At 40.5% G+C, this 104,832-nt stretch overlaps 6 protein-coding genes across 6 annotated transcripts; 1 reads left to right on the forward strand and 5 right to left on the reverse strand.

Moving 5' to 3' along the window:
- Positions 1-11,082: 11,082 nt before the first annotated feature.
- pex6 (peroxisomal biogenesis factor 6) lies at positions 11,083-22,087 on the reverse strand. Its single transcript, XM_047043703.1, has 17 exons — positions 20,858-22,087; positions 20,408-20,577; positions 20,168-20,251; positions 19,873-19,978; positions 19,347-19,483; positions 18,862-18,973; positions 18,112-18,314; positions 16,641-16,827; positions 16,384-16,460; positions 15,993-16,125; positions 14,717-14,922; positions 14,558-14,619; positions 14,348-14,456; positions 12,586-12,702; positions 12,400-12,477; positions 11,975-12,114; positions 11,083-11,324 (listed from the first exon to the last, which is right to left on the reverse strand). The coding sequence occupies exons 1-17, from the start codon at positions 22,031-22,033 to the stop codon at positions 11,188-11,190; spliced, it is 3,234 nt and encodes a 1,077-aa protein (XP_046899659.1). The 5' UTR covers positions 22,034-22,087; the 3' UTR covers positions 11,083-11,187.
- A 1,021-nt stretch (positions 22,088-23,108) lies between these two features.
- On the reverse strand, positions 23,109-28,082 carry slc22a7a (solute carrier family 22 member 7a). The gene is made up of 10 exons (XM_047044096.1): positions 27,708-28,082; positions 27,207-27,310; positions 26,476-26,630; positions 26,060-26,228; positions 25,843-25,966; positions 25,449-25,558; positions 24,820-25,034; positions 24,519-24,627; positions 24,138-24,344; positions 23,109-23,908 (listed from the first exon to the last, which is right to left on the reverse strand). The coding sequence occupies exons 1-10, from the start codon at positions 28,080-28,082 to the stop codon at positions 23,809-23,811; spliced, it is 1,668 nt and encodes a 555-aa protein (XP_046900052.1). The 3' UTR covers positions 23,109-23,808.
- A 3,077-nt stretch (positions 28,083-31,159) lies between these two features.
- On the reverse strand, positions 31,160-67,141 carry ttbk1a (tau tubulin kinase 1a). Its single transcript, XM_047044008.1, has 16 exons — positions 66,689-67,141; positions 62,621-62,779; positions 61,619-61,766; positions 59,459-59,532; positions 58,926-59,066; positions 58,462-58,566; positions 52,066-52,131; positions 51,779-51,871; positions 51,469-51,594; positions 50,669-50,823; positions 44,060-44,269; positions 43,560-43,733; positions 43,055-43,395; positions 42,246-42,427; positions 31,935-33,445; positions 31,160-31,776 (listed from the first exon to the last, which is right to left on the reverse strand). Exons 2-16 carry the CDS (start codon positions 62,726-62,728, stop codon positions 31,356-31,358), a joined length of 3,855 nt encoding a protein of 1,284 aa, XP_046899964.1. The 5' UTR covers positions 62,729-62,779; positions 66,689-67,141; the 3' UTR covers positions 31,160-31,355.
- Positions 67,142-67,230: 89 nt separating this feature from the next.
- Positions 67,231-81,168, reverse strand: tpcn3 (two pore segment channel 3). The gene is made up of 19 exons (XM_047044009.1): positions 80,781-81,168; positions 80,246-80,328; positions 79,993-80,107; positions 79,574-79,702; positions 78,547-78,663; positions 78,149-78,267; positions 77,357-77,458; positions 76,990-77,116; positions 76,591-76,795; positions 76,272-76,416; positions 72,031-72,216; positions 71,789-71,853; positions 70,918-71,005; positions 70,711-70,780; positions 68,959-69,178; positions 68,542-68,632; positions 68,225-68,338; positions 67,903-68,015; positions 67,231-67,595 (listed from the first exon to the last, which is right to left on the reverse strand). The coding sequence occupies exons 1-19, from the start codon at positions 80,889-80,891 to the stop codon at positions 67,462-67,464; spliced, it is 2,334 nt and encodes a 777-aa protein (XP_046899965.1). The 5' UTR covers positions 80,892-81,168; the 3' UTR covers positions 67,231-67,461.
- Positions 81,169-81,214: 46 nt separating this feature from the next.
- On the reverse strand, positions 81,215-84,496 carry pgap4 (post-GPI attachment to proteins GalNAc transferase 4). Its single transcript, XM_047044010.1, has 2 exons — positions 84,120-84,496; positions 81,215-83,670 (listed from the first exon to the last, which is right to left on the reverse strand). The coding sequence occupies exon 2, from the start codon at positions 83,303-83,305 to the stop codon at positions 82,112-82,114; it is 1,194 nt and encodes a 397-aa protein (XP_046899966.1). The 5' UTR covers positions 83,306-83,670; positions 84,120-84,496; the 3' UTR covers positions 81,215-82,111.
- Positions 84,497-87,815: 3,319 nt separating this feature from the next.
- On the forward strand, positions 87,816-90,869 carry LOC124483623 (myelin and lymphocyte protein-like). The gene is made up of 4 exons (XM_047044142.1): positions 87,816-87,959; positions 88,825-88,992; positions 89,419-89,544; positions 89,733-90,869. Exons 1-4 carry the CDS (start codon positions 87,870-87,872, stop codon positions 89,805-89,807), a joined length of 459 nt encoding a protein of 152 aa, XP_046900098.1. The 5' UTR covers positions 87,816-87,869; the 3' UTR covers positions 89,808-90,869.
- Positions 90,870-104,832: the final 13,963 nt, after the last annotated feature.

Below are 104,832 nucleotides of genomic sequence, written 5' to 3' on the forward strand. Positions count from 1 at the left end.
CAACAAACAGCAGCATTCATTTTTAACAATGACCTATTAGTAAATAATGTGTTTATGTAGTGTCAAATACTTTAATGAAGATACACCTTTTGTTTCATTACCATAATATGTTCCTCTGTGGGTGGAAAAACTATAGTAGAAAGCAATCTCAATGTACCCATGTTGTCTAAATCCATGACATGCCTGATGTATCACCTAGACTGCCTACTGCTTTAAAACTGCATCCCCTCCACGACATCTCCAGTTTTGCATTGTTCAAGAAATGATCCGGTATAAAACTTTAAAGTTATACCTTTTTAGTTGTAGGCTTCAAAATAGCTACCATAAAATGTTGACTTGAATCCAAATGACAGTCCCATTGTTGCCACATTTATCATATGTGCATTCCAGTCCTACTGATTCATGTCACCACTTCTTTTGCACTGCTTGGCTTTGAAACAACTGTGCCTTGTCACTAAAGTATTGATGGGAGAAGTGTTATCTATATTTCTGAAGTAATACAACCTATAAAAGTAAAATATATTTGCCACAATCACAAAGCATAATTGTCACAGCTCCAACCAATTCAACATAAAGCAATATTGTGTTGCACAGCTTGGGTCTGAGTCAACCACACCTCAAACCCAAACTTCCGGTAAACTATGGCTGGTGTTCAGGGTATAGACCAATACTGTGCCCACCATGGATTAGTAATCTGTTCTGAAAGAACCTTGACCACCAGCTTCAGGATATGTAAATCACAAATCTTTTAACCAGGAATTGGTATAGTACACAAAGGTTCTGAAAATTGCTAGTAGGGCTGGTATTAAAATGTACCTGGTTGTGTTCAAAATAAAAATAGTAAAAGGTGAGGTTGTGCAGTAATAGTTCAAATGTACTGTCGTTTCAGCTTTCCTGAAGGGGTGCTCTGGACACAGTGTCACAAATCTGGGACAAAAGGAAGCAAATCTTATTATGGAACATACATAACAGCTCTGAGCTGAAACATCAAACATTTATAATGGGTTCCATCCAGAGAATTCAAATTTTAAACCCACCATGGAATTATAGTACAACAGTATTCACAGCACTGAATTAAATAGAAAGTGTACTGTATCTGCAAAACATAGAAACCTGCTTCTCATCTATCAAGGCAGAAATTAGCCATGTCAAAACATATTGAAACAGACTGAATAAGAGTCACTTATTCAAACGTAATCCAATGTTTAGTTCCAGTCCAATCAGTGTTTTTTGTAAACAGTGCTTATTTAAACTTGTTTCCTGCCAAATTCCATAATGCAACTACTGTAAGTAACGAGTTACCTATATGAATTGTACAGTACATTTGATATTCCACGTACTGCCAACAGGGAATCCCTCAGCCTCCCCTACGGAAACCCCTTTCCTGCAGAGCCAGCTCTTCTTCTTCCTCACCATACCTCCCTCCCTCCCTCCTTTGATGATCTGCAATGCAGTGCCAGGCTTTCCCTCCCTCCCCTCCCCTCCCCTCCCCTCCCCTCCCCTCCCCTCCCCTCCCCTCCCCTCCCCTCCCCTCCCCTCCCCTCCCCTCCCCTCCCCTCCCCTCCCCTCCCCTCCCCTCCCCTCCCCTCCCAGGATAGTTGCTGCAGTATGGTACCCAAACAGACAGGCTTTCCTGAACAGGGCAGTGCAGAGTTTAATGCGTGCCATTACTAGCCCAGAGACTCCTCCTACTGTGGAGTCACTCTGGACAGAGAACATGTCTCCAGCATCTCATTTCCTGGCTGATGTTGCTACTCCCTCTATGGAGCATAGTGTCAGCACTACATTTACATGAATTATCAGAAAGTCAATTAAACACAACCAGTTGTCAGTTTATTTACAGTAAGCTGTGCCAATATTGGGCATACCGGTAGGTCTGTCTGAGCAGTGTTTGACTAATGTCAGAGAGCTGGAGAGCATTAACATTTTCAATCACTCAATTATTTTTTTATTAGACAGTTGAAACTTGGTATGGGGGTGATTGGGTTTTCCATGGGTAAGTGGATTTTAACATTGGTCTTGTTTTGGTAGCATAACATTTAACTGCCCCTTTACATTATCCACTTATACCCCTTCCCCCATACCATGCCTTTTTATACTTTTGTGTAATAACATATACCATTTAAATATATAGCAATAGCTACGTAACTACAATGTTATTACTAATAGGTATTGCTATGTAATGAATGTAACTTTAATGTAAAGTGTTGCCAATATATTTCATTTATTCACATGGCAAAACAGTAAAGCATATAACCTTTTTGGAGGGGAAGTTTGAGTGTCAAACGTGTAAAAGAAGAAAGATTCTTCGCCCATCAGAAAAGAAAATATTGTGTTTGTAAGAATTCCTCTTAAGTTAGCAGATCAAAACTATGCCCCACTTTTGAGTCCATGACAGTTTGGCTGACCTCCCTCTACATTGTCCTAAACGCCTGGCCTTTTTATATAGGTCTAGTGCCGCATGTCATGGCAACGGCACAAGTGAGCCCTCTGATTGGCTGGCTGGCAGGGATCATCCGTTGCCATTTGCAGTGAGAAGTGCTGAGTGGACCCTCCTTTTTAAAGCCCCCTCACAGGCTCCGCTGTTGAGTTCATGGCCTCCTATTATTTGGCAGATTTGTTTTTGCATCCTGGTTGAACTTTCTAGTTTGAGAGGAAAAAACTCCATCAGGATCATATATGTGCCTTTGCAGGGACGCGGGGGGCATAACCTAACAAATGTGTGGGGTCAATTGGTAAGGACTGCTTTCTGTTTGTTACTTCTCCAGAGTTAGAGACTTTAGGGGGGGATAATGTACGCTGTATGCCAAGGGAGGGGTGGGAATGTACTGTGATCCGAATTTTTGGGGGCTTTGGTTTGAATTCTAGAGTTTTGGTCACTAGACTCCGTATTAATGGTCAACGCAACTTATGAAAATTAGGACAAGACAATGGTAAGAATCTCAATTTAATTTAAATTAAACTTGACTTAATTTAAGTCAAGTGCTTGTAACTTGAAAGCAACTGTTTGTAAGGTTGTTTTTATGCCTCAAGAGTGAGCTATATCTCTTTGAAAGCATGTTGTACAATACTTTTTCAGATTAGTCAATTTGCAGGAGAATTCCATAGCAATAACTTGGCTGTATGTACTCTTAAGTCTTTTAAATATCTCACGTGTGAGTGTTTGGAATTGAAAAAAATAAACTTATTGTGGATGAATAATTTTTGGATGAATGGTTCTTTGGCTTTAAATGCAACTGAACACCAGGCTGCCAGGTTGGTACTCAGGTAATTAAGGTAAGATTTGTGCTGACACTATAAGTGAGCTCCTCTTGCTTGTTGCTACAGAACAGATGGGAGAGGAGAACGTCAAAGTTACCTGGCATATTCAACTCAAAAATACATCTTTGGGTTGCAGCCAAAATGGAAAGATGTCTGCTCTCTTTGGGGTGGGGTTGTTAACTGACAAAATATAATCTCCAGAAAGTGCACTATTAGGTTATACTTGGGGAAAAAGGATGCTACCCTTAGTAAGGACAATTCCTATCACAGAAATATCTGGAAATGGACCACATTTCTCATGTATGGTTGGAGATATATTTCTGATTCCAGAAGGACAAAATAACACAGGGACAAAAAACTAAAAACAAAGGCTGAAGTTACAACAGAATGAAAATGACACAACAAGGGGAAACAATAGGTCATTTATGGGTCAGGGACAGAGGTGATGCTTGAGTTTTAATCAAACATATCTAAAGGGCCTTCTGAGATAGCATGTCAACCACCCCAAAAAGAAAAAAATTGAAATTCTGAAGAAGCAATAGTAGTCTCCTTAATCATCGATGGAAGAACACTTGAAAGACAAAGATGGGAAAATCAAGCCTGACCTCATCACATGTAGCTAATGAAAACCGGTGAAGGCAGGGGGGGGGGAAAGAGAGGGAGGGAAGGGAGGACAGGGCCACTAAACAAACAATGTTGCCCTCAGTACATTTAACATCAACCCCGCAGGAGTACAACAATGGCGTCAGCAAGGCCCTAGCACATCTAAACATTGCTAGATTTCTCTCTGGCCAGTTTAGCTGTGCTTGAACAGCAAAAGTTGAACAATTGAAAGGTTTTATATTTTCCATCGGGCTCAGCAGTCAGAACTCAGTGTAGCTGTGAGAGGTTGGATGTATATAAGGGTATGGAGAGTGGCCGTTGTGAAGATTTGCTCCCACAAGTGCCGTTGTGAGGTAGCAAAGAATGTGAGCTTGGTGTCTGAATGTGCAATTCTTCAGAAAGCTAAAATTATTGCTATGGTGTTTCGGTGAGGAGTGTTACTGGTTGAGGTACTGTTTTGGTTTCTTTTCAGGCTTACTTTATGGATGAGGGCCACAAGTGAGTGCAATTTAGATGACGTTTGATTAAGTGGGAGTGACTGTATTTTGTGGAATTCAAGTCATGACAGTCCCACTGACTGATGCAACAGATGTGAAAGACTGGATGTAGTATCTACTGTCCTGAAAAGCGTTTAAATTATTTTAACAGGGTTTTACTTAAAGGGACTGTTACATCCAGAAACAACACTCAGTGTTACAGTAATTTGTCAAATGTTATGTATCCTTCTGGTCAACAATAGGATTGTATTGCAGTTTTAGGATCTGCAGGGAATCAGAGCTATTGAATTTTTTATGGACAATAACGATTGCAAATTAGGTCAATAATCTATGGTAGATCAGAAAACATTTTGAGCAATGGCCTTCATACACAAAATAACCTGCATTTTCATCAGGCAAATGTGTCAATGTTTAATTGTTGAATTAGAAGACAGCAGGTTAGAGGAGAAAACATAACGCAATAGAAGTAAGTAGTGCAAGGGTTGCCAAAATAGTGCAGAACTAATGCCGAACGTAAGCGTAACAACTTTTTAAGTTTGCATAGCATGACTTGTTAAGTTGGCAAAGACTAGCAAAGTTGTCATTCCTTATATCAAGATGAAAAACTAGACATTCTTGACATCAGGATATAATTAGTTTCATTTTCCAGATCACAAATTGTATTATTAGGCATTGTTCATCAATATTCAAATAAGAATTTGGAATGTAAACTTTGTTGATCTCCTCAGTGACACAACTAAGGACTTCAACCTGTAAAAGTCAGTGTGGTATACAGCAATCATACGTTTTGTTAATTAAGTCACAATATAGCGAGAAAGTCCAATATCTTTATGCTGCAGGGCATATGTAGCCCTATGTGGTTGTAAAAAGTACCATACAAGTATGATCTGATTTGATTTGTGAGTACTAATTCCATTAAACAATCTGCTCTTTCCTGCAGGTTTCCCAAGGGGACGCTACTGAGAAGCTGGCTCACCAAGTCCCGGCCCAGACTGCTGCTGCTTATTGCGGGGTTGAAGAGGCCTCAGGTGACCCTTATGCGGAGGAAAAGGATGAAGCGCACAAAAGTAGCAAAGGCCACGTAAGCGGTAAATATGGCTTATGTTACATGTAAGAGTAATACCCACCCCCACCTTTACTAGAATTAGCCCCACACCTACAGTAATTTTTTTGTTATAATTTCAGGCCTTGGATATTGGGAAATTAGTCGGTAAAGTTACGTTTTAAACTGATACTTTGGGATTTGTGGTTATTTTCTACTCACCCCAAGTTAGATAAGTAAACTGTAAATAATAATGTAAAATTATCAATAGTTGCATTTTAAGTTTGGATTTATTTTCCCAAACTCTTAACTACAAACTTTTTAAACAACAAACTTTTTAAACTAATTCTTTTATGCAAGTTTTTATAATTTTTCATGTACAATCAAGTGAACGCGCCTGTCGGTACATATCACTAAGTAGTATCAACACAGCTGACCAGGTGAAACTGCAGTACAGCGAAAGTTTTACTGAGGAAATGCCAAGTAGAAAAAGGTGGAATGTAATTAGCAGAATGGCTTAATGTAAAAATGATTTCCAAGTATGTGTCTGATTCTGGGTGAGTAGGGAATTACCAATAATTTGTTGAAACTTTCATAAGGTATAACCTGTAGTAATTTACATTACTAGACATACTGTAAGCTTTGTTTCTATGGTTGCAAAGTAACAGAGCCAAAGCTTACAGTAACATACGTTATACCCTGTACCATCCTGTCAACGATTACACTCATGAGAGTCGTGAGAAACCAAATACTTTTCACCTTTTACTACTTTAGCTTTAGGTAGAGAAGTAGGCATTTTGATTTGAATACATTAAGTCATACCATTAACACAGAGGATCTTGGCAACTACAGTTGTAGCTGGACAACTTTAGTCATGGCTAGACCCCTAGACCCCATTGTGTACCATTTGCTGCCCAATCAACCTTTAAAAAGTGTTGGGTTATATTACAAACTCTGCTGAGCAAATAATTTGCACAATTGAATATTGTTGTTGTGAGGTACCTGACATATCCAACCTATAATTGCATGGTAAATTACTAAACTTACTGCCAATAAAAAAAATAGATATATTCCAAAAGAAAAGACATGAAACTAGGAGACAGTTATTTTAGCTTGAGCTTTGTTGTAAAAATGTCCTTTAAAACATGAACACAGGCTGTTGTTGCCCAGGCCCAGGGGCCCATGAGCTCAGGGGGCCCCTAACCCAGAGCCTCTGCGTATCGTCGCTGTTATTAACTTGATATGTACTAGTGTATTGATATGATGATATGCGCCGTAGCCGGTATATGCTAGGCTTAAGTCATTAATGCCAGGGCCCCAAAAGTCCTACTGATTAAACAAAAAAATAGCCTAATCATTCACTTTGAAGATGTCACAAGAAAGAAACAATAATGACACCTTTCAAGTGAGTGTTTATCCCCTCAGTTAATCTATAGGTTTTTGGAGGGGCTGAGTACTCCATGCAATATGGGCCCTCAACTTTGTAGGGAGAAATCCAAAAAGCAAGTGCAAAACAATAACATTAGGGCTTTGTACCCCCAACACACACTATTTATTGAAGATATAATATTGTTAAGCCTATGATGGTCATTTTTCAAGAAAGAGAGAGGGTTGTGTGGGCTACAAATGTACACTCTAGTCTATGGTTACAGCTATCAAATATTTTTGAATATAAACATTGTTTATTTTGTTGATTAGTCGAGTACTTTTGCGTTTTAAAACAACAATATCAATATTATTCCTTGGCGATGAGGGGGGGGCCTTGACACATCCAGGCCCAGGGGCCCGTGGTTTCTTAATTCATCCATGGTTGTTGCCTTCTAGGGGTGGAACGGTACACTGAAGTCACGGTTCATACCGCGGTTCAGACATCACGGTTCGGTACGAGTTTGGTACAATGGAGGGAAAAGCAAAAAAAAACAGGTTCCTCTACGAGTGAATACAGGCCTATTGAAGATGACCTGTAAAAACATGTTTTGGCCCTAATTATATGTGTGTCTAAAGGCTGGTTAAGCACTGTAGGGAGGAGAAGTTGGACAGTTTTTTTTGTCTCGTTCCAGTGATTGGCACACCTGGGTGATGGCGTCGGATGGCGTTTTCAGTCATTTAGCACACACTCTTATGCGTTAGCATGTTAGATGTATTTCCACTCACATACACGAATGCCGACACAGTGCTTGTCTTATCCACCACTCTCTGTACTACTATAACTGAATGAGAAACCGGAAAACGTTTTCCCAAACTTGCGACCTTAAAGAGTCCGGCGGGTCCTTTATCTCTCGTGGGTCGCCACCACTCGCCATACTCGTCCTTAGTACTGCTAGCTATCACGGCGACTCAATGAGGCGCCAAATCGCGCCAATCAGAGCTTCAGAGCTAAAGCGGGGCAACAGATTAGGTGTCCCTAAAAAACACGAGTATTTAACAGCAGTTCCCCATTACATTAATTAATTTGAACGCAAGTTTTATTTATTTTTATACCGTGTATTCTCAGTGGAATTTCATGCACCGAACCGTGACGCCTGTACCGTTTTGGTTCAATACGAATACATGTACCGTTCCACCCCTATTGCCTTAATTCTGGTCCCACCCACATTTCCTTACTCTAAGGTAGTGAACAGAGGTAAATCTAAATGCCAGATAGGGTTAATACAGCATTTTATAGCTACTACGCCTTTTTATGATTGTAAGATCCCATTCGAGTCCATAACTTGTCTTTAATATTTAACAGCAACTGGATCAAACTAACTACAGCACACATACATTATTACAGTAGCCTGTAGATGGATAACCCTGGTAACCCTGTATCTACAAAGAATAAGAACTTCAATGCAATGACTACTGTCATTTCAATAGAACTTAGTTTCGAAGTTGCAGTTAACACAGTTTCAGAGAATGTCAGCTTGACACTGAAAAACTGGTGCATGTCATTATTTGATCTAGGCTGGAAAACATAAGTTGTCCACACTGGCTATCACCATGAACACATGAAGAATAAGGTCAGTCCAGAATGCAGTGTATCATGTAATTAATCTAATGGCACTAAATATGAGCAGTATTGGGTACAATCAAACATGTCCATTTGCATAGTAAAATTAGGCTAAATATAAATAGGTGTGATCTGTTCAATGCCAAATTCAAATTGTTTATGAAGTTAAACCATTTTTACAATCCGTACTATCCATAATCCCAGTGCCAATAGTTCTCATTAACCTAGGCCAATCATAATGATTACATACAGTATCAAAATGTATTGAGGGAATACACAAGTTCATACACAACAATGACTATTGATAGTATTTTATTAAGTTTATAAAAAGACAATCCAAGGTTTAGAAACAAATCTATCTGTATTTTAAGCATATTTGTTGTGGATTACTTCATTTCACAAAATAGAGGAATATTATATAGATCTTTAAGTAGTTACTAATTAAACATCGATGTTTAAAAACCAAGATACCATGCCATCAACTACAGCTAATACATTGTGGAAACTTAAAGAAACGTGTTCCTTTTCTTACAGAACCTGCAATCGGATGCCGCATTTCACTTGATGCCTTAGAAAAAAGGATCTCACTGCCCGAGTTAGATATGGAAGACCAAGACATGGAAGAACTACATTTTCAATCTCTGCCAAAGCAACGAACTAAAAGCCAAAGCAAACCGAAAAGGGGTTCCACGTTTTTTATCAAAACGAGGGATCGACCACAGAGATCTAGACCCCCGGATTAAATCAGGATTTTCCTGATTCACACCCATTTGTACATCTTTCTCTTCAAATATACATTTGTTATGGTTCATGGCACTACAATGCGTGTGACTTGTACATTATTTATATCAAGAGGCATGCATTTAGTTGAGAAATACTGTATCTCACTGTGTTTTTAGGCTAGGTTTTTTCTTCCCAAATCAGAGCAAATTATTTAGTTTCCAAGCAGACTTTGTGTTGGAATGAGTGAAAATTTGAGTGTCTCTCCACACCTGGTGGGTGCAAGTGTCTAAATCATAGAAGGCTCAATACTGAGGTACTGCTGGGCCTACAGGTTACCATCAGAGACCCACCATTTCTCCATAGTCAATAATGTACAAGTCAATATTGGCTGGAAAGGAAAAATATGTTCATCTTGAGTTGCTAAATACCCAGAGACAATTTCTGCTCAAGTTATTACTTTATGTAATTGAAAACGATTCAGTCAAAGATTAGCTTGGTAAAGATTGGTTGAGTGTCATCTACAGGATACGGTAAATATGTGAAGCAGCCAGCACACACAATTTGTCATTTGATAAGTACTCACATCTCATACTAATGTAATATTAAAATATTACATTTATTAAGACTGGCACAAAATATTGGAAACCATATTCTATGAATGTATAAGCTCAAATATCTGCATGCATGGTTGTTACATTGCAAAGCAGTTTCTACGAGCACTAATACAGTTAGGTATTTTTGTTCTACTAAACCTGTACTCTACCCATCCAACGACTAAAAAATGTAGATACGTTTTTACCTACTGACAGACTGACATCTGCTTCACGACACCTACATGAACACTGTGCACATTAGGAAAGTTATTGTTAATGCATTCAGTCACTAATCAAGGTGTTTGTCCTAATTCTGTCTTACCTGCTACCATATGACAGCAAGTGCACATAACAAAACCAGCATCTTTGACGATGATAGCCATCATACAATATTTAGTACAAATAAAGCCTCTATCAAATAATGAGTAACCTTATAATAAGGTAACACTTTATACTAAGTTGTTCTATTACATATGTACAATAGATTACCTGTTGTTGCCCAATTGTCACAAGGGACCAAATTGGACATTTTTTTTACTTAAATGAGTAACTTATACTTGAAACATACACATTTAAATCTAACATTTATCTAACATTGTATCATTCAGGGAATCTAATCTTTGTTACTCTAACTACTTGCTGTAACAAATGATTTATTAAAACAATAAACTGCTAACTTAATATAAAGTGAGACCGAATACACTCCTGGATTCATGTGGTAGCTGTTTGTTTGAATGTGTGTTTGTCTACTGCTTTCCAAGCATTATGAAAATGTAATTTTCCATTCCTGTCATATTTACTTTTGTATTATTGAATTTAATGTAAATAACTAGGTGGAGATGAGAAAACACTACACAAACCAGTTAACTTTGTATACAGACTTGCATTCAACAGTCCCTGAAGTGATTTAGTGTGAACTGTAAACTAGTGCCACAGTTGGGAGTAATGTCAAATTTCACAAATAAGTCTGTCTAACACTAATATCACAAAAACAAATGTACTTAGAAAAGGAAAGCATTACCCGTAAATAGAAAGATCAGTAACATAAATTATTGTTTGGCTGACTGCATTTATTGACAGGTGGATTATACCTCAAATTACATGTGAGATTAGAAAGAATACTGCCTTACTTACTAGAATCGTTTTGATTACGTATTTTATGTGTCATGCAGAGTCATGTGTTCACTAGTCTACATTTTAGTGCAATTGAGCTCCACTTATTAGTGATTTAATATTTCAAGAGCCTGAATAATCACATATACACCAATTATCTCACATAATAACACCAGTTAGGTATTACACAAGAGTACCTCACCTGGATCATTTTTAAAGTAATTTGGTCACATCTTACTGCTCAGTGCAAAGACCCCCCCCCCCCCCCCCCCCCCGTTCTTAAGTAGAAGGTTTGGAGTACTGTACCGCAGATGGAGCACAGATTAACCAACATATAGGGCAACACTAGTCTTTGAGGTGGCTTGGTTATTTTGCAGTGAGTTTCTGCTGAATGTGTTTGTATTTGAGAAGCTCTTGGTCAGAGACTGATGGTTTGAGGCTTTTCAAAGCATGATTAAAGTCATCTACAGAGAGGATAAGAGGTGAATCATCTGTGTCCAGACCTGAGAGTTAAAGAGAGGTAGGGATAGCACATGGATAGAGGATGGAAAGAAAGAGGGATGATTGAGTGAAAGAGAGAGGCAGAGGGAGAATGAGAAAATTACAAAAAAGAACAATACATACTCCACTACTTGTTATTTTGAAATTGCCATTCGTAGCAGATTAAACCATTACCATCCTTAAAATTGCTTTAAGTAGGAACTTTCATGACATGATTAAGTACAAGAGAACATTTGTATTTTACTTATCTTCCAAGACATTACAATTTTTTTTGATTTTTTGGAGGAATTAGTCCTTTGTTACATAATTGCCATGCGCTTGCACTGTAAAAATTAAGTTTTGAAAGCGGTTGTAAAGTTTTTATCAGTGAGTGATTGCCTCTTGATTTGTTTCACTGTGTTAATATGAATACAATTTTCATAGTCATAAAAAATCATCCTGTGTGGACATGCATGTTTTACAACATTTTACTGCAATTAAAGGTTTTTGAGATTGAAGAATTTCATATACTGGAGTTATAAACTAAATTTGTGTGCACTAAATGTATATGCATTTTACTCTTACATTATATAATGCTATGCAGTTATGTCAAGAACAGTCTAGTCAGTTCTGACAATTCATATGTCCTGAATGATAGAATTCCAAAGCATACCGTCAGAGATGAGAGCTATCTTCCTCTTGATGGCTGACATCATGGCGTCCGAGCAGAGGGCGTACATGTCAGCTCCGGTGAGCTGAGGTGGACATCGCTCCACGATGTCCTGAAGACTCACACTGGGGTCAATCTTGAATCTGGACACAGAGCCACAACATACTCCATCAAAGCTGGTCCCGAAGAACATTACTGCTAGCGGTCGCACAAATCTGTTAGGCAAGTTGGTCATTTACACAGAGACCTACATATCTATGAAAATGACCCAGTTGTTGAGTTTGTGAGACAAACCTAAGTACAACAACATCTGGACCATTGCAGACACACACTCACATTTTCACATTCACAAGCGCTTTGCCTCTGACCAAACAGCTCCCTTTAGAAACGACTTGCTACTCATTTGCATCTTGAAAGGGCCAACTTACTTTCTGACAATTGCCTTTAGAACCTGGAGCTGAGAGTCTTTGTCTTCATTGATTCCAACATAGACCAATTTATCAAACCTGAAACCAGAGTATTAAATTATAGTATTTGCATAAAAATAAAAATAAACACTAGATGGGACAGGAAGCCATTTGACTGGATCAAAGGATAATTATTTTGTATCTCACCTGCCAGGTCTGAGCAGCGACTGGTCAAGCAGGTCCGGCCTGTTGGTTGCGCCAATCACAAACACGTCCCCAGAGGAGTGAAGGCCATCAAGCTCAGCAAGGAGCTGGGAAACAACCCTGTAATATGATGTTGTTATTAAACCCAAAAGGAGATTTATGACAAAGGCAAACTTATAGAAAAAGTTTAGCTTTTAAAACTACAGGGATTGTAATTACAACTACTCGCACATGTGCGACTTACAAATGTGACTATAAATTAATATGTATGTTTTTATGTTGAAGAACAAGGAGAGAGCGAGTCTGCCAGAGCTGGCCAACGTGTGAGGGGGTAGGGTCCGGGTGTGATTAGTCAACTGCGTGGCTAAAGTCATCTAGGAAGGGATAAATTGTCCCGCTATATACAATTAATGGACAAGGCGCATGCATATGGAGGGAAGTTTTCTTAGATTAAAAAAAAAACTAAAACACAATGTGCTGTTTGTTATTTATTACCAAAGCCTCTATCAGTAATACTGTTAAAATTGGGAAAATGTGAAAGATTGCGTTTTCTAGGTCGATTTAAGGTATGCTCCACTGTTGTTCTGCCTGTGCCCTTTTCAGTTCGGGGCTACAGTGCTCCTAGTTAAACAGTTAGTCTGAGCCCTGATTATTCAATATAATATATATATATATATATATATTTTTTTGTATTTGGTTGTTACTGCCCTTAAATGAGACATTGGCCGACCAAAATATATTGGGTCAACAGAGTGTGCTACATTTGGAGATGATAAATCTCTGCCAGTGGACAATAAATTGTGGTCCAAAATAAGTATCACAGGTTAAGTAGTGCATCTTATTACTCCCCCAAAAAGTAGGTAATATTCCATGTGCAAGTTACATTTACATTACATATATTCATTTAGCAGACGCTTTTATCCAAAGCGACTTCCAAGAGATAACTTTACAAAGTGCATAGGTCACTGATAATAACAACAAGATTGCGGGTAGCCAAAACATGAAGCACACATTGTGAACAACCAAAATAAGTGCCAAAGGGAAGAACCATAAGAGCATGTAGTTAAACAAGTTACAATTAAACAACATGAATAGCTATAAGTGCAAGTGTACCTGTAGAAGAGCAAGCAACAGTAAAAAAAAAAAAAAACACAAAAAAAACTATTTAAATCAGTTATCATATTATTATTTTTTTGTGATATAGGGCGAATGTCATACATTTATATTTTAGTCCAGGTGATATGTGAAAATTTTAACTTTTTCACAAAAGCATGAAATTAGGTACACTTGTCCAGTTTGGGGCCCTGAACATTTTCTGAAATGCAGCCATTGAAAAATTGCCTAATGGCGGACAATTTATTTAAAGCCATAACCGAATATGCATTTTGCATCACATTTCCTGAACCAAACACAAAAACACGAAATAGTTGATGTCTATCCCTACATTGTGATGGTCTATATTTCAGTGCCATGTACAATATTACAAACTGTTGAGGTGAATGGTTAAAATGGCTGTAAAGCAGAACTGAAAATGAGTTTTAAGTTCATCACATCACAGGAGAATGTGATGTTAACTACTTATCCAAATTCGAATAAAAAAAAACACAAGACAAGTATGTTAATTTAGGCTTTAAGCAGTATAGACCAGTCTTCTAAACTATGCCAGGGTGCTACAATAAAAATAACACAAACAGAGCCAACCTTTACATTTTTTCAAGTTTTGATGTTAAGTAATTGGAAAGACTTTTAAAAGGATCTCACACACCTGTCCATGACCCCGCCTGAGTCCCCGCTGCGCCCTCTGTTGGGCGCTAGCGAGTCAAGCTCATCGAAGAAGATGATGCAGGGGGCGGCTGCACGAGCTTTGGCAAACACTGAGATGGAACAAAACACGCTGTTGAACACGTGTCACTGAAGCAGTACAGCGTTTGACATTTTGACGGCAGTACAACGCTTAACATTCGTCTACGCTTACCCTCTCTCACGTTCTCCTCACTTTGACCCACGTACATGTTGATGAGCTCTGGGCCCTTGACACTAGACAGCAGGAACAGGAATATTGTCCCAAAAAAATCAACAGGTCAGATGCAAAGACATTCTTTGCATTGGTAGCTTGGGCTGGAGGTTGACCTACCTCAGGAAGGTCATGGAACACTCGGTGGCCACAGCCTTGGCCAGCAGGGTCTTGCCGGTGCCGGGGGGCCCATAGAGGAGCAGGCCAGAGCGGCGCAGGCCGAGCGACAACAGCTCGGGTCTCTCCAGGGGCAGCTGCACCGTGTCCAGGATCTCCCTCTTCACCTGCTGGAGACCGCCCACGTCCTGCCATCGTACGCTGGGGATCTGGACACACGCAACAGACCGCAATTTCATCTTGTACACCCTGTGTAATTCTTTGGTTTTATTTTGTTTGCAACAAATTAATTACATTGTCTCCATGTGCTTTCGTACTTGAATTTTCCCTCTACCTTAAAAAATGGGGTTACGCCAAAAAAAATAACATTTGCATTGGAGTACCTTACTTTATACATATGTAGCCATCCTGAAATACATTAGTGGAATCAGTCCTAAAAGATATTATTTCTATTGAAAACATTTTGATCCAGACATTTGTAACTTGAAGTGCCATTTCTGAACTACAGTCACCTCTGGAATTATTGTAACCCTTGGCAAAGATGAGTAAAAAGTCATTTTTGTTGTAGAGCTTAATGTCACATTGGGGGAAAATGCGAACAATCCAACCTTCAATAAAAGTAGATTTATTTTGAGAGAAAAAAATCTGTCATCAAGAAATTGTTATTTTACCATGTGAGTTATTGGCACCCTTACATTTAATGCTCTGTACAACCTCCTTTTTCCCATAAAACCGCATTAAGTCTTCTCCTTAATATCTATTAAGGTTGGATAATACAGAGTCTGAGAGCATTGCTCTTTACAAAATCTCTCCAAGGTCCTCCCTTGTGCACTCTTCTCTTCAACGCAGCTCACAGGTTTTCAAATGGGTTCAGGTCAGGGGACTGAGATGGCTATGGCAGAATACAGTTTTTGTGTTCAGTTAACCATTTTTGTGTGTTTAGGATAATTCTCCTGCTAAAAGGTCCAGTCAACCTAGGTTTACATTTTCTTTCAATAAGCAGCCATATTCATTTTTAACATGTATTTCATGATGCCATGTACCCTAACAAGGTTTCCAGGGCCTTTAGAGGAAAAACAGCCAGAAAACATCACAGAGCTTGCACCATACTTCACCATGGGGATCAGGATATTTTTGATATGGTATAACCTTCTTCACACTTGGCTAATAATCAAAACAAACCAAGCGACTCGTTATCCCTGTGCTCAGTTGATTCACAATGATGATGATGAACATTTGTCATTTAGCAGAGGCTCTTGATGAACGTGATGTGCAATACCTTGGGAGCGCCTATGGCCAGGGAATGAGCATCTTGGAGGGTCTCCAGGGCCCTGGTGAAATCCTGGGACAAGATAGTTACTCCGCACGCACACAGGTCCTCCTCATCCTCCACTCTGGCGCCCTTCGGGAAACTGAACGCACGACAAGCCAGCCACAGATTGAGGATGAAGTGGTCTAGGTTTTATTTATAATCATAATTTATTTTTGAAGGATATAAAAGGTGTTTGTGAGTATGTGTGCAGATATCCACAACATGTGACAGTAGCAGCAAGGTTACTGGGGAAAACCTCTTAAAAACACTGTTTACATATTTGGTTTAGTCAATTGCATTTCAAAACAGTGTAGCGTAATACTGTGGCCGAGAGACTGGCAATAGCAGGGAGATTTACCAGGAAGTGAGCAGCCTTTTAAAGGCAGCTTTAACAGCCTGATTGAGTAGCGCAACGAGATCCCCCAGAAAGAAACCCTAAGAATCAAAAAACACACAAAGGCAGCATTAGAGAGCATTTAATTGCTCATTAAGAAGTTCAAAAGCGCAGGCATAAATTATATCCTGGGGAATTACAATAGGTGTTTCAAAGCAGACTAATTCATATTAAGGATTCCCCTACTCCCCTCCAATGCTCTGGAATGTGTGTGGTCTTACTGCAGTGTGCTTGGCAAGGCGGGCTAGACTGATGTCCTTCCCCAGGGGCAAGCCCTCTGTGAGGCTTGCCAACATGGCCCTTCGCTGCTCCTCACTGGGGATCTCCATCGCCACTTGGTGGACAAACCCTGCCGTAACATCTGCCGACAGCTCCTTGGGTTTGCTGACCGCAGCAATGACCGCCACGCTGTGGGAAAATAAATGAGAATCAAGTTCAATCATTGCGTTTACTCCTGTGTCGTTTCTCTCCAAACACTTTTGGAGAGACAGATTTGGATGGTATGCTACATATTCTCTGCAAGTAAAAATCAAAGGCCCTGATATTTTGGTGCAGTTATCTAATCCAGTGGTTCTCAAACTTGTTTGACTTCCGTAATCCCTTTTCCTGAGAAAATGAATCCAAGTACCCCCTATACTGGAATATATATTTTATAAACACTAGTGGTGGGCCGTTATCGGCGTTAACGTGAGACTTATCGGGCGGTAAAAAGAAAAATATCGCCGTTAATTTATTCTCAATGTTGGGTTGGGAGCTGGGTCTATACTACGCAAGCTATGAGGACTTTCACCTTAATATTTTAGCGCGGATGTATACCTAGCCAAATTGCACTGTATGGGGCGAGAACGAGTCTTCGAACCTGTGTGTATGCCTTGTGTATGAAATTACCACATCAAATGTGACGTGCTAACATGAATGCAGCTATGAAGCCGTCGGGTTTGCTTCAGGGAAAATTTATTTTTAAGAAGCTTCCCAATGGAAACCTCGACAAGACTTAAGTTGTTTGCACCTTGTGCTATGCGGAATTTGTTTACTGTAGGAGTTCTTCCAGTCTCAAATACCACCTAAACGCAAAGCCTCCCTTAGCTAATGCGGAAGATGCCGGGCCAAGCACTGATGTAGCGCAGGGGAAGAGTCGTCGTCAAACTACTATGTTTGAGTACAACCAAGGCAAGCCCTTCAGCACAGCTCTGTCAGCCAAGTTAACTAATCTAATAAACAGTTAATAAACACAAGTACCTCTTATTGAACATAATTTATTTTCATCACAAATTATCATAGTAGAACAGTTTTCTCAAGCGGTTGTGATGCATTTTGGAAACAGGAGATGAGCCCCTGGTCTAATGTGCCACCTGGCTTGAGAAACCCGTTCTCAAAGACTTACTTTTAGTCATTATATGGGTAGCACACATATTCTGAATGCCTTCGGCGGAATTCTAATGAGCTATTTTAATCTAGATTAACGCCAAGATTACAGTGAGATTAATCTAGATTTTAAAAAAAATCTATGCCCACCACTAATAAACATATTTATACCCATATTTTCATAATTCCAGTTACCACATTCTCTCACAAACCCTGTGTAGTACGTCACATACCCCCATATGAGAAACACTGATCTAATCCACGTTGCCAGACACTCTTTCTTGTATTCAAAGGCTACGGATGAAAGAAAAGTTCCCGGGGCGTTACCTGGGAGGCATGCTGGTTATGAGCTGGCGGAAAGAAGCCAGAACCCTGGCGTTCTCCTCTGAGCCATCCTTGGGCTGGCCCAACAGCTGCAGGTTCCTGAGGAGCAGCACACAGGGCTGGTGGGCCTCGGATCTCTGGAACGCAGCCCTCATCTTTGCCTCGCAGGCGGCCGCTGTGTCTGCACAGACTGTCACGCAGTCCACCTGGGGCAGGGAGAGGGGGATATGGAGAGAAGGGGGTTCACGCTGTTTAATGAAGTGCTGCAGTGGGTTTCCAGAGGTTTGAATTTTGGTCTTACCCTGGAGTGACTGAGACAAACACTGTGACTGACCCAAACACAGTAAGCACAGCAACTGTCCCAAGTGGCTGATATCAAAGTCTGCAGAACTGAGGGTAAATCTTTTGCTACATATTGGTTAATCTCCATGTCTTTCATTCGTCTAGTGACACAATAGAGACATCACTCACTGAAAATAATTCCCTCTGCCTCCACCCGTCCTAGCAAATGCAGGCATTAATGTTTATGCTTCCCTGTGCCAAATATACAGCAACACGTGATTGCAATGCTCAATTACTTAGGACTTGTATACAGTATACATGCTTTGTCAGGCTGCCGTTCACATTATCATCTACAGAAAATTTAGGGAGTGAAATTCTGAAGTGAAATTAGCAACAACAAAAAAGTTCCCTCTATGCCATGGCAACTGCAGACACCTGAATGGCAAAGGAAGCTAGCTGTGTCAGAGCTACCTTAACCAAGTGGAGGTGAAGTTTACGGCACGTCGCCTTCACTGCTGTGACTTTGCCACTGCCACTGTGTCCTTGGAGGAGGATGGAGCATCCACTTGCCAGAGCACTACAGCTTCAACAAGGTAATGAAGGTCCATTCAGTTGAGTTCCAACTATTTAAAATAGTGTAGCTTACTGCCAACCAACATTACATGTGACATATTGAAACTATAGGGTTAAATAACTAGTTTGACTTTAAGTATACCTGTCCACATTATTTACATTAAAAACAAAAAGGTTACAGTTAAGAAAGTATACTTATGTACATACATTTGAATATTTATTTAGCAGACACTTTTATCCAAAGTGATGTAGAAATTGTGCATTTGGCAGCACATAATCAAGGACTAGAAGTACAGAGATTTGGGAATTCATAGTATTTGTGTGGAGAAGATGGATATAAATGTATAAAATATTAGGTGGTTTAAATGGTTAGGTATACTGACCTTTCATGAATATGGGGCTGGATGATGGTGGTCAGTTTGTCCACAGTGGTGGAAAGCCCTGGTGGAGCCAAGCTAGTCCATAGGGATGGTCCCTCACCCACTAAAGACCAAGGAGCCAAGCTGTTGGTGGCGCCTCCCTAAAAACATCATCAAATCATTTTAAAACTTAATTTAGAAAAAAATCTAGTTCACAACTCTCTACATGGTTATTTAAGATAAGACATCTACGATACCACAGTATTAATACTGTACACATTGTTCACAGTATGAATGAACAAATTCTAAATATTAGTGAAACATGTTTTTGGTTGGTCAGAAAATCATCTACATTTAACAGGCCTGTCAAAACCAGTTTTTGAAGAGCTACTCTCCCATTAGTTTGTTTTTTAACCCCAGTTACACCTAACCTGATTCAAATTATTGTTTGTTTTTTTACTGTACTAAATAAAGATTGGAGCGAAAACCTACTAGTGCCTCTCCAGGAACAGGGTTGGACAACCCTACATAAGGTAGTGTCCAAACATACCATGTACAGAGATGTGTGAGTGGTGTCTGCCAGATAATGCCCATTCTCTTCATCCTCATTCTCAGTAGAACCACAAACCTTCACTTTAAAGTGAACAACTGGCCACCTAGTGGAAGACATTACATTTACCATTATTCTTATTACCATAAGAATTTCATTAAAGACACTACAGTCACGGAGACAGAATATTAAGAAACCATTGGTACGGTAAGAGCAGTTAACCGTTTTGCACAGTAATGAGGAGTTCATCTCAAATGTTCCAAAATTAAAAAAACATGTTGATGATAACAATTACCTTGTGATTCCCTCGGAATTGCTCTCCAAAATGTTGGGGTGTCCCTTGGATGGGATAGCCAATATATCTCCTTGACGCACTAGTCTAGGAGATGCATTAAAAAGCAACAGAATCAGCTAAATTGGGGAAAAGTTGGAGACTATTCTGATGTTAGTCACCAATTTAGCTGACAGAAGATTCACCTTGATAGAAGCAGACAAAAGAGCCGGTACAGTATGTGCAACGGGAAGTCTTGCTCACCTTGGTATGGTGAAGTGCTCACACAATAAACTGTCAAAGGGGCCGTGGGAGTTGTACTCTGGTGAGATGACAGCCTTGATGTGGAGTTCTTTGACAAATGCTGGTGACGTTGATCGAGAGAGGCTCTCTGAACACTGTGGTCCTGACCGAGGAAAGGCACTATTCCATCTCTGTGGGACATTTTATAAAAGGTTATTGCTGGCAACAGTCATTGCTTGAGAGAGGTAAAACTAATATCCCAACTATAGATTTTGCAGCCATGATTGAGGGAGTTGACATAGTCGAAATTCATCACACCACCCTGAACTAGGTCAGATTTGTATGCATACCAAGTATAAAACTATTTCATAGAGTAGAAACCTCTATACCGACAAAAACATATTCCAGCATATTCTTGTGTTAATCATTTTTAAAATAATTTAATTATAAATCTAATGCAAAAATGTTCACCTTTATCTTCACCGTTTTGCAGCCAATTGGAATTGGATCTCCATTTGACAAGTTAAACCAGTGAGTTGGAGTTATAAAACCAACACTGTCTTGCAGGTCCAACTCCAGATGCTTGCCAAACTCTGACACACAAACCACGGACAAATGGGCTCGTTTGGGGTCTCTGACCAGCATCTGATCTTCAACCGGTCCTGGATATGAAAGCCTGGATGATGTTTTCTCTGATGGACAACCTAACGTCGATACCATCACCCATTCAAGGTTAAACAACCCCAGTTTGAGAAGTAACTGTTTACTGACAAAAACGGCATTGTCAATATCAACTTTAGCTTCGTGCACTCCGAGTTGACTTCTCCCTTGACAATACAGATGAGAACTATCAGCCACCTTGACATCCAACCTACATTCAAGGGCTTGTAAGAACGCTGAGAAATTTGAATTCAGTAGCAGCTTATTGTCGAGAAGTGAACTGCCACTGCTAAGACTATTAGCATAGTGTGCAAAATCTGACACGAATAATGACGTCACAGTTCCACTGGTCACATTATTGCAAGGGGTTTCCAAGTCCCTGCAATCGGTCAAAACCACACTCGTTTTGGTTGTAATCATCCCCTGCATAACAGGTGTGCACTCCAATACGACTAAATCCAACATATGTTGTTGCACTTGAGATATGTCGTCACCAAGCAGTGGATGATAAGGCAATACAAGTGAGTCGCCTTCCCGTGCCAAAAGCCTCTGTCCCTGGCATGAGGCTAAAACGAGGAGTCCATTGGAGAATTTGTCAGACGTTGCCCATTTGAAGCACTGTCTGGTTCGTGCGCCAATAACAACTTTACTTAAAGCCAGTGGCGACAGCAGTCGTATGGCTCCTCGTGTATTTAGTTGAAGTCCATGATGTTTGAAAAACTGTTTACTTGTATAAAGTTGTAACGTTTTGTTGTTGACATCAGCACCACAGCCTGGCGTCTCTTCATCGGTTGTTGCGTGCGCGCAGAGCAAAATGCCTGACTTCCCCAGTGACTGAAGCTTCTGAGATGAAAAGAAAATGGTTGATGTGGGTTCGGTGCAATTTGGAAAAACGTACCTTAATTGTGACTTGAAAACAAGGACGTCTAGAGGGTTTAAGTGTGCTGGAAATGTTTCCAAACACGACAGCTCTACCTGCGCTGCCATGTTGGAAGATGACGCGTGCTTACGTATAGCCTTACAGTTGACCACATTAGGTGCGTTCGACATGGACTACGGCTGCATGAAACGACCGGCGAGAGTAGTCGCTTGTAGTCGGGGAGGAGTTGAAAATGGCTCTGTGAAGTCGGACATTTCAGCTTCTTGTGGTTTGCTGCGTTAACGTCAGTCACGGCCGATTAAACGCCGTTTGCTTAATTTACTTTATTTAGAATTAAACGTAGTCTTTCCGTTAGTGAAGAGGCGGAGCAAAACCCTTTCTTCAATAAATGTTTAATTCAATTAAACAGTTTTGTCCGGATTTGAGCATTGGCAAAACTGAAGGTGTCAGAAAAATTACAAAAACGCGTCAAAGTTGTCGTGTGTGAGTCTGGCCAATCATGAAATAGCTGTGTCGTCACTAGAACCCGTGCAGTTGGCAGTTGCTCTTGAGAAAATGCGCTCGGCTACACAGCCGGCAGTTCTCGAATCGATCTCACGGCACTTTGATAGCGACGTCACAGTGACCTATCCTCGGCGCCGTCTCAAGTCGGACAAAAAGTCTAACCAGAATTCACTGTTTCAAGTCAGCCGCCTGTAGCTGGCCGCAGCGCTGCATGAAGTCAGTCCATGTCGAACGCACCTTTAATGCCATCTAATGTTTAAACTTGCAACTACACTGCAGGACGAATAGTTTCGATATGACTACACTAATGTACAGGTCACCCTCCCCTTGAGTTGCCTGCTCATGATTTCTGGACAGATACAGTCCTGTTGACAATTAAAAAAAATTAATTGGACAGACAATGCTTGATTAAACATACTGATCATTTAAAAATATATATTTTTTATGGCCAGTGATAATGGGCTGATGCATGATCCTGATCTGGTAAAACAGTTATACAATTACTTTGTGGTTGATCCTGCACAATTATATTATCTTTTTGTAGAATATATTAATTAATTCAGAGGAAGGTTTTCTTTTAATGTTTCTTATGAAGTCACATGTTCTCTTTGTCTAAGTGAGTAAATTGGTCCGTTGTCAGAAACCCAGTCAACAGTATGTCTGTACTTACCCAAGTCAGTTTTTAAGAAGAAGAGGGTGAAAAACAGTTACAATATTCAGAAACCTATTCTACTGTCCATACTGTACTTTTAACACTGTAAACACACACACTTCAAATAATAAGTGTACTATTAGTGTGTATAGAACTGTGTATGGGACTGTGTGTACTGCGGAAATCAATATTGGTTCCTTACAAATGACCACACACTGAACCATGAACACTGATATAGCAACCTATGTGACCAATGTGTTCCATATTCCATAGTGTGGCGGTTTATGTACTGAGTTTAATCATTTAAACTTGGTAACATCTCATTGAATCATGATGTATCATTCCCAAATTATACTGAGATCCTTGAGGCACTTTATAACACCTCCTAAATGAATAATAGAATACAACGATGCTCCTCACTCAAAATTACACTCAGTTATTTAGATATCACATAATTAATTCATTGTAAAATGGATAGTTTAAGTACATTAAAGGGTAGGCTACACGCTAGTGATAAATACAAAAGATGGTTAAATCCACAATATAAATGCACAACATATGCATTTCAAACTACACATTAACATGGCAAGTGGAAGGTTATGGCTATAGTTATGTTCTTGCCACATTTGGTTGATGGTTCTAATCCCATGACTATGATAGATCTTTTTTTGAAAGCCGTCGTTACATTTGTAATTTTAATACTTGCATATTAATAACAATTTGCAATTACTTGTCCACTTGTGATGATATGAGTCGTCTTGAGTCAATTTCGTTCAACTCCACCCCCATAGCTTCATCTCTGGTGTCTCTGGTGATGTGTAAATGCCTAGGGGGGAGGGAGGGGGGAAACATTAGTATAAACATTTATCCACAAACGTTCTAGCATATAACCATTTCTTTCTGGTCATCTGGCTGTGTCAGGTGAAATTAAATTACATATCCAGTACAGTAATATACATCATGACAGTCATGAGCCTGGCACCAATGAGAATCAGTATACCAATGCACCATCCCTGCTCCAGTAAATGAGCACAATGCATGTCCAGCAACAGTACCTTCCCTCCTCCACATCAAGGATGTTTTCCGGCAGCCTCACGTTGAGGGTCTCAGGCAGCAGAAAGACCACGCTGCCACTGAGGACTGCTGTGATGGCGAAGATGATAGGGGGCAGGAGCACCCAAACGTCCTCCAACAGCATAACCATGGGGGCCAGGGACCCCCCCAATCGGCCAATGAAAGAAGTGTAGCCTAATCCACATTGTCTGTGGGAGGGAAGAGAGGTGACTGCACTTCATACTGTTTGCCTTTTGTTTCTAATCTTTTTGAAACTCTTTGAAGCATATGTTTCTCTTCAAAATTTTGTGAAATGAACGTTCATCAAATAAACATTAATCTATTAACTATTGTGTGTGCTTGTGATGGTAAAGTGCATTTACCTGATGACAGTGGGATACAGCTCAGCGGTGTAAAGGAAAGCAGTAGTGAAGGCTGCTTCAGAAAAACCCTTCCCCACAACTGCCACACAGGTACGAACAAGACCATAGTCTGTAAAACAAAGCAAGCGGGCTGCAACGAGATTCTTTCTCAGACAAGTCAATACTCTAGCTCTGTTTATATAGGATACAGTTATATTGAAAACACACACAGGACCTTATAAGCTGGCTTCATGAAAATGTTCTTGGAATGTTTTTGGAACAATGCGATTAGCAGGATGAGGAACTTAGAGTATCGTGTTACCTGTGGGTATTGCAGTGTTCAGACCAATTAGTGTTCCTGTTATGATGAGAGACCACGCCTGCCCATTTTTACGGCCAATACAATCTATGACAAAATATGTCCCAATTTTTGCTGGTACTTCAATGGCACCATAAACAAAATGTGTAAGGTACATGTTAAGACCAAAGCCGGTGATCTTGAAGCTAATTCCATAGTATGTAAAGGCAACAGCAAACCTAGGGGGAGACACATGGCTTCAATTAGTCTCCATGTACCCTGAAAAAACACATTTGTTTCAGCTTCAGACTATTTGGAACGATACACTGTCACATGTACAAAGCGTCAAATGTGATCAGTCAAGACCCCTTGTGATATGCTTAGAGACTACAAACACATTCCTCAATTAGCTACAACACATTACATAAAATGCACTCCAGCAACATTTATTATATAACTAATTGAGAATTGACTCTTTTTTTTAAACCACATTCCACAATTTGTGAATGTGGTTTACCAGTTTTAATTAGCTTAAATATCCTGTTACACACTCATATTCCTCATCACAGCATGAGCAAGAGCACTAAGGAAAGGACTCGGACTGTTTCAAATCAAAAAGGTCAGAGGGAGAAAAAAGGATCTGCTGTTTTTACCAAAATATCCCTGAGCAAATGGCAATTTTCCTCAGTTTTGGTGTCCTAATCAGGTCCAGGTAGGAATGGTTCTTACTGGCAACTTCAGAAACAGTGACTTTCCTCAGCCTCTTGAAGATGATCAGCACATAATAAAATGTTCAAGTACATTTAATTTCAGTAGAAGCTGTATTTAAATTGGGCCCCCCCAGTCTAAAATTAATTCAATAGTATCTATTTTGGCAGTACAGAGACTGCTTACAGTGTTGGTATATTTAGTGTCTACTTTCATCGGAATTTACAATTATATGGCATTGGTTCATTCATCAATGTAGTTCTCACACAAGAAGTATTGTAGGAAATAAAATCTATTCACACTGAACTACACATTTTTCATCCAAATTTGAAGAATTACCTCGGTATCCAATTTAGATGTGGAATTATACTTTCCATTCATTTTAGCACACTGGACCAGGTACTTCTTGGCCTCGTCCACTTTGCCGTTAGCCAGCAGCCATCTAGCAGACTCTGGTATCCACCTAAACAGAGGTAGAAGTCTGATCTACTCGACCAAAGAGAAATTGTCAAAATGGGTCATATTTAAACTTTTCCAGTCTTGAGTGTCAATTTACCACCAGGAGATAATGGCAGCGATGCAAGGGGATGTGACCACCAGCATGAGATATCTCCAATCTCTGATGAAATAAGCCAGAAGTGCAAGCAGCATGTTTCCCACACTCCAACCCAGGCTGATGATCGTCCCAGTGAAGGTACGATGCTCAATGTCTGTCCACTCAATGCCTGGAGGTTACATTTTTTTTTGCAGAATATGTAGATTAGTTGTGTAAAGATATGGCACTCGTGATAGTTTGTGACACTTTGATTTGACATGGATTTCTTCATAGAGACATTGTTGAGGGATTAGCAAGGCTTGGTTGAAAAGGATGCAAGACTGCAGTTTAGTTAAATATAAAATATTTGAGACTTCTTTCCGTTAATATTGGATAGAACATAGGACACAATGGAGCTGAATAACAGGATTTCTTACTCAGTGCAAGTGTGGTGATGGACATTCCAGTTAGGGCCACTCCACAGAGTGTCCTTGTCACCGCAAACATGACATAAGAGTCAGAAAAGGCAGATATTGCCCCAAATAGAGCACTGGATACAAAGGACACCAAAATCATAGGTTTACGACCAAACCTGTCGTGAAGGAGCAAAGGGAAAACATTTACTTTCACCACACTTTACTTTCATTTACTTTACATGTACACTACCACGTTTTGATACCATTCCATTTATAACCATTTTAAAAGGTTCTACTGTAACTCAACCAGGTTATTCTGTTTATGACTTGGGTTTTATATGGGATATAAGCGTTCTATAAGTGTGTACTGTTGAATGACAGAATTATCACAGTACTTCTGTAATTGGGAGTGTCTTAGTTACAACATTGTTTACACTGTTTTGGCAATTTTGGAGAAGTATCATGAACCAGGAGACAGCACACATCACAGATATAAGGGAAGTTGCGAAAGGGCTAATAAAATCCTCAAACCATTTGAGGATTTGCCCACACTATGCCCCACCCCCAAAAAAGTTTTTAATAGATGGTGTTAAAGTTGAATCAGTTGTTGATAGCTAGTTATGTTGTAACAGTTGCATGTATTTAATTAGCATCAGGTTGTGTTGGTAAATGGGTAGCATACATTGAGTATTACTTGAATAATTCTGTTCACGGTCTTTCGTCGAAAGGTCAATCAAATACATTTAACATACTTATCTGACAGTTGTCCGAAAAGAATTGCACCGATTGTTACTCCAACAAAAAATAGGGTGGCAAGTCCGTTGTTTAACTTCTTGTTGTCACAAACCAAATCCCACTGAATAAAAACACATTATTTTGTAAATATATTTTACAGCTCATCATAGACTTGGTTCATTTCCTTAGGTCTTGTACAGGATACAAGAAGCATTTTCACATTCTTTGCTTCTCATGATGATGCACCACATGATGAATCTAGTGAGAGCAAATCAAATCAAATCTTTGTTGTGATGCAAACAGTATGGGTTTCATAAAAAGTTCATAGTTGTACTAGGGCAAAGAAGAAATGTTTGATGTCACACTTGATGCAAACATTATGCATGTGCAAAAATGTTCTTTATTCAAATGTGCCTAACATCTCTATAATTATTACCTTAATAAAAGACAAAACAAGTCTGATATGTTTCTGTTTCAGATAAAAGCCAAATGCAGTCTACATAGTCGCCGTACAGTACCTGCGTAGCAGTCGTAGATCTGAACTGCGAGTGGTCATACACCCAGCCATTCTGGCATGGCACCTGCACGTTGGTCTGGTTGGAATGACCGAGGTCCGCCTGGGAAGCAAACACCCTGCAGGAGCTGAGCGTCCCGTCAGCTTCAAGTGGGATCCTCAGGGCCAGTGTCTCCGGATCGGCCAAAGACATGGACAATCCTCCTTCTCCATGGCTGGAGTCGCCCAGGTCACAGTGGTGGGGTGGCACTGCCGAAATGAAGTTGTGGAGGAGGAAATGGAGAGGAAGGATGACCCTGGGTAGGCAGAGCAAGTGCAAAACCAGAAACTGGAATTTGGAAAAGCCACCCACATCATCCAGGATCTCCTCAAACCTCATCCTGACCCTGGGTCAGTTTACGTGTGTAGAGCCTGATGAGGTAGAGCTATGAACTTGCTCCTTCTTGACTTGGTTCTTCCTCCCCTTTTTATCTAATATTGCATCAAAGGATACTGAACTCTGTCCTCAGAACTCTGTACTTTTTCCTTATATCTGACACAGTCCGTCTTCCGTCTTTCTGACACACTATGCCTCATACACACATTCACTCACTCCTTCTCTCAGTTTGCTCTACTTTGAGAACCGTCATCTCTCAACGTGGGGAGAACAAAACAGGGAAAGGGAGGGTCTTAGTGTGATGCGTGCACAAATCAAATCGTGGTGTCTTGTTCCACCCCACATTTCAATATGTTCTCCGTCATGGTAGTCTGTGGAACAGTACATTCACATTTAGTCATTTAGCAGACGCTCTTATCCAGAGCGACTTACAGTGAGTGCAGGGACATTCCCCCCGAGGCAAGTAGGGTAAGTGCCTTGCCCAAGGACACAACGTCATTTGCCACAGCCGGGAATCGAACAGTAAAAGACAAACATTTCTTTGTGCCAGACTTATATCTGTGAAATGTTTCTCACATGGTTTTCTGCAACACTGCCTCTCACCTGATAGTGAAAAAGTTGAGCAAATGTTTGGAGAGATTGTTTCTGAAAACCTGCTTGCAGAAAAGGGAATGATGTAAGTTGGCTTGAGCCATGCATTTGGTTCATGGTCTTCCTCTTCAGCATATTGATCACCTTTAGAGTACAACTGTAAACATATTTTAATAGAATATATGATTCTTGTATTTACAGGAGATTTATTGGTGTTATGCCTTGTGATTTTGATCCTAGCCAAGATCACCATGCCACATATGCAAAACATAAGGGTCAGGTCCAGGACTTGAATCATAAGGGTCAGGTCCAATCAACAAAAAATCTTAAAACAAATCAGAACAAAGCTACTGACACAAGTTGACTTGTAAATTCTATATTAAAAATTGTACTCTGTGCTGTAATATTATCCAATAATGCAGTCCTAAATGAGTGGAAATGCGCTTTGGATAATTATTACTTTAATTTATTGGAAACAAATATTTAGTTGAATTAAATGTATATTTTATATGGATTGAGAAGAAACATAAAAATGTGTAAGCACAATGTATGCAAACCAAAAAGAGAGATCACATTTCCAATGCTGGGGACCACGGCAGACTTTCCCTCTAGTACAAACACGCATGTTGTTTTAACATTTTTGCCTCCCAATGTTTTCAATTTAATTTCACCTTTTCTCTTAGCAGGTTAAATTGACAGAGCTGGAAAAATACAACTTTCGGACTGCGCAAACAAAACTGTTTAATTGAACAAAAAGATAAAGGAAGTGTGTTTTCCAGACATACTTTTCTTATTTTGAGTTTGAGCATTTCAACTTCACAAACTGTGATAATAAGGATTTTCACAAATAGCGTTTCAGAATGGACCTAGTTTCAACCATGGAGTCCTGCAGTACAAGTTTAGGCTCTATATGTTTTACTAGTATGCATTTTGTATTTGTATGTATTTTTCAGTAAATATTTTTTGTCATGTAAACATAGGTGTAGGTTTAGGGGGAGACAGTAGGGAAAGGTCCCTACCATTGTCAAAAGACTATTGAATCCTCACCAATAATTAACGTAAGAGCAGGGACAGTATTAGCATTAGGGCAATGACACAACAATTTCAACCGAACCTATGACCTAGTAAGTAAATTGTGTTATTTTTAGAATTGCTATTTCTGTTATTATACGTTAAAATAGTTTTACAAAATTCTTCATGAAATCTAACTGCTGTAGCAGAATGATATTTTTGCAATGACATTATGACAATGTTGCTTTTCCAATGGTATGAACTTGAATTTTTAAAAACGTTCCATTTATGATTTTACTTTTCACAGCTCTTTCTAGATTAAACTGAACAAAGCCTTACAGGAGGACATTTTAAACTTGTGGCTGTAGAAAAAAAGACAAGGTCCATTGATACACAGGATCTCTGCTCAAATGCTTGTGCTCTTGCAGGAGACAAAAAACGTTTTTATTGGGATGGGCTTTTGTTTCAGAAGCTATATTTTTTGCTGAATCACGGATGTCTAATTGCATGTTGTATAATGTAACCTACATATTGTTTGAGTGTCCTGAAACCATGTGCCCTAATATTAGAACAACTTAAAGTCACTTAGCACTCTATTATTGTGCATGAAAACAATTAGGGAGTAAACACAATACATATCTTTCCACATCACCATGACTTCACTTTATAGCTCAGTGCCCTGTAACTTCAGGTTGTATCTACCCAATACAAACATTCAACTCAACATGGGCTCCAGTGATCACCAATCATTGCATTGTCAGAACATCAAAGGCAGGTATCTCTCTCGTTTCCACATTACCCTGTTTTTTTCCATGCCAAAAAAAAGACAGGCTTAGTGCCATTCATTTGAAACCAAATGTTAAAGACTTCTGTCTGCTTCGCAAGAGAAAAATAAAGATGTATTTTGGAGAAAGTATCATTATATACAAAGCATAAATATAATTGAACATCCAGAAAATAGTATTATACAAAGCATGCCCATTGACACACAATAACAAGGAGGCTAGCAGTATTATTTGCTTTCACACCCTCCACTTTGTCCAAAACCATGAACTTAGTAAATTCTTCTACCATGACAAAATCTGAAGGCTGAAACCTTCATTCAGACTACACAGTTGGGAATTCCTGCAATGCAATTCAACAAAATGTTTCAATTAATCAAAGGTGATTTGTTTACCATGCGAAGCAAACCAAGGAGATATTGGACTGTAGATGAGGTGAAACTGTTATTCTCAATAAGTAATTGATACTCTGTGCTGAAAATCATTGAGTTTGCTTGTAAAATGTTTTTAATTTACATATCTACCTTACTATTGCATAATATGCAGAATCCAAAGATCTTTCAATGGAGATTTTCAATTCCTCAAATAAAATTTCATGAATAGGATTCCCAACAGCATAGCCCACACAGAGCACCATGGTAGCGTGGCTCATCAAGTTATTTTAATTATTTCCTGGAAGCTCGTGAAGATAATTTTGTATGATGTCGTCCTTTCACATATACTATTTTAGTACAGATAAATGATTTGGATCAAAGGAGGTCATTGTGAGATCAAAAAGACTTAAAGCATCAGTTTTGCTTTGGGGTCATCTTGGGTCCTTTTGAGGCATTGCGTTTTTCTGAAAACCATATGGATGTATACACAACTATTCTCTAGGTTTAGTCTCTGTGTATTATCTAGCGGAACTAAGTTTGTCCCCTGTGCTTTGTTTCCCCTTTGCTGGGCCTGTGGACTTAGGCCTGACCCTGGGAGGCATGGCAGTGGATGACTGCGTTGTGGGGTCCTGCGAAACGCTACGTTGGAGGGTACTTGTAGTTCTTGGTCGTGGAGGGGGAGCGGTTGTGGGTCGGACTGAGAGGGGCTGCCTTATTGGGCGGACGCGTTGGGGGGAGGGGCTGTCTGTCCTGCAGTGAGAGGTACTTAGGCTACGACGGGCAGCAAAGACACAGCGCAGGGGCATGCGGGGGCTGCCACATGGCTGGGGAGGACTGGGGGATGCTCGGGGGCAAGACGAAGAGGCAGACCCGATCGGCATCGTTTTGGATCTCTTCTGGGTGTGAAGGGTACCCAGTCCTACTCTTTGAGATTGAAGTCTGAAGAAAAGAAAGAAGTCACATGTGAATGCTTTTTTTTTTATAAAACAACTGGATGTCTTAACTTGCATTGGAAATCAATGACTTACAGCTATATTTTCTGTTTCACATAATTTTCATATTCCCTTATATTATGGATGAATAGCAAAACCACATACCCGTTGCCGATGAAGGTGGCGGCTCGAGAAATACCACGTCCTGGCAGGGTGAGAGGGGAGGGGGCTGCGGCCGCCACTAGGCGCCCTGAGGGTCTTTTAATGGGTGTGACAGGCCTGGGGATCCTGCTCCGCCACTCCAAAGGTCCCTCCTCCCCCGTCGGCTTGAGACGAGAAGTCCTCCTCACCAGGGACTCGTCCGAGGCATGCGTGTCCTCTTCTGAGCCTGTGGTAGAGAGAGTCTCCGATGCCCTCCGCCGCTCGTCATCCCCAGACGACAGGGAAGACGAGGTCCCCGAAATCAGCCTTCTCCTCATCCAACGCCCCTGCTGCTTCTCCACCACGAGTCTTGCCAAGTCCAGCTGCCGCACCCTTCTCTGGAGCCGTGCCCGGGCCGAGAGGGAGGACGAGTGCTCTGAGCCGGTGTCTTCCTCCGAAACCAACACAGGGATCCGGCTCCTGATCCTGGGTTTGGGAGGGGTTGGAGCTTCTGGTTCTGGACTATTCTCCTGTTGATCTGTAATGTCTTTCTTTTCAGGCAGCTTCTTTTGAGAATCATTGCTGCATAAAGCTTCATGTGCCAGAATAGGCAATGTGGCTTCTGGGACAGGCTCCAGAGATTCGGCAAAGACAAACATTGAACAGTTTTCAGGTTCGGGCTGTGAGTCATTCTCCAAGTTCCCGTCAATTGCAGGCTGGACTTGGAGGTCAGGTGAATGCTCAGAAGATGCGTTTCCCTGTTTTACAAGATTTATCTGTTTATTGGTGCCTCCATCTGCTGAAGCCTTTAGGACAATGGCCAAGAGGTCTCGATCACTTTCCTTGGGAGTCTGGCTGCTGGAAGACATGACATTCAGGTGGGATGTCTCAGCGATATGGATGAAAGTCCGTTCAACTTTAGTGAACGGAGGAGATGCCGGAGCGATGGGGGTGGTGGCTCTCAAATCCGATCTCAATGCAACCGACAAACCCCCAAGTTCAGATGGGTCTGCCTGAATCGCCTCACCCATTGTGGGCCTCTCTTTTTGGGAGGTGATGGCACAAGGGGTACCAAAATCAGCTTCGAGGTTGGGGTACCCAGTAGATGGGGACTTGCGGTTGTCCCCGGGTGAGAACAGGACCAGGGTCTTGGAGGCGTCCTCCATGTCAGGGTCTGCATCGGCAGCTGAGACAGGCTCCCTCGGGCCCTTCAGGTCCTCGGCCATGAGAGTGGATGGAGCTCCATCCTGGCTGCGTTCAGTGCTCTTCTGACTGGCCTCGCTGTTGGACTCGCTCTTGGTCACGTCATCATCCCTCGGCCCCTGAGGCTCTGGTACTTCGTTCTCTGGCAGCAGAGCCGAAAACGTCCGGCGCTGAGGCAGGGTGCCGGTGAGCATGACTGTGAGGAAATCTGCCCTCTTTACTTGGAGCTGAGGGAGGATGTGGAAAAGCTCCTTTTCATCAGTCTGACCCTTGGTTCTGTAGTCTGGAGATGGCAAAGATGGGCCATTTTGCTCCGTAGGTGACACTATCACCTACAAAAGAAAACAAGAGGTGTTACTTTCCCTCATAGAGAAAAATAGGATCAAAGCTGAACGTAAAAGTTAATAAATATTATTTAGGGAAAATAAAATCAAGTTATTTTCATAGTTCAGCTCCTAAAATACATCTAAACATGTGTTTGGGTATTGTAACATAGCACTTTGTCCAGAGCTGAGGTTCAGGTTCAGGTTAAGATTCAGAAAGTCGAAGTACCATCATGTGTTTGTTAAGCCCATGCACTAAGCCAACTAATGGCATCAATGTGCTGTATACACTGTGGCAGATATAAATGACTGAAATCAGCCATCTCAGAGCATTGACGGAACAACACAAGAAGCACTTCTACATAGTGACGTCTACTACAACATTGGCGGTAACATAATTTTTTATAATTATACTTTTGTTTAGGATAAGAGTCACATGTTTTATTCATAGGTTCTTTGTGTAGACTTGACATATGTAAAAGCTCTACCAACCCTCACTGCGATGGTAACAGGGTGACACAGCAAGAAAGTTTTTAGAGTGGTAAAACACCAATGCCTTCATCAATGCCTGTACCCAGAAAGAAAGAAATAAGAGACAGTTTCCCCAAATCATTTAATGTTGTTTTGGTTGTACACAAGCTCTTCAAGATTGTCTAGATAACATACATTAATAGAAAAGGCACAAAAATGCATTGCAGAGTTTTTCTTTTGACAGCACGCAGCCCAATATCTTGTGAATTTTCAAGTGTTTCCCTTCAGATTTAAAATAAAGCACATTATAAACACGCTAAACCCAACTAGCTGGTTAACATGCTATTACCATTCAAAAACAGAATAATTTGTGAGATTTCTATATATGTACAGTACATGGAATTTGTTGATTTACAAAAACTTTAAAATACATGCTTTACCTGTAAATATTACAAGCAGACTGTACAATTATATTGTGATACAAAATTGCTTACATGGTACATATCTTTATGTATGTCTAAAAGACACTCACGGATCACACTTGACAAATACTGCCAACTGTTTATCTCAGCACTATTATAAATCACACGTTCTACGTCATGCCCAGGAGCATTTCTTTGTGATTATCTCAAGTATTTGCAAGGAATGAAAGACAATGGTTAGCTATGTATTAGTGCATCACATATACTGTTGTGTGGGACTAGACTGGAAAAGACTGGTGCAGTTGAGGGAGAAAATCAATGTACTGTATGAAGACTCAAAAGACCGAATCAGTCAAAAATAATCACAACAGATCACCAGTGTTATCACTTAGATTCACTGAGACTGTACATCAACTGTATTATTCACTATTACCCTGTTCCTCCATAGACATGGACATTGGCATTAATACACTTTTCACAAATGATGGCAGGTAAACAGTATGCAGTACAACCCAACACAGAATACATTACATTTAGTTTAACATTGACCTATGCTAAAAATATCAATTCATTCATTGACAAAGAGCCCTGTTTTGAAAACAGTCATGTTTAAATTTTGTAGGACAACATGCTCATGTTTTATGTGCACTTGTCACTCATTCCTTAAGCACTACTAGTAGGTGAATGTTTGTGGGCTTAGCCGTATATTTTTTTATTAAAAAAATTATAGAAAATGCATATAACATTTTGATAAATACGTCAGAGACTCTTTCTTACAGGAATTTCTCCATCGTAGATATGTGTGTTATATTTACGTGTCATATTTCCTTTACAGACACATATTTTACCATATTAACAATGGTCACAAGACATTTCTTTCAACAAAATATGTTGTACTGCAAATGTGAGACGTGCTAAAGTACAATTGTATACGTTCGTAATTTCTGTCAAATTAGCTTACACTACTGAACAATATAACCAATATAATTCACAATCAATACGTTGTAAGTAATATTGTCTAGTGTTGACCTAACAACACAACTCTGCTTTATTTTGAATTTTGTCTATGATCCGTGAGTATCTCTTTACCAGTGATATACAAAAGTAAAATAAATTACTATACATTTAAAGTTGTTTTTTTTCCAGTGTAAGTCATGCAAATAGTGTTAGCTGTAAGAAAAGAATCCACATTTTTTTTACTATATGATTTCCTCTCAAGATATATATATTTTCAATTCAAGACATTTTTGAGAATGAGTACAGTCACTTCCTTTGACATCCTTCTATTGTGATGGGTACAGTATGGCAATTAACTGTTTTAGTCAAAACATGAAAAGGACGTAGGCATATCTTTTGGAAATTACATGAATGAAACATTTGCAGGCGTGCAACACAAGAGAGTTAGCAGCTAGTTCACTTTCAGTGCATTCATTGAGGAGTGTTATCAATATGGTGCCTAAAAACAAAATTAAGAGAATGATCAAGCAGCAGCAAGTTATATTAATGGACAAAGAAATGGTTATTTGCTTTCTTCATAACAGGCTGATAAGATTTGAAAGTAATAGTGCGCTTAATGTAAGTAATGTAAACCCTAAAAATGCTATATTGGCAAAAGCATAAGAGGTGCATATTTTGTTAGCGTAGCCCTTAAACGCCTTTAAAAAAAGAAATCATAGATGTGACAATGTCATCAATAACATTAAATAAGAAGGCTGTATGTGATGATGCCTTTTCAGAGGATCAATATGACATTGGTTTTAGTAGAACAGGGAAGACAAGATACCTTATTAGCCGACATCGAAGTTTGTAACAAACAGACGTCTGACAAACATTGGTGAAAAAGCATCAACTTACAGTGCACAGCTTACAGCTTACAGTGCTTTCGATCTCACGGTCAAGTCATTCTCAACTGAGGTGCAACTCTATATAATTCAGACCTTACATTACCCAATGGCTACATTGACAATACATGCCAGTACATTACAACTGCTGCCCATTGAAGGGTCAAATACCTCATCGCTTAAAAAGGTGTGATACAATGAACAGGAAATTAGTATTTCTTCTTCATAGTATCTGGTGGCCATAATACAGAACTTCTAGCCCAAACCTCCTTAACATTTATTGCGTTACTTCATATTTTGCCATTTATCCAGCCCCATAAAGTGCAACAGTGAGGTGCAAAACTCAAGGGAAAACAAAGTGCCACTAAGCGGCATTTGGTAATGTTCATGACTAATTGCACACTGACACAGTAAAGCATACAACAGTCAATCTAGACATACCTCACTTTACTACCAGGCTAAAATGGACACGCCTAAAACGCAGTGGTCCACTAGTATTTTCACCAGGAATGACTGTAACGGACACTTTGAGCAGATAGTGAGTTTCCACAGTCCGGTTCTAGTCACAGTTGGTTTAGCTACGTGGCCAACAGATGGGCTCGAGATGAGTGTAATTTGAATGAAAATTGTTCAATGACCCCCGCATGATTTAAATCTTTAGTTTTGGATAATGAAGCAATCTAGTTGGACAAACCTGTACAGGCTGTCTTTACCACAGTGCATACTTCACACTGCCTGTCTTTACCTGAATCTTTTAGTTTCTGAAATTGAACCAATGGCTTGAATATATTTAGTCATTTAGCAGACACTCTTATCCAGAGCGATATATGTCATGATATATATGTCATGATAGGATTTGAAACAGGGATTTAAGAAACAGGCACACACCTTAACGTTTATCAATCCATACATCATGATGCTCTTCAAAGAGGGTTACCTAAATCTAACTCCAGTATTATGCACAAAACCAGTTACGCAACCTACTCTGAGAGAGCACACTGAAGTAAAATTGACATAAAGAGTGTTCAATGGACAGTTAACCAGGAAATGAATGCAGTGAGATCCCCCTAAAGAAATGTAGGTGATCTAGGCTAGCACACCAGAATCTATGTAGGAATCAATGTTGAGACTTGTGTAAGTATTGCAAGTTGAACTTCATCAATGACTTGAGTTAACGGCTTGACCGAATTCAAATACCAGAACAAATTTTCTGTAATCGCTTTCACTAAAGCTTGTGGCCATTTGCAGGAACTGTGTTTGGGTATCAAGCCACTTTTAAAGATAAATAATGCCTCAATTAAACGTACAAAAAAACATGGATACTGTGACTTCAAATCTTAAAGATTACAACACTACTAAAGGTGTTACTGTATGAGAGGTCACTAGATTTTATGATGCAAACCCTTTGCTAACCTTTTAATTAAAAGTAATTATTATTGACAATGGTGTTACAGGTTAATAAAGACTTCCTTTGGGACATCGAAAGTTATTTTATAATATTGCATCGCTTGTTATTTTAAGTCTTATGATCGAATACTCAAATGACAGTATCATTTTGTTGGTATACTTATCGCTGAAATGACCTGCATTCAACGACATAGCCTCAAGCATTTTGCATGACATTAAATGAATAAAGCTGAACAGTTATAGAACAGTCCCACTGCTATGGCCTTATATCTACAAAGCCTATAAATAAATAAAAAACAGACATTTCACTTCAACCAGTTTAACCTCAAATCAGTTCCATTTCCCTGGCATGTGCAACTTTGAACTAGCAAGGAGCAGGTTTTTAAGAGTTTATTGCATGAAATATTTGTTGATAATTCTCTTCTTACTGTATTATCTCTTTTGAAAAATAGTAATATTACAGTGAGTTGGAGAAAACAGTGTGAGTGTGTCTGTGTCAATCTGCATGTGTGTGTGCGTCACACTTGCGTTCTCATCAGCCCGCCGAAGGATTGCTTATTGGGTAGTGGGTAATTCCACTTATGTGTGTACTGTGTATGGTTCATGTAAACTGTGTTTGTGTGTGCCTGTGGGTAGGTTTCTGCATGCCTGGTTGCCTTAGCTTGCATTCTTGTTCATTAGCTTAGCCAGCATTTGCTGGATCTGCGTGCGAGAAGCGTTCAACACTGAATGTCTGGTCCGTGGACTCCCCGGGCTCTGCAGGGGAGCATGGCGCCGGCGGCCGCTCATGTTGGCATGAGCGGGGCTGCTCTCGGCTGAGCGGCTGCGCTGGATGAAGGAGCCCCCGGCGTGGGGATACTGCTCCGTCTCCAAGGTGGAAGACGAGAAGACGTAGGAGGCCAGCCTTCTCAGTTGATTGGGCCTCGGGTGCGGCCTGTCTTCATCCAGCTGCGGAAAAAACAATCAGAGAACAGGATGGTGGTGCGTTAGCATGGACGGCAGAGAGGGGCAACATCTAACAAACATCTTAACTGCTACACTTCAAAACTCTAAAATGGCTTTTCTACAAGTTTTCCTCCCCTGTCTGACTGATGATCTGAAAGGATTAGATAGGCAAGATCAGCTTGTGCTCTCACTCATCAACAGCCTTTCAGGTCAGTGGCTTTAGGGAAAGGAAACAAGGAAGCCAATATTAAGTGTTGGAATACATCTGTTAAAAAACGTTCCTTCCCTGTGTGCATATTACGTGAGTTATCTGCAGTTGCCTGCAGAGAAAACAATTGAAACAGGGAGAGGGAGAATCACTTTAGTTGTAGCTAGGTTGCTTACACGGGAAGCTTTACATCACGCTATTCCCAATGCAGATGGATGTCTCTGTAGGTCGCTAGGTTGGAGCAACTGAGACTAGGAAAGTCCTAATTTGATAATCAATGTACACTGAAAACATTTCCCAAGGATGCACTTAACAAAAACACACAAGCCACCTGCACAAGCACTGCACATGTATTACTAGTCTGGAAACACACTGAACCTGGAGAAACGAATGTGTTTTTTTAAGATGTTAGTAGGAAAATCACCATTGGTAATGTAAAGAGGGAACACAAAATAGAGATGATTTCATCAAGCACACGAAACACAAACATACGACGAAGGAAAAGGGATAGATATGGCTCAACAAAAAGGAGTTCAGAACAAAAACTCAACTGAGAGAAAAAAACAGAGGTAAAGGACTATCCTAAACTGTGCTTACCCCAAAACACCACTTTACTTCTTCTCTTGCTGTTCCCATGGCACCCTCGCCTTTTTCTTTTTCTCCTCGGGTATGTGCAACTTGAAATACTGTACTTTTAAGCGATAGGTTGGGCAAAGGCAGCAGTTATATCAAGGGAAAGATCGCAGAGCAAAGAAAACGAGCGTTTCTTTTATAGGACTGCAAGGCTTGGTACTTTCGCAGTAGCCAATACAAAGGCACCAAAGGCACTGAGGAATAATTTCCGATGTGTGAAAATGTTATAAAAACAAGTCATGACATGTGAGACTAGCTATATGTTCCCTCACTGAAGTTGACAAAGCTTTGTTCCTCCCAATCTTTCTGTCATCCATTAATATGAATGATAAGGCATGTGGTAAGTAGGGTTTCAAGTACTCCTAAATATTCAGGTCTTAATAATTCATACATCTTCTATCATTAAAGATTGATAAAAAAAAAAATGTGATCGATGTTCAATGAATTGTATATCTTTTTTGTCATGTCAATCATTGACCAATTAAATCCACTATACAACGAAAAGCATCGAAGTGTAAAACAATGTACAGAAACTAAAGATATATACTATATACATAGGTAAAAGCTTGGAATATCAATTTATCTGCTTGACCTGCATACAAAGGAGAACTTCAGACTTGATCTTGTCAAACTGATGCAGTGGCCTAATTATGCATCTTTAATAGTGTGCTTTAAGTCCCAAAGATAAGAAACTAGATCAATGAAAAGAAATGCCCCTGAGTTGCCCCAGTCATTTTAAATTAATCAACTAAACATAATTTTAACTTCATTTAAAACCTCTTAAAAGTCATAATAATCATGATTTCCCCTTGTTGATGACATGTATGACTCCTCTGTTTATCTGTTTAGTGATAACGTCAATTGTTTTTGGAGTTGGAGACCTGGCTTAAACAAGCCTGTGAAATGCAGCTGTTTGAAAAAGATAGAATAAATGTAGTAGTGAAGACCAGAGAAGATTTGTGCCACCCTCTAGTGTTAAGCCAGATACAATGCATTCTATAGCTGAGCACAACAGACAAAATGAAAGACATGTACATTTATAGGTGTACTGTTTTGATATAACAACACAGTCACAAGAAATGGACGACCAAAACTGTTGATCTGAACACCCTGGTAAGCTTTGATAAGAATACTTGTGTGCAAAGCAAGTTAAACTTAAAACTGGTCTTCCAATATGCAACACACCAAACTAGTAGTACGAAACTAATATGTATTATATGGGGCTCAAACCTAGTAAACCAGTCAAATCATAATATGTGATTTTTGGGGTATGGAGCAACATTTGCAGTTTAATCATACATTTTTAATAAATGTTTTTACTGACATTACAATGGACTCCCTAAGTTATTGAGGATACAGCAAACTTGATATGGTCTGGTTCTAGAGCTGATATATTACATCTCATCACTCATCTACATTGTTCACACCTACAACTGTGCTAAATATCAGATCAAGGTGATTGGAATCACTTGGTTCAGTGGGAAGAAAACAGTAAACGTGATACAATGATACTTTTACTTTCTGAATCTGATCTTCTCCACCACTGTCACCTATACTGTGTGCAAAAATAACTGCAGTACCAAAATCTACCCCTAAAAACTACATTGCCAGGTTTTTTGGCAAGTTCTTTCCAGTTTACAATTTTAATGAGCCAGTTAATTTGTGTTTTATAAATGTGTTACATTTCAAGTGAATTAGGTCTAATACAATGGTACAAACTCACATGTAGCTGATTGCCTTGTGATGTTTTTATTTCTGATGCCTAAAGAATAAATAAATACTGTAAATCCTTGACCATATTTTCCTGAATTAATTTGTGAACTTCATTTGGACTTTTGCCACATTCCCCTTTTTCTTGGAGCGATGTTATATAAACTTTTACTGTTATATTGTAATACCTTGTGTTCTATTGCATTCCAATGGACCACTTTAAAACAGTGGCTGTGTTGCGTTGTAGTTTAAAATACTTACAAACACTTTAGATGTGTTACCAACAATAGTATGGTAACCAATAAAATGTAAAACATAGACGACAGTCTTGAAACAAGTTAATGGAAGTCCATTGTGTTATACTGTTATTCATCATAAAAAAATTCAATAATGTTGTAATATGCAGTTAATTTCCCACTCATACTTTAGATTTACAAAAACAATGGTTCAAACTAAAGTCATGGGAAAAACAAACTGATGGAAAATAACAATTTTGGTTAACCAACATGTAAAACCTGATAACACATTTCTTGAACCACCTTATGTAAAATTGCTTTTCAAATGATTGTCATTTATAAGGAATAACCAAGTTACTAGCAGTCAGCTTTCATTTTCTTAATGTTAAATTAAATGCAAGTTACAATACATGTACTATGTGGGGTTCTAAGTAAATACATCCTTGACTAACTTAGTTACTTCTATAAGTATTCTTACTCCAGCCAGATCTGTGTTACCCTCAGGTGTCAACACAAAATCTGGAAACTTTAAACGCTACCTGTCAAGTTCATGCCTTACAGTTATATTACCAACATCAAACTGCAAGGCTGCTTATGTAATATGTTATGTCATGTCCATGACAACCACTTCATGAGGGCTCATGGAAAATGTCATCAGAAAAGGCAGCAGGCATCATGGTTAGCTTAGTTATGCACTTTCACAGGGGCTACTTGCCCTTTTGTAGTTTGAGTACTGCATGTTAATGGACACTTAACCAGAGCTGACACAGTACAGTTCTCCTTTTAACCATATAGATAGGCAAATACTTAGGCCCATCCATACGATGAAAAGATATGTGGAGCTGTGCTGCAGTAACCTACTCGAAAGCCAAGCCCATGAACATGCAAGGGTAGAGGATGCTCTCTCCTTTCTGATTGGATGACCCGGTCTCTTACCGGTCTTTGGGGTCCAATGGGCTCAGACTCTCTTCTCCGGGGGCGGCCTGATGGGAGTGAGTGACACGGCGACTGGGCGGGGCTGCCGCTACTCCTCCGGGAGGCTTCCTCCTCAGTCAGGGTCAGCATGCCTCGACTGCTGTCCCTGGTATGGGTCTTGGGCCGTACCACTAACTCAGCACCTAAACAACACAAATCTTTAGGAATCTAGAATGTGTTGTTGACAATGAAATCATATCCCAACAATCATATGCCAGTCACTCATATCTCTTGAGTGACTATTTTTCATTTATGTAAATGCAATGCACATGCAAAAATGTACCAGTGCAGCAACACACAGCAAGTCTTCAAAGATTATCTTTCTTCAAAGGGTATTGGCAAGGGGGGGAGCTTATGGTCCAAGAGGGTTTAACAGACAGCTCCGAATGTATTGACTTTCACAGATATTCAGGGTCGTTACGAGTCAGTCTTTCCTTTGTATTATCTGTACCTAATCAAATATTAACTGGCTATGATAGTGTGATAGAATGAACAAAAATCTCCTAGCAATGACAACATTTTGTGATACCTTTACATAACAGAATTCATTTTGCACATTATATATATATTTGTAAATAATTACTAATTACTATTGTAGATAAGAGTTTTAGGTGATTTAATCAGCAACAAAACATTCTGTAATGCCTCTGATGTCACTCACAACAACTGAATTAAAATAAACTATAAAGTGTATTCAACTACCAACAGAATGTAATAACAATGACTACAATTACGTTTACAGGAAAAAAAACTATCATCTTCTTCAACACCTGCTGCCCGGAGCCTCCTCCTCTCCTCCTGCTCCTCCAGTGGCCTGAGCTCCTCGGGCTCCTCGTCGGTGGTGCCCGATGTCGTGGGCTGGAAATCCCTCAGCTCGGTCTCCTTGTCAATAATCACCCACTCCTTGCTGTCGAAGTCCTCCTCCTCAGCCAACGGCACGGAGCGGATGAAGGCGTTGCTGTGTGCCTCCTGGTCCACCGAGGCCACCGAGCCCTCGTGGCGCCCGCTGGCCTGCCGGTCGCCACACCGGACGCCATCCACCGACAGCATCTGGGCTGGTTGGGAGGAGTAGACGTGGCGAGAGGGCGAGCCCAGGATGTCCATGCGCGACCTAACACTAACCACACACACATTTTACACACGTTAGCAAAATGAACTACAAAATGCTAAAGGTAGGTTGTTGAAGTTGTTGGGCTGAGGCAACAGCCAAACATAAATGTATTCTTCGGTTTATTTGACATGTCACCACATAAATATTATCTGGAGGTCTCTTACCTTTGGCAGTAGCCATCGACTCTGCCCTCGGCCGCAGACAGGCGGTCTGACTCAGGGCTGTTGACACGCCGGTACCTCAAGGAGCGTACCTGGCCACTGGGCGAATCTGGGCCCCCCGTTCGGCCAGGAGACACAGGGCAAGCCCCTCTACCTGGGTCTTCCTCCTGGACTCCCAGGAGAGACAATGGCAGAGGACACAACAAGTTACCATTCTGTTTTGGTGCTCTCTTGTGGTCAGTGCTTGGTTTTCCAGATGCTATTGCTATTTTGGTTGTTTTTGTTGACTAAAGCGAGTCTGATCTTTTAGACTTCCAATCTCTATACCCATTTATTCACTGCATACCATGTATCTTTCCTCATAACTTTCTTTCAACCTGCCCATCTACATACACCCAAATATCCCTGCCTGGGGATAACATTTTATACTATCGTCACCTATCAATTATTCACTCTCATATACTCTTTCCCTCAAACTGGGTAGCATGCATCTTCGCCACACCTTGCTGAGACTGATCCTGAGTTTGTTGCGGTTGAAGTCAGTGTCCTCCCACTTCTCGCCCTCGTTGGGTACCGGGCTGGCCGTCTCGGCCCCCTGCTTGCCAGGCAGGGCCGGAGGGGCGTTCTCCTGGTCGCTGAGATGCTCATCCTGGAGGACGTCGTCTGTGTTCTCCCTCTGAAGGTCGCCAGGGACCAACGTGACGTTGATGGCTCTGAACGGTAAAAAGAGTAAATTTAGTGTTGGTGATCGCAGTTAGTGTATGGAAATGAGTGTCAAATTCACGTGCAAAAATCTCACAATTAAAAGTCCTGCACTATTCTATTAGCCTAGATGAGTGCCAAGGCTGGTGTTTATTGCCATCTAACCCCTTGTCGATATTTAGGGGCCTCATGTACATACATTCGCAAACTTAGCGTTATTAGTGCCTTAGGCAACCCGCAGATTGCGCACGCTGTGATACTTCGTTTTTACGAAACCTGCAGGTCATCGGGTAAACAACGCCTTTCTCCGCCCACTATACCGTACATTGCGAGCATTTAAACGCGCGATTGAATGGGCAATTGAATGGGCCTCCTTCTCTCCGACTCATAAATTCAAGCTTGTGTGGTGCGTCGCAGTCTTCAATGCCACAGCCTAATATGTATGTACAATCCCCTCAGTGTAATTTGGCTAGCAACAGCAGCTACGCTAGCTTGCTTGTAACACAATTCAGCTTTTACACGCAGGGCTCTTGACTGACACTAAAAAGTTGCGTTTGGGGGCATATTTTCAGTTAGCAGATGGTAGCTACTGTTTGAATCGCGATTCCATCTGAAAAATGCTGCCGGTGACAACGTTGTTAGAATAGCTTGTCTCAAAGGGGGTTCAGCTTGTTTCATATTGAATGGACCCATCTGCAAGCAAGCACACTGAAATAGTACCCTCTGTAGTTTTTGTTACTTTTTGTTTAGACAAGGGGAAGGGGGGGGGCCTCCCTCCACATCCACCACCAGCCCAGGTGAGCCTGTGCATTAAGGCGCCACTGCCTGCATAGGCTCAGTACTGGTAGCTAGCAAAAACAGAAACGATTCGTTCATTTTGACTGGGTCTTCGGATACGGTTCTTTGGATCATTTTTCACGTGAACTGCATAGGCTCAAAAGAGGAAACAAAAAGGATTTGTTTAGTTCACTTTCGCGTGACTAGGTTTAGTAAGACATGAATGATATTCGTTCACAAGTAATAATTACAGGTTTTGTTATTAGGGTTCCTCTGGTAGGAACCCATGTAGATACTACATCCGAGTGGGTACCCCCACACCAACTATGGGCCACATAAGACCATAGGGGGCGCCACAGAAAACGCCCAAAGGTCCAATTTTCAAAGTGATGGCATTTCCACCCCATTGCTCAAATTCTTCTGAAACTTGGTGTGCATGCCTTATTTCTCATGGGGAACAAAAAAGCCTCAAGGACCCATAAGGTCTGCCATGATGGATTTTCCTGTACAGAGATATTTTGGGAAAACCTTCAAAATTCCTTATCTCTTGAACCAAAGGTCTAATTGACTTGTAATTTTGTACAGATATGTATCATTGACGTATTTAAAAACGTTACTTAAGGCAATTGAATCAAACACAAAATGGCTGAAGGGGGTGTATTTATGTAAATGTCCACATTGCCTCAATATGTTAGTGTCACTAAATCAAATGTCATTTTGAATGATAGTTTTTCAAACCTAATAGGCTTTAAGGTGACACCCCCCTGAAATACCCTGCAATGTTTCTCCGTGATGTGTGAAAATATGACTGAATTACAGCTGTTTGAGCTTGGACCAAATCTGACAATGCTCGCCATTGGAGAAACAGATTTCTTTATTATCCAGTTACTGAACTTTGTGTATTCCATGCCTGGGAATGGCTCAATTGGCTGAGATGTTGTACTGGTAAGCGAGGGGTTGTAAGTTCAAAAACAGTCAGTGGCATAATTTTTTTTTTTTATTCTAACAAAACGGTTACTAGTCTTCCGATCAATCCTCTGGTTGTAAAACATAGCAATGCGTGTTTATTTGAGCCCATCACAACACTCCGATCATCTGTTTAGCGAGACTGTGTAAACCACTGCAAAACAAGCCAGGTTCACCACAGTAGCTAGCTACTTGTAGTCTACGCATATAGAGATAACTCTAATGGTTATCTCCAATGAAGTAAATTGATTGTTCAGGTGGATCCCTTGCCTGTTGCACAAATTCATTTCAGTAACCTAAGCCAGGACACGTCCCCACTGATGCTATGCATGATTTAAAATTCCCTTCCATGACAAGTTATTGCACTCCAAACAAACTATTTTTTTTACTGTGAGTAAGTTATACTTTACAGCAGCAACCCAGTCATCCCATTGTCCCGTTTTCATAGGAAATGTGCAAGGAGTTTCAACTTTGGCTGAATCTAACAACGCTTACCACAGGAGAAACAGCTTACTTTTTTATACAGTTACTGAACATAACACTATTTAACACTGAGAATAGCTCAATGGATGGTGACCTGTAAAGTATAAGGTAGTAGGTTGGAATACAGCCATTATCTTTTGGCCTGTCATCATTGTGATTATCTGTTTAGTTAAACAAGATTATATCATTCTGAAATACCATGCACAATTTCATGCAATTTCACCTTGAAATGTCAACAGTTTCTTAACCTTTGTCCCAAAGCTGACCAAAGCTAATACTCTGCCCTTTCTATTCATACAATCTCAACAGATGGTGTGTAGCAGAGAGGATAGAGAGACTGACTTGTAACCTTATGCTCATGAAATCCCCATTCAGCCTGTTGTTGGCAAAACATGAAGTAGTTTTGCTCTCTTGTTGTCCAACTCTCGATCTTCTACAGTGTACATGTTAATAATATTTTGCCATTTTGCGGGGGAACCCGCATCGCTGCCTGCAGCTATATTTTTCACTTTTTTTGTACTTTACTTATAGTTCAGAATCAGAATCAGAAGGGATTTTATTCGCCATGAATGTTTGCACAGACAAGGAATTTACTTTGGCAGGAAGGTGCATACATTAAACATATAAGAATCTTGAAACCTAAATATGTGGTCTAACTATACAAAAGGAGCAAAGTCTAGCTAATACTAAGGGGATTTAGAATTAAAAATATATATATATAAGTAGCCATAATTTACAATCTAACCAAAAAATACAGATAGTGCAAAGAGAAGGATACAATAGTGCAAATTGCAATGTGCAGGGTTTCATTGTGCAGATAGTGATTTAAAAGTCAGTGAGAGTCCTTGGCCTTGTTAAAGTGGCCAACAGCGGATGGGAAGAAACTGTTCTTGTGGCGTGAGGTTTTGGTCTTGATGGACCGCAGCCTTCTGACGGAGGGGAGTAGCTGGAACAGGGAGTGTCCAGGGTGGGAAGGGTCGGCTGCAATCGTCCTCGCTCGCCTCAGGGACCTCGAGGTGTGCAGATCCTCGAGGAAAGGCAGATTGTAGCCGATCACCTTCTCAGCAGTGCGGATGATACGCTGCAGTCTGCTCTTGTCCTTGGCAGTGGCAGCAGCGTACCAAATGGTGATAGAAGAGGTGAGGATGGACTCAATGATGGCTGTGTAGAAGCGCACCATCATTGTCTTTGGCAGGTTGAATTTCTTCAGCTGCCGTAGGAAGTACATCCTCTGTTGTGCTTTTTTGGTGAGGGAGCTGATGTTCAGTTCCCACTTGAGGTCCTGGGAGAGGATGGTGCCCAGGAAGCGGAAGGTCTCCACAGTGCTGACTGGAGAGTCACTCAGGGTGATGGGGGTGAGTGGGGCTGTGTTCTTCCTGAAGTCCACAACCATCTCCACTGTCTTAAGAGCATTGAGCTCTAAGTTGTTCTGGCTACACCAGGTCACCAGGTTGTCAGCTTCCCACCTGTAGTCAGACTCGTCCCCGTCAGAGATGAGCCCAATGAGGGTGGTGTCGTCCGCAAACTTCAAGAGTTTGACAGACGGATGGTTCGAGGTGCAGCTGTTGGTGTACAGGGAGAAGAGCAAAGGAGAAAGGACGCAGCCCTGAGGAGATCCGGTGCTGATGGACCGGGAGTCAGAGACTTGTGTTCCCAGCTTAACGCAGTGCTTCCTGTCAGACAGGGAGTCTATGATCCACCTGCAGGTGGAGTCGGGCACGTTCAGCTGGGAGAGCTTGTCCTGGAGCAGGGCGGGGATGATGGTGTTGAAGGCAGAGCTGAAGTCCACAAACAGGATCCTGGTGTAGGATGCTGGGGAGTCCAGATGCTGTAGAGTGAAGTGGAGGGCCATGTTAACGGCATCATTTACCGACCTGTTGGCTCTGTAGGCAAACTGCAGGGGGTCCAGTAGAGGGTCTGTGATGGATTTGAGGTGCGCCAGCACAAGCCGCTCAAAAGACATCATTACCACAGAGGTCAGGGCGACGGGTCTGTAGTCATTAAGTCCTGTTAGCCTTGGCTTTTTGGGCACAGGGATGATGGTGGAGGACTTGAGACAGGCTGGCACATGGCATGTCTCCAGGGAGGTGTTAAAGATGTTGGTAAACACAGGAGACAGCTGGTCAGCGCAGTGCTTGAGTGTGGCAGGAGAGACAGAGTCCGGCCCAGCTGCTTTGCGGGGATTCTGCCTCTTGAAAAGTCTGTTAACTTCACCCTCCTGAATGGAGAGAGTCGTCACTGTAGAGGGGGGGGGAGGGGGGAGGCCTAATGGATGGGAAGGGGTAGTCCAGGACTGTCCAATTGTCTTTCAAATCTGCAGTAGAACTTGTTCAGGTCGTTGGCCAGGTGGGAGTCGTTGGTGGAGTGGGGGGCTCTGGGCTTTTAGTTGGTGATCTGCCTGAGCCCTCTTCAGACAGAAGCAGAGTCGTTAGCAGAGAACGGACGCTTCAGTTTCTCAGAGTACAGTCGTTTAGCCTCTCTCACCGCCTTGCTAAACCTGTTCTTCGACTCCTTGAATCTGTCTCTATCCCCACTCCTAAAAGCTTCCTCCTTCTCTGACCTCAACCTTTTGAGCTCTGCTGAGAACCAGGTCTTGTCGTTGTTGAACGACAAGCCCTGGTGTGTGTTGGTATACAGCAGTCCTCACAGAAGCTGATGTATGATGTCACAGCCTCAGTGAGTTCATCCAGACTATTGGTAGCAGTCGTAAACATATCCCAGTCAGTACAGTCCAAGCACGCCCGCAGATCCTCCATAGCCTCACAGCTTAAATTTCTGCCTGTATGCAGGAATCAGATGGACCATGGTATGGTCAGAGTGGCCCAGTGCTGCACGAGGGACGGCGTGGTAGGCTCTACCGGGTTTGCTCGCTCCACACTCAGAATCTGGTCGGTGAGCGTGTGTTGGGCCTCTTTAACCCGTGGACCCGGCGCCATGTAAACTCCGACCAAAATGAGCAACGCAAATTCTTGTGGCGAGTTAAAAGGTTTACAGATTATAAAAAATGATTCCAGATCCGGAGAACAATGTTGCAGAATCACTGTCACGTCTACACACCAGCCACTGTTGATGTAGAAACAAATACCACCGCCTTTTGTTTTGCCGGAGAGTGCAGTGTCCCGATTAGCTCTCATGAGTTGAAAGCCTGCCAGGTGTAAGGTGGTGTCTGGGATCAAATCGCACAGCCATGTCTCCATGAAGCACAAAACCGAAGATGAAAGACAGTCTCTGTTTTTCACCATCAGTAGCTGAAGTACTTAAGTTTCACTGCCTGAGCAAAGCCTAGCGTGGCACTGGCTAGAACTCCCACAAAATCTGCCGCTGAAAGCAGAAAAGTGGGAAACAAGTCCACAGGAGTTGTGGTCCTTATTTTTTTAAGTATTTCTCTTGTTAGAGAACCCTGGAAATCTTGGCAGAACACTGAATTAACAGACAAAACGAGACAAAACAGAGCGCACCTAAAAACCGCGGCAGCCCTCACCGGCGCCATCTTGGTATAGTGGTACAGTGCAGCGTAATTGTTCCCGACAGGCAGTCTGCGCTTTTCCGTCAGTGTGGCATGTTTGTATACTGCATACTTCGCTATGCTTTTACGCGCAAATTGCAAAACAAATACGCCTGAAATGGGCACTAAAGCGTTAGTACATGAGGCCCTTAGTGTTTTAATGTAAATAAAAAGTATGAAAAGCACGAATATTTGTATGTATTTTACAATGTTACCTGTTACCGCCAAACTGACGAAATGTTTGAATGCAAATACCATCTTATCTAGTTTATTTTATTTATGTTAAGAAACAGGTCCGGATATGAAGGTTTTTTTTCTGATCGTCTCTCATTGTTCATTTGCACTTAAAAGCTCAGTGTGTAACAAAAACCAAGACACTATTGATGCAACCTGAGATGGAAGTGTGGTGTCTGCAAGGACTTCATGCGCCCTAGTGTGCCCTAGTGTGTTAGAGGAAATCTGCATTTGACCTGCTTACAATCTACAATTTCTTACGTCCATGCATACATGCTTGTTTGCAAGCTTGTGGGGTTGCCTGAACTTTACCGGAGCTTCCTTGCTTGAACCTCAGAGCCATGGGATTGTTTTACAGTCAAGAGGAGAAACAGAACGCGGTAGTATACGTAGTAATGTGGTAGATGCCAGGAGCGTTGCTGAGCAGAACGGGTTTTGCTCTTACCCCACCATGGCGGCGGTGGGCCGGGTGTTGTGCTGTGGCTGGGTGGAGGTGCTGGTCGACTGGGTAGAATCGGTCCCTCCTTTCTCCCAATCGAACGGCTCGTTCTCCGTGATGATGCGTTCTTTCATGCTGTTCTCAAACACTGACATCAGGAGCTGATAAATGGAAAAGGGATTCCCATAGGCAGGTATTGAAAAGATTGAAGACATTGAGGAAATGCTTGAACTATAATGAAATGCTTCATTAAGGAATCTGAAGAGGTCTGGCCTTAACGAGTGATCAGTTAAAAATAATTAAAGATTACAGCTAATGATTACTTTATTACTTTTATACTGTTTGGAATGCTCTGAATATAATAAACAATGTTTGAACTATACCCTGCTATATTAACTCATGAGAACATGGAACGTCAGGGCAATTTCTAGGAACCCTATCAAAAGCCTAAACAAAAGCAGTCCTCTTTCTGTGCATGCAAAGGCTATGTTGATTGTCATACCCCTGACGTTTCTTGTGAGAGTTAAACCCCCCATATTGTGATATTATTTAACTGCCCTTCATTCCTGTATTCTTTATCCAGTCCTCTGAGATGCTCAACTTGAGTGTATCAGACACCTGCACCTTACATATATGTAATAAAGATGTTGATTTTGTCTTAAACTTGTACTTAGCGATTCACTTAATTGATTTGGTACTTTTACAGCAATTGGGTACTATCTAATACTTCTTCAAATCGGATTTTTTTTATGCACAAAGGTTATTATTATGGTTATTATATAACAAATATAATTATGTCAAAGTACCTGATAATCTGGCTTGGTGTAATAGTCAAGGCCCAATACATGGTCAAGGAAGATTTGAAACTCTGAAGGCATATGTTTCAGCAGCATCCTATGGTCATATCGTTCTTTAATCTGTCCAACTTGCTCCTGAAGACAGAACAGAACAGAATAGATTTTTGAATAATATCACAACAAACCACCATCTACTCGTTTTCTATACATTTTTTATACTACATGAAAACAGAATTAATTGATTTAAGTGACCAGACTGCACTTTTACAATCTGTTTATAAGGATCATGCCATGCTACTAAACAGCAGAGGAAGTCTACCTTATCTTTGATTTTCCGCCATGGTAGCTGACCAACAGCAAATTCCACCAACATGTAAAATAATGACCATAAGTCATCATGGCGACCCATTTCCTAGAAAAAAAATAGAATGGTAATCTTTAGTGACTAGCCAACCGTTCAATAAAAAGTACATTGACATTAAAAATATATTAATTGACACATAATTTTGCAGTCTGGAAAAAGGTACTTGCTAAAGGACAAAAACAAATTAATTAATAGGTTAGCAACAATGTTACAAAAACATACGAAAAATAAGAAACATTTACCTTGTTTTTATGTGCATTTACAGAGGCGTATCGGACTGTTCCTCGAAATCCTGCAACTGTTCTAGGCTAAAAAGAAAAACATTATACAATATCAAATAACAATAAGAATCTTATTTCAAGATATTACTCTTAATCACAAGTATGGCACTAGAAACACTGTCCATGTATATTATAAGGTAAGTACTGATGAAAACCTTAGGAAAATACCTCTTTACATACATAATCTTTACATTAGGCATTTAAAATGCATTAAAAGAGTCATAGTCTTAAAGGTTTGGTCATATTACATAAGCATATGAAAATATATTGAACACTAAGTCAACATGTCTTATTATAGACTCAGATATAACCTTCAGCACTGCATCATGAGCAATGCAGCAATTATGGTGTAATGGATAAACCACAATGAATGTTTAATAATAGCATAAATATTTAACAGTCCACTTGCCTTAAAGGAACATTTTGCACCTTTAAGTCTAACAAAACTATAGTAAATCACGCTTTGATGTAAACATAAATAATGTTTTTTGTATGGTAAATTGAATTAAACAACTAAAACAACAAAAGTAACCAAATAATAAAATAATCCGAAATGTCAGCAAAGGGTCACACCGGGCATTAGGCCAAATACTGCTATAATCTTATGATTTGTCATCCAAGAACGTCAATGTGCTCGGAAATAGACATGGAATCAAGTGACTGGGATAAAACGATAACAGTATTATTACCCAGATCTAGGTCAGCTCCATCTTACTCAGTCAGTCCATGATGAAATAAATTAAAAACGTATTCAGAATAAAAAATATTTCACCCATAAATTATGTTCCCTGAATAGATTCATAGAAACATTTAGACTCAGAAACTAATAGCCAGCCAGAATTTAGAAAGAATCTCATGTTAAACAGGAATGGCAAAACAAGATTATTTGCAGAAAGCTGGCTATCCTTTTGACTATATTACAAGAATACCAAATCTTTTGAGATTATGTCCAGTCAAACTTTCAGCCCATTTAAGATTTTTTTAACCAAATAAATCAAGCAAAAATAACAATTCCTTGTTTTGGGCACCACATGTGCACTTCTCCAGTTTCAAATGGGGTTGGCGGCCTCTGTGACCTTAGCCTAGGCTATGGCATTTGAATGCCGAGTTCCCCTCTCCCCTTCTGGAACACTGAGGGCCTCATGTACGTAAATTTGCAAACGTAGCGTTATTAGCGCCATGGCCAACACGCTGTAAGTGCACGCTGTGATACTTCAGTTTACGTCATATTTACGAAACCTGCAGGTCATCGGGTAAACAGTGCCTTTCTCCGCCCACTATACCGTACATTGCGAGCATTTAAACGCGCAATTGAATGGGCCTCCTTCTCTCTTTCTATCATGGATCAGCCACCAAAGTCAAAACAGCGATGACAGGTTTGAAATGATCCTCGTGATGCCATTATTTGTTATGTAGTTTAACAACTGCTGGAATGGAATGAGAATGCTGAGTCGGAGATTCGATATATTCTTTGATTTCTTCCAGTAACTGTAATATTGTATGGTTGCTTAATCTGTCACACATAATGATTTCATGTTCACTCAACTCAAAAGGTGTGATCCTAGTGGCAAAAATCCTTTGGTCTATGTCTACGTCTTGCTCGGGTTACGCCTGCTTTTGAAAGGTGTAATCCGCAAAATGGAAGCATGCTTTTACGGGCAGTTTCTGTACATACCGTGGTATACATAATTTGGGGCACTTTACGCATCTCCTCCCATCTCTTTATGGGAACTCCCACTTTCCCCTTGACCCTCCCGTGAATGCATATGCATGACTCGGAAAAGCGCAATTTGCCATTTTCTGTTCCCGCGACAGGCTGTCTGCGCTTTACCCTCAGTGCGGTATGTTTGTACATACCTTGCCATGCTTTTACGCGCAAATTGCGAAACAAATATGCCTGAAGTGGGCGCAAAAGCATTGGTACATGAGGCCCTGAGTGCACTAAACACTGATGTAAACACTAAGTGGCCTGACTGGGAAGCCCTATTCTGTCAACAACACCTGTGCTCTCGGCTGATAGGCTTTTCCCGCTCTTTGGTGGCCATTAGAGGTGGATGTCAGCAAAAAGATACTGATTCACAGTTGATTCATTGTGTACTGATAACCTACAGTGTGTAAAACCAGAGGCATCAGGCACTGTACAGACAATTATGGGTGGAGAGGCTGAATAACAAGGAAAGCTATAGAATGGCAATATACAGTCACTAACATTCTTTTTAATAGTAGTATTGAACTTAACTTCTAAACAACATATGTATGTGTGCGACCACTTACGATTTCCCAACCAGTGCAAAATTTTACCTACAAAATACTTATAAAAATGTGTTTTTCCTTAATATTGTGCAGTTACGAGTATAATTATGCCTCGGTGTGACCCCCCTCCGCTGTGAGGAAAACAGAAGCTCAGTGACCACACTCACGTCACTCTGTCACCAGGTGTAACGAGGTGATAGCCACAGGAGGAGCAAGGACCTGATGGAGAAATAGGTCGGAGCATGCACTTCAAAATCATAATCCAAAGGAACTGTAACACAAAAAAAACAACAAAAGCAAAATAAACCAAGCATTGAAACATAGAGGAATAAAAAACAAATGCAAGGTCAATAAAACGGGTTCACAAAAGCAGACAATACAAGATAAATAATTTGTTCAAAAAGCTCAAACAAAACATGATGATGGACTGGTCATGAGAATTGTCATGCATTGAACAGTACAATGGAATCCTTTTGTCAGAAAGTGGTCAGAATCAGTTTTAGACTCTGGTACTTACACTATATTGCCAAGAGCATTCACTCGTCTGCCTTCACATGTGAAATCTGGTACTTTCACTATATTGCCAAGAGTATTCACTCGTCTGCCTTCACATGTGAACGTGAGTGACATCCCTTTCTTAAACCATAGGATTTAATATGATGTCGGCCCACCCCTTGGGAGCTATAAAAGCTTAAACTCTTCTAGGACGGTTTTCCACAAGGTTTAGGAGTGTGTTTATGGGATTTTTTTAAAATTCTTTCAGAACTGCATTTGTGAGGTCAGACAGATGTTGGCTAAGGCCTGGCTCTCAGTCTCCGCTCTAATTCATCCCAAAGGTGTTCTATCGGGTTGAGATCAAGCCAGTCAAGTTCTTCCACACCAAACTTGCTAATCCATGTCTTTATGGCCCTTGCTTTGTGCACCTGATTTCAATGATTTGGATAGCTGAGTGAATACTTTTGGCAATATAGTGTGGGGGGGTCAGATGGCTGAGCAGTTAGGGAGTTGGGCTATTAATCAGAAAGTTGCCGGTTTGATTCCAGGCCGTGCCAAATTACGTTGTGTCCTTGGGCAAGGCACTTCACCTTACTTGCCTCGGGGAGAATGTCCCTGTACTTACTGTAAGTCGCTCTGGATAAGAGCGTCTGCTATATGACTAAATGTAAATGTAATGTAGTGTATTTGTTTACAAAGGTCTCTACAATACAAACCCTGTTTATATAATTCTGATATGTAAAGTACTGTAAAACCACATTCCTGGTGGAATCTATATTTTGCATAAACCCTAAACTATTAACGTGTATTATGTGACAACGGGTCTAAGATAGAACATTAAGTTGTGAGGATCTCATAACACGTGCATTTTACACTCTATTTCTCTAGCATCTCGAGACCTCCTAGCATTGCACAGAAATGAAACAAACATCTTAAAAGCATTAGAAACGCTGAATGCGTGCCATACTTTGGTACAAAACCACGCACTGTTATTTATTCTTCACAAATGATTTATTCAGAGGCTCTGGGAGGATCCTTCCTTGTTACTGAGAATACGTGATGAAGCAGCTGGGACGGCCCTTTTCACGGAATCAACATCTTATGCTTAGAATTCGGTGCTAACAATATGGCTAATATCTTTGCGCTAACTTTATGCTTAGTGGTTCTATTAAAAAGGCTATGAAACATCCCATGGGTACGGTGAAAGTCATGTTGGCCTGGGGACACTTAGCCACCCACAGACCAAACTGTCTATGTGTAGGGGAAGTGCTGTGTCTGAGAGAGATGGAGAGAGAGAGAGAGTGATGGGGGGACAGTATGAAAAACTGAGGAAATGCAGGAGGAGCCAGAGCCCTGTATTTATCACGAATCAATGAGCTGAAGCTGACTCAGCTGTACTGAGGAAAAGGAGAAAAAAACGAAGGTAGAAAAGGGGGAGGGGGGAGACAGCCGGCCTTGCCGGCCTTGCTGGGGGCCATTGGCCACTGACGCATGCAGGCTCATCAAATATTCATCTCACGCTGCTGTACTCCCAGTTCTAGCAAGGGATCTGCACTGAAAACACTGACAGAGCTACAGCCCGGAAGATGACAGAGGACAGAAGGGAGTAGTGGAGAGAAGGGGAGGGGAAGAGAGGGAGGGGGAGAGGGAAGGGAGGAGAGCTGAGACCGAGAGAGGAGCAGGTAGTGCCCTTGTCAGAGAGATAAAGGAAGGGAGATAAAGCAAGTAGGGTGGAGAAAAAGATAGGGAGGGAGAAGTGATGGGGTGAGTGGTCGATACGAATGGAGTGAGTGGGGACGTGTGAAAAAATAAACTGGATGGTGCTGGTGTTCAGCTGGAGAGATGAGAGGAGAGAGAAAAGAGAGGAGAGAGCTGAGAGAAAGGGAGAGGGGAGTAGACACTGCCTGGGACTGAGATATGAAGAAAGAAAAAGAGGAGAAAGAAGACAGAGGTGAGAATAAAAGAGGAGAATTGGAGCAGTAGACAACACTGTGACAGTGCTTGAGAAGGAGGGATGGGAGGAGTGAAAGGGAGGGAAGTGAACACAAGAGGATTGGCCAGACATTAAGAAGAGAGCAGATACTGCCTGAGGAGGAGAAAAGGCAGGATGGAAAGCAAAGTAATGTAAAAAATATAAGAAATTGACAAGAGAAGGGTAGAATGACAGAAGAAAAAGATGAGAGGATTGGCATTGAGACAGAAAAGTGGTATGTGAGCAGAGAGGCAGAAGGAGGTACAGGAATGTGAAGACAAGACTTGGAGGAGTTACTGTACAACTAGATGAGGAGTGCCTCTAATGATCTAAAAGAACATTCCACACGATAGCCAGATAACAATAACTTTTTATACACATCTCTTGTGTGTGTGTGCGTTTGTGTCCCTGTGTGAGTAGCATGCAAGACTTTAGAGAGAGGCGAGAAGAGAGAGATGAGAGAGGGAAAGAGAAGAGTGTTTAAGAACAGAGGAGTTTATTCTCGTCAAGGCACTCCCAATGCAGTCCACCAGATTAGTTCCAGTAAGGCGTTAGCTAAGACTTAGATTACCATGGAAGCTAACAACAAAGGCCAAGGATTAGGATAAGAGTAACAATGCAGACATTTTTTTCAATCTATTTTCACGGCTCAACAACTGCTCTTTCAATGTCAAATAGATAGCATTGCTTTTCACTTGAACCATTCACAAAAAAGAGTGATGCTTAAAAGTGGACTTCAAACAGCGATATGATGAAATGACTTTAACATCAACAATAATGTCTCATTCATTGTCATAAAAAGCACAACATAGTGTGAAACATTGTCACATGCCAAAAGTGATTCTATTTCCTAATACTTTTATTTCAAGCTATTTTAGGGGGACAGTTAAATTCTGAAAAGGTGAGCTTGTAACATCTAAAGCTATTTCGGCAAAGGGAGAATAAATGACTGACATATATTAATTAAGGAGCTGACACTTTCATTTACGTTTTGAATCTTAAACGGCAGGCTCAGAGAGTTCGACGTAACTGCTGTCAAACCCTCTCCTCTTCATTCAGGTTGGGCACATCTAATGCGCTCTCTAATAAATGAATCCACTATTGAATGAACTGCACTGCAATGCACCAAAACCATACTGTGTCCTTATGTAAACAAACAGTAGCTCAGTGGCTCCCTAACTTATTTGAGCTGCGGAGTGACTCACTTGGAGTTTTATAACAGTTAACTAACAGTCAAACCAGCTGGGAACGAAGATTTCCTTAATTATGACTTACCTTTGACAGTTTTTACAATTACACTCAGATCTTTAAGGTGTCAAACACAAGACATTTGCAGTGACCCTTTGTATAATAACGATTAACACCATGAATATTCATTAAGAGCCTTGACTAGCTCTTTATAAGGTTATAGGTACATGCAAAAAAGTACAAGACATCATCTACAATCTGTCAAGCGGCTACAGTTCAAAATACATCCACCAGAAATGTCTTATAACAAGCAAGAATTGGCTTTTGTATTTTTTGGGAGGGGGGGCGGGGATCTAAATATAAACCTCAATAATTACACAAACTCACCAAAAAACGTAACAATTAAATTACAGCACCAGCCGAACCATAGGAAACCAGAGCTGACTTACCGGTCGGACTTCCCCTGTGGTGTTGGTGTATTGACGAGCAAGGCCGAAGTCTAGCATAAAACACTTCCTGTACGTTGAAGGCAACCTTCCCATAGCAAAGTTGGACTGGAGGAAATAAACATTAAACAAATAGACATGAATCAAAGATCGAAAAACATCAAGGGCTGCTCACAGTAATGTTATGTATCAGCCAATATAACATACGCAACTTTATTTATGTGTAATTGCCCTTTCACAGATGTACTAAACCCAGTACTTTTTAAAGATGTATGAAATCAATCAGACTATGATGTGATGAATACATAATGCTGATGATCGCTGCACTGAATAAGAACAGGTTTGTGAGATTAGTGTTGTATTAACCGGTAGTGATTAATACATCACTACTGGTTATATAGACCTGATAAAAATAAACAACATATTGAAGAGTCCAGATTGAACCAGACTGAACCAAACATACGTACTGGTTTGATATCTCTGTGCAGAAAGCCAACAGAATGGATGGCCTCTATCGACTCCAGGATCTGTTTTCCCAGACGGAGGGTTGTGCTCATGGTGAAGGTCCCTCGAGGCTGACTCCTTCTCAGGTCAGCCAAATTCCGCCCCTATCGACCCCCGGGGAAAACAACAGGTCAACGGTTTCATTTTACAATTTGGAACATCAATCAGGTCAATAGCAGTACTTAATTTACATTAAAGTGGGTAGCTTGGTCAACTTAATGCAATACATCAAGTCAAGACATATCATGTCAGTGTAATGTAAAACTACTTTCTTCTGAATGAAATAAAGTGGTGAAATATGTTGACAATGTTTCTGAAATATTTGCCTCACAGTACTATACCTCATATACTGTAGTCTTCTTGATAATTAGGTGTAGTGATAGATTAGTTTGTATATTGTGTCTATTGTGGTTTTTGTCATTTGTATTCACGTAAAGAGAAGCAGTCAGTAGCCATTAGTTTTTATCAATAAGGGCTGGTATATTGATTCACTCACCTGAAGTTGCATCACCACGTAGTTGAATTTGTCATTTCTCCCACAACCAATAAACTTACATACATGGTTTTTACCTGAAACGATCAAACCAATGTTAGCAAGAGAACCTCAACACTTGTGCAAAAAGCAGCTCTATAATCTCTCTTCTCCTTTATCCATAAGAAATTATATTAGAAAAAAAAGGATTGAATTCTATCTTGGGATTTATTGACTTTTAATAGTTACAGACTAAATTGTGTATGAATTAATATAAATTGTATTATGTTCAGTGAAAGATCATTTTGCATAAACTATAGCTCCACAAACATAACATTTGACACATTTGTGAAGTGTCTTTTCTGTGATTCCTCTATTTTTTCTGACAGTGAATACCTACAGCGCATGCTCAGTAGTGCAAAGATAATCATTGTTCATCAGGCACCATTAATTTTGATGATACAGTATCCTGCTAATTTGGATAGGACAGAAAACATTTGTTACAGTTGGTTTCATTATTTATTTTACCCATAAATGTGACTTAGCAAAGAACTTTGTGTGACACATCCATGGTGTTTTCTTATCAGGTGTCATGTCTACATCAGTGCCATGTAACTTGTACACATAAACACACATATTTATAGTATGTACACATGCACATACCAAACACACATGCGGCATACATGGGCACTGGTGCACAAGCACGCACGCACACACTCACGCACGCTCACACGCTCACACAAAGAATGACAGCTTTTCTTCTACAACTCGACAAACGTGAAATACTTCTGTGTCGCTCACATGTTTTTGAAAGTCCCCAAGCTGGCGTGAGACAGCTTGCAAAATGATAATTCTCCCTTTCTAGTATGATGACCCCCAGCCAGTGTGAGTCATTTGTGTCCCCTGCATCTGGTGTGTGTTTGTACGTGTGTGTGTGTGTGTATGTAAGTGTGTGTGTGTATGTAAGTGTGTGTGTGGGGGGGGATGGGGGAAGGTTGTGTGCGTGTATGTAAGGGTACCACCGAAGAGGGACTTCAATTCCACGTGACTCTGGTCACGTTCACAGTGTTAGTGCTGCCTCAACCAACAACCAACACCAAGTGAGTCACATCTGATCTGCATGTGCACACAGTTTCAACTACTCAGTTCTCCATCTCTCCACAGTGTTGGTGAGTTTCAACCAAATAGGTAAATGTTTATACAATGTTAGTTTATATTAGCTTATGGCCCATCATTTTCCATTACTTCTTTAGGTTTAGTGCACTGTTTGCATTTTTATGTGGACTTTACTTTCCTAGGTAATCTTGTATTTAAGATGTACAAGCCCATTTAGGAGAAATATAGTTTCACTAATATTAAATAAATAGGAGTCAGTCTGTCTGTTCCAGTTTTCCTATGCTAATTGTTTTGGAGGAGAGGTCTGATTCAATAACAACGTGAAAAATCGGTGTTGAGCGGTTCACTATTGATTTATTCGAGTCAAAGCTATTCTTATCTTACCTTCCAAGCAGAAATTATGGACGTTGTAACATAGTGACAGATCTGTTTATATGTTGCTTTCCCTGAGCAACAGAATTCAATAGGTTTAATGTACTGTAGAAGCCCACCACAACATTCAAAGACAAACAGGCAGGCCTAAAATGTTTCCACATTGACCCACTAGACAAGACCTGCTTTCTTAAAAAAGCTTTGTGCAGGAAATGCTGTATCTTGATACAGAACCCGCTTTTGTATTTTAGGTTAAGGGTTATTGACATACCTTTTTACCAGTGAGTTAAACAATAAATCTAATCTATTTGAGACCTATCATGGTTTTATCCATTTGTTTGTTGCGGATAAAAACTACTTTTTCACTTCACCTGTTGTAGAACATTTTCATAAAAATTACACATCGGATTCAACAACTGGTTAACTACCAATCAAAAAACACTGTGACAGTTTCTTCCTAGGTTCAGCTGGTTAGCTGGCAGCCATTATAAATGAGTTATGACTCTAGAGGCCATTATCAGCCCTAGTAGCTATAACTAGTGAAAAGTGTGACTGCTCTTTACTCCGGAGTTGATGTTGTTTTTTTACAAAGGCAACTTGGCACAGACAATGTCAAGGACGGGCGACAGTAGGAATCATAAGGAGCTGGCACAGAGTTTGTCGACAAAGCAGTAAAGGTCTGTCCTCTGGCCTCACCCTGCAGTTTCTTTAGGACGGCCACCTCCATCTTCAGGACCTGTTTGGGCTGCTGTGCCGACTCCACCTTCAACGCCACATTCTCCCGTGTCAGCAAGTCTAAGGCCTCGTAGATCTCCCCAAAACCTCCCCCTCCAATTTTCTTCAGCTGAAAAGGATGAGGATGTAATGTTTATTGGCATTTGTTTATGGACATTCAATAAAATTAGAGGATTTAACATACGAGCATGCTAGCAAAAATGGAAACCACAAAAAAATCCACTGTCTTCCTAATTTGGTTTTGCATGATGGTAATTGAAATCTGAGTTTCCAGATTCCTTGTAACAAGCTAACGTTTTTTCTTTACTTATGTGTAATTTCACAAGGACTATATTGACCTGCATTCCTTTCATACTTCAACAGAGTTCTAACATTTGTTTTTATGTCCTTTATAATATCACTTTTTTGAAATGAACAGATGCCCTTGAATTCACAAAGGTGGTTGTTATTGATCAAATGCCTGACAAGGCCTCCATCCATTGTGGATGCGCTGTTAGCACGCTGCACCACTGCGTCTGAGTCTCACTTTGCTGCTTTTCAGCAAGAGCTAAAGTGCTCATAGCCATCGTATTATTGCTTGACCATGACAGCCAAGTGGCCGAGACAAATTGACCACCCATGCGCAAGCGGCCTCTTCTTTCATGCGCCATGCTTTTGGTGTGGAGATCTGTCGATTCTCGATGGTTTCTGACAGTGTAGTTGAACGTATCAAGTCAGCAGAGCAGTGACTCTGCTGTTACACAATACCTTACTTCCTTCCCAGGCCCAATCTTTTCATAGGCATGAGTTACTGTAAATTGAATAGTTTTAATGGCTGATTTAATGGGTGAATGGCTAATGTCAAGGAAAACTGTGTGTTTCACCATACACTGTCACTTTTTTCCCCTTTGTTCTAGATGTGCTTGGATCTTTGATTAACAAAAACTGCTAATGACAACAACATTTTCACACATGCAAACTCACCACTTTCCATCGATCCTTGACCATGCAGTTGGGCGGCAATATGTCCGCCTGATCTCCAGCCCCATTCATGTTGGCGTTGTCCTGAAGGCCAGGCACTAGGCACTGCATCTGCCAGCCGGACAGAACACGAGCAGCTCCCAGCTTAAACGAGCCATTTATCTGTTAAAGAAAGGGGGGGGGGGGTTGTGTAGGACATACATAAGTGTACTGTATGTTCCTTCTGCAAAAGACCAAGCCAGGCATCACATATCGCACGCAAAGCAAGAAAGGGGTTTATTAGAACAAGCCATTCCTAGTGTTATCTTGGGCCACTGCAAGGGGAAAGGGAAATGGTATTTGCAGTTGTTGAGGCAAATATCATGGACATAAACAATGGTGACTGGAATTAATAGTTGTATAGAGTCTGACACCTAGAGGAGAAGACTGACTAGATATTAGGCAAGTGCTTAGAGAAACTGCAGATGGAACTGAATTATGTGAAAGAATAACTACCAAAATGTCATTCACCTTTGTCCCTACAGTACCAATAAGAGATTCCTTTCGTTAAACAAACACAGTGGTGAAGTCCTAACTGAGGTATGCATCATATGTGCAACTTGCTTCTATGCCCTCAATATAAATCAAATACAAATGATTTACAGATGTCACAAAGAAAGACATGAAGACCAAACAAGCACTACACTTAGTATGCTGCCTGGAATTGTTTGTTAACTAACACATTTAACAACTTTTTTAATGTCTCCATTAAACATGTGCATGTTCAGATAATGTTTAAAACTTTTGAAGATTTATAACTTATTCAAAAACAATTAGCTAATTATCAACAGCCGCAATACCCAACTATAAAGAACAAAATCATACTTTAGGACGTTTTTGAAGTCTAGATGCATCAATGCACTATTTGTAAATCCAAACACTTTATTTGACACTCACTAACTCAAATGTATGGTTCAGCTTTAGGGTCAACAGTAGCATTCAAGTGATGCATGTAAGTACTAAAACCATGCTACTCTGCATGCAGTGCCACAGTTCATTGGTTATCCATGCACAGCTCAGCTCAATTGGGAAAAAAGTACTTAGTCATGCCCTGGTCAACGCTGTTCCAGTAGACTTATGTGGACATTCTTTTTCCCTTCTCCGATAGAATAAGTGGCAAAACAGGATTTAGCTGGGTGAGCGAGGAGGGTATTGCCAATGGTTATGTCTTTAAGGCAAGAACTGTCATCCCGCACCAAGACCGTTTTTCTAAACATTTGCAGTGCTACTGTTGGGAGTGCCTCCTGTTGTTGCCTAATTCCTGTTGACTACCCATTAAAGTATAGTCACGAGTGTCTAATTTTTGTTTTTACAGGACACTCAACAACATTAATTCTGACTGCAGTTACACTGCAAATGTAGTGAACTATGGTGCTCTCAACTTGCTTACTTCAAAGCCACAAGAACCAGCAATACAAACGCAGTTAGAGTGAGGCGGGATCAAGCAGATATGACTGACCAATAAGCATTCAGAGTAAGAGAACGTGAGTTCACACTGGAAGCATTTCCCCAATTTGACTCACACCTTTCTGTAAGTCAATGCACCTGCTAGGGAATACTGCACTACTGCACAACTGGTCAACAATAGGATGTTAGCTAGTTTAGTTTCTATTGATAGTCTCTAAGGAAATGGTATGTAATTCAGTTTACTTTCCAGTTGGGTTCATCCTAGTGAATAGACTACGAGAAGCATGTGAAATATTATGAACACATGGGGAAATGCTGCAAGTCTTTCCTCCTTTATTTCAAATCATATTTCAAATCGAGGATTCTTTTAAGCAGCATTTTCATCTAATTTTCAGAAGCCATTAGGTGCAGTGATAAGTTAAGGCAAAAAAGGAAAGACAAAAGCTGTAGTGCACAATTTGCAAATAGTGAGAGACTTGATATATTCCAACTAGTTACAGGACACAAGTACGTTTTGCTGTTCTTCCTCAATGAAATACAAAAAGCCTTAGGAGTGAGGGAGTTTTTACTCAGCGAAAAGCCAAGGGTTTGCATTCAAGTTTCCCAGATCTTTAAAGCGAATCATGAAATTACTTAAAGTCCTAGGAAAGGGGAGCTGGCACAGCCATTTTGTGTTCAAACTGGTGGATATAGATGCAGCCACATTTCCAAGGGACTTTGAAGAACACATAAACCTCTCACCATATTTAAAACCTCTTCGAAAACCTTACGTCTGAGAAAAAATCCTGAGCTTGACAAATTTAGTCGACGCCAAAACCTTCCTTTGTTAGCCTACAATCCAAGAAAAGTCAAAATACAGAGAGGTTTGTCACAACTGCTTCCATGACATTCACCAAAGTGAGGTTTGAAGATATCGTTGCACTATTTGGCGAAGTGTTGCAGTTTATTTTAATTGACACAACATTTAACGTGTATATTACACATTTTTAACAAAACTTATAAAGAAAAACATGCTGAAACAACAACAATTACACAGGACTATGAGAGTTGAATAAAAACGTGAATGGACCAGACAAAATATATCAGAGCTACATAATGTTTCAAGTGAGGGAGACGACTTTATGTTTAGGCTACAGCACAGAATCGACACTGTCTTGCTAGACTTACCAAAACCACCATTGATTCACGTTATTATTTTACTTAATTAATCCAAATGAATAAGAAGGGTATATCGTAAGTAGGCCTAAATAAATGACTTAAAAATGTTGTAGGCTACATCAATTATGCCTAAGCAATGAACGTTTCAACCACCACTGATGGATTTTAGGTTATGAGGCTCCAACACCACAATATGCCCGATTTTCTACAGGCCCACTTAATTTCAGTCCTATCCCAAAGACAATCTAGAGTCTAAAGGTTGTGATGTCAACCATCCTTTCATTAGACGCATGTCGTTACCTGGCGCAGAGAAGGCACGTTAGTCTTTTCCGTCTTTTTGGAATCTTCATTTGGGATTTTAAGGTGGCACAAAACGTCCTTCAAAGTCAAAGACAAACACTACTTTTCCTGTATGATGAACCGATAAGATATAGCTTAAGACTTGGGTTTGCAGTGGCAACAACATATGATAAAATCCGTTGCAAGGACTCTGGTAAGGACCGCGTCAACTTCAACATCTCTGACGTCCCATGTGAATGTGAATAGTGGGGCTTTCTTGTATTGTGGTATGATATCCAAGACAAAAATCCAAACCAATGCAATCTTTTACCACAAAAGAAGCAGTTACAATTGCGCGCTTTGTTAATTTCGCATTTAAAAGGTTATCCTTTCACACAAAAAAGTATGTATTTTCAAATTGTAATTCACATTATAAGTATCTAACAAAGGTTGTTTAAAATCCTGCAGTGGACAAGTGCAGGGCTTTGTTTGAATTGCCTTCAATGTCAATGTCGACGACCGAAATGTAGGCTAGTTGAGGCTACTAGTATATAGTTCCAATAAGGCATGCAAAGTTATTTTTGATATCTCAGTTTATAATACGGCATTTATCCGCAACGGCTCTCGATCCATCACATTCCACTTTTTGTCCGCACTGCAGCGCAGTCTCATGTTAGACAAGAGACCCACCTTTTCGTACCACGTTTCAGGCGAGAGGTGGCGCACGCAACACCCCAAATGATGAAGGGGTAAAAAAACAAGAATTTATGCTTGTCCCACCCTACAAATAATCTACCCCAATGGCAGTATTTTTCTTATCTTTAAGCATACTGGATAGGTGTTAATTGGGCCTATTTAAAATTCATTAAATATCACATCTAAGTAATGGGCGTTACATTAAAATTGACAGACCATACTGAAAATAATCGAGCTAACATTCCAACGTGAATCGCACGCTGGGATTTCCAAACGGACGCCCAATACAATTATAACATAAAAGCACCAGCACTTCTATTATGAATATCAACTTAAGCAAATGATTTCATTTCATATTAATGCATGTACATATACGTTCAATCTCATCCTACATCATGTGGGCCTACCCAAGAAACAATAGGTTTGCAAAGCGACATTTTCCTAAACCTCCAATGCTGTCGAGATTATGTAATATGGAAGCTTTCTTCTTACCTAATTTTTTCCGCCGACATGAGATAGAAGTCGTAAAGATTTTGACGAGGGGCATTGTTTTGCCTCTACGGTCAAAACCATATAAGGAGGTTCGCCCCGTGCACCGCCATTTTTACAGTAGCATCCTCTTGCTTGTCTCCATTCGCATCCCCAGCATCAGCATCATTTGCCAACAACGCACTCCCTCGTTCATGCACGTTTCTATGGCGCCCGTATAGTATTTTGAGGCGGCAACACCGCCGCCTACTGAAAAGGAGTGGAGCGTTTCAACAGGCATCCCACAAATGATAGTTCAATTATGCCATGAATGCACACAACCCTCTCATAACGGAAATATTATTGAGCCGAGTCAAAAGTCTTCATCGGTTTGTATTTAGCAAGATTTACCTATTGCAACAAAGATACCTTATGGGGAATTTCTGTTTTCTCAAAATCTCCTTCAAACTTACATGCAGTATTTTGTTTCATTTCCACCGATGAAAAAACTATTCTGATTCTGTTACATAGCTACAAGGCACTTCAAGGTTCAAGATATTTACAAATCAAGATACTGACCGAGTTTAATTTGAAAGAGATAAATATCACATTGAAGAATATTACCCGTTTACAGCTTATCGCGTATAGAAACCTCTAAAAATATATTTCATAGTATTCATATCAAGTATTTTATGTTACATATGGAATGATACATGATATATATAAGCATCTATATTCATTTCAGTACAAAAGTGTAAAGTTACATAGAGTATTTGGTGTTCCCTTTTTCAGCATGGCTATACATAATCAAAGGAAGGGTTTGAGAAGTTCAGGTTTGATGGGTTGTTAGGATCCTCATCTTCTTCAAAGTCCTCAGGGCTCAAGTCTGCTTCAAACATCCTCTGTAACAAGCCGTCCACAGTTTTGTATCCTGATGGAGATCAGCCAATGAATGTCAGTATGATGAACTACGATCATCCAGTTACGTTTACAACAAATGATCCTGTCTCATAGCTTCATAATGGCTTGCTGTTACTGGTTAGATCATGTGAAACAGAAAGCTCAGTCCGGCTCTCAAAAGCTAGTATTTGCTGTTGTATTTTTGTTGTGTGTGAGTAGTGTTATAATTGGTATAAGCAAAAATTGTAATGTCATATTATTCAAACACATGCCAGTCATGTGATGCAAGGCAACGGGGAACACTGTAAAACACAATGGGATTTTGGAGCTTAGCTTACTGTTTGAGGCAATCTTAAACATGAGTGCCGGTTTGGCCTTTGTAGATTCTGAAGTACCCATGTCATTGTCATTTGTTTCCATTGCATCCACCAAGTTTTCATCTGGCCCGTCCCTAAGTGGAGAGAATCTTTTTATATTTTAACTTCATTGTTAAATGTTTTATGTTAAGTAATAACATTGGGAATGAAATGAGTGTGTGTGAGTTGTTGTACGTTTAACTACTAAGTAAAGTAATACATTAATCAAGTTGAAACATTAGCATTGGAAACAATAGAAATATTGGAACCTAGTCTAGGGCAATGAGATATCTGCAAAACGTACTGTTCAACACCCAGCCCCAGTTCCTCAATTTTCTTTTCCAGCGACGTCTGCAGGTGGCTTTTGTCAACGGTGTATTCCACAAAGAAGGCCTCAAGTACAAAGGCGATGAAGATACTGTCAAGACATTACATTAATTCAGCCAACTTGTCAGGATAGACTCATGTTCTTGTGAAAAGCAATTTGGCAAAGAGCCATTATTATATGGAAAAACACTGTCCAAAAATGATGGGCTTACCAAACTCCTGGTCTATGTACATGTGAGATACTCTACATAGAAACGGCCCTTTTTAAGTGCAAGTAAATGTTTTTGTTCTTACTTGATGATGATGATGACGACAACAATATGGAACAGGACAAAGAATATTCTGGCTGATACGTGAGTGACAGCAGTATACCCACTGCTCAACAGTGGAACCCCATTAAGGAACTGCAAATGAAGTTTTCACTGAGAACTGAATTTACCTTCATTAAAAGCATTTCACAGTTGTGAGTCTGATTTAGTTAAAATAAATGGTTACGATAATTTAGATGTCAACGTTATTTTTCTAATTGACATATTTCAACTATATGAGTCCGGTTGTGTGACCATTCAATTTAGAAAAGCACAAAACAGACAACTGCTGACGGGTGGGAAAAAAAAGGTTTGTCAGCAGACAGGCTAAACAGAATAACTACGACCCGTTGTTTCTGACCCCATTTCCTATTTACAGATTTGAGTTTTAGAAAAAGGATATCATGCCACTGATTGACCACAGTCAGCTCCAGCAAAAGAACAAAGGAAGAAATCACATTGTTGAAGTTGTTCTTGCAGTAGTTGTTCCTGGCAAACGCCGTGCCCTTGAGAAGGGGGTTCCCACAGTACTCCTTCTCAGGATCGGTTGAGTCTTGCGGAAAAAAATGGATTCTCCCTTTGAATAGTTCCATTCCCACCATGGCAAATATGTAGTAAACAACCTATGAAACAAGAAGGAGGTAAGTTTGCTATACGTTTTGTTTAGGCCTTTTTTACTAGTGCACAGTGCCCATGATGCAGTCGGTGAGTAAAATGCCAGGCAAACACACAAATACAGGTCTATAGATAGTGCACAGTGCCCATGATAAAATGTGTGTCACACACAGATTCCTGGAATTATAGAAAAGGCACAGTTCCCATTATGATGTCGGTAACACACACATTTAGGGAAATATAGATAGATAATGCAGTGCCCGTGATGCAGCTGGTGATGACAGTTCTTCTCAGTGGCTTTGGTACCTATATTTCTCAATCATAATTGAAATTCTCTGTCATCTCAGAAGTACTTGTTCAACTTCCACATCTCTTCTACTCACTTATGCACATCCTAAAAGCAATTTCTCATTATTTTAAACAAATATCCAATGCTCTGGTACATTCATGCAAATATTATGCATGTTCGTTACCAGGCTCCTACAGAGCTAGATAACGACCCTTTTATTTGAATCAGGTCTATGCCCAATCTATGCCCACCACTAATTTTAATTTTGTGCTATGCAATGCTGTAAAATAGTCTTGCATTTTCTGAATCGCATTCTCATAAATATGACATGACAACTGACTGAGGAGACAACATTTGTACAAACATTGTTCCTGTCGCTATATCCATGCCTTAAGAAACCGACCAAGGAGGCTAAAGTGGTAGGAATAGTGCCCATGTCCGTAATGCACTCTGGTGATTATAATGTCGTAGTTGATTTGGTTTTGAGAGTTCTGTGCACATTTGCAATGTGCAGGTAGTTTTGACATCAGTAAACACATTGATTTATGTAACAATCACTGATCTATACTGAAAGTACCCACTTCATATTGTCGTTCTGTTAGCTAGTCATAAACCCTTTGAAAGCAGCACTGAAAACAAATTGTAGCTAGAAACCGTCCAGCTATACCTGCTGAAATATCCCATACTCTTTAAGTAAGTTCTTTTAGTTAGCCAGCCAGTATTTTAGCAGTAAAATTGTCTTGGATTTTCTGTATCATATTGACAATCAATAATATGTTTCTTGTGCCTGTTTTTGGCTTGCAATATCCATATTGTTTCGGCTTGCGAGAGCTAGCTTAGTGCAGCTCAGTCAACTGAACATGGCCGAGAGTTGAGAGCAAAGCAAGCTAAACTTGTAGTAAATAATTTGGGGAAAATTATTATCCAAACCACTGCACTCCGTTGGATTATAAAAAGGACACCTGCAAAATATGAACTTTGCAGAGTGCCCGGTTCTTGAGATAATCATTGGATACTAGCTGCCCTAAAATCCCATTCACACAGATAAACAGACACACACAGAGATTCCTAGAATTATTAGAGATATGAAAAAGAGAGAGATGACCCAACAATCTTATGACCTCAGAGCTTCAGTTTAGCAGATTTATGAAGTCAGTAATTAAATGCAGCTCATACAAAACATCATAAAACTGTGTAAGTCTAATGTTGCATATACACTACTGTAATTACAATTAGACTCTAACCACTTACAACAATGAGCTGTCCAAATGTAAGTATAGTTGGCCCGATCTTGATGAGAGTGTTGATAATGGCACGGAACCTGTTTAGGAAGATAATAATATGAAGAAGGTTACAGCCTCACAGACTTAGGTTTAGGCATGGGGGCTATGATTGTTGGCAAAGATGTGGACATTCCAACTCTGAATATCTGCTCCTAAGCAGACGTAAAGTTCTGACCTTTCGATGCTATCCACAATCCGTATGAGCCTCAGCACCCTCAGGATGAAGACTATGTCCAGGATCTGACGGCTAGTGTACCCTCCAGCTGTGACAAGGCATGTTTACGTCAATGTGATAAATCCCAAAAGAGATATTTAATCTTCTGAGCTGTTCTGAAATAGCATGCTGTGAGGCCATTAACAGTAGAGTTGTAATACAAGAAGACCATGCCAGAGTTTGGAAATATACAAAATCAGGGTTAGAGTTTGGGTTAACCCTAAACCTACCAGTTGATTCACTTCCCCCCCAAAATACCCAGTCAAATTCAAGCACAATACCTCTACCCCTAACAGCCAAATAAAGCAGAATATAGAATGTAACTTCACACCACGGACCCCTTTAATAGCCAGGCTTGCCCACCACAACCACAGCGTCCACTAGAGGCAGAATAGCGGGAGGGAACAGCAGGGTTTATGGCCTTCCTCACCTGGAGAAGTGTGCTCATTCCAAACCTAAATGTCCTGACATTATAAATCTCCTACACCCATCTGAAGGGATTAGATAATATTGTAAATGGTAACGTAGAAGTTCTTCGCTTTAATACACAATATGCCCTTATGAATTTGCCATTTAAGTTTATGAATAAAGCTTGGCTTTCCTATATTGTTGGGCAAAATCAAGGGTTATGTAAAATAAAGAATTAAACAATTGTTTTTGTAGAAATTACAAAACTTTGAAGTTTGACAAAGATCCATTTATTTATTTATTTTTTACTTCAAGTGTGGTACCATATGATAACTTTCGTGTCACAGTGTTCAGAACAAAAAAGTCAATCATCACTTTGTGTGTAATCCTCACAAATGATGACAATGACAAACAGAGTACTCACATGACTTTACGGCTGAATTGATGACCGTAGCAACCAATGCAGAGATGACAATGATGGTGTCAAACCTGTATCAGTTAGAGTAGGCTAAATCAACCACAATTTAACATGTATTTTTCACGTTTATCAATGAACATGAACAAAAAGGGCATAGATAGATAACCTATCATACATTCTACACTTAACGTTCTGAATGCAATTCAATTGTAAAACAATACATTTCATACAATGTCTCAAGTTCTCACCAGTTCCAGAACTGATGTCTAGAGAAGAAGGTGCGGGGCTCAAAGGTATAGAGTTTGAGGAGGATCTCCAGAAGGTAAAGAGCCAGGAACCCCCACTCTGCGTTGGATATCAGCGGGTTCCCCTCATCCAGACCGATGAATACGGCATTTACCAGGATGATCAAGTCATAAGTGTAAATAAACACCCTGTGTGGAAAAAACACATAAGGTCAGCATGTATGAGGACATGCTCACACAAGTAGATTTACAGTTATCCTTTTAGCAGACACATTTATCCAAAGTCCCTTACAAAGTGTGCATTGAATCTGCAGGAGGTGTGTGATTTGAACCCTTTATACCTTGTACAGATTTAGGCTGAGGAGGATTCAAACCCACAATGTCACAATTTAGTGTATTACAGGTGGGTACAAAACACATTGCAGGAATAACAACTTATCAGACTGAGGCCTAAGCCACTTATAAACACTTACTGGCATACATTATAGTGCCCGCCCACCCACCTATGCACGCAAGCACTCATCCTACACTCACAAATGGATATGTTTACACAAAGTAATGTGTGGGGTTGATGGTGGGAGTTTCCATGTCTGTGTGTACATTTTTACACCAATAGGATGCCAATCAAAGCCAATCAAAAGCCTAAAGTTTTTTGAAGAAAAATATATTAATTAAAAAAACATAACAAATAGCTTAACAACTACAATTAAAAATTAAGCCAATTAGCCCAACTGAAATTAGGCCCAATGGCAAAAATGAAACTGAACCACAATGAAACTGAACCACGATGAAACAACCACAGAGGCAAACATTATTCTCTAGTCCTTCACACCAAATACTTCCTCCAGTATTTTCTTGTTGGAATAAAATGTCAAACTCAACATTGGACCAACATGATTAGTTCAAAGTAGGGATGCACCGAATCCAGATTTATGGGGTTCGACGAATACCAAATCCACTGGTTAAGATTCGGCCGAAACCGAATCCACTAGTTAAGATTCGGCCGAAACCGAATCCTTCTCCCATCTCAGTCCATTAACACAGTAAACACTTTGATGAAGTAAACAACATCCACAGCAGTGTTTTTTTTTTTACTGTAAAAAAAGAATAGGCAACATTATGCCAGGAAGACAAGTGGGAAAAACTATTTTGACAATTACCATATGCCTATGTTTACCCTATCTCAAAATCCAATCAATATCCAAAATATTATCAGACATAGCGGCTCCCTGACACCCGCAAATGCTATACAATCTCCAGGAAATCGGGGATTTTATATTTAGAGCGAGAGACTGTCCAATGGTCATTTCTGGTAGATAAAGGTGCATATCGCGCGTCCTGATTGCGTCTCGGGTGGGGGTGGACAACATGCGTCCGGATTGCTGGGGGGGGTTAGAATGCCACCTCCCAGAAATGAGTTTCTGCAGGTTAGGATGTCTGTATAGAGGGTTTTCACCGACACGTCATCAGACCGGAAGTCGCCATCTTGGAGGCACTCCGCATCACAACAAAGCACTGGCACTGAAGTATATCCCGAACGTCAAGGAAAATTGTGAATTATTGCTGTGTTTCAGGTTGTACAAATAGGACAGATCGTGAAAAACATTTGGTATATTATCAACTTCCAAAAGTTATTAAAAACCAGGGAAAGGAATGCCGGAGGTTTTGTCAGAGGAAAGGAGGCGCTTGTGGTTGGCAAAGCTCAACCTATATCTACGAGGGAAAAAACACGTTTGAGAGTCACTTGGCTACACCTTGAGTATTGCAATGATATCATACAGTTAAGGTTAAGTTGGTTAATGACTTTATTGCATTACTTACTTTGGCCTTCATAACACAACGCTCGTTGATAGCACTAACTTGTTACTGCGTCTCCCTCACCCATCCACACACCATCTGGTATAGGCCTCCAAATCTTTGTAGGATTTAAGGTCTTCCGCTGTGTATGGGCTCGGCGAGAAAAACAGGTTGTTGACTATATCGGGATATGCAACTGAAGGAAAAATCACCGGGTAGTCACGGATCCAAGAAGAGGGATCTAACTCGTAGGGATCTGCACCGCCAATAAATCGTAATTTCTCGAAATATTGTGCCTTTTCTTGTGGTCCGAGTCCTTCCCTCAATGCCTTTGCATCTTGGACGCGATTTGACGAGCTTTTCGGTTGTTTAGATATGGCTATATTCACTTAAAGTATCCAAAGCGCACAATACTCCATGCACTCCTATCAGTTTGTTTCGGCCCACAATGGCCGCGCATCCGGGTTACCGCCTAGAACGTGACGTCAATGAAAACCCTCTATTAGCCTTTCAGATTTCTTGAATTTCTTTTGTACGTTTTATACGCAAATGATTTAACAGCGGAGATGTTGTGCATTGTTTAGCGTCCTTGCCACCACGAGACAAATCGGCATTGCATATTGAGGATGTAGCTCGACTTGAATCGCCTTCTTTTGACTGAAAGTACTGCCAAACAACACCTTTTCTGCTCACGAGTTCCATTTTCACTTTCTCTCAGCCTACTGCATTGACCACCTACGTAAACACCTTCCTGTAATCAATGGCAGCGTCATTATTTCGACCAGTGTAGCGCGCGTAGTGCAAGTGTAGGGTTCGGGTTCGGTGGGAAAAAAAGTTACAGTTCGGCCGAAACCGGACCCCGTCAAAGAGCCCAATATTCAGCCAAAACCGAGTCCTGGATTCAGTGCATCCCTAGTTCAAAGGCATAAAAACTGCCCTCCATGTGCCAAACCCTCCATCTCCCACAATCTCTCAATCACCCTGGGATCATCAACGATGACCCCTTCATCCTCTGCCAGGAACCTCGGGGTGACCATGGATGACGAGCTCTCCCTCACGGCCCACATTGCTGCGGTCTACCTGTTGTGTAGATTCACCCTCTACAACATCCGGAAGATCAGGAGATACCTATCTGAGCAACCCAGCTGCTAGTCCAAGCTTGTCCTCTCCAAGTTGGACTACTGCAACTCGCTGCTCGCCGGTCTCCCAGCATGTGCAACCCGCCCTCTCCGGAGGTTTCAGAATGCGGCAGCCCGTCTGGTCTTCAATCTACCCAGACGCTCCCATGTTACCCCACTCCTTATCTCCCTCCACTGGCTTACCATCACGGCCCGTATCAGATTCAAGACTCTGGTACTGACCTTCCGACTGGTGAACGGGACTGCACCCGACTACAGTCTCTCCTCCAGCCTTACACCCCGACCCGCCACCTACGGTCTTCTTCCGACAACCATCTGGTGGTCCCACCGCTCAAGAGTGCCCAGTCCCAACACAAGCTCTTCTCCTGTCTGGCCCCCCAATGGTGGAATCAACTCCCCACCTCCATCAGGGACACTGACTGTCTCCCCACCTTCAAGAAAAGGCTCAAGACGCACTTGTTCCGGGAGTACAATGGCACTTAGGAATGATTGGCTGGACCTGATGTTAGTTTCCCCCAGGATCACAATGACTCTTATTGAGAGACTGTTGCTCTTGTTAGTTTGTTGTAACTGTCTTAAAATTATTGTACTCGCTGTGAAATATATGATTGTTGCTTGCTTTTTCCACAGGTACACTTTTTAGGTTCTTGCTGTTTAACTGTAACTTCCTGTCTAACTACATGCTCTTATCGTTTTTCCCTTTGGGACTTATTTGTTGTCACAATGTTTGCTTCATGTTTGGCTACCCGCAATGTTTGGGGATATCTCGTTGTTATGATCAGTGACCTATGCACTTTTGTAAAACTCTCTCTTGGAAGCCGCTTTAGATCGTCTGCTAAATGCATAAATGTAAATGCTTCACACAGAAAAAAGCAGTGTGACCCCCGGACAGCCATGTTCTAGCCAGGCTATATTTAGAGGCTTGAATGTAATGAGTCACGCTGGAAGGTTTATAAGTCACATCTTTTATAACCTTTTGAAAGTAAAAAACATTCTACAACTCACCCAAGGACATAAAGTGCGTACAAAGCTCATTGCAAAGGCAATAAAGGACTTTTTGCCATGGGAATTGCAAAAAAAACCTAAGACCATGCGGATCACAAATCATGTCTAAGTTCAGCAAATGGTTTCCCAAAGCAAACTATGGTTGCCCTCTGAAAGCACCCTATTAGAGAAGCGAAGAACTAAATTAATCCAATCTCAACTTGCTATTAAGTATTTACCATATTGCTCCCATTTGACAAATCATTGGTCCCCCCACCCACCCCAGTTTGATCAGGGTTGGGAAAGACCTTGGGCGAGCCATACCGGTGCTGGACCATGCGAAGTAGCAGGCGGCTGGGAGAGGAGAGGTAGAGGGAAGGCAGCCAAGTCTCTAGGGGATGGGGCCTAGACTTCACAGTGATAACCTGGATATTGAGCAGGTCCGCCAGCTGGACAAACATCACTTTGCCTGGGAATTCATCAATTTCACAAATTTTACAAAATGTTGACACATGTAGTGTGGGATAGTACATAGATACAAAACAAGCAAATGTATTTCCTCTTTTGTACTTTTATGTTGCTTTGTATTAGTAATCAATTAAAATGCATAAGTCACACGGTACTGAAGGTCACAACTACTGACCTATGCAGCCTTGGTTGCCGTCATCACAGACATTCCAGAGAAGCTCCCTGTGGGCGTTGCTGATATCCGGCTGGACCAATCGTACAAGCTGGTTCCAGCAGGCCCGAGTCACCACTGGCTCCTCCTCCCCCTGTCTCTCCTGCAGCTGCCCAAACGCTCGCACCATCTTGTGTCTTTTGGTCCTGACCAGCTGCCGTACCTCTTCCTGCAGCCAGACAATGGTAGAGAGTGGGTTGGTATGCTTTATGATATTGTCAAGCATTAATCGTGTTTAGTTTGCTGACTTCCTCAAACAGTCTGTGAATCTTTCAGCAGCCACATCAGCATCAATTAAAGAATCATGTTCTCCACAGAAGCAAGCAAACCAAAGTAGAGTGTGCACAAATGTGTTCACTTTACCTTTAGGTACTTCTTGTAGTTGTTGTAAACGACCGCCAAGAAGACAGACATGAAGATGTAGGTGTTGATGAGGATGTAGAGAATAAAGAAAACAGCAAAGAGAACATGGGAGTTGTATGCTGGCATCCTATGAGGACGTAAACAAGAAGGAAATATCAGTGTTTTAAAATGTTACACAGACACAATATAACTAAATGGCAGATTAACAGATTTACTTGTAGGTAATATAATCTCTCATTTTATAGACGAAACATTCATGTAAATTCAACATTCTTTCACAATGTACTGTAGCTATGTCCTGTTTTGTCAAAGCAATATTGTCATTTATAATCTGGCAGCAAGACACTGAAAATCCATAAACACTCACATGATGTCAGGACTGTTGGCAGTGGTGACAAGCACGTAAAGATCAAAGACGATCTCTAGATAGTTGGTGAAATAGGAGCTTCCTTCAATTGTTTTCAAGTCCCTGGAGAGACAAGTGGGAGCACATGATCTGGTTTACATCAATTGCAACAATGATAACGCTGCTTTTTCCCCTGCAACTGACCATCTGCTCACATGTTAAGAATTGGTCCAGGGTCAAATTCCTCTGATCTGATCCTGCTCATGACTGTCTAGTGATTAACTAAAATTGGATCAAGATCCGTGTCTAGCTAAATGTTTTATAGAAAAGTGTGCAATGTTCTTTTATTCATATTATTTTTTTTTTACACACAATTTTAGTCATTGGCCAGACACTCTGAACTCTTGGTAGTGTTGTAGGGAAGTGCCGCTTTATATTGGACTACGGAAACATTTTTGTTTGTAATTTTATTTTAAATGGGTCTTGGCTCAACAATGTTATTGAACATGTACTCAGATGTTTAAAATACTGATGCACATTAGATATTTCAGTATTCAGTTTTTAATGTGAACAAAAAGGTACAGAAGAACTGGTCTTCACTTCGTTAATATGGGGTATTCTATGTATATTAGTGAGACTAACATCTATTTAATCCATAATAATCATCCATTTAATTCAGGTAAACATTAAAATGTTGACAATTTCAGCACAATTCTGCATTTAAAATAGGATTCCTCAAAGATACACAAAGTTATGGTGTGAATAACATCATTACATCACAAAGAAATTATTGTAGAAGAATTGCAGACTTACCTTTTCCCAAACAGTTTAAGAGCCATGAGAGAAAACATCAAAAGACTGAACATGAAGAGCAGGAAAACATACAGGATCTGTGGCAAGGCATTTCGGATGCTTCTGAAAGCTCTGCGAAGCTGAAGGGAAAAGAGGAAGGTAGAGAGTAATAAAAGATAAACAACGCAAAATAATAAATTCATGAATAGTTTAGCAACTGAGCAATTGAGACAAATACAAGTGCTCATTCTGTACAATGACTACAAATATAATATCACATACTAATAATTAGATATACAAACTAATGTTATTGTGTGCCACATAACAAGCATTGAGTAGTTATGTTTTGCCTTTAGAAATAAGTTTTGGGACAACCTTACAACAACCCAAGCCAGTGGATGACTGTCAATGATTATTACCTGTCGTCCTTCAGTTACATTGACCAGAAGGAGGGGTCTCATAACTCTGGACCATCTGACAGCATGAAAGTTTGAAGATTTCAGTGCTCCGTAGATAACCATGTCAAGCATGGTAAGCTGAGAGGGGAGACGGTGGAGGGGAAAATGACAGGTTTACAGTCCATACACTGTATGGCTTTCTTTAGAAATTGAAGGATTCAAAATGGTGGTAGATGATACATAGTAGTTATTGCATTTAGGAAATTGCCTAAGATGAAAAGCTTTTGAAATACTATATAATAAATGCAAAATGTAAATGTAAATAATACAACACAATAAATCTGTGAATGCCAGTGCTCCACAACTGTCCTCTGACACGTAATCTTTCTTTTACAACAAACACATACAATAAGCCACAGTCATACTATTGACAGCTACCACTATCTGAGAATCTGCAGTAGCAAGCAACACAGTACCGTTAGCATGCAAGCACTACCTTTTGACTTCAAAATTACTTACAGAATTCAGAGTAAAAGTATTTTGCTAACAAGGAGAAAATAATTGGAAACGCTGACTCAGAGAAAACGTAGGCTAAAGGTTGTTTCACAACAATGTGCTAAGCACTCCTCAGAACATTATCATACATGTTTAATATTTACTTCAAACACCCCATGCTAACAGCAAGTATTTGCAGTAAAGGTGAAACAAACTAACACTTGAGGAAATTCTTACTGTTACTGCTTTTTCTTACTAAAATGTATTGGCACATTTAAATCAAACCTGGGTCAACTATTTGAAGAATCTTTGGTGCAACTGATGTAGCTCACAGTTTTGTTGCAGTGGGTAAGCCAAATCGGTACTTGCAAATACGAATTGACCCCAGTACTGTTTCAAAAGCAAATCATATACAATGATACAATGAATAATACTTTTTGTATATATTTGCTATGCTCCATCTACCAGGGCCAATGTCAACACCCATACAGTAATGTCAAGTTTAACCTACTTAATATTCTTAATCTGAATTGCTCTTGGAAGAAAATACTACCAAAATGATGACTATGATGCAGATGTTCTTGGGGTCTTTCCAAAACTTTTGCCGGGGAATGACTTTGGCATAGTGGACAAGACGAGCTGTAAAAGCCAAGAGACAGACAAGCTCGACCACCATGGTCACCTGTGGGCAGACAAAAGGAAAACAAACATCTGCTAAATGACTAAATGCAAAACGTATTTCTGTTTGTCTAATTGTAAACCTGACAGATACATAGTGGAGGCTTGTAGGCTAGCTAACTCCCCCAGGAATATTTCCAACTTCCCCATACAATAATGAATTGTGTTCAAACTCAGTCACAACAGAAACATGCTCAATTTAGACTGATATTTATCTTAATGACTATTTAAAACCTGTTTGTTCAAAGGATTGGTTATGGTAAGTGGTATGTATACAACATGATTACACTGTACCCATATTGGTACAGGAATGACAGCAGGGTCCTCAAAGACAGCCAAAGACAGGTCAACAACAATGAAGGTGTAAACCAAAACCTGGAAACCCCAGTGGTTATACAGCATGTACAGCCTGTGAAAGACAACAAAAAAATCAAACTAGTGATGTTAGTTTTCAGAACTTATAATGCAGTGTAGGCCCTATGTTATTTACCCCCCACAAGATAAAAACGGTTTGAAATTGATGCAGCTCTAATAAAAGCTTCCCTACCTCACAGCTTGGGGTGTTGTGTCAAAAAATATGTTTCTGTTGTATTGAGCATCCGAAACATAAACGGCTGCCAGGTCAAAATCCTGTCACAGGAGATAAAAAGAGGACATGTTTGATTTGTGTTGGTGTCGGATGCATTGTGTCGGATGCATAATTTCAGCAGAACAAATATTATGGTTAAAGCCATCATTGAGCAATATTTTGGGTTTCAGAAAATGTTAATAGCTGGTGAATTTATGCACTCACAAATCGGATGTAATGCAGTTAAAACAAGGTAAGATCAGTTATCACACATGATGACATTTCCAGCAGGTTCCGTAAGCGTAAGCTATGCGCGTGACTCATCTGCCAAAAGTTTTTATGCAAATATCAGAATTGATACACACAACTAAAAGCTGGACAGAACAACAAACTGATATGCCACTACCACATTTGTTGTGTGAAGATGTTTTTTTTCTTCAGATTTGGCTTTTCATTTAGTACCGAGACTTTGAGACGGAGTGAACGCCAGCAATTGTTACAATGCATCACTTACATCCTTTGTTTTTCCATTCAAGATTTTAGAGGTATTTCTGCCGTTCGATAATTCCTTGACGTGTTGTGGAGCTTCTTCTTGTGCATCTAAGTCTTTTCTTGACTGAGACATTGTTTGAAGCGAAACACTTTTCTTACTTATGTATTTTTCACTCCTTTCATATAGCTTAACGATTCACTCAAACGAACACGATATCACTGTGCCCGAGAAGGAAGATCGTCTCTAAACTTCCAATTGTTTTCGTTCAGTCAGCTGCAGTTATATTCCTCTTGATGAATTACATACATAACTAACGGATTGGCCACAACTTTAGCATTATGTCCTATAAATCTAAAAGGTACATATCATTACCAAGTGATTCCCAAATTCATCTGAAATGCAATGCCATGAATTTTGTGCAGTCATGTGACAGAAATCTAGCGGAAACGGCAATGGAGAGAAAAGCTGGAAGGAAACTTTTATGACTTGACATCATGTTTCTACAACACACATTTCAGTTTATAGAACGTATTCTATGCATACAACCTAGTTGCATTAAAAACACCAAGACAATAAACAATCAACAAAGAAACTCATCCAAACATCTTTTTAAAACGTATTTACTTGCTTTGAGTATTAACATTCTTATGGTCAGTGTTTGGAAAACGTCAATTGTATTTTGACAAAAAAATCCAATGATAAATGTATCAATGCTTTTAATAGTAGGCTATAGTTAAAAGTGTACGTTGTGCTCAACAAATGATAAGGTGCAAAGATGATATTTTTTCTTTTTTACATAATTAGCATTAAACAACATGATTTAGGCTTTTTGGAAAAGGGGCAATCAATCACTAAAAACATTTAGTCAAAAGTACAAAGACGTTTCAGATATCTTACATAGAGAAAATCAATAAAGAAAGAAATACTAGGCTACAGCATGTTTGATTCAAACATTCATTAGAACCAGTGATAATCTCACTAATTGTCATAAGTACAGCATTGATATTTACTTACATTTTGCTTCAAATGCATTCATTTAGCCTAAAAGATTCCAAAGTATGTTATTAGACACTCGCATTAGATCTAGGTTTGATCTGTATGGAGTGCTAGCATACATCTCCTTGCACAGTGGTTAATGGATGCCAGTAAAAAAAAAAACACTAGACCTTGGAGCACTGGTAACTTCATGTATATCTGAAGTAAGAAAATGAACAGCAATGGTATAGCCACCTACCTTCCTTTTCAAAAGTTGTTGTGGAAACTGGCAATATTGCTGACATTAGTGTAATCTTCGTAGGTCTACATTAGTACTTAAGGGAAAGGATAGAGCGTTTGTTTTCCAAAAATACTACTCATAGAAGTCTGGGCCTGGATGGGTTGGCGCGTACAGAGGAGTAAGCACCAATATGGGTAACGAGGTTGGGTTCGAGGCTGTGACCTCTCTCCCCAGGTATGGTCCTGGCCATCTGATACAGGACCATATCCTTAGCATTGCCCTTGATGCAGAATGATCCATCTAGGTAATCTGCTGCTCTGAGGGAGGAGTTACCAGGATAGAGCATAGCCGGGGTGCAGCACTCAGTGGCCGGTGAAACGGCATAGAGGTGGGGTGATAGTCGCCGGACCTCCAGGAGATAATGCCTGCCGGTGAGCTCGATAGCAGCCATGAAGTACAAGGTGAAGAAAAGGATGTGGGTGGCAGAGAAGGAGAATGTGAAAGAGAAAGGGTTGCAGTGCAGCAAGGTTAGGAGGACGAATGTGGCCCCGACTAGTCCTAGTCCAACCCATTCCAGGATGCGATATGGTTCTGGGTTCCAGTACCGTTGCAATCTCTCAGGATGATAGAGCTTAATGTAAAGTGTGTGGAGTGCAAACCGTCGAGAAAGCAAGTTCTTTATGACAGGGAAGAAGTCGCTTAGAGGTAAGGCATCGTCCTCAATAACAACAACATTTTTGGGTCTCACAAGCTTCCAAGCTTTTCGAAGACAAAAAACATAGTCTCTTTTCTCCCTCTCGAAAGTGTTCACGTGGCCTCTGCTTCTCCACTTCTCCTCCGGGGAGCGCCGCACCACCCGGAACTGGCTCTCCAGTAAGGCAGCATCCTCGTTGTCAAGGGGACCACTTTCCACGTCACACACCAACACCTCTGCACACGGTTTCTGCCCCCCACAGCCTCTCAGAAGACTGGCTAGCTGTTGCATCACCTGGAGCAGGTAGTGGAAGTTCCTCCCCTCAGTTCGCCTTGCTGTAACCACAGTGACCAACAGCTCAGGTTCCTTGGCGATGTTTCTGAAGTCGGAAGAGGACTTTGTAGAGCTGTCCTCCCAATATTGCAAAGCATTCTGCCCCCTTTCATAACTCTTTTGTAACATGTCATCGCTCAAGGAATCCAAGTAAAAGGATTTCATGAAATAGTATGAGTACAGCATTCTGTGGCACACTAGCGGCAGAATGATGCAAAATGTGACAACGCTTAGGACTAGTCCCTGAGCAACAGGGCTGGACCAACGCAAATGCTGGCTTGCAATAGCTTTCCATCGAGGCATTTGTGAATGATTAGAGTATGGGTGGCAGATTAAAATTGTATAGGATAAAAGTTATTTAGGTTGTCTTCAGTGCATTCTTGTGTAACTTAGAAAGTATGGACTACCCTTTACAAAACTGGTTTGGCAACAACCATTCAGTTTTCTGGATGTGTAAACAGGTGTTTTGCAAGCCATACATGGTAGTGAATGACTAACAATCAAAAGCAACAAAGAGCCTTAAAGGAGTGAAACATAATATGGCGTTGGGCTCATAAGGGTGTCCAAAGGTGAAATGAGGGATAGGTATAAAGTTTCTATCTTAAATTCCACTGCCAAATCCCAGAAGCTGTTGTTTCCAGGAGGTTATGTCCATAGCTTAACTGAATCTGCGGAATGAGAATGGATACACTTATTAAGTTGGACATTAGCTCAACTGTTGCCACCACATGTTTGCATCGCTGTCCATAAACCCAAAATAGCTCCTTAAACACGTCTAGCTCAACACCCAGTAGAAATAGCTTCTAAAATACTTTCTCTATATCCCCTCGTGTAACTTCTAAGCTATGCTTGTAACAATGATATTGTTAAATAACGTAAATAATCTTTTAAAGGCTACTTCCGTCTAAATAGCTAGTTACTTCTGTGAAACACGTTTGCCTATGGCGATCAGCAACGCGTTGAGTGAAAATCGTGTCAACATAATGAAACACAGGCTACAGCCAATAAGCCATAAAGCATGTATGTGGACATTTATTAAATATAGTTCTGGGAAAACATGGAGGCTAGGCCAACTGGATCTAATCTAGAGCATGAAAACACAAGAAACATTGCTCACCTGATATGTGGTTACAGCTGGTCGATCGCGCTTTCCTTCCTTCCAGTACGGTTGTAGAAGCGCAGCCATTTACCGTATTGGTTGGATTAGTACAATGTTTTTAAATGTATATAGTGACAAATGTTGTCACTAGATGGCAGTCTTTACTATGCTGGTGTATCATTCCGTGAGCTATAATAACTGAGAGTTGGTAAATCTATGTAGATCATAAGCAGATGATCAGCGGTCATGTTCATGGTCATATCAATGACCCAAGGGAGAACAACAAGCATTAGGCCTATGTCTAAATCAGACAAGCTTCACCTTCGGGATAGTCTGTTTTTGAGCACAGGTCACCTGAAATCATGCTGTCTTGTTTCGTGGGGTGATGGTCACAGTAACAGAAGATATCACCTCTGTCAGTAATAGTCAGTAATGTGGCTTTACCAGTTTAAACTTCCATTGAACCGACCCTCACTATTAGGGGAGGTTCTAAACCATTAAGGGAGGTTCTAAATCATTAGGGGAGGTTCTAAACCATTTCAACTGGGGGGGAGGGGGAGGGTAGTTATTAGAGGGGCCAGTTACATTAAACATTATTGTTGTAGTACAGTTTTCTTCACTTTAACATAACCGCCCCCATAACTGCCCCCCCCCATAACTGCCCCTGCTTATCATCAGGGGCAAAATGCCTCATGGGTAGACAGAATGTTATGTTGGGTTATTGGTTCCTAGGTAGTTTCTTTGAAAGGGTGTTCCGAAAGAAATCTAGCCCTTATCTCAAGAATGCATTTTTTCTCATCTCCCCGGTTGCAACTGCTTAGCTTCAGTGAACATCTGAGTGATAAGGTGTCTCAGACGTCATTTGAGAGCAAAAGACAGATAATCAGAGTCATGATTGTGGGGACGAGGGGAATGTTGAACCAGTAATTAATCATAATGTGTGTAAGAAACCGTATTGTGTTCACTCAGAAGAGCATGTTCCTTCACACCCCTACACACACTTACATCAATCACCGTCGTTGCGCATTGTAGGATTACATTTGATCAATGTTGAAATCAAGTCTGTGCAGACAAACAACCTATGTAACTGGTTGGCACTCACAACATGTCCTACTACAAAATACTTGTTTTCATGACGTGCGCAGGTCATCAAAAGGTTACCGCTTCCAATCCTATAGATGTGCCTTTTCAGAGGCTTCAGGTCCTTGATTATGCTGTTACATTATTGTCTGTGTTCTCCTGAGTTGACTATCATGCACCGCTTTAGTTGACATAAACTTATAGGGCCTACAAGGTTTGACTATACATGTTTATATATCAATGTGTTTATAAATGTTATCTGTTTGGGCGTTATCATTGCGCTGTAGCCTACAGTGTGCCATCTATGAATCTGCTAACTGAATTTAAGTCAACAGAAACCAAAAGCAATTTTCAGGCACCAAACTATTATCTTATCAACATGGAAACAAAAGAAAGGAAAATATAGTAGAAGAAAAATGATGGAATTTTGTCAAGGATTGGGTTACATCACTTTGTCGGAAACCGGATCCCATAGAAACGGTTGACAGGCAGAAAAAGTGCCCCGGTGACACAAAGAAAAGGGGGAATGTGACCTACTGCATCGTGGGTACAGGGATGGTGCCCATTTGTGATCCCTGTAATGGGGACAATGAAATTCATTACATAATTATGCCTCAACTTGGCATAGGAAAGACATCAGCACTGTGTGAACCAGTCTAGTAAAAGAGTCATTTTTTTACATTTCACCACAAATACATGCCATGCACATAATTGGCCTACTATGTGTTTTGAAAAGGGGATTTATACACACATCATGAAACTTTAGACACAAGCATAAACTATAAAAAAAGAAGAAGTAACAACTAGGTTACTGATATAATAATTGTCCTAGCGCAGTGACTACATTCACCATGGATAACAGATAATGTGACACAACAAGGTAACCGGACCTTATTCTCCGTTTGTGTAAGGTGTTTGTCTTACAGACACAGGCTGATGAACTGTCCCTTCCTGCCAAAATAGGGCTGTTGATGCCATGGCTGTGGTGTTCAGGCTGCACTGAGTGCACACTTGTGTTGTCTGTCATGCATACATAGGCCTACAGAATTTACTGTGTCAGATAGAATGTTTTGTTTGTTTGTTCAGGTTTTTTTTTGCAGTTGGTTGTCATGGTGGTGTCACAACATGAGTTTACAATTAAAAGGTTCTACAGTATCAACGTTTTCACATCTGATATCTTAGAGCTATTTTATTGTTCCCTTTTCCTTCATCTCTCCTTCAATCCCTCACCGCAAAGTGTGCTCGTACAATGCAGATTATTGAAAGACATTTGTAATTGTCTTTTTGTTGCAAAGGGAACAATTGCAGATATAGCGGCAGGGATTTTATTTACTACAGATGCTGGATGCTTAAAAACCAAGGGGTGGGGGAAACGTTTATGTCAGAGGTAGCCATTCACTTTCGATAGTTTCTGTACCAAATATGGTATTTAACATTATCAATATTCTACATGGCTGAATGAACTGTTTTAGAGAATTATTTGTCAAATCATGTCATAGGAGAGCTATATTTACACTGCTCATGTTGACACACAGATCATGTAGCATTTTGGGAAAAAGTTCCCTTCATAAAAAGGAAAGTGTTTGTATGCCCTCATCTCAATTCGTTTTTCTAATTGATTGGACATACGTCCAATTGACTGTGACTTTTGGCAATACTTTTGCCATAATCCTTGTCTAGGGCAATTTTCAATTTCTGAAAAGAGCCAGACAGATAAGTGACATAAAACATCAGGCTAATGGAATCTCCAGGAACATCTTTCAGACCGTTTTTTCCCTCATGGACTGTATACAGTAACATAGGCATCGCCATGTGTCTCCATCTTCTCTGAGCCCTCTATCAAGGATCCGAGAAAACTGGTTTTAACATGAGCACACATCAAACATTAAGCTGCAGTTTAATGGAAACCAGTTTCACAAGGCAAGGTATTGTCTTGTCAAAGGGATTTCCTTATGTGCTATGAACAATCGTTTTCTGTCTGTATGGACTTTGTATCTTCATTTTGAGGAAGGGTAGCCAGTCCTGGACAAGGTCAACCAAATACAGGATCAGGATCCCATGCTTATACAGACAAACTCAATATTTTCTATACAACTGTTGCACAATATGATTGTTAAATTAATCCACAAACAAGCTTTATTCCAGCACACAGCTATACTATTACACCAGTAGGGTAGCTATGCAGGGTCTGCCTACATCACATTGCATATTGCTTGTGCATAGTTTGGGTTGTGGTGGTCATTTTACTTTCCTTTTCTTTTAGGCTTTTCATAAACCACAACTCACCACATAAACATAGTTTTTGTTCATAATTGTGTTGTATTTAGATCACTAAACAACACTGTCATTCAACTATAATGAGTGTATAGTTGTGGACTATCATAGAAAACGCTGAACGTAGTCTACATGTGTCCCACTCCCAAAACGTGGGAAAGTCCATTTTCGAGGGTGCAGTGTTTAATGAGTCAACCTGGTCAAAAATTCGTGCGGTTTCCACAACAACTTCAAACGAACTCCAGAAAAAATATTGACGACCGATGACATCTGAAACCTAACGACAAAAGTATTCATTTCTTTTACGGGTGTGTCGTGATGGTAAAGCAGGTTTTACTAGTCTGTAGGTTCTTAAGACGTGCGCACCTGTTCAACCGTTAGTTCATTCAGGTGTGTGAACAGAAGAACGCAACCATGGCATCGAATACTGCGACTGTAGGGAATTTGCCGAGCGGAGTAGGGATATGCACAACTATTCCAGACATCCTTTACATTCCGGAACTTGTAAGTTTTTTACTTTTAATTGTATGCTTATCTAATTTTCACTAAAATCATTATAATTTCAATGTGCATGCTCTGTAGCAATGGATTTCATCTGAGGAACGTTAAATAAAAAATTGGGAAATTTGACTTTTCACCCCACGACAATATTTTGGTATTGGTTCAGGTTATAGGTTTTACATTTTGCCCGCTTTTGATGTAGCGATACTGCTGAATTTTAGTTCCACAGCATAGGCCAAATCCAACAGTTTGTAGACACTGACAGCCAGCCCGTATAATGACAGTTGAATATTGCAAATTGTAATTATGAATTTAACAATTAATGCAATGACAACAATCAGACATTCGATCGTAAACCCATACTTTGAAGCTGACGGATGATTTCTGGTGAAATTGTATGTGCTTTGTTTAAAAAAAGGGAGTAGATGCATTTGGCTTGCTTGGATATTTTTTTATATAAAATAAATGGTGCCACGGATGCATGCAAAATACAGTAGGCCTATATCATTTGCAAATGGCGTGATGAGGGGATCCCCCACTCCACTCAAGGCGCAGCGACAATACAGTGTTAGTTCAATAGGCCTGTAGTGCGATATATCGGAATGGTCTCAATAAACTATGACACATCTCAATGGAAATTCTCCATCGGCAAAATGTGTGTATGGCTAACCATCTAAGTTCTGACTGGGTTGATAATTAAGTGTGGAAACCAGGACTAAAGGAAACAGTTGACGAATACCATGTTAATACACTTAGTGGTTAAAATGATTGTGTTCAATTCCAGTGTATTTCTATTTGCAAGCCACATTGATCATGAATGAATGCTAATATCTACTTGTTTATCCATCTTGTACTATTTGCCTTTCAGATCTTCGGAGGCCTGGTATGGATCTTGGTGGCATGCACGCTAGTGGTGCCCGCTAACCCCCAGGGCTGGGTGATGTTCGTGTCAGTCTTCTGTTTTGTCATGACCTTCATCTGGCTCTTGGTATTTGCCTGCGGTGGGCATCACAATAGTGGGAAGTGGGCTGCTGCTGTAAGTCTCCTAAGTATTGATTCTCACAATATGTATTTGACCTTCTGTAGATAAGAAGACTTGTGTTTTGCCGTGTCTTGCGTTTTTCTTAAACTTCAACACAGTAAGTGATCAATAATAATGTGGGGTAATGCATTGTTTTATAGACAGAAGAAAAACAAAGTCAATTTCAGGGATCATTGTTCATTGTGTCAGTTGTCACATCTACAACCCTGGGGGTTGAAAAGACAAAGGCCATACATTGAAAACAAGATTGACAAAGCATGATGTTTTGTAACTTTGGCCTGGAAGTGTACAATCCACAGATCCAGAGTGATGTCTTAATTCCCTCAAACATCATGCTTTAGATTCAAGCACTTTCATTGCACGTTCAATTCCCAAAGATTGTTTTCCATTTCCTCATCCTTCCTGTTCTGTCTGGCTCAGGACTTTGCATACCATGGCCTGGCAGCTTTCTTCTACCTCAGTGCTTCAGTTGCACTTGCCAAAGTGACTCTGGATATGAAAGATGGAATTGTCTTCCAAAACTACCAACTTGACATCTCTGCAGTGGTAAGCTGCTTCCCGTTAAGACGTGTGACAAGTGGTTCTCAGAAATTGATGTCAACCCTTACAAGACCAGAGAAGTTTACTAAAGGAGACAGAAATTTGACCTGAAGTTTTCAAACATTACTACTACTATTAATTATAAGCACCAGCCAAGTGGTTTATAATTGTTAACAGTTTTCTGTCTTTTTCAGGTGTTTTCATACGTGGCCACACTCCTCTACTTCATTCACACCATCTTATCTGCTATCAGGTGGAAGTCTTTCTAGAATGACAGCCCACACCAGAACAATTCTAGCTCTTGGTTTGTGAGGTCACAAACCGCTGTAAAATAAGGGAAGACTTGAAGTGAAGAGAAGTGTTGTCTACGCTAAGGTTCAGAAGAGATCTTTCGATAAATCACAATTAGATTCCTCAATGTGGACCAGCTTGATGAAAAGTATGGCACATAGACTGAACATGAATAACACTATTAATTGACCTGTGGATCACATGATGATGTCATAACAGTGGCATCACAGGTGTCATGCACAACCATGAGCCTTTCTCTAAACCCATGACAGTTATGACACAAGCGGCTAATGGTCCGTTCACACCAAGAACAATAACTATAACTATAAAGATACCCTTTTAAGAATTGTTCTATATTTAAAACAATTGCAGAGTCCACACCTCAATGATAACGCTAACTATACCGCGGAATGATATCGTTGGGATCACTTTCAAAAACATATTTTTTCCAGCTGATGAACTATAACATACTGACAATCAATCAGAATCGATAGAAATTTTAAGTGCCCGTGCATTTGAAATGGAAGACAACATTGCAAGAAGTAATCGTCCAGGTTGGTGTGGATGCAAATTATAGTTAACTGTTATAGTTATTAGTTCTCGTTATTAGTTCTCTATATTGTCCTTAGTGTGAGCGGGCCTTTATACTATCAGAATACTGCCAGCAAACTTAGGTACTTAGATTTGTTTTCATAACTTGATATTAGTTGTCATGACGCTATATGAAATCTGTTATGTCATTACTGTGACAGTTTTGGTAACCTTAAATCTTGGATCTTAAAATTAATTAGTTACAATGTATTTGTGGTTAGAGGAATAATGGATTGTATTTTTCTAAATTTAAGAAATAAAATTATAATAAAATTTTGTATTTTTATAGTTTTCTGTAACCAGCAACATTTTACAAAATAGATATATAACATAAAAAACAACACTATTTTATTTTTGCTTGTTTTATATATGATTGGTGCTTGTTACAGATATTATTTTGGAAACTGCGGAACTATGGCTATGTTACAATAAACATATTTCGAAATGTAGAATATGGATGCATTTTTACATGGGAGTAAGATGGCTGAGCGGTTAGGGAATCAGGCTATTAATCAGAAGGTTGCCAGTTCGATTCCTTGTTTTGCAAATTGACGTTGTGTCCTTGGGCAAGGCGGTTCACCCTACTTGCCTCGGGGGAATTTCCCTGTACTAACTGTAAGTCGCTCTGGAATAGTGTCTGCTAAATGACTAAGGGTAAATGTACATACTGTAGTTGAGATTTTCACAATTATAAAAGAGTAAATAAGTACAAAGATTATTGTTACATGCTGTACCACATATGTAATTCTAGAGATGATCATTTGAAATATATTTTCCCTGCATGTTTTTGTTTGGCGCACTGTGCATTGCAAAACCAAACCATTTAACTTGGACAGGAGTTTCGGAGAAGGTATTTTGCTGTGAGCAACAAATACGGTTTAATTTCAACTGGGGTGAAGCCTGGTTTTAAAGTTTATACATTTTTTATTCACTGTGTGGTGAATCAACCAAGGCAGAATGAAGCTTCTGTTTCTTATTTATTTATTTTTGTCACATGAATGAACAAAACTATAAGGTCTCATCATTTCTAACTAAACGTCAGTTTACCCTGATACTGGTGGTGTACTGATATTGTCACTATCAGATGTAAGAGCATTTAAAGTATTAAGTGGCGTAGGCCAAAGGTGCATTCCTTAGATAAAATATAAATCTAATAGATACAAATACGGGTTGTGATGGAAGACAAATCACTGTTCCTTCTTGGGAAATGTATAGGGGACTCAAATTATGTTGTATATTAAATTCTCAAATTAACAGAGTCTGCTGTACCAACAGGCCTGTAAATGTATTCAAATGTTCAAGGTGTAATGAAATACCTTTAGTTTTTTTATGTAAAAAAAAGAAAGAAAAACAAAGAAACCAGGATTGTTGTTAGGAGGGTACAACTCAGTCTTTAGAGCACTTGACTGCAATTCAAGAGATTGCAGGTTAAAAACCCCACCCTCAAATTGTGATAAATATAGTACAGTGTTATTCTCAGACTAAGAATTATATTTGACATCCATATTACATATTGCAGATGAACCACATTTAAAAATAATTACTAAGTGCAAAAGGGCCCCTATAATTTGTTCAGCAACTGTCAATTTATCAACCACCTTTCATGTTTTTCCTAGAAGGAGAAAAAGTGTGTTGGCAAACCTCTGAGCTGGTTGCAGTGTGTAAACAGTGCTGGGTACAGGCCTATTCTAAAGCCACAGTTGTCAACACTCTTAGGTGAAATTCAGTCTCTATTATTAAAGTGGGGGTGAAGGAGAGAGGAAATTGTAGGCTGTGAGTAGAAACTGGAAAGACAACTCTACGAGGTGCAAAGCATAAATACAGGTAGCAAATTAAGCATTTCGCTGGTGTAGGCTACTTGTGTAAAAAAAAGCCTTGTTTGTTGTTGTTCCTGTCTGTGTGTGTGTACACAGTTTCAGACATACAGCACCTGAAAGTGCACACATCCCATTCAGTCCCATACACATACTAGACTGTGCGCTCACATGTCAAAACATGGGGTAGGCACACATAGATAAATCTCACTCTTATACACAAACACATACACAAACTTACACATATACACACACACACAGAGGATTAAATAGACCAGTGGCGGGAGGTGAGTGAACTGTATCTGGTATCCATAATTCATGGGAAAAGGCAGCTGGCGATGATGCGTAACTATCTACATGAAACAGTAGAGTAACCGTGCCCTTGGAACACAATTGGAGACAAAGAGTCTTCCTTTATTTGGATCCCCATTAGCTTTCAACGCAGCAGCAGCAACTGGGTCCACATGCTATGGACATCAAAACTAACTCTAACACCACATTGGATGGTTCACAAAGTACCTTCCTACACTAACATTTTAAATATGTAACAGTACATAACAGTAACAGTGACAGGAACATAAAGACTACAGACTTTTCCAAGCAAAATGATATGTACAACGCAATGATGTACAACTCATTTTCAGCCAGAGTTTGCGAAACGTGACATGCAGTGCCCTCAATAATGTTAGATTAGATTATATTTTCCTTATTCCACTGTTTTAAATGTGCAATCTAAAAGTTGTTAAAGTACATATGTTATGCAGTCCCTCTCCATTTCTTGGCACCATAGTACAGTAGCGAGGAAAATCAAGGGGGAAAGAACGTTATTGAAGGCACTGCACAATTAGACTATTGAACCAAGTTACTTAATATTTTAAGAATAAATAAAATGTAAAAACAATGGATTCTCTACCAGTTATTTGAGAATATGGTATTTGACTTGTTTCTTGAACTTGTATATAGTTTTAATGAGGGCAGCTCATTCCAATTCACCATTCCAATTCTCCTCAATAGCTTACTGTAATTGTCAACTTAAGGAAGACCCAAGTGACTATTGGAAGTGTCTGGTCTGATGATCATGACCAAAGTACCCCATTATTGTGAAACCCACCAACGATGCCAGCAATTTATCTGGAGGGAGTGAGAGTAGAAGGAGGCAGGCATGGATGCAATGAAGCATTACACCAGCAAAGATCAGTATTCATCCCTGCAAATGTGACAGGCAGCATTCTTTGGGTCAACTGCAGGAGCAGAATATGGATGACTGGGTTTATGTCGTGGGATTTTCTTTGGTTTAGTTGCCAACGTCATTGTGAGCTAAACTGTTAAAGGTTTCAGATTAAATTAACTTTCTTAAAGGAATGTAGGGAGGTAACTGACCGATTGACACAAATCGAAGACTTTTAAGAGCATCACAACTCACATGGAAGAATTCTCCTTATAACTGTGATGACTGCACCATCTTGAGGTTTTACTAAGAACTGCAGTTCACTTCAGTGAATGCATATGCATGACACGGAAAACAGCAATTTGCACATGGGCCCTGTTCATATCCCTTTTTATTCTTTCAAGCTTGCTGCGCCCAATCCACTACTAGGCTATAGAAACTCCCCTTGCCAACCCACTGTACTACAGTTCAGGGACGCCAGTTTGATATCAGCTTTTGCAGGGACATCAATTGTTAATGCTAGCAAGCACATTTTTTTCGCATTAATTTGGGCGCAAATAAAGTTTTTTTTTTGTTGCTTCATGCACGGCCGCCCACAAGGGGGAAAGCTTTCTGGGGCCCAGCCGCGATGCCAGTGATAATCATGTTCGTCTTAAATATTTTAAGAAATTGTAACCAATTTATTTTGAACTAAAATACTCACCATTACTTAAAAAATCAAACATAAACATTATATTGTTGCTTTAGTAAAATGTAGCCAGTTTCATAATGAAACCCTGTCCAAAAAATTGTATGAGTCGTTTTTTGTTTAGCGATGTCATCTATTGATCTAAGGTTAAGCTAATAATGTCCGAGTAGGCTACATTTCTTTGCTATGCCAGGACCTGTTCAGAAATGGGGATGTCAGAAAATAAAAGAGGAAAAAGGAGAGAGCTAGCAAGGGCATTCGACCCCCAAATAGAAGTCCAGTCCACTTCGAAATAAGCTCCCAGCCAGGCTGCAGAGACGAGCAGCAGTAGCCACGATGCTAGCCAAGAGGAAGCTAGTTAGAGCAAAGCTGACACTGAGATGTGCATGTTCTGCATTGCTCTGAGGACATTCTGCACTTTACCGTAACTTGGCAGAAGGAGAAAGGTCTTTCAGTAAACTCAAAATCATAAAAATGACGTGTGCTCCTCAATGAGTCAGAAGAGGCTCAATCACAATACTTTCCATTGAGTGTGAAATGGCTAAACAAATTGACTTCAAATACATTATAAAAGACTTTGCATCCAAAAAGATAAGGAAGATGGCTGTATAATAGGCAAAGATGAAGGCAGGTAAATTGCATTTTATACTAGAAAATGTGGTGAGTGTAGCAGATATCAGTGTGTCAAATTGTTGTAGGTGTGTGTCTGGCCCGGCGCCACACAAGTTGTTAAGGCCTCAGTTATATTTATTAAACTTTATGTTTAAGTTTTATGTATAGAGATGTATTTGTTTTGCTATAATGTAGCTCCCATCACTGAGTAAGTCTCTAAGTTTACATAAATGCGTTAATAAGTAAAGACATATTAGGGGGGGCCCATTCACTGGACCTTTTCAGGGGCCCAGCCATTTGTATGGGCGGCCCTGGCTTCATGTAATAACGTTTTTATGTTTTAGTCGAAATAAGATTATCAGTAGGTATCAATTTGAAACTATCTTTAGTTTTGTTATGTTTTCTTAGCCTACCTCAATTCTGACTTTTGTGGAGTGTCCGACACCTGGACTTCAGTGTGCGTGCTGCAGTGGCTGTTTGACAAGCTCAGAAGAGTGCGCTGACATGGAATTCTGCATGCATCAGTTTGTGTTTTCGGTTTAACACTTTTACAAGCGTTGATTGGGATAATGCATTTATTTTTTCCGGGATTATCAATCGAAATTAATGCACTGACTGAATTTAAAGTAAATTGTTAAAACTCAGACTTTAGTTTTTACTGGGGCACCGCAGATTTATACTGGGGCACTGGCCCCAGTAAAAAGGGTCTTACGACGCCCATGAGCATGACTATTGAGAATCTGTTCTAAACTAACGTTAATGCACCACCATGTGTTTGACTTTCTACATTACATGAAGAAAAGGAAAGAATATGTCTATGGCAATCCGTGTACCCTTCGTTCTTTCATTTTCCCGTTTCAAAACAAAATCGGAAAAAACGAAAAACAAACTAGTTTTTTTCTGTTTTAAAACCAGAACGTTTCGTAATTGTAATATTTTGATAGTGGAATTCTGGTGGAAATGTGGAGGTGCATGCGCATTCAGTGCACAGTTCAAGATGGCTGCAAGCTTCATTGTTTTTCGGGGGATTTCCTGCATGTACATAGCCTGGCTGCCAACTTCCCAACTTCTCCCCGCCCACAAAAAAATGTGTTCGGGAAGTTGGGTCTGGAGGGTCTCGTATTGGGGACAACTACAGAAAACCAGAATCGGGACGGACCAATGAAATTGCCAGGGCGGGCTTTATACGATGATGGACAGATGATCAACAGTAACGTAATCAACAACGTCACGAAAGAGCGCTTGGGTTGAATTCGTTTTCAACAAACAACATATTACATTGCTCTGATTGGTTGTAGGTCTATCCAATTGAGCGAAGATGCCACTGTTTTACGAGTTCAGTTGAAACACGCCTCGTAGTCACAGCCCAACGGAGAGTTTTCAGACTCATATTCTGACTAGAATTATGAGTATGACAACATCAGGCTAGCATGTACAGGCACAGGTCAAACTCCTTCCCATGGTTGACCATCACCTGGTCCCACATCCCATTTTTGAGTACTGCACATCTGGAACGAATGTATATGTTAACATTACATGTCCAGTTGGTGCAACAGACATACACAAATCTATTAAATGCATTAGACTCAATGATATAAAATGCATAGACCAGACATACTGAAGATACATTTAATTTCATAATGAGACAAAACACAATTGTTGCAAAACACAATTTCAAATTCACTAATTCAGGGCTTGATAGGGAATGGGACAGTCACATATTCAGGATGTCAGCAGAGGGCGCATAGGAGAGCAGATGAACCATAGAGTTAATAGGTGCGTTCGACATGACCCGACTTCATGCGGCGCTGCAGCCGGCTGCAGGCGGCTGACTCGAAACAGTGAATTCTGGTTATTTTTTGTCCGACTTGAGACGGCGCAGAGGATACGTCACTGTGACGTCGCCTTCAAAGTACCGTGAGATCGATTCGAGAACTGCCGGCTGTGTAGCCGAGCGCATTTTCTCAAGAGCAACTGCACGGGTTCAAGTGACGACACAGCTATTTCATGATTGGCCAGACTCACACACGTCAACTTTGACGCGTGTTTTGTAATATTCGAACACCTTCAGTTTTGCCAATGCTCAAATCCGGACCAAACAGTTGAATTGAATTAAAAATGTATGGAAGAAAGGGTTTTACTCCGCCTCTTCACTAACGGACAGACTACGTTTACTTATGAATAGAGTAAAGTAAGCAAACAGTGGCTGTGACTGACGTCAATGCAGCAAACCACGAGAAGCTGAAATGTCCGACTTCACAGAGCCATTTTCAACTCCTCCCCGACTGCAAGCGGCCACTCTCGCCGGTCGTTTCATGCAGCCGCAGTCCATGTACAACGCACCTAATATAACTAGAGTAAGCTACTTTTGTCTTCCAAGATGGCGTCCCCATTCATTTCTATGAAAAGTACTCAGTGGCGCAGTGAGGCAAGCGAGAGCGCGAGACTGGACGCGGCCATCTTTCCACTTCCGTGTCTTCCGGTCTAGCTTTAAACAGTGGCTCTGTTTTCCCCATAGAGTTAATATAACTAGAGTAAGCTACTTTTGTCTTCCAAGATGGCGTCCCCATTCATTTCTATGAAAAGTGCTCAGTGGCGCAGTGAGGCAAGCGAGATCGCGAGACTGGACGCGGCCATCTTTCCACTTCCGTGTCTTCCTGTCTAGCTTTAAACAGTGGCTCCTTTTTTCCCTAGCTACGAGAGCTCATGTAAATTGGCTATCGGCCAATGTGAACTTTTGTGCTCATGCACTGTTAGTATCCGCCAGCACATTTGCAGGCAACTTTCATTGACTAAGCAAATAAATGGGTTGCTAGTTTACCCATTTCGGATTGGTTTCAAACTTAGCAAAAATCTGGAAAAATTCTTCCATGAAAAAGTTAGTAGTATGAGCCAAGTTCGAGAATCAAACAAAAATTGTTGGGGGAGATAGTTTTGTAAATGTTGAATGGAGTTAATAGAATAAAAACGACCGGAAGAGTCGGAAACCTAACCGTACATGCAATACCACCTACATCCACCGGGGCCGTTGCTTCAAGCCGAGGGGCGAGGGGTGGGGGCTTGGTTTTCCCCTAGCTCCGAAACCTCGTGCCAATTGCAACTAGTTGTACACGTCATACTTTGCGACAACCAGTCGCGAGCATAGATTTAGATGGTTACGAGCGTGTGAGCTAATGCATTGCAGTGGCAGAATCTATGGGCAGAATGGGGTACAAGTCCGATAAGAATCAGACACATGATGCAAACTTTACGGAAATGTATTCTGTCACTGTATAGTATTCCTTTCACTTGTTTTTTAGAAATAGGCTATAGGGCTAAATATATGGCTATTCTAGATGGAACTCATCACATATGTTGCTTTTTTTTCTTCGTGATATGAGTATGATTTCCAACGCATTGTATCGGATGAAATAAACTGTTAACATGAACAGCTCCGTCGTTGTTCTCGCCAGGCAAAGAAAGCTTAATAGTTATTTTGGTAACCGAAATCTTCCATAATGCAGACTTACCATAGCTTACTGTCAACTTTATATTCAAACGAAATGCCACGAAATTCACACTGCCTTCAACCTAGAAAACCAAATGTCTATTAATGGATATAACGTGATCTAACAAGATGTGTTAATAATGTAATAAATAAAAGCTCGAGAAGTGTGTCTAAAATATACTTTGTTGAACATTTGCCTTTGAAAGGGGCATATTCATAGAACCATATAGGCTACAAGACGTTTCCATCAGATGTAAGTGGGGGTGAAACATAGTCACTGAGGACCTTCAATTTTCCACAAAAGCAGTCTGGCTTGATGACACGATTAAAAAAAGAATAATGGGTGTGTTTAACAAAAGCTTCTGAAGGCATGACTAATATTATTTAAATATAGATCATTTCCTATTGTGGTTAACAGATAAAGTATTAATCTTCGTCTTTGCTCCAGATAGACATGTCAACAATCTATGCTCGAGCTTAACATTATATATTTGCCATCATGTCATCAAAGTTTTTACGAAAAATCTAATCTGTTTTAAAATAATGGGAATAAACTATATTAACAACATTTCATGTCTGTGTAACAACGATTTGCTAAACTTGCTACAACAAGGCAGGCAACTCAAGCCATTTCTCCCTGTGCTCATTCAATATAAGTCTATGGCTCATTCAGCTCAATGTAAATCGGCTATCAGCCAATGTGAACTTTTGTGCTCGTGCCCTGTTATTATCCGCGAGCACATTTGCAGGCAACTTTTATTGACATAGGCAAATAAATGGGGTGCTTGTTAACCCATTTCGGATTGGTTTCAAACTTAGCAAAAATCAGGACAAATTATTCTATGAAAAAGCTAGTAGTATGAGCCAGGTTCGAGAATCGAACAAAATTTACTGGGGGAGATAGTTTTGTAAATGTTGTAAATGTTGACTGGAGTTAATAGAATGAAAACAACCGGAAGACACGGGAACCTAACCGTAAATGCAACACCACCTACATCCACCGGGGCCGTTGCTTCAAGCCGAGGGGCGAGGGGTGGGGGTCTGAGATGAACCATAGATATATATATCTATGAGATGAACGATAAAATTGCTCGCAGAGCAATAGAGCCTCAATGCAAAATTTGATTACATCGGACTGAAGCATGTTTCCAGAGTCTCATCAGCCACCTCACAAAATAAAGAAGGTTCCACCAGAGCCTGTTTAAGGACTTATATATTATATTAGACATATTATAGTAGACATTCTCTGGTTCTACACCAAATTTGAATATTTTTCTAAGAAAGTCAGCGACCGGATATATTTTATTAATTATTTTAAAGTGAGTTTCTTTGACTTTTGGGGAAATGGGCCATTTAATGAATTTGAAATTATTATTTTTTATGGACAATGCAACCATATTCGGAACCTGTACACACAGTGTTGTTATAAAACAGTGTTATTATAAATATCTGTTATAAAAAAAGATTTAGATTTCAAAGCATCACTAATATATGTATTATTATATTTACTGTCAAAGAAGGTACCATCATTAATAAAAACATTTGGAAAAGGTCTTATTCTTACATATAACAATATGCTTTGAACTAACTGTAATAATGGTATGGGTATTGCTTTACAGATCTTGTTGTATTCTCTATAAGTACAGTTTAAATTATATTTTTTGAAGAAAGCTTTATATTCCAAAAGGTTACCAGACATCTAAATTATAACATCATTCACAAACACAATGCAAAACTAAACACAATTCATACCAATCATAGCCTATTTAATCAATGATTTCCTATTGATTACAATGACCCTATTGTTCCATAAGGCCCACATTTTTTAAGATATACATTTTTAGGCTCAAAGTTGATAGGCTCTGAAATGTTTAAGGTCCAATTTTTTAGGGGGCTCAAATTTGAGCAACCTGAATTTCCGAGTCTTGAATTTTTGGGTCAGATTTCCTTTTTTTCATTGAAATGTATATTCAGGTGTGAATTCGGTGTTGTTTAAATTTCAATATTAAGTATTCAATGCCTTTTAAAATTCAAAACATTATGTCACTGATTTGCTTTCTTACAAATGGCAGTGCGGCCTCTGCTGACATCCTGAATATGTGGACCAGAGTGACTATCAAGCTTGTGGGAGCAACTTCCGGGTCACAACACAAAAATCTATGCAAAATTGAGAAAGAAGATTTCCACACACTACTTTACTTCCCGATTTCCATGTTTAAGCACATCAAAGAAACAGTGAAAAACGGCTCGTTTTTTTGTTTTCCGTTTTCTATTATCAAAACAAAAAACGGAAAATGGGTCGCTTTCCGTTTTCCTATTTCTAAATGGTAATCGGGGAACAGCTCGTTTCCCGATTTAGGTTTTCTAAGTGGTAGAGTGGCTAGAGTGGCAAGCAGCGCAAGCAGACAACCCCATCTTAGCTGTGGTGGGACACTTGGTTGACGCTGGAGTGCTTCCTCCATGGCAACATGTCTCTGCAACATCTGTTGAGACCAAGCCTTACTACTCACAGTGGGCTTCCCTAGCCCGGCGCAACGGACTGCTCTACTGGATTTGGCGTCCCCCGGGTCTCGGGGGCAGCACATGGCAGCTATTGGTGCCCAAGAACTGGCGTCAGCGGGGGCTGAGGGCCGTCCACGATTCCGTGGGAGCAGGACACTTTGGAGTGGCAAAGAGCCTAAACCGACTGCGGCAGCGGTTCTATTGGGCGGGGTGCAGACAGGACACTGAACTTTTTGTGCATTGTTGTGATGCCTGCACCGCCAGGAAAGGACCCTCCGGACGGTCACATGCTCCTCTGCAGCAATACCAAGTAGGAGCACCCATGGAACGGATTGGGGTGGACTTCCTTGGATCTTTACCTACCACTGACGCCGGAAACCAGTACGTCCTGGTAGCAATGGACTACTTTACCAAGTGGCCTGAGGCATATGCAGTTCCAGACCAGAGAGCCACTACAACAGCGGAGAAGCTGGTGTGCGAGAGCTTCACAGTGACCAGGGACGACATTTCGAGGCACATGTGTTCGGGGAGGTGTGTCAGCGGATAGGGTGAATAAGACCAGGACAACACCCTCCACCCACAGAGTGATGTGCTAGTCGAACGCGTTAATAGAACGCTTGTTGCACAACTAGTTATCGTCACCTCCCAACACCAATAGATCAGGCTCTGGTTGCGGTTACAAATGGGTTGAAAATCGTATGGTATGTATTATGTGAGTAGGATGCGTTTCATGCAAGATCTCGCAACTGGACAACATTTAAATAATATATTGATGTAAATATGTATATAATGTGGTTTGGCCATACAAATTACGGGAGTTTCACGGGAGAAATGACAAAACAGGAGGGGGGCAGGAGATGGGTGTGAAATACGGGACACTCCCGGAGAAAACGGAAGTGTTGACAGGTATGCCTGAGGGCATACGAGGGGCTGAGAAGGCGTCTTCGCTGTGCTCTCCTGACATAGAGTGTGTGGCGGTGATGAGAGCTTGGAGTTCTGCAAGACTAGCAACAAGTTCTTGCATTGTCTCCACCGATAAAATGCCTCCCAGTCTTCTTAAATTCACAAGTGATGACTCAATCGGCATCAATTGTGCATGGCTTATGTTGCCTTGTTGGAAAGCTCTTTCTAATGCTCTGCATTTTCGTCGTATATCTTCAATAACACATAGGTGTGCCATTTCTCAAATCGGTTTGTCGATATTTTCTCTGTGGTGCTGTCTTCTGTGAGGTGTGGTCTTCAGCAGCTAATTTGCATATTAACTCGATGGCAATGTTACTAGTACTTATTGGTTTCGGGATATCTCTTGTCAGAATAGTTACTAGCAACTAATGAATAGGTACTATCTAATGAAAAGCTACTAGTAAAACGGGAATAGATACTAGTAACTATGTTCTCTGTAGTGGTCTTCTGTGAGGTGTGGTCTTAGTTAATATTTAGCAGCTAACTTGCATATTAACTAGATATCTTGTTGGCAATGTTACTAGTACTTATTGGTTTCGGGATGTCTCTCGTCGGAATAGTTACAAGTAACTAAAGAATAGGTACTACTATCTAATGAAAAGTTACTAGTAAAACGGAAATAGATACTAGTAACGATTGGATTAGTTGAATAGTTATTAGTATCTAAAGAATAGTTACTAGTAAAACTGGAATAGATACTAGTAACTATTGGAATAGTTACTAGTAGGCTAACTAAAGAATACTAATCACTTAAAAATAGTGACTAGTACGTTTGTAGAAATAAATGTTAAAACGGCTTACCATACACTACTGGCATACATTAAGCCAGTGGTTCCCAAAGTGGGGGGCGCGGAGCCATTGCAGGGGGGGCGCGGGGCACGGATGGAATGAATGAATGAATCAATAAATTACACTACTAACATAACATGGACACGTTTTTGACGGGGCTCCCATGTAAATGCAAAGCAGAGGATAAAGCATCGCGAAATCAAATAAAATGTATTTGTATAGCCCTTTTTACACGCAAGCATGTCACAGAGGGCTTCACATGCACCCATAGAACTACCCCTCAACCAACCTAAACCCTCAAGGAAGACAAGGAACAACTCCCAGAAAAACTCTCAACGGGAGAAAAAATGGAAGAGACCTTGGGAGGAGCAATTCAGAGAGGGATCCCCTCCTCCAGAGACGGTTGGTAGGAGAGAGGAGCAGAACACAAGCTAAACATAGTCATACAGTGTCAATGGGTTTTGAAACACCATCAAGTGTGGACTAGTGCAGCAATTTAACAGAGCTAAAAGGGTATTTGATGCAGCCCCACACACCAAAACAGCGCAACAGCACAACAAATGTGCTTCCGAAGCAATTTCCTTCCAAGGACTAGAAAATATGACGACGCATATCTTGTCTTTGGCTTCACCTGTAGCCTACACAGGCACAAACGCGTGCCATAATTTGCGAGTGCAGAATTCCGATGAAAACCTGCAGAATTTCAAATACAACATTTAAATATAAATAAACTTGTCAACTCGTATTATGTCCCTTTTCTTTCAAAATATTTAACCTGTAAACAGAGCCCATTGCCACCAGTGTAGGTTGGTCTGTGATAGCAATCGAAGGAAGCCGTTCAACCCTGAAACTGATGCAGTAATGTTGTGCCATCCTTTATTGTCAGAGGTCTGTTTTCTCTCCCAATCTGCAGATCAATAATACTTTAGTCACATTTACTCACTTACAAAAATACAGAACTGAACTTGGTCTCCGTTAATGAAGACGAACTAGAAACTTTCTTCATCAAATGTGAGGCCGGGCATCATGCTGGACAGCTTGGAGGAGGAGGCTGAGAGTAGCTGATGGCCATCATGGACAACCCATCTCATCCCCACAGTGATGATGCAATGGAGAACCCGCAGCAGGGCTGGCCCAAGCCTTCATGGGGCCTTAAGCAAAATTGATTTGGGGGGCCCCTCAGCTTCACTTATCGTTGCAGATTTAAAAAAAAGTACATATATCTTTTTTTATTACATTAACTGTAATTTTATGTGCTCTTGGGGGCCCTCTGGTAGCCACAGAGTTCGCTAATGCCTTGGGCCGGCCCTGACCCACTACAACAAAATAGACAGCCAAAATAATTTGAGGTCACAGAACAATCTATTAGCTAGTAAGATAAATGAAGATATGATCAATTTTATGAATACAATGAAACAAACACGATGGAGATGGTGTATTGCAACAAACTTTATTAAAAGAAAGCCCACTTCCAGTGGGCTCACCATCCGCAGGAGGGGTCATGGGGGTCGGGAGCAGTGTGAGACGGGCGGCAGCCGAAGGCGGGGGCCTTGGCAGTCCGATCCTTGGCTGCAGAAGCTGGCTCTAGGGATGTTGAACGTCACTTCGCTGGCGGGAAAGGAGCCGGAGCTGGTGCGCAAGGTTGAGAAGTTCCGGCTAGATATAGTCGGCCTCGCCTCAACGCACAGCATCGGCTCCGGAACCAGTCTCTTTGAGAGGGGCTGGACTCTCTTCCACTCTGGAGTTGCCCTCGGTGAGAGGCGTCGAGCTGGGGTGGGAATACTTGTTTCCCCTAGGTTCGACGCCTGTACGTTGCGAGTAGCCAAAACATGAAGCACATATTGTGAACAACCAAAATAAGTGCCAAAGGGAAGAACCATAAGAGCATGTAGTTAAACAAGTTACAATTAAACAACATGAACCGCTATAAGTGCCAGTAACAATAAAAACAATATATCACAAACATTTTAATCAGTTACAACTAACCACAAGAGCAACAAGTCTCTAAGCAACAGTCATTGTGATCCTTGAGGAAACTAACATTGGGTCAAGCAAACCATTCCTAAGTACCGTTGTACGTCCGGAACAAGTGCGTCTTGAGCCTTGAGCTTTCAGACGTGGAGGCAGACTCTGGCGACATCGGGGGGGCCCTTCTATCTCTGGGGCTGAGGTCGCCGAGGTGGTTGAAAAGCTCCGCGGTGGCAGGGCCTCTGGGGTGGATGAGGTCTGCCCGGAGTTCCTTAAGGCTCTGGATGTTGTAGGGCTGTCTTGGTTGACACGACTCTGCAACATCGCGTGGACATCGGGGACAGTGCCTCTGGACTGGCAGACCGGGGTGGTGGTTCCCCTCTTTAAAAAGGGGGACCGGAGGGTGTGCTCTAACTTTAGG

Source organism: Hypomesus transpacificus, chromosome 21, assembly GCF_021917145.1.
Source record: "Hypomesus transpacificus isolate Combined female chromosome 21, fHypTra1, whole genome shotgun sequence".
NCBI classification, from domain to species: Eukaryota; Metazoa; Chordata; class Actinopteri; order Osmeriformes; family Osmeridae; genus Hypomesus; species Hypomesus transpacificus.

Coding starts and splice junctions, on each gene's coding strand:
- pex6 (XM_047043703.1), bottom strand. CDS start 22,033: ATGGCAGCGCAGGTAGAGCTGTCGTGTTTGGAAACATTTCCAGCACAC. Junction 14,923..15,992: donor TGGCCATAGGCGCTCCCAAG/GTATTGCACATC, acceptor GCGTGTGTCCAG/ATCCCCAGCGTACGATGGCA. Junction 11,325..11,974: donor GATAGCTCTCATCTCTGACG/GTATGCTTTGGA, acceptor TTTAACTCTCAG/GTCTGGACACAGATGATTCA.
- slc22a7a (XM_047044096.1), bottom strand. CDS start 28,082: ATGAGGTTTGAGGAGATCCTGGATGATGTGGGTGGCTTTTCCAAATTC. Junction 27,311..27,707: donor GATCTACGACTGCTACGCAG/GTACTGTACGGC, acceptor GTTTTTATTCAG/TGGGATTTGGTTTGTGACAA. Junction 25,967..26,059: donor GCTGCCATTATCTCCTGGTG/GTAAATTGACAC, acceptor ACCTCTGTTTAG/GTGGATACCAGAGTCTGCTA.
- ttbk1a (XM_047044008.1), bottom strand. CDS start 62,728: ATGCAGTGCCTAGTGCCTGGCCTTCAGGACAACGCCAACATGAATGGG. Junction 51,872..52,065: donor TAAATGCACATAAAAACAAG/GTAAATGTTTCT, acceptor TTTTTTTTCTAG/GAAATGGGTCGCCATGATGA. Junction 43,734..44,059: donor CTCAGGATCAGTCTCAGCAA/GGTGTGGCGAAG, acceptor ATTGTCTCTCCT/GGGAGTCCAGGAGGAAGACC.
- tpcn3 (XM_047044009.1), bottom strand. CDS start 80,891: ATGTCTCAGTCAAGAAAAGACTTAGATGCACAAGAAGAAGCTCCACAA. Junction 68,633..68,958: donor TGTGGTCAATCAGTGGCATG/ATATCCTTTTTC, acceptor ATGGGGTTCCAC/TGTTGAGCAGTGGGTATACT. Junction 68,016..68,224: donor CTGGGGCTGGGTGTTGAACA/GTACGTTTTGCA, acceptor CTCTCCACTTAG/GGACGGGCCAGATGAAAACT.
- pgap4 (XM_047044010.1), bottom strand. CDS start 83,305: ATGCCTCGATGGAAAGCTATTGCAAGCCAGCATTTGCGTTGGTCCAGC.
- LOC124483623 (XM_047044142.1), top strand. CDS start 87,870: ATGGCATCGAATACTGCGACTGTAGGGAATTTGCCGAGCGGAGTAGGG. Junction 87,960..88,824: donor TCCTTTACATTCCGGAACTT/GTAAGTTTTTTA, acceptor TTTGCCTTTCAG/ATCTTCGGAGGCCTGGTATG. Junction 89,545..89,732: donor AACTTGACATCTCTGCAGTG/GTAAGCTGCTTC, acceptor TGTCTTTTTCAG/GTGTTTTCATACGTGGCCAC.